Source organism: Pipistrellus hanaki (assembly GCF_964339955.1).
Source record: "Pipistrellus hanaki genome assembly, chromosome: 14".
Taxonomy (NCBI): Eukaryota; Metazoa; Chordata; class Mammalia; order Chiroptera; family Vespertilionidae; genus Pipistrellus; species Pipistrellus hanaki.
Genome location: NC_140516.1, coordinates 33,849,983 through 33,973,513, shown reverse-complemented (window position 1 = coordinate 33,973,513; position 123,531 = coordinate 33,849,983). Strand labels below are relative to the sequence as shown.

The following is a 123,531-nucleotide window of genomic DNA, read 5'->3' as shown; positions in this document are numbered from 1 at the left end:
CACTCCTTCCACTCTACTTCTGCAGAGTGAACAGTGAAGAAGGTAGAGGAGGGACTAAAGAGGGAAAACAAACAGTGAAGAAGGTAGAGGAGGGACTAAAGAGGGAAAACAAAAACCTCTCCAGGGAAAGACGCCCTATGTACTGTGCAGATGTTGCTCATCTGATTCACCAGAACTTAGCCCATTTAGGTGAAAGAGTGGATGGGAAATCTCTTTATTCCAAATGAGCATACAGCCTAGGTGAAATGACCTCTTCTAGTATACCCTTTACTGATCACCACCTTCAGCCCCTTCAGGGTGAGGGTCCTCTCATCAGTATGCAGCTATTCACCAGCTATATGCCAGTGAAAAGGCTCCAGCCCTACTAATTTTGTGGAGTCAATTGCATCACAGGAAATGCAAATATCCTTGCTTGAGAAGCCACAGCATCCCTCCTCTAGAGTAATTCTACTACCCCAGGGTATTTCTTTTTGGATTTCATTTGTAGAGATTGATGACATAATAGTAGCAGGACCTGTTAGGTTACTCTTAGTGCTATGGATGTACTCTGTGTCACTGGAAAGAGACCAGGCTAAGGTGGTTCTCCCCAGCACAGTTTGGAATGTATGGGTTCTTGATGTTGTACAGGAAAGATTCCAAGACATGAGTTGAAGTGATTTTGAGAGTACATTTATTAAGTGGTATGAAGGAAGGGCTTAGGATAGAAGAAGCAACATCACAACAGCAGTGAGCTAAGGTGGGGCTGCTTTGACTCAAAAGTTAGGCTGATACATCAAAATGAGTGTATAGTGGGTTTTGGGATTATTCTACAGTCAGCTTTACCTCTGTCTTTGATTTGTACGGCTCTAATTGGGGTTTCTGTTATTTATTCCCTTGATTTGATCCATTCTTGGGTTTGTCTAGCACTAATTGGGTCCCTGTTATCTATCTCCCTAACTGGGTGGTGTAAACTACTCCCTCTATGGTTGGGGAGGAGAGAAGTAAACCATCTGTTTCTAAGTGTCTTTGGTTAGAGAAGATCTCGTGATTTATTAGCTGGCTGCTAATTGCTTGGCCTACTTTTAACTATTTGTCTCAGTTTCCCTATACTAGTTGCCAGGATTTTGCTAGCCCCTTATCAACCTGCCTCAATTAGTACCTATTTTTTCCCCAGCTTTAAAGTTTTATTGACAATCCCTCCAAAAATGGAAAAACAAAAACATGGAAAATCCCACTCAAGGTCCTCTGTGTGAATAGCAGGTGTGGAAATAAATGAAGACCAAACAAATGAGGAAAGCAAAGGCTATTGACTCAGAGTCAGCCATCCTCACTTTTGTTTTGGCAGAGACTCAAAAGCAGGCAGAGGAATGGAAAAGCTTTTTAGTAGAAAAAAGAAAGCCTCCAGGTGCTTCAAACAAAGGCTGTTGGCATGAGGAAACTGCAGGCTGGCTAACTGGAAATGGAACACCTCTGTGATTGGTTAGGGATGCATATTTGGTTTTCTAATTAGTTGGTCCTAAGTTGGAAGTGGAGGTAAAAATTAAGGAACCTGTCAGTTATTAACCAACTCCTGGCCATTTGGGGTTAACTGTTACAGAGGCTATTGTTTTGTTTCCTGGATTATCACTAGATATAGCAAACTGGCTTCTTACAAGTCTGACTTACAGCAGGCTGGCATCTTAGGCTGTTTATATGTATGGAATGTATGGGTTCTTGATGTTGTACAGGAAAGATTCCAAGACACGAGTTGATGTGATTTTGAGAGTACATTTATTAAGTGGTATGAAGGAAGGGCTTAGAATTGATAGGTAAAGAATTGATTTCTTGGGCAGGTTGCTGCAGGTTGTGGGTCTATCACTGGAATGGGATTGGGATTTAGGCAGATCTTGACTTCATGCAGGAAAGGTTTCATGAAATGAATACAGGTGATTTTGAAAGTATGTTTATTAAAGCTGGGGACAGTGAAAAAAAGGAAGTGCCTAAGCTAGAAGAGACAAGATCATAGCAACAGGAATGTGCCCAGGCATTGCTGCCTTGGCCCTTTGGAAATGTGAGGAAAAGTCAAGTCTCAGAGAGGCGGGCTCTTTAGAAAGGAAGTCACAGAGGCAGGATAATGATCCAGCTGAGCTGCATGGGCTCAGGAAACAAGTTACAGAGGCAAAAGGAGACCCCTTGGAGACAAGTTCAGGGAGTTAGCCCAGGACAAGCTGCTGCTGCCTACTGCTCTCCTGGTTGCAAATGCTGTAGGGGCCTTTAAAACTTAAGATTTAAAAAGTAAATAAATAAATAAATAAATAAATAAATAAATAAATAAATAAATGCCTGAGGAAAGAAAGCAGGAAAAGGCACAGGCATGCTCAAGAGAGTGTGTATTGGGTCCTTTGCCTTAGAGTTGTTTTTTTTAATCTGTTTTCTAAAGGTGAGAATTTTAGCTCAGGGGAGGATCTCAATAGAATATTTATCAGCTTTCCAGGGGTGTCCTTTAATATGCTTATGAATCAAACTGAGCATATACAGAGGTCAGGGTCATTCTCTGGTCAATTTCACCTTCAAAGAATGTCACCAAAGAGGTACCTGGACTGAGGTGGGTCTGCCCTGTCCCCTTCTCCTGCACAGTCTAGAATGTATAAACCATTTGCTCCTAAGTATCCTTAGGGAAGATAAGTGTGAGATCCTCCCTCCCCCCCAACTGGTGGGTGGAGTTATTACATTACTGGCATCTGCCACAGAGACATCCTTAAGACATTGAACCACCAATCAGTACATGCTGAAGTGCCCTGTAGCCCACCCCTTCCTGTTTCGCCCTGGATCCAAACCTTTCCTGTTCCTCTCCTCAAAAGGCTCCCCCACACCTCCATGTGCTGCTGTTCTCTCTCTGGCTGTGGAATCAGCCCGGTTAGGTCCCTCCTTTCTCCTCTCCCCCTCCTTTAATTCTGATTTCTCTACCTCCATAATGAGTCCGTTCATTACTAGGGAATAAACCTTCCTTTAATATGCCTTGGTGGTCTCTGACTCGATTCCTGCACCTCAAACCTTACAATAAGACCTCGAGATTCATTATTAGGTTGTAAATTGGCTATTTAACTATCTGTCTCCATTTTACTTATTCCACTTGTCAAGAAATTCTCCTAGCATCTCACTAACCTGCCTCAGGTCAAAGTTCTATTTTTATATATGGTCCAGACATTGCCTATTTTTATATTTAGTCTTTCAGTAGCAAGCAGTAAACTTGACTTCACTTCATCAACTATGATAGCACCTCATATTTATATCATGTTTTATAAATTGTAAAATGTATTATGTATATCTCCAGGACTAATGAAGTCTCTCCAGAATGTGTCACTTTAACATGCAAATTATTTTGAGCTGCAAATAACTGAGGCCACCACGACTCATGAAGAGCTTTTACTCTCCCCCTCTCTTTTTACCTGCTTAAAAGAATTTAGTTTGATCCAGGAACTATCACCAAGGATAACCATGAAGAATATGAACTAAGTGTGGTATACTTGGGGACACTTAGTAAGGCCTACTTATTCAGAGTTTGCTCTGTGTTGGCCCTGGCTGGGTAGCTCAGTTGGTTAGACCATGCTCCCAATATGCCAAGGTTGTGGGTTTGATCTCCATTCAAGGCACATAAAAGAATCAACAAATGAATGCATAAATAAGTGGAACAACAAATTGATTCCTCTCTCCTACATCAATAAATTAAAACAAAAGTGTTTTTTTGTTTGTTTGTTTTTTTTAAATTCTCTCTGCATCCCATCCTCTACATGCCATGGTAAACTTCTGTTTAACAAATACTTGTTCCTTCATCTTCTTGTAAGTTGTCTTTCTCCCCTCTGAAGTCCCAGACCTCTACCCCTTGAATGGCAAAGAAAGGCATATAAACTTCCAAGTGAAGCTCAGAAGGACACATCAACCTTAATTGTCTAACTGCCTGTGGGTCTCATTCTTATAAGGGCCCTGCATGTATGTAATTAAATTTTAGTTTCTTTGTTAATCTGTGTCATGTCAACTTAATTATCAGACCAGCCATGAAAACCCAGGAGGGTAGAGGAAAGCTCTTTTCTCCCTGACACTAATAAGTAAAAAATCCTGCAGAACATTGTTTTCTTCATTGTGAAGCTAAGAAATAAGCTCAGAAAGGTTAAGGGTCTTTCCACAAGCACAGAACTGCTAAGCCAAATACTATAGTCACCATGCATCCTCATTTCCCTAAGTTTGTCCCAGGTTTTCCTGGTACCCCATCCAGTTAGTACCCCCTTTTAGTCTCAAAAGTGCTCTGGTTTGAACAATAAATCATCTGGTCATTTATCTTACCTAGCAGGGAGTTTACCCAGCTTTATTCATCCCAGACTCCCTCATCACTGTCTCTCCCACCGCCAGGCCTTTGCTAAAGCTCACCACTGAGGTGACTTGTGTGGAATATTTCTTTAAAGAAAAGTTCTTTGAAATCTTCTCCATTGGCAACTGGCTGATGAAAATCAATCAAAAAAAGTTTCTGTTAAGAAGTAATGAGCAACTCCTGGCTGATGTGGCTCAGTTGGTTGGGCATTGTCCCATGCTGGTTTGATTCCCAGTCAGGGCACACGCCCCGGGTTGTGGGCTCTATCCTTGTAGGGGGCTAGCAGGAGGCAGCCAATAGGTGTTTCACTCTAACATTGATCTCTCTCTCTTTCTCTCTCTCTCTCTCTCTCTCTCTCTCTCTCTCTCTCTCTCTCTCTCTCTCTCCTTTCCTCTCTCTATAAAAATCAATTTAAAAATTAAAGAAGAGATAATTAGCAAAATGAAAATAGAAATATGAAAATAAGAATCGGTATTTAATAGTTTTATGTCCCTTAAGGAGCCATCAGCAGCAGCTTGAATGTTTGTAATAAACACTAAACAACATATCACCCAGGGCAATTTTTATTAAACTGAGGCCCCTGGACTTTAAAAGCTCACCGAATCCTTTAAAGTAATAAAAATTGTGTAAATGAACCAGTTACAAACCCATTCAAGATTAGTTCCTTTCAACATTACTTGGAGCAGAATGTCAGTTTATTTTCTGCAGTCAATTAATTCTGCCTTTCTGAAGCAGAATGTCTGATTGCCTTAAACAGCCCTACTAAGAGGCTTTTTTCCTAGAACAAAAAGCCATCTTCAAAGTTGATGTTAATACAAACCAGTAGGTGGCAAATGACTGCCCTTTGGAAAGAAAGCAAATGGCTACTCTGAGACTATTGAGATGCAACAGGGCTCTTGATTTGAGGGAAATGAAACATTGCAGCAAGAAATAAATTGGTCACCCGTGGTTCCTTTGTGAATCCTGGGTCCAGCCACGCAGCCCACCTCTTCCCCACATTCCCCATTCTCTCTGCTGTGATGATTGAATTAATAAGCTCCTCCAGAAAGAAAGATCCTTTACGTCACTACCACCCACTCCAAAAACTTTTCATAAATCATTCAATGTAGGAATACTTCACAGCAGGAAATGAACCTCTTAGAGCTCAGCTTTTTAAATCATGGTTGGAATTGCCAGAGACAGCCTGGACCATTCTAATATCTGGCAAGGAAGATATTAAAGGTGGTATGTGCATTTTACTGATGAGTCATCTGCGTCTCTATGGAGAAATGAGTGGCAGAGTTGGAACTAGAACCCTAATCTCCTAAAGCAGTGTTCACTTCATCACATCCAATAGGCCATTAGCTAGAGGTTATTTAGCTTGCAAACAGCTTTATATTCTGAAAGTTCATTTGTTTGTGTAGTGATAGAAAACTCCTTCTTTCTTCTTTTCTACGTTCTTTGGCTGGTCTAATAATTAAATTGACATAAGAGGGATTAGCAGGAAAAAAACAAATTTTGTACATGCGGAAGCCCCATAAAAATAGGAGACTCTCAGGCCCTCATACAATTTCAGTTTGTATACCATCCTGAGCTAAGGAGAAAGGGTTAGAGGAGGAAGACATTTCATAGGAAGATGAGATGAGCAAATGTTTGGTAAACACAAGTTTGCTGTGTCATGTAGCTAAATCTCTCTGTTATAAACATTAGTAGAGGCCCCGTGCATGAAATTCATGCATTCAGTGGGGGGGTCCCTCAGCTCAGCCTGTGCCCTCTCATAGTCTGGGAGCCCTGGGGGATGTCTGACTGATGGCTTAGGCTTCCTCCTGCCACCACCACTGCACTTGCCAGCCGTGAACCCGGCTTCTGGCTGAGAAATGCTTCCCCTGTGGGAGCGCACTAACCATCAAGGGCAGCTCCTGCATTGAGCATCTGCCTCCTCGTGGGCAGTGCATGTTATAGTGACCTGTCGTTCAGCTGTTCAGCCAATTTGCATACTACCCTTTTATTATATAGAATTGGACAAAAAGGGGTCACATACTAAACCTGAGTAGCTCAGGGAAGGCCTGTCTGGCAGACTTACAAACTCAAAAGACCTAAAATAACCACAAAGGTCTGAAATGAAAACTATTTAAACTAAAACCAATTTATGGAGGGTATTCATGTCCTAGGCTGGTATCTTCCTTGACAAAGATAAGTCTTTACCTTAACTGAGACTGTTTATTGTCTTTTTGCATCTATGATAACATATCTTTGGAATATTAAAATAATTTCCTTTTTCCAGACCCCTCAAATCACATACCACAAGTCCCCTCATTGTTATTGAGTTAATAATTATTGACTGTTAACTAGAGTATATGTCCTGTAAAAGAAGTATGTGTCTATGATTCTATTTTTTTTTTCCAATCCCAGAGGTTTCCCTGCTTTGCCTCCCTAATCTATCTCCAATGGAGGGACTGTCAGATTTATTGTTCTTTCTGTGAGAAGAAATATATGAGGCAGGGTAAGCAGGCTGAGGATTAGCTAGATGGAATAATTTTAGTGGGCTCTTAGGTGTAGGGGCTATCTAAAGTTGTCTGGTACCTGTGCCTGGGGTGACTAGTGGGGGGGGGGCGGGAGGGGGGAAAAGAGGAATAGCTTCCCTGAGTGTGAAAGCTTGATAGAGGAGGGGGCGGAGTATGGCTCTGGAATGGCTAGTTTGCATATGAAAGGAGCACTTCAGCCCTGAGATCCCTTCTAAAATGTCCATCTTTAGAAAAAGACAAAGGACCCAGTGCTCATTTTCTTGAGCACATCTGTGCCTTTCCTTGTTTTCTTTCCTGAAACCCAGGCATGTGCCCTGATAGAGAATAGAACCCTGAACTTCTGGTTCACAGGTCAATGCTCAACCACTGAACCACACTGGCCAGGCTCTGTTTTGTTTTGTTTTGTTTTGTTTTGTTTTGTTTTGTTTTGTTTTTAAGAGAGAGAAATATATGTTGATTGTCTCCTGCACACACCCTGTCACCAGGGTTGGAACCCATAATCTGGATATGTGCCCTGACCTGGAATCGAACCGATGACTCTTTGATGCATGGGATGACGCCCAGCCAACTGAGCCACACCAGCCAGGGCCATTGACAGTTTTTAACCTTTGCTGAACATCTAGAACCAATTTAAAAAATAACAGTATCAAAAAATAAATAAATACAAATTAAAACAAACAAACAAACAAACAAACAAACAAAAAAACACACCAGTGTCCTAGATAAGCCAAGGACAGACAGTAAGTTGGTGGAGGCCTGTGGCCTGTGGCCTGTGGCTGGAGGTAGGAAGGGGTATGAGGGGTCAATGGGAGAATGTAATACTTTCAACAATAAAGATTTTTAAAAATTCTGGATAATAATTTCACTTCTGGCTTTTTTACTAAAAGCAAACAAGATTGCATTTGAGTATTTTCTCATAGTTTCCAGCTAAGAAGGGAAGTGGGGAAGGTTGCACATTGACTAGGAGATGAGAAAAAAGATTGGGGCAGCTAGGAACTTGTTTTACTTCTTGTAGAAAATCAGCGGTTACTGTTGGTGCTCTTTGCTAGAATTCACTACAAGTATTGGGAGAGGGGTAGCAACTTAATTAATTTTCATTTTTTTTAATTTAATTAATTTCAGTTGCTTAAAAATGTTAACTGTGTTTTTTTTTAAACATATTTTATTGATTTTTACACAGAGAGGAATTGAGAGGGATAGAGAGTTAGAAACGTCGATGAGAGAGAATCATCGACCAGCTGCCTCTTGCACACCCCCTACTGGGGATGTGCCTGCAACCAAGGTATGTGCCCTTGACTGGAATTGAACCTGGGACCTTTCAGTCCGCAGGCTGATGCTCTATCCATTGAGCCAAACCGGTTTCGGCATGTTAACTGTTTTTAAAGGTGCAGCTTATAAAATAAAATTATAGATCTAAAATACACATCCATAAAATATCAAGCTAATAACAGACACTTACTTCTCCTCTATTTTCCCTTTCTAGCAGACTTCCCCTTTGAAGCATTTAAAGATTTAGGATGAGTCAGGCAAGGAAAACTTTAAGGAAACTTTCTCAGTTAATGTAATTGGGAGGGGGAAACAAAAAACACCCACAAACCAGTGTCCTGGTTCCATACCAAGATGCCCTGACTTAATTGGTCTGGGGAGCCACCTGCATATGGGAAATATTAAAAAGGTCCCAGGAAATCCCAATGCTAAGCACTGGCCAGGTTCTGCAGAAGCATGGTGAGGCAGTGATTAGCTCTAGTCCTCTCCTGAGCTGAAGTTGACCCACACCTACCACTAGTAAAACCTGGAGGCAAGTAGCTAAACAAACAAGAAGCAACATTCAATGTAAGAAAAAACTACCAAGAATCAAATGTGAAGGGAAAAGCAAAGCCAGATCGTGGAGAACAAAGGTGGGGGTGGTTTGGCGAAGCAGTCCGAATTCCATTTCTGAACAGGGAGGGAGTGTTGATACACTGTTTTCAGACAGCATTTGGGATATGCTCCTAGATGTGTTCGGTGGTTGATAGTAGCTTAGTAGAGTTAGATATGAACAACCAGCAGAAGCTTCTAGAAATGCTTTCTAGAACAGGAAATATGAAATGGTAGGAAGTTGCACATTAATGATAACAACCATCAGACATTAATCTGGACAGGAAACCCTAAGGAAAAAGGCATGCTAGGGAATTAATAACAGGTATAATAATTTTATCAAAATAATTTATTAAGTCCTATCTGGTTTGGCTCAGTGGATAGAGCATCAGCCTGTGAACTGAAGGGTTCCAAGTTCGATTTCAGTCAAGGAACAGTTGTTCCTCTTTCCCCCCCCCCCCCCCCCCCATAGCTCCCCTCTACCTGGTTCCCATCTTCTCTTACCTCCACCTACCCCACCCTCTTCTTTTACCTCCCCCTCCCCCCTCACTGTCTTCATCCATAGATGTACAATTTTTGTCCAGTCTCTTCCTGCACCCAAAAATATATTTTAAAAAATTTATTAAAAGCTTACTATGCTTTGCACACATTATCCTATTTACTCCTCACAACCAGTCCTAAGTAGTTATGATGATCTTTTATAAATAGGAAAATTAAGGCTTAAAAGTATGAAAGACAAAATGCATTGGGCAATTAGGAGCTGGTTTTATTTAGGCTATCGCAGTAAGGAGGTTTATTGGTGAGGACCACTTCAAAGAAAGGGAAGGAAGTCAGGTGTTTTTTTTTGTTTGTTTTTTTTTGTTTTTTTTTTTTAGAAGCAGGTAAACAAGGGAATGAATCTAGGAAAGCCCTGGAGAGAGCGTAGACAGATCTTATCATGGAATCTGCTTGGGCAAGATTGTCCTTTTGTTATTGGTGGGGTGCCCTATGTGTCCCCATCTGTTACTAGTGGTAGTAGAGTTCTGATATCTCAAGAAAAGGAATTTCCTGAGACTCCCATGAGAGGGTGAGTGATCTTTCTTTTCATGGAATAAAACCCTTGGGTTTCCAATGTTGCATTTCTCTCCATCCTGTCATGGACAAAGTTCAATTTTGTCTTCAGCAGGGCTAGAATTAAGGTCACTGTCCAGAGCCTTTGCTCAATGTTAAAGAACAGACCAGTGCAGCATTTGGCTAGCTTAGCTTGTGTTCTCAATTGCAGTTCATTGCGTGTAGGTTACGCCTGGCCATAGGCCATGTGGTTGCTTAAGGCCACATGGCAGGCTAGTGCATGGGTCACAGAGCAAGTACAGGTCACAGAGCAAGAAGAGCACAAGAACAGAACAAGAGAGAACTCTTCATCTGAGGATCATAACTATGAGCTTAACCAATTAATCCTTTAGGGTTTCTCATGCTTGAGTGGCTCTACCCCCCACAGCCAATTATATTTTTCTCAGTTTAGACTGATAGGCAAGCATCTTTCCTATGTCACCTCACCTTCCTTGCATATGTGCCTATTTTCCCCTTTGTTTGGTTTTTCCTCCCAGTGATCTGCAAGGAATAGACCAGTGGTTCCTTGAGGAGCATGAAGTTTCAGCTTCCATGTAAAGCTGCCCAGATGACCAGCTTATACAGGCTGGTCTTCCTTTTGTTTTCTTCCTATTATGAATATTAACTAGTTTATTATGACAACAACACTGAGAGATTAGCTGTTTCCTAGAATATAAAAGGTGGAAGGCATTATTAATCCTCCCTGTTTTCTCAGGGCTCGGGTAAAAGTCAATATTGTCAAAAGGTTTAGAAACTATCCAAAGTCAATCAACCAGGAAATGACCCAGCTGGATTCAGACCCAAGCTGACTGGTGCAATCTGTTCTGTAAAAAGAAACATTGAGTGCCATTCAGCCAGGAAATGCCAGGCCAGAGAAGAGACACCAGAGAGCAAGGTACAGACCTGGTTATCCTGGGAACCTGGATGGAATCACAGGGTTGGATTCTAATTAAACAGCTTTGGGATCAGTCTTTGAGGAATCTAATAAACCAGGGTGAAGGTCAAGGGTCCCAGGCTGAGAGAAAGGGAACAAAGCCCCAGACTCCCTATAGGCAATGAAACAAAGGCCTTGGAGTAGAAGCTGTCTTAGCTCTTCTTCATCTATCTCCTGTGAGAGTGAACCAGCCATCTTTTCTGTCAAAGAAAGGAGCTCGCTGCCATTTTGAGTCCCATCATTTGGGTATGACCGTCAGATTCTTTCAGGGGGCACCATCTTAGGTTCTGCAATCTTGGTAGGATCTTCAGGCTCTCAGGGGGGCTTCCATCTTAGTTTTTTTTTTCTTCATTTTTAAAAAATTTAATAAATCTTTATTGCTCAGATTATTACAATTGTTTCTCCTTTCTCTCCACCCCCCACCCCCATAGCTCTCTTCCACCCGGTTCCCACCCCATCCTCTGCCTTTACTGCCCCCCCCCCCATTGTCCTCATCCATAGGTGTACGATTTTAGTCCAGTCTCTTCCCGCACCCCCCACACCCCTTTCCCCCTGATAATTATGGGCTGCCATCTTAGATTCTGCCTTACCTTCCCCTTCCTCTGAATTAGCCAATCGCCCAATAATGGGAATCTGAGCTCTGGACCCTGGCCAATCGGATCAGAGTTCAGAGTGAGGGGCAGGGCAGACCCCGCCTCAGGAAATAAAACCTGAACGGACTTCCCGTTGGGTGTGCTTTTGCCCATGATTTTCAGCTGGCAGGAGCACCCTTCTGCGCAGAAGTCCAGTGTTTGTCTCATTCCTGCGACATTGTTGAGAGCATTCCTAAGCCACCGCCTCCCAGGCTTGTTCAGACAGATGTATAGTGAGGATGAGAGAGAGAGAGGTCTGCTCCGCTTCCGAGGAGCTCATCAGGTGACCCCAGCCGACAACTGGCAGGCAGCTAGGCTGCTTCACATCAATTAGCCATCATTCTCATGGACTCATTAAGCAAGTTCAAGGGCTTTTATTGCTTTGTTGACTGAAGGGTAAAATGAAAATGAGTTTTTTACACTCGTGCAGCTTAATAATTAAAAGGTCGAGAGGTAGTTCTGTGCTTTCTAACTTGTGGGGCCTCAGATATGCTTTTCTTAGTCTGCTAATGCCAATATTCTCTCAGTAATAAATATTTATTGGGCTCCTACATGTGATATCTACTGATAAAGGCTGTTCAGTGAATAAAACAGATAACTACCTTTTTTTTCTTAAGCTTACAATCTAGTAAAGAGGTAATGAACACAATAAGAAGTACATTATTGAGAATGATAGAACATGATATGTGCTTTAGGGAAAAGCAGAGCAAAATAAAGGAGCATGGAAGTGCTAGACAAGCCCATAGCTCTTGTGCAAGTTCCTCTGTGCCTGGGTGTCAGCCTGAGACAACCACCAGACAGAAAGCAAGTTTTCTGGAAAAATCTGACTGAACTAACTGCACCTCACCTGTACTCTGTCCTACAACCTTCTTCCTGGGAGGCAAAAGGGGGCCTGAGTATATCCCACCCTTGGATCCTGAGTCATGGCTTAATAAATACTTGTTGGAAAGTGGGGGGGCGGGGGGGGGGAGAATAAAGGTAAAGAGGGAAAGGAAAATTTCCTGGTATTGTCTGGCATCTCGGAGAACACTCACTGTTCCATGCACCTGCAGGGAAGAGAGCAGAGGTTTGTAGAGGATGACTTCGCCAATGGTGGAAACCATGAATGTGAGCCTTTGGACTTCAGTGACCTGCCAACTGGAGCACCAATCTGTGAACTTCTGACATGATTATTTAATACATTGAGTTGATACATTTGAGACATTATTAAACCCTATAAGATAATTCCTATGCTTATTTCCAGAAGGGCATCTGGCAGCAGAAATTTGAAACTATGTGGTAGAGCTGGGGAGGAATGTTCCTGAATTTGCCACCAGATCCAGAAACAACACTGTCTGAGTTTCAGGAGCCTTCTAACAGTAAGTGTCCTCCCATGCCATTCTTCTCTTGCTTCTGAGCCTGAGTCTTATTATTCTGAAGTGCTCAAACCTTTCCCAATCTGCTCAAGCAAACATTGGCCATCATTCAAAGCCATCTCTTCCCTAATGCCTTTTCCGGGACTCTGGCCTCTCTGAGGCCTTGCCATGCTCAGCATATTATCCCAGAGTCTTTGGTTTACTAGATCTGTATTGTTGTAACACTCTTTTCCCAGAGACTATGATGATTAGCCTGGTCCAAAAAATGCGTTACTTTCTATCCAAAGAAGACTCAAGAGGAAAGGAAGAGAAAGTGAATAAGCAGGAAACAGACTGGGTTGGTTCCCTGCTTGCTATAGTTCTTTGGTGACTACAGGGAGGCCTTCTATATCTGGATGAAACTGGTCTTTCTAGTTGAGAGCTTTCCATGAATTCTATATGTCAATCATTATGCTAACATCAGTCTTCCTTACTTTTTTTTTTTTTTTAAGTTTCCTTTTCATTTTTATTGAGAAATAATGAACATGTATAAATTTAAGATTTGATTTGCATATATTGTGAAATGATTACTATAATACATTTAGTGAATATCAGTCATCTCATGTAGATACAATAAAAGGAAAAAAATTTCTTACGATGAGAACTATTAGGATCTACTCTATTAACAACTTCCTTATATATCACACAGCAGTGTTAGCTATAGTCATGTTGTACATTTCATTCCTAGTACTTACTTATAACTGGAAGTTTGTACCTTTTGACCATCTTCCTCCAATTACCACTCCCCACCCTCACCTAACCACAAATTTGACCTTTTTTTCTATGAGTTTGGTGGGGTTTTGTTGTTTAAATTTAATTGAAATCTATTCTCCATTGGGTATTTATAATTAAGCCTTAATTCCTAAGACGATTTTGCTTTTTCTTTCCTGAGTTCTATCATTGGTTGATAAAATTATCTATCATCTATCTATATCTCTATCGCTTTGTCCATTTCTGTTCTTTAATTTTGAATTTCCTATTTAAGGTGTTTTTTCATATTCCAAATGCTTTTTCAAAAGATATTAATCCCTTATAGAATTTTGTGTTTTGTGGTTGTTTTTTGGTAAAAACTTTCTACAGCTAAGATGCTTTCATTCTCATTTTTCCCCCTCTCTTAGTGTAGCTTCCTGTGGCTTTGTGATGGTTCCTTTTATTTCAGATACAGCAATTTACATTCCTTGTTCAAGATCACCCTCTTCTGTCAGTGTAGTGAAGTGCAGTTCCTTTAAAGGATAGTTTCATTTTTACATTGGGAGGTGATAATTTTCTAATGTTGTTTTTATTATTTATCTATTTTAGTTTTATGATATCTTTTTTGATTTAATGATGTTATCTTCTTTTATTTCCTTGAAGATTTTAGGGAGAACTTTATTTTAAGTTTATTTATCTTCTTGTATTTCTGTCACCTCAGGATAAAAACCTCTCCTTTGTGACTATTTTATTGTATTAAGTGTGGTTTCTAACTTTTCCTGGAGAGCTCATATTGTGTGGGGGTTTTCATGTGGACTTCTCTTATCTGTGAAGCAGTTTCTTAGCTGCCTTAGCCTTGGTCTCATGGTTTGACCAGACTCAACCCAGGCCCTATGTTTGCAGTTCACCTCAGAGCTCTCCATTCTGGGATAACACTTCAGCTGGTACAGACCAGAAGGGGACTCTGCTGTGGACGTTGGCCCTGAGCAAGGAGTGTATTTCTGCCACATTCTAGATGCAGGGATGAAGTTACATCACCCACTGTTCCTGGGTAGGAAGCCCAGCTCATGTTCCTGTTACAGAAGGTATTTAACCCCAGCCCTGCTTGCCTGTCTCCAGTCCTACCTTTTGTCCCTGTGGCTTTATACTTGGTTCATTGTTTAAATTTTACTCTCAGTTTGAGCTACTGAGATTTTCTTCTTATATTTTGAAAGAAGCATACAAACATGTCTTTTCATATCATGTCTCATAGTTATGGATTTGGAGTACAGGAAAGAAGATTATGAGTGTATGTACTTTGAGTGTACGTACTTATCCAGAGGCTTTAATGCCTTTTAAAAAGAGAGAATGTTAATATGTGTACGAATTCGAAGAAAATACCCTTTGATCAGTAACTCTGCATCCGGAAGTCTTACTTAAGGAAGGGAAAGTAGCTTTATGCACAAGGTAATTATTTTTGGTTATAAAAATTTGCATACATTGGAAATATTTACCAACAGTGGGGAAATATTTCATAAACATAACCTCTCAATGCAATATTGAGCAGGTACTAAAAATAATAATTTAAAAAATGTATAATATAAAAGTGCTTATTAAAATGCAAGAGAGGAAATTGTCCTTAACCATTTTTGTTGTTGTTGTGTTATACAAGTGTACTTAAAAAGAAAAGAACAGAGAGGGGTTCCCAGAGGCTGAATTTCCGCGAGTGAGGGATAGAGTGAACTTTGCGGGTGGAGGAAAATTCACAGAGCTCGTAGGCCATCGTGAGTATTTTGCGATTGATTTTAAATGTAACAGGAGAGCAAAGGTAGGTTTTAAACAGAGTGTCACAATCTGATCAAAGTTTTAAGGGGCTCGGTGAACCAATTTCTTGTCTTGTTTCTAGTCTTTTCTACAGTGTTAGTCAGACTGTGGCTGGAGTCAGGAGTCGGGGGCCATCAAAGAACAAACACCATTAGCACCCACCAAGAACTGAACCCCAGACATTGATTCATTTTATAAAATGCTTCTTTGAAATGTTACTGTGACAGGATTTATGGACATCTGTCACCTAATTAGTGAATGCTTTAAGAATTGTACATGAATCACAGGTAAGAGCCCTACAAAGTGCCAGCAAGGAGCTTAGAGGTGGGGTCAATTCACAGGTGAGGTTGGAGGGGGGGACATAATATACAGTCAGTCCCCAGGAAAAGTCTGTCTGAGGTTGAAGGAACCAGAGAGATTTGGATTAATTGTATGTGGCTTTGTTCTGACTTGATTTTTTTGAAGACATAGTGTAGGGAATAGTTAGGGAATGTCCCACAATAGTGAGGAGAGAGGGGAGCAAGAAGGATGGAATGTGGATAGGTAATTAAAAACCAACCAATTGGGGTTCAAATTCTCCTTCCCTACCTCCCTCCCTCCCTACCTCCCTCCCTCCCTCTCTCCTTTCTATCTTTCCTTTTCTCCTTTCTGTTTTTAATATATAGGGGATGAGAAAAACAAGATATTTAACCAATGGATGTCACCTTATTATGGTTGTCAGGGAACAAACATACTAACATATTAATTTTGATATTCAAAATTAACTGGGGGTCCTGTATTTTTACTTGCCAAGTCTGGTCACCCTGCCTCTATGGCTCTGGTTTTGCCATTCCAGCTCTTTACTCTCCAGTTAGACAACTGCCACCAGGAGGCAGCTGGGTGCTGTGCTCGCTCAGATGAAGGACTCTGGGCTTCTAGGTTGCTCAGAGCCGGTCTTCCTTCCTCTTCAGACCCTCCCCAACCCACTCCTAACTAAACCACAACTTTCCACTGCTCACTTGTAATCTTGCTTTGTTAAAATAGCTGAACTCTAAGGAAGCATTTAACACCTTTTCTAAATGTAAAAAGAATATGCAACAACATGCTTCCTGCCTTCCTATAATAGATAATTACAGTCATAAATCAATTTTCTTCCCTTAAAAACCTGAAATTGGCTTAGAAGACTCGCAGTTTCTGCCATTCACTCCCTTGATCTGGGTGTCCCCTCCCCTCCCTGCATTCCCTCCTGCCCTCTCTCCAGTAGGCTTTTTGCTCCCTCTCTCCCACCCCTTCCTTTCTCAGCTTGTCACCATGGTTACATGGGGACCTTTTTCTGTGGTGCCCTATTCTATAGCCTGCTTCTGAGGTAATTTACCCAGTGATTCCTACTTTTCTCTGTCCTTATCCTGCCCTTATCCTCCTTAAATAAAGAAGGGAAAAAATCAGAGAAAGAGAGTACATCCCAGCATCTTAGATATCAAAATTTTTTAATCTGTAGCCAGGAGACTTTCTCCAGTTGCCTCTTCTTTTTGTTCTTTAGGCAAGCCATTCCTGACCCCATGCCTCTTGCTCTGGTGTCAGTCTAGATGCACATTCAACAGTTAACGAAGCACCCTTTGGCCTTTGGCTCAGCTATAACACTGAGCAACTGTTTTCTTCTTTAAATGCCTCCAATTCTGGGATTGAAAAGGGTCCCTTTGGGGGGAAAAGAAAAAAAAGAAAGAAAGAAAAAAAAGAACTGAACCAAAAATATGGTTATGTCACATGAGGGAGACATCAACTTAGGAAACATCAGCCTGATGAGAACCTGCTGCAGTGAGAGCTTTCAAAGGAACAGGGCGGGGTGCAGAAATAATTCTCCTCTCACATTTCTGAGTTCTTACAACAGGGCTAGTAATCCAATTAATAGAGACAGATTCACAAGAGAAAATGATCAAAATGTATCAAAGACGTACATGAGGGGTGGGAGAGGGGTGCCATAAGATATGACCTGAAAGCACATTGGGCTTATGTGTCTTCTGGAGCCAAGGAGAAGGAGGGATGTGGTTTGGGACTTCAAAGGCAATTCACATGGAGACAGAAAAGCAGTTGTTCGGTAAATAAATGTTTGCCTGACCATCTGAGGACACACACAGAGGACTTAGACCAAAGGGCCTTGCTAGGTTTCCCCCTATCTATCACACGTGAGAGCATATTAAACTATAGTTACCTGTGATAATATTTCTCTTCCTGGAGCACGTCCTCTATCTAAATTCATTTTAGGCAGTTGTGGGGGAGATCAAAAGTGTTTTATTTTTTTTTAATTTTTAAAAAAAATTTCTTCTCCTAAAAATAACCAGCTTAAAAGAATAAATGAAGGAATGTGCTGGGGGGGCGGGGGAGGTAACCGGGGAGAGGTCAAAGGGGGAAGGAGACTGTGTGTAATACTTTCAACAATAAAGATTTTAAATTAAAATAAAAAAGAATCAATATCCCAAAGAGGCCTATTTTGGGGTGGCAAACTCTTGTCCCCTCAGCAGGCTGGAGCCATGTAATGATATGTTAAAGCCAAAGGCGCCCAGAAGAAGAAAGTTTCCAAGAGAGATGGAGTGGGAATGAATCCAACATTTTTAAAGCAGCAAAAATTATTGTGGAAAGCTTTAGGTATAATAATATGGAGCAAAGATCATAAACAATAGAATTTTGATAAATAATTGGCTTTTGGTTTGCTTGATTCTGTGAATTAGGTAATTTTTCATGATCTCCTGAGCTACGGTATAACCTACTGAAATTATGCAAATGCCCATTCAAAAGAAGAGGCAAAATTATGTTAGTCTCCTCTATAATTCTAGATTCATGGGCTCCACTATCAAAGAAAACTTGCATCAAATGAGCCCAATCAAGTAAAGTTGTTTTTTGTTGTTGTTTGTTTGTTTGTTTGTTTGTTTTTGATGTCATGGACTTTACCCACAGAAACACTTTCTTAGAGTCCTCATGTCCTTGCCCACCCACTTCCTTACACAGCTGCTTCTGGGCCTCTCAAAAAAAAACGCAGATTTGGACAGCTTTCATCAACCTAGTTTGAGCCTTTTTTTGTGTGTACCTTCCTCCCAATTCTGCTTCACGAGAGTCCCCCAAAAAGAACTCTGCTGGGAGGACAGTGGGAAAGGGAGAAATTGAGTAGGGGACAGCAGAACCTTTAGCTCTTGGGGCCAGGGGAAGGGCTAAGAATACCCTGACAGTAGCAATTTTGCCTTGTTAAACTTAGTATTTTTTATATATACTTGAGTATCTGAGCATTTGCCCAGACCCATTAAGATAGTCATTTCAACCAGCAATAACTCTGAGTGGTACTCTGTACTTGACCCTACACACATAGCTCAGTGAGTCTTCCTGTTTTCAAGGGCAGTACAATTCAACTACAGTCACCTCTGGTTTAACCAAAGAAGAAAAGGAAGCAACTAATGTGGTATGAAGCAGACCCTCTCTTTGTGTGTACCAACCTTGCATTGCTTTCCATCACCTGAATGAGAACTGATCTTCCAGAGAAGGGGATGGGAGGCAGGACATCTAGGGGGAAGATGAGAGCGAAGTGTTTGTATTGCCCCCTCTTTGTTGTGGAGGTGGTAGGCATTAGTGACACAGGCGACCCAGCGGTAAATCTGCTGGGGCATGCAGGGAAGGATAGGCAGTTGTTCCAGGCTGGACTTAATTAATTGTTTATATCTTGCTTGAGTCATTGAGAGTCTGTGTTCTAGTGTTCAGCTTCGCATGATTCAAATTGCTATTCTGACTGTCCCTCTTAGGATGACCTTGCTTTGAAGGATTAATCCAGTCTCTCAGGAGGCAGGCCAGTGGACTAGTTTCAGGGAAGAACAGAGAGAGTCTATTTGGAATACCAAAGCTAGATGCTAATACTACATATTTCCTTCAGTTTCACACGCTTCCTCTGCTGCCTCCTTCATCTGGCAAAAGTCGGCCTTTGGCAAAGCTTATTTAGCAAGACTTTAATCATCTTTACAGTTCTTGAACCTTGGTGGCCTCTGGCCTCTGTTACTGGAATGTCCAGAACAGCCTTGCTGGCCATTCTCTGGAAGGACATCTCTTTCCTCAAACACCCTTTTCCATTTCAGCTGTACCTTTTCTGGGGATCAGCCTTTGGGATCTATATCTTCTGGGACACAGATGTCCATAGCAGATTCCACACTGTGGGTCACTGGGGCCACCTGCAGTGGCAGCATGGTTCTGCTGCCCTCTGCTGGCCACAGTGTGCTTGTTCTGTCCGTTAGCCACTGGGTCATGTCCCTCTCCCCAACAGGCTGCAGGTCCTATCCTCTAACTCCCCTTCCTCAGCAGTCCTTAGCAGATACCAGACCCCTCTTATTATTAAGGACTGGGGCATGAGACCATGATGCAGCTTCCAGGTAGAGTTTATCTGACATGCTCAGGTGAATGATTCTGGCACCCATCACAATGGATAATGGGTTATTTCTGGGAAGGGCTCTGAAATATGGCCAGAAATTGTCTGAGCTCATCAGTTATGCCCTGACTCTCATTTGATTTGTTGTCAAATGATAATATCGCTTGACCTTGTCCCCACTTATTGTGATAGTCCTATTAGGGGGCCTCTAAACACAAAGCTACTAGCTATAGCATAATAATAATTATTGTTATGATTCATCAGCTACTGCATCGTTGATGTGGTAGCTGAGCATTGCAGAAATCTCAAATATCAGCATTAGGTTGACCCTTTAAATTGAAAGTGAAGGAGAGATTTGGAAAGATGCTGATGGAAATGAAATCAGATATCCTGAAGATAAAAGAGACTAGGTTTATATACCCCAACATGCTGGGTCATTAGGAACCATAATATATGCCAAACTTTATTTTATAATATAGACCTCCTCAGAGTCTGGGCCTGCCCCTCTGGCCCTTCAAACGCACCGATGCAGGCTGGCAATGCAGTGTCTGAAATGCACTTTTGGGAGGATACACCCACCACGTAGCCTTTCTTCTTTGCCATGGAAGAGCCTTTTAGCAAATGCGTGTGTTTAAAAGTGATCTGAATTTTGCCCTCACGCCAGTGTAAATATTATAAACATGAACATCTGGCCCATATCATTGATGACTACAGGGCTTAGTAGCCTCAGCTTAGGAGGATGAGACAGCAAAATCCTTATCAAACCAACAGTGGCATTTTCAAGATGAATAGGGTGAGGTGGAGAGGGAGCTTAATCCCTTTTAATCTCTATTTGGGGAAAAAGTCTTTTAAAAAGTTATCCAGCCCTGACCATTGTGGCTCAGTTGGCTGAGTGTTGTCCCTTGCACTGAGAGGTCACTGATTATATTCCTGGTCAGGGCACATGCCCGGGGTTGTGGACTCAATCTCCAATCTTCAAGAGGCAGCTGATCGATGGATCTCTCTCAATGTTTCTCTCTCTCTCTCCTTTTCTAGCTCAAATCAATAAAAATATTTTTAAAAAAATAGATAACAAGTTATCCAAGCATTATATTAAAATGTATTTTTAAATCAATTAAAGGAATTTTATTAAAAATAGTAGCATCCAGTATAGGCTTTGTCATAGCTCTCTTTCGCCCTGATGTAGTTACTTGGTAATGTCCCATATAGTGGCTAGTCCATCAATGGGTACATCAATGTATAAAGATGGTGATACTTTGAAACAATGCTTTCAATAGCATAAGAAAGGTTTTGTTATTTTTAAACCATTCATATTGGAGCACTACCAAAGGGTTACCAAATAACCCAACCTATCTTGACAGATACAATTAATGTAAATACAGTCGTGAATTTCTGGGACACTGATTTGAGATAAATATGGGTTTGAATCCTGGCTCTCCTATTGATTAGCAACATGCCTCGGGTAGACTTCTGAACCTCTCTGAACTTCAGTTTCTTCTCTAGAATATAGTAGCAATAATAGCATCATTGCAAGGGTTGAATGACTAAATACATGTAAAATATTTAGCACATGTTCTGCACATAGTAAGTACTCAATAAATTGTAGCCATTGCTATTGCCTTTAATCACTAACTGTGTCTTTGGCTTATCCTATATAATAAAGAGGTAATAAGTAAATTGACCATCATGCCCTCACAAGATGGCTGCCTATGACCAGGTTGGCAGGGGGGTTAGTGAGGAATGACCAAACAACTGAATAAGCAGGCTATGTGGGGAGACCAGGCTGGCAGGGGGGTTAGTGAGGGACAACCAAACAACTGAACAGCAGGCTGTGTGGGATGACCAGGGTGGAGTGGGGTCTGTGAGGGCAACCAGGTCAGCAGGGGATACAGTTGGGGGTGACTAGGCCAGCAGGGGTGGGGGAAGTTGGGGGCAATTAGGCTGGCAAGGGGGGCAGTGAGGGGCAACTAGGCTAGCAGGGGGAGCAGTTGGGGCAACCAGGCTGGCAGGGAGGGGAAATAAGGGATGACCAGGCCAGCGGGGGGTGCAGTTAGAAGCAACCAGGCTGGCAGGGAGGAGGCAGTTGGGGAGGACTTGGCTGCCAGCGGGGGGGGGGGGGGGCGGGCAGTAAAGGGGAGTCAGGGCGGTAGGGGGAGGCAGTTAGGGGTGACCAGGCAGGCAGGCAGGTGAGTGATTAGGAGCCAGTGATCCAGGATTGTGACTGCCAGTCAGACATTTACCAAAGGTTCCTGGATTGGAGAAGGTGCAGGCTGGGTTGAGGGGACTTCCCCCCCTCTGCCCCCCCCGCATGGATTTCGTGTACCAGTCCTCTAGTTAAACATAAGTATGCAGGCCATGTGAAAACAGGTGATGTGTGTGAGCCAGTAGAGTTATTAAAATAGATGGAATACTGTCTTTTAGAAGATATAGAAAGGAGTTAAGTTCTTTAAGCTTTGTGATGAAAATAAGTGCATATATGACTATTTTGTGATAGTGGAGGTGAAGGGGTTTTTATAGTTGGTCTTTTAAAATAGTATCTCTGCTGTTCACACTCCATTCAGTGAATAAGCCCTCTTTTCTGAACCTTGGTGGATTCTGTGCTAAAAATATTCCATTCCCAGTTGGTATAGTGAAATGTCATATCCATTAAACACCAACATACCAAATGCTGCTGGCAGTTCCTCAACACAGCAAATCCAAGTCAACAGGGAATTGTGATCATCCTCGGCTTGTTCATATTTAACATCTCGGCAGATTATTCTGAAGGATTATCTAGGCTTAATTGTTATCATAGAGCTATTTTAGAATTATAAAAATAAAGAACTCATGTACTGAAACCAACTCATTTTGAAAGAAAGGAAAGTGTGGCCCAGGAACTAAAAGAGCCATTTCAAGGTCACACAACTACATAAGTGGTTTTATTGGCCCAAGATCTCCAAACTCCCAAGCTAATGTTTTGTTCCTTTTATAACAGAGAGTTACAGAATTTTCAGAGCTGAAGGATGACCTGACCCAGTTCCAATATTTTACAGAGAAAACTGAGGCCAAAAATACCCACCTCAAATGTCTTGTCCAGGGTAATACTTAAAGCTTGCATATTTCAGAGCTTTTGGCCAACTTTTGTTACCATAGGTTAGTGCTCTTATCATTCTGCTGGTCTGTCCACTGTGGTTATTTAGAGCAGAAGCCCCTAAATCCCTTGTGATGGGCTATCAATACCAGAATTACCTAAGAGATGTTTTTTAAAAAAACTTCCAGGGTCCCATTATATTTATATATATATATGTTTTTATTGATTTCAGAGAAAGAGGGAGAGAAGGATTGAAACATCAATGATGAGGGGAAATCATTGATGGGCTGCCTCCTGTACATCTCTTTTTGGGGACTGAGCCTGAAACCCAGGCATGTGCCCTGACTGGAAATCAAATGGTGACCTCCTGATTCATGGGCTGACACTCAACCATTGAGCCACAATGGCCCGGCTCAGGTCTCATTCTTTGAAGATTCAATTTTAGTAGATCTCAGATGGGGTCTCCAGAATCTGTGGTTTGCTTTCTAGTTGATTCTGGGAAACACCCAGATTAGAGAACCCTTATTAACAGAAGTCAGAAGTCAGTGTTTCATGTGCTACTTTGCTGAGATTGGCCTATGATGATTTTCAGCTAATGGTAGATACCTGCTGGAAAGCAAAGTCAGGGAAAGTCCTGGCCCACTAAAGCGCTTCTAAGATTTTAATCTGCAAAGCCACGCTCAGGATGGTAAGAGCAAAGAGAGAGGTACCCTGGCCAGATGGAGATTGATCAGAAAGGGCAGCACATCCAGGGGAACAGGAAGTGATTTAGGAACTCTTGGCCTTGTCTCCCAGGCATAGGGACACTCACTCTGAATTCACAGCTAGACTTCACTTGGCAGAACATAATTTTGAAACAAAACATATCCATTTAAGTATTTTAAAACAGAATATTTGAGAGAACACCCTTAAAAATGTACAGTATATAGAAATTGTAAGAGTAAATCATCATGAATAATAGACAAAGATGGGAGGTTATATTTTGTCAAGTTTTGCAAAATAAGACCTGGAAGGATTTTTCAAAACCTTTTAGTGACACATCTGAGGGTGTGGCTTCTTCTTTGGTAACTGGCTTGCTAAGTAGAGATTCTCAATAGAGACCACACCTCTGCGGATGACTGCTGTTTTTCCTGTCCAGCAGTCTTTTCTTCTTTTAAATAGCTCTCCAATTTTACTTTAGGGAATCACCCTTACCTCACTTTCATTCCACCTTGGTTCTCATCCAGGGGTTCCAGGGTGGGCACATGACCCAGGATTGGCCAATCAGAGCCTTCTATCCTTTGCCAAAGCAATTGCCTCAGGGACAGGCACTGGGCCATGAGCACCAGACCTGAACTTTTGCTAGGACTCCTGGGAAAGAGGCACTGTGTTTCTAAACTGGCAAGATGTAAAGTTGGAGCTGCTGGTGGGTATCTCTCCACTGTGAAAGGAGAGACTGACTTACAACGAAGTCAATGTAGAGAGAAAGAGAGCCAAGAGAAAGACAGATTCAGAAAGTATCACCTGAGTACCTGGTCCAAGTATTTCTGAAGCTTGGCTAATATTCATGTTTAAACTAGCTTAGTTGGATTTCAGCAACTTACACCCAAATGCCTCCTCATTTAATAAGACTTTGCTGAAATTGCTTCATTTTATCATTCAGGGATAATTGCCTTTTTAGACCCAAAAGCCAGACAGAACTTTGAACATTTTTCACAGTGTTCCCTCTACCGATACAAACATTGACCGCATTTTAATAAGAGAAAATTTTATGAAAGCATCGGTAATTTCCTAGGGGCCCAAGTTCCTCAGTAGGAATACCTGACTCCTGCTGTCTTCCATGCCAGAGCTGGGGATGCTGCTGGGGTGATCTGCTCACTTCACTCGGGCTATCTGCCCCTCTCTTAGAGGGCTCAATTGCCTCTGATGGCAGGATCACCTGGATTTTTATCTCATCTCTTCTGGAAGTCTTCAGACAACCTCAGCCCTCACAGAGAAGGATGTGATGGCACACAGGAGTCCTCTGCCTAACCTGACAATGATTACAGCTTCTACGCAGGAATACACCACTTTCACAATATTCCCCAAGATAGCAGAATAGAGTGGTGAGGTACAGGCTCCCAGGTCAGGCTTGCTGGCTGTGTGTACGTCAGCAAGTTACTAAGCTCATCAGTAAAATGTAGGTATTAATTGTAACCTCCTCCTGGATAGTTGGGAGGCTTGTATTATAAAATCTATTATGATGATGATTATTCACATTTTACAGCTGAAAATTTATTAACTTGCTCAAGGTCATAGAACTAGTAGGTGGCCACTTTGAGATGCAAATCCAGATCTGCCTGAGTCTAAAACACAAGCTATTGACCACTATGCCCACTGTCCCAAAGACAGAAATATTGTAAGCACCAACTGGATAGATCTTCAGGCAAAGAGCAGGAAAACATAGATCATGTTTCACTTCTCCTTTAGATCCCTATAGAACTTACGTTGCCTCTTTTATTTTTTGTGCATGCTGCAAATAAGAAATTTAGAAATAAGCCCTAGTGGTATGTAAATCCTTTAAGGGGAGAGACAACTTTTTACTCATTTTGCTTTCTTAGTATCACCTACCATAATGCTTTGCACGTAGTAGGTGTTCACTAAGCGTCTTGAATGAAATTGAGCTCATTGTGTCCATAGGTGTAAATATACCAATCGATAGCCTTAGGGTACTGGGGGCACTCAGACTCCTGAGGGGGGTATCCATCTGTCAGTTCACAGAGTTCTGAATTATTAATATATATTATGTCTTTAAGCACTTCATAGCATGGTGCCACTGCTGGACACTATCTGAATGAATCTTAACTCTATTTCTTAACTAACTATATGACTATACACAAGTTATTTAGCTTTTCTAAGATTCAGCTTTCTCATTTGCCAAATAATACTATTATTATAAAATTACAGAGGATGGAATGATACTATAGATAAAGCACTTAGTATAGTGCTTGGCTCAGAGTAAGTGCTTAATAAATGCCATTTATTGTTATAATTAAATGAAAATATTAAAGAATATTTTCATATTAAATTTGTTTTGTTTGTTTGTTTTAGAATTTTCAAGTATGGGAGGGTAAACAGGATCAAGAGCCTGAAGTACAGAGGACAGCTGTCCTGGGATCAGGCATTGTCCAGAGGACTGATTTCTGGGACACAGTTTTGCTGGGAACAATTGTTAAAAGCTTCAGCCAGGCAAGATGCTCCCTCTGGGGATCTCTGAGTGGTGTAGACCAAGGATGTGGATCCCTCTCTAGGGATAAAAATTTCAAAGGGCATAGACTTTCTGAAAGTGTTAGTATGAAGCTTCTTGCTCTTTGGGTCTCCATAGATTAATTAAATCAGTTCCCATTCTTTAGTTCTGTGGACCAAGTTTTAGATAGGCCTACACTCTGTTTCAATAAAAATTTACTCAGGAAATATTATCTCTTTCATCTTCCAGTTCAATCGATTACCCTTGTGAAGCAGGTGGGCATGGGCAGGCCTATTCTTTTGGGGTAATCTGTAGCCAAGATACTTTGTAGGGCTGGGAATTCACAGTAGGGGGTGTATTCGCTTCTCAGATATGCAAACAGGAAGTCTGAAGGTGCTTAAAACTATTTCATTTCCACCAACTTTATGGACTTTCTACAAAGTAGGACTGTTCTAGGGGATGGAGTGTGGGGTGAGATAGGAGAAAGAATGCCATATGCCTAAAACATAGTCCTGATCTCAGGGATGTGTAACCTGGTGGAGAGATGGATATAACAACAACTAACCATTATGCAAGGCAAAATGAATTATGAGCCTTGTTCATGGTAAAAACAATGGGCTGAGAAAACCAGAGAAAGGAGAAGTCCCATCTAACTGATTGGAGGAGAAGGACTAAAACTTAAAAAAGTAGCCTGGCTGGTGCTGCTCAGTGGTTGAGCATCGGCCCATGCACCAGGAGGTCACTGGTTCTATTTCCAGTCAGGGCACATGCATGGGTTGTGGACTTGATCCCCAGTGGGAGGAGGGTACGTGTAGAAGGCAACTGATCAATGTTGCTGTTTCTCTCTGATGGATGTTTCTCTTTCTATCTTCCTTTCTCTCTCTAAAATTAATAAAAACATTTTAAAAATAAATGGAAGGGTGGGGAAAGAGGACTGTAGGTGGAGGGAGCACTGTCAGCACAGAAGTGCGCTTAGATAAATAGGGCTTGTCAAGTTGCATGGGTAACTGGGGTGTGGGTGAAGTGGAGAGTGGGAGGAGAAGCTGGGCTAGATTTTAAATTCCACTTTCAGGACTTTCTAAGGCCTTGTAGGTCTTCTGGGCTTGTGGTATCTCTGGATGCCCCATGCCCTTGATAGCAGCCATATTAAAATGCATGCATATCCCATTTTAAGACTGATGTATAACTAACTGTAAGAGCTGAGATGAATGCATTGAGCTCTAATTGACTAGTTTAGTGTACCTATAGATGTGGCAGTAGGGCCAGGGCCAGTCTAGGAAAAGTTTAGAATCAGTGTGGGATGAGATAAGCACAGAACTGGAGAGGAAACACTTCTAAACTTTTATAGGCTGTTTGACATAACCACAGAAACCAAGCAAGTGATCATTTTTCTAGTAATTCACTTTTATTCTAACTTCCAAAAATATTGGTTCACAATACAAACAGGTTACATTGGTCTAAAATGCACTGGAGATTTTTAAATCTCTATGGTCCAAACCTTTTTAAACATTGAGAAAAAATTTAACGTGGAGAAGCACTGGTCTAGTTGAAATAATACTACTTGTTCAAGAAAGTTGAGGTTGGAGATAACAGAGGAAAGAATTGATGAACTTGAGGATAGATTAATAGAAGTTTTACAGTTTGAATAGCAGAGATTGAAATACCTAGTACTCACCATCATATCTATACACATCTATATTATAGTCCATTGTACCTAAACATCCTGACTTAGTGGAAGCTAACTTTGTGGCAAGTACAGAAATCCACTCAAACTAACATAAAATAAAATAAAGTGTGTATGTTTGTGTGTAGGGGTGGGGGTGGGGGAGGAGGTGGTGGTGGTTTTTATTAAAAGACTACAGAAGTACCTAAAGAAATTCAAGGGCAGGTTAACTAATGAGGATGAAGCAGGAAATGGAATCCAGGCTGCTGCTCCTCACTTTTCTCTCACTCACCCTTCTTCCTGTCTCTTTCCTCTGCAATTTGAGGCTGAATTGCACCACCCATCCTCATTTAAGAATGAAGGGTTTGTTTTCCAGCTGTGGCTGTAAGATGAGCCTCTGCTGTCTGCTGTCTTTGGGGATTGCCTTGGCTAAGAAAACGGCCCCATCTAAAGCCATACTTTCTCCCAAGGATGGCCACATCTAATGGGTAATCAACACGAAGGTATAAAGCTCTGGTCCTCTTGCTCCAGCTTGGGACAACTGGGAAGAGACCTCTCAGCACTAGAGCTCCCTACAGGGTTTCCTTGATGGGACCTGCAACACAGCTCAGCTTCTCTGCCAAATTCTTCTTTCCCCTCCCTTCCAGATGTTGCTCTCAAGGGTACTACCTAATAAAGATTTGTGCATTAACTTCTCAGGGACACCAGACTTCCCAAACTTCCTCCACTCACTCCCCCACTTCCTTTTTCTACTCCCATTTTCCCTCTCTCCCTCTCCCTTTTCTTACCCCCTTTTCCTCTCTCCATCCCTCAGACTATGTAGTTTCTCACTCTTGCTTCTTTCTGAGCTTCTACTTCATTCCCTTCTCACTTTTGAGACCAACCTTCTCTGCTCCTCTGGTACATGGACCATCATGGCTGCTCCAAAATGGTGTCTTCAGCTCCCCAGGCAGTGTCACTGTGGCTTATGCTATTGGTATCCCACCCGCATGGCCTTTAGTAGGCTGATGTGACCATCCTGCAGCAGACCTGGGTGCTACTTAACAGCTCACAGCTGTACCCTTCTGTAGAGCATTGCCCTTAGCCAACCTTCTCTGCTGGAGATTCCTGAGAGATTATGCCCACACTTTTTGGACATTATCTATCAGATCAGAGGCTATAAAAGTCCACCCTCCTTGCCTCGAGGCAGGATATGCTCTGCGGTACAATTCATGCTATAGAGTTCCCCATGGGGTCGGACTGAAGCCAGACTTTGAAATGGCTTCTTCACATAGCATCTTTCCCTGCCCTGTGCCCCGCTCACATCTTTCAGGTGTAGAAAAAGCACTCACTCAGTCAATCCTGCTGCTTGGAGGGAACCTGATATAATATCATCACCTTCAAATCTGGTGCCTCTGGCTAAAGACATAGCTTCTGCTGCCCCAATGTCAAATATCTAGGAGGGATAACTCGACTGGCTCAGGCTGAGCCCAGCCCAGCCCAGCCCAGCCTAGCTTCTGGGTTGAACACATGGACAGGAGTTCATTCCAGGCCCAATCATCTGTGGCTGGAGAGTGGTACAGTAGATGGGTAGATGAGGGACACAGAAAGAAAGGGCAGCTCATAGGAAAGACTGGTCAATTCCTGCAAAAGTGGACCCTATCATCTGTCCTTCTCCTCAGTCATTTTAACATTTATTTTCTCTGTCAGCTTCCTCACCCCTCCCCATCCACATCTCAGGTTTGAAATGAAGGGGGCGGTTTTGAAAGGTAGCGCCATGTTATGGACCAAGGATTGGACCACATGTCAGGAGACCCAGATGGTAGCCTACTTCACCCCTTTAGTTTAAAAATAACTAATTTAAAGGTATTAATCTAAAATAACCTTGCTTCACATCTCTAGGTCTCAGATTTGAGGTAAATTAGAGAGTTGTTGGCCAACTTGATAGTCAGTGCTCCTAAGAAAACAAGCAGAGCAAGTCTTTAATGTCTGCATCCCTCAACTCAGCACAGTGCCCGGCACAGAGTAAGAACACGATAACATATTGAAAACAGAAGAGAGCATTTAAAAATGAAATGACAGTGAATTACATTAAGACATAAAGGAAGAGTGTGACCCAAACTCATACACTGTGGGTGTGGGACCATTAGCCAATTGTGGGTTAAGCACTTCAAGTGCTATTCCCAGTACTACTCCAGTGTGACAAAGCACCCCAAACTTAGCTGTTTAAAACAACCATTTTATTATGTGATAGATTCTATGGGTCGGGAATTTGGGTAGGTGATTGTGGGGATGGCTTGACTCTGCTCTGTAACATCCAGGGCTTCAGTTGGGAAGATTTGATGGCTGGTGGTGGCTTGACAGCTGGGAGATGGAATCCCCTGGAGCCATCACTCAGATGACAGTGGTTGATGCTGAGATCTCAACTGAGGTTGCCGACCAAACCCTGGGCTTCCTCACAGAATGGTGGCTTCAAGCTGGTAGGACTCTTGCCGTGGCAGTTCAGGTTCACAAGGCAAAAGCATCATCGTTTTGTAACCCAGCCTCCAAAGTCAAACTGCGTAATTTCCTCAGCATTCTATTGGCTGCCCGTCCAGAATTAAGAACAGAGGAATTAGGAACCACTCCTTGGTGGGATGCGGACCAGGTTCTCATAGCACATGTGGGATGGGAGATACAGTTAGGCCATGTTTGAAAAGTTCCATCTGCCATGTGCTCCTTAATTCTTCCATGTCCTTGGAGTAGGCATTATTGTCCCTTTACAGATGAAGAAACCGAGGCTCAGAGAGGTGAAAGTGACTCATCTGTGGACAAAGCCAGTACATGGCAAGGTTGGACTTGATCCCTGTCTCTACAAAGCAGGTGTTCTCCAACAGCATATAGGCTGCTTACAGAAAATAGGAACTGAGAAAAGGAATGCAGTCAAAGGCCAGTTCCCCCTATGTGCAGGATCAGGAGTGGTTAAGCCTTATCCTCCTCCCCCCTAACCCTGATATCAGAGTTAATATCTTCGCCATGTTATAAAGGAGTCGGGTTCCTGTGCATAACTTCCTAAGGTGTTGCTTCTGGAAGACTCTATAATGAGGTGTGTACCTTTGATTCCTCAAATTTTCCAGGTGAGTGCTGGCAGAGGTGTTGCTGTCCCCTTACCCACACCTTCCCACAATCATTTGGTCAAAGACTCTGGGGAAGCTGGAGGAAGCTCTGTTCCCTTCCATAAAGGCAGCATGCAGAACCAAGTGCCAGGAATACTTTCTCTGTTGTGATCCCCATTTAAACTCCTATCTTCCCTTAAGTTCAAACAAGGACCACTTCTTTCAGGAAGACATCTCTGATGCTCTCCTGAAACTTACAATTGGATGTTCAGATGATACCTGCCACTTACTGCTTGCTCTGCTGTGTCCTAACCCGCCAATGAGCCTTCTAAGGACTCAGAGGGCAAGAATGGTGCCTTACCCTCTCTCAGTTCTCCCCCCAACACCACAGGAATGATACCTTATTCTTATTAGGTACTCAATACATACTGACTGGTAAGATCAAAGGGCCTCATAAAGTGTATTATTCTAACAGTAGACACATGTGCACCTCCGAGAGCCCACAGAGTGCACAGGCATTGTGTTACTTGCTACAGACCCTTGTGATCCAGGAGCAGGGTTTTAGAAAATCAAAAATGATTCTCCTGTGCACTCCGCAGCATGTCAATAACATCAAACTTGGCCTAGAAGTCCTTGGTCAGATCAAGAGGCCTTCATTCCAAGTGTATTTGAGGCCAGTGCTTAAGGTTACAATCTCAATCAGCTGTCAGATGATTCTAGAGTCAGACAGTTAGAAAATCCCTAAAGAAGGTTTTGAAAATTCCAAATCTTGGCTATAACTTATCCTTTAAGTTGTTTGAATGATTGCTGTAGCTGCAGCTATTGAATAGGAAAGGTTGGGTCTTACAGTTTTTATTTCAAATTAGTCTTCTTGTAATAAGCAAATTTCTCTATCCTTCTTTTAATTTGTCACCACTTTACCTCAAAGTGTTCCTAAAAACCATGACTTTTGGGAACACCTTTCAATGTTCAAAATCAACGGATGAACCTTTTCATAAATTATGGTAATCAATATCAATGTTTCACCTTCACTCAGTCACAACATACATAAACTCTTAATTCAAATAGTTAATTCAAATAAAACTATTTCCTAAATACACCATCACCAAAAAAAAAAACTAAACTCCCTTAAGTAATTACCTTGGGATATGAAAGAAAATGTAAACATTTTATTTGGCAGTTGTTTCTGAACACATGAATAAATAAATGGAAAAGTACATATTAATATTTCTTTTTGGAGTAACAGATACCATTAAATGCTTATTTACTCATCTTCACTGCAAAGAACAGTTATACAATTCAATTTTCTCTTATAAAAGGTAACTTCCCACACCACCGGACTGGACAGTTAAAGATGGGGATACTGGTAGTGCTTGGTTCTAGCAGTCTCAATGTTTGAAAGGCATTCATTTGCAAGTGGGATAAGAAGAGTTATCATGCATTGAGTTCATCCGGACCATGTACTGTAGAAAGTTTCTGATGGCAGCCACAGAACTAGTGTGTCATGCGCTTAAGTCAACTATAACATGTTTGTAAATCTGTGTATTTCCTTTAAAACTGGAAGCAAAAAGAAAATTGCGTTTATTAATGGACACATATGTGAATGATCTTGGTGCCTGAACATTTAATTCCTGGAATTTCACAAATTTGGCTTTCTCTGCATCCCAGTTATACACTTGAGTAAAAGAATAATCACTTCCAAGAATTGCATATTGATAGTTATTTATCTGAAGAGGCTGGAACACCATAGATCCTCGTGATGGCATCCTCTGGATATCCTGAAATGAGGAGCCTCCCCATTTCATTACTTTGGAATCACCAATGAATCTTGTCAAGCAAATGTACACATCACCTTTCACTGCGAAGTGCTTTACAGCATACACGTCCTCCATGTTAGGGATGTCAGTTTGGTTAATGAATAATTGTGTTGCTTTGTTCCACTGATAAATTACTGGACGCTGGGAACTACTGGACAGGATTAAATGAGGCGTTCTGAGCGCCTGAGGTGTTCTGGCTATTTCTAGGTATTCCACATCAGTGTCCCTGTACCACGCATGTAAGGATTGATGGGAGTAGAATCCATTTCCATTCCATTTGTAAATGGTAGTAAAACCAGCTTTTGAGCTGTCAGCAACAACAAAGTACCAGTTGTTTTCAATCTTGAATGTTTCAATATCATTGGGTTTTCGGATTTTGAGAATTTCAATGTCCTGGATTTTTATGAATTTATTCGCAAAACCGTCTCGCTTATAGATGTGAGAGCCGCCAAACAGCTGGGCCACAATAACATAGAGCTGAGTTTCAATGACTATAGGCTTGCATACTACAGTGGACGTGCCTGGGAAAAGACAAATGAGAGATTAGCTGGATGGTCATCCTCTTTTGGAGCATGCAGACATTGTCATGTTACATCTAATCTGCACTAGATATTTAGGATACATGGCTATAGCCTGAGTTTCCTTCTCTCATTTCTTGCAGAAAGAAAGCATTGCTCTCCCTAATACATCATGAGTTAATCTTTGTAGTGAAAACAGCCATTTATTGAGCACCGACTATTGCTTTGCCAAATCATCTCATTAAAATTTTCCAAAAGGTTAAATAATGAATATTACTATCTTCCCTTTTGTTGATGAGCAGGCTGAAGCTCAGAGAGGTTCAATGCTGCTAGGAGTAGGCAGAGTTGGGATTCAAACTCAGGTGTACCAGCATCGCTATGGGGTGGGCAGGTAGGTGTTCCAGGGTTTCCATCTTGGGCTTAGATCCCACAAGGTTCTAGGAGGTTTGAGTGGTGGTTTGTGAAGCCCATAGCTTTGTAATTGGTTTCTTCTAAGTGCAAATTACTTCTTGAATAACCTTTCCCCTGAAAAAGGAAAGTGATGCCACGTGGCATTTTTCTGCATCTTCATGTCACTGATGGCAGATGAGAAGGAAGAGGGAAATGATGCTTATGAATGTTACACTGGGAATATTAGAGAACAACACGAGGTCTGTCAGTGGCCTAACTCAGTATCTTTTTGGTGAGAGTTTAATATTTATTAATATATTCTGAACTCCTCGAGGGAGCTTGGTTCTAGGTAATCCAAAGAGAAGCGTGGCAAATCTAGGCCCCTGGTCTTTTCTGCCTGCAGCCTAGGGGGGCACTGAGGCAATAAATTCTGCATCAACTCTTTCTACTAATTGATTCCATCCAGAGTCAAAATTACTCTATTTGTGACTCTTTTCAGGACTCAACTGAGTGTGTGACCTTGGAAAAGTTACTTAACTTCTGTGGGATTTAGTTTTCTCTTTTGTACAGAGACAGTTGAAAATAGATCAGGACTGGTCACTAGATTTTAACTATGTACCCACAATGACTGACTGATGATGATAAGAGCAACTGCCTGGAGAACTGTGTTGAGAAGGATTCTGTGGCCACTGCTGCACTCTGCAAGAAAGAGCACCATAGTAGATTAGCAATGTCTGTCTGGGGGTGATGGACGAGATGCTGACCATGTACATGACGTCTGCCTGTCATTTTATACTAGAGGATGCATTTTGAAGTTGCAAGTACATGATTCATTTCTCTCTCAAGTGCTCATCTAAAGATTCATTCAAGCCCTAGTCAGTTTTACTCAGTGGTTAGAGCATCGGCCCATCAACTGAAGAATCTGGAGTTAGATTCTAGTCAAGTCCATGAACCTCCGATGCAGGCTCCATCCCCAGTCTCATCAGGGCATGTGTGGGAGGCAACAATTTATGTGTCTCATATCGATGTTTGTCTCCCTCTGTCTTTCCCCTTCCCTTCCACTCTCTCTAAAAATCAATGGAAAAAATATCCTTGGATGAGGATTAACAACAACAACAAAGCAATTGATGGAATATAAATAGGTAAAAAAAACTGGTTTGGATTACACAAATACCTAATGTAATCCACTGGAAAACAAGGACGGCTTAGTGAGAAAGGGAAGCATAGCCTTTCTTCTTGAGAAAGAAGGAGGATTCTAAAAGGGTATCAGTTAGGAGGGGATTCCTTCATCTGGGTACCTCTGTCTCAAGCAAGCTCAGACCTGTATTGGTCCTTTGAATAATGGGGCCGATGACCACCAACAAAATCTAATTATGACCCTCTCCGTTTTGTCTAGGAGCTTTTAGGATCAGATTTAAAGGTATTAGAAACTAAAGCTGATGTAAATATTTCACAGGGTGTCCCATGTTTTAATTTATTACTTAAAAAATTTCAAGTTTTTGAAATGAGAAAGGAACCTAAGAGATCACCTGAGTATAAGTTTGCATGGCAAAAAAAAAGAAAATTGGTTTCCATGGTCAAATTAAATGCAAAAAAAATCTGGAAAGAGGCTTATTTTTTCACTGTTAGGACTTCTCAGAGCCTCCAATGTGTATTATTCTGTATCTCCAAGAGGGAGATAGGTTCATAGATGTATATGACCACAAAACCCTTTTTGTCACAGGCATACACTAATATTTTACAGAAGTTATGTTTGTGTAACAAAGTTTGAGACTCAATGATCTAAAATAACCTTCTTATTTTAAAGTTAAGAAAAAAGAGGGCCCAGTGAGAGTGAGCGGCTTCCCCAGTTTGTGGCAGAACCTGCATTAGAACTCATGATTCTTAGTCTAATGCTTTCTCTTTGAGGAAAAATTACCCACCTTTTGTTGCATATTTACTAAGCTAGTTACTATGGTATGTTTCTTGAGTATATGCTTGCATTATTTTTGACAACCTTGTGAGTTAAGTATTATTATTTCAGATTTACAAGTGAGGAAATTAAAGTTTAGGGAACAATTTCAGATCACTCAGTAAATGGCAGAGTTGGGATTCAAATGTCTCAAAGCCTGCACAATATCGCTCATCTTTTCCTGTTGCCCTTGATCCAAGCAGCTTAACTTTCCACTCAAAATATGATTAGGCTTCTCATACCTGTAATATTGTCATAATTCCGGAAGGTCTTTTCTACATGGTCCCACTCAAGGAAAATGCATTTTCCATTAAAAGGCTGAGCAATGACTACATACTCATCGTTCATATAAGAAAAAGTGTCTATGGACAATGATTGATAAGGCAGCTCTTGAGACTTTGCAAATTCTGCAAAAATAGGAAGTGACAATGAGTAACTGTGTGCTAAAGTCTAGCTCCTTGGCTAGATCTCAGATGTCCATAACAAATGCATTTATTTTAGAAAAGTAGTAAAATGACAATTTTACTTTGCTTTTAAATGCATGATGTTTTAAGGATTCATAATATTTTAAAAATTAAATTGCTTAGTTGGTTTTTGAGATATAAAAATATCAGTTCCTGCACATGCAAAAAGTATAGCCCTTCTTTTAATTTTATGCAGTGGAAAAACTTAGAATACATTACCTGTAATGATACAATCAAAATCCTTGGAGGAGAGACTATTGATTTTACGCTTCTTGTATTCTGGAGGGCTTTCACAGTAGATGTCTTCGACAGTTGCATTGGTGTGGCCTAGCCATTCCACCAGCCACTTCAGTTTACAGTCACAATTAAATGAATTCCCTCTGAGGTCCCTGAAAGACAAACTTCAGCTGCTTTTGCTCTCTGTGAATCCTACCTTCACAGTATGACTTCTATTTCAGCCATTAGCATGTGCCAGAATGCCCCAGAATCCACCTTGAACCTGACTAATTCTCTCTGAGCTCAGTTACCACAGTGTACCCTCACAGGCCACCCCAGTCAAAGGGACCTCCTAACTTACTCGCTCTTAGGTTCAAAGGTAGCTGGGTCTAGAGCTGTGCTGTCCATAAAAATATAATGTGAATGACATATGTATTGTAATTTAAAATTTTCTATAGGCACATTAAAAAAGTACAAAGACAGGTGAAATTAATTTTAATATTATATGTTATTTAGCCCAATATATACAAAATATTATTTTGATATGCAGTCATTATAAAAATTATTAATAAAATATTTTACATTCTTTTTTATATTAAGTCTTTTAAGTTTAATGTATATTTTATACTCATTTTATAACATATCTCATTTTGGATGCTAAATTTTCATCAGAAATACCTGATGTGCTCTTAAGATTTAATAAAATTTCCAGTTAAAAAAAATAGATTCACACATGCAAGTTGTTGCACAGAGACTTAAAAGTTTTCCAATAATTGAACCGAGAATCAATTTTTAAATTTAAATTTTTAAAAATTAAGTAAAATTTACAAGTCAGTTCCTCAGTCACACTTCAAGTGCTCAGTGACCACATGTGTGGCTACTATACTGGATAGCGCAGGTCTAGAGGAAAGTATGTAGTGATTATTGTATCATATTTAATTAAATGGAGTGTGTTATTTGCTTTTCTTCTTCCTCAGAGACATAATTAATCCTGACCTTATTTCATGGTCTACAAATTCAATTTTAATAGGAAATGACTTTGACAAGCAGAGTTAACGCAGACATGCAATAGCTCATGTTCATAATAAACCACACATCTAGATAGTTTAAATTTCCACATATGATTCCATCTTACCAACTTCTATTTGTTTGCACTGCTGTTGTTCATTTCCTTCCTAAAACCCTTCTTCATTGCACAGAATTTGTACAGTAACTATTGCCTACGCTTCACACAGCACATAAAAAACTTTTGAAATGTAGAAGCTGTAAATTTTTTTTCCCAGGAGACATAGTCAAGAAAACCAAGAAATTCACTAAAAGTCAAGTTGGCATAATCCTGTACTTCTTAGATAATTCTTGATTTGGGCATATCAAAGTAGGCCCAGACGCCAAACCCATTATGGGATTCCCTGGAGAGACTGAGACAATTTCAAGTGGCTTTCTTTTATTTTTTGTTAGTGTGAGGAATAGGCTGACATAAAGATAAGACAAAGGGTCCCAAATAAGCTGTATCCTCAAGTCTGCCATGAGGTGTCATCTAACTTCTAAAACATTGCCAGAACTGACCTAATCTCCCGAGAATATTCTGACCCGGAATAATAAGTGTCAATTTTTCTGGGCTATTGTTAACCAGAGCAGATAACTGTGGTCTGTTAGAGACTTTCTTGGAAATGTCCTGATCCCTGCACTCTCTTGGAAATAAACCAGGAATTGGGCTAATAGGCATGAAGGAGGGGCTGGGGGAATACTACAAGGAACAAAGAAAGTTTTTCAGTAGTTTACTGATTTGAACTTAAATACTAGGCTTAGGAGAAAACACTTGACTCAGATTTTTTGTTATTGGAGAAAAGTTGTTCTGAATAGTTTATAGCAAAGTACCTGAATAATAAGAAATCTTTTGTTTTCTTATGTCCTTTCATTTGTTCCTGAATTCTAACTTATGGAATTTAAATACCTTTCAAATGTTCTGGAAGGCACTTAATGAAGCTAAATTGCTTTTGAGAGCTTCAGGCATATATTACTTGTTTGCTTATAGCAAAATATACAAATTCCTTACAAAGATCTTTCACTCTGAGGCTTAAAAGTCAAAGTTTGAAAGCTCTTTTGTTTGAAAAGGGGTCAAAAATAATTAAGTTCATTCCCTTCCTGGGGCTTAAGCCAAATTCCTGGGGATTAAGCCTAGAGTTGTTGTTCAGTCTAATGAGAGAAAAGGCAAACTTTCCTCCCTTCCCCCATTTCCTGCTCCATTTCTCTGTTGACTGACCAACCCATGGGTGTAACCTTTCATCTGTTCCCCAGATTCCTTTATGTTTTTCCTTTGTAGCCCCATTTCCTGGACCTCTTGGGGAAAAAACGAATCTTGAGATTTCTATCTGGGCCTCCTGGTCCCATTCCTTAAACTTCTTTATCATCACTCCCTCCCACACAGACACACACTTTGTCAAAGGAATGTCTGGGCACTATATTTTCAGAATGTCTAGTGGTAAATACTATAGAAGAAAAACAGTGCAAGTAAATTTAAAATTCAAGTCAACTTAAATTCTAAAATTCTAATTTAATTTTAAAGCCAATTAAAAATTCTAATAATCAATACCAGGTTTCTTTGTTAACTATTACAAATTAATTAATCATTCAGGTCCTCTTACACATTTGTTAAAGAATCCAGGCCTTTGAAAATATCTTTTGGGAGCGTCTGGAGATTGTTGTTTGCAAGGCTCCTGGGGGAAAAGAAAAAAGAGTGAAGTAAACTGGAGTCATAAACTAAATAAATGTATTTGATGACAAAGCTTTGTTATGAGTCCTTTTTGTTCTTCCCAGACTATACTAAATTACTTCTTCTGCTAAGATACTAGTCAGGTTGCTACGGTTGTATTTTCAGTCCTTGCCTCCTTGCTTCAACACTCACTCAATGGTACTTCATGTATCATGTTTATCATGCCCTCCCCACCCCCTAACACCAGTAACAAAATGATGCCTGGGAACTGATCTTTCTGTTTAGAAGAGATAAGAGATTCACACTCTCAGATATTGTCTAAGGGGATGTCTCCCAAAAGATGACTAGATGGGTGACAGGGTCTCTCCCCAAATGCCCTTCCCCCTCACGCTGCCCCTTCTCTCCCCTCCCTCCTCCTCACTTGTTCCAAAGAACAGCTTAAGCCTCCAGTTGATAGAGCCAACAGCTCAGAGTTTGGGGCCTCTGTCCCTTCACCAGCACATCTTTTTTTTTCTTTCCAAAGCACACACCTGTTTTTTTTTTTTTTGTTTGTTTGTTTTACATTGTTTCCCTTTTAGTTCCATTCATACCTCTTCCCCCAGAAAACAGCTTTCTCACAAATACCCATCCATCCATCTATCCAGCCAGCCATCTATCCTCTTCAATCGTCTGCTTCTTTTCCTTTCTTCTAGTTCTTGCCCCATTACCACAGGAATTGTTTTCTCTTTCTCCTTCTATTTGTTCTTTTATGAATCATTAGAATGATTTTAATCAAAGTCAAAGAGTCTTGACAGCATCAAGGAAAAAAAATGTGTCTATATTGCAGAAATGTGGACAACCAAAGAGCAGATGCTGTCTGATGGGGAAGGGTTCTAGTTACTGGTAACTTTCTATTTTTTACCAGCATTGTACATATTCACGTTTTGTAATCTTTTCTTAGAAGTGGCCTTTTTTTTCACAATAAAAATCAAAAAGTAAAACAAAAAAAGCATATGGTGTCAGCCTCCAAAACCCTTGAAAATGGAAATTCCCTTTAAAACGCTTTTAAAAGTCTCCTGTCTTCCACCTCCTAACTAATTAATATGAGATTTCCCAGTGTAAACATTGACTTTTAAAACCTATTTTTAAGTTAATTATGTTGCTTTTCTGAGTTTTGGAAATTACAACTAGATTGGAAAACCTTTTTCAGTGAACCTTGGCACCTAAGAATGAGAACTGAGTCAGAATGTTCCCGCCTCATCAACAGTCTATTTTGTGAAGAAGGACACGGATGTGGGGTTATTCTGAGCTTGGTTTGAATTCTGGGTCCACTATTTACTGGTTGTGTGATTTTAATTATGCATCTTCTCTGAGACTCAGATTTTTTTTTTTTTTTTCATTTTTAAGTGGATGAATGATACTCATGTTATAAGATTGTTAGAAGTAGTAAATGAGATAACTCAGGATAGTATCTGGCTTTCTGACTACTTTCAAAGGGCAACTTGGAGGAAGGAATGGGGGGAAAAAGGAAAAAGACTTCTGCTTGTTCATTGCCCAAGACACAGCTTTGAGAATGAACTGCTGCGTAGTAATAATAAAATGCTAAAAAAGACTATTCAAGAGAATGTTTCCATAACTCACCTTACTGCCTGGTGGTTGAATGAAGAGATTTAGACCAGTTCAGAGTCACTCCCAAGTTATGTGTCTCAATTTATTTTCTGGCGCCATGTGCCTTAAAGTTCTCATGCTAACTTCTCCTTGGTGGACATACCTCCCCCAGAAACCAGAACACTGTCATTGGCATCAGGGCAGAAGTTTGGAGGAGGCTGGGTCAGGGGACAGTGGGCATGAAACAGCAAGTCCTGAATTACTGCCGCCACTAGAGCTGCATAGGAAGAAGCACTTTGTTTGCATCCCTGCCCAAGTGGTTCTTTTACACAATGGAGGAATCTAGCAGTTTTACTTCCTGCACGAAGGAGTAGAGCTCTAGGCCTCACGTGCCCCAGATGAAGGCTGACTGCAGAAGCAGCTGCTGAGTTGGTCAGAGACAGACTTAGAGCTCTGGGGCTTCTGGAATAGAGAGGTGGTACTTTTTCATGACAAGATGGACTTATAATCTAACAGATCTGGGAGATGGGCTGATGAGGCAGGCTAACCTGACGGACTGTAAAATGAGACATTATGTTTCTTGAGGACATCTTGTGACAGGGAGGCTCTCGTCAAAGGAACCAAAGGGTGAGGGAGGCAGTGCAGTATGAGGGGTGCCAGAGGGAAGAATGGTGGATGGATTTACTGCCCTCAGTCAGACTCTTCCCCTGTCCCACCACCAGAATTCAATTGAACACTGACTCCTCAAGGAGATAGGATGGAGCTTCATGACTAGGTTTGGTAAGAAGTAGGCATGAGAAGGCTGCCTGAACTCACAAAAGAAGCAGAAATAAGAGTAAGTAAGGCTCAGAAATGAGAGAGAGACTTTTGGATGCCCAAGAAACATAGCTACCCTGTGTTTCTTGGAGGCCTCAGGGACATTGGGTTACATTTGGAAAAGGAGAAAGCAGGCAGCAGGACTTGGGCAGAGAAAATCTTAGGGAAAGAATGCTGACAGAGCCTGGGAATTACTCTGCAAAAGATATAACAAGGTACTGATATAAAGCAACCTCTGGCTCAGGTTGATAGGTAGGTGGTGAAGGGTGCATAGGACACACAGAAGGGGATCATCAGAGCTTGAAAGTTAAGAAAGGAAATGTGAAATGCCACTGCACAAATATTTGCTGTGGTCAGTTAGGATTTTTTTTTTTACCAATTCCCAAGGAAAAAGAAATTGGAAATATTGGAGACCTTTTGCATAATTGAGAAAAGATATTTAACCTACCATTGTCTATAGTAGCAAAAACTAGAAACAACCTACTTGCCCATTAGTAAGGGATCATATAAATAAATGATAGTTCATGCTTAATATGAAATATTTTACAGGAGATTTTTAAAAAATGAGATAGATGTCTATGATTAGACATGAAACAATGCCTAACTGGGGAAAAATGGAGTTGGAGAATAGCTGTGTAGACTATAATTCCACGAGGGAGGGAGGGTATATGTCTATAGGTGCATAAAAAAAGGTCTGGAAGGAAATATAAAAACTTTTGATGGAGTTTACATCTTGGCATAGCTGGAATCTTTAACTTTTTCAATTTAGATGCCTGGATTGTGAGGGCTTTAAATAATCGAGCATGTATTTTTATTTTAAATTCAGAAGAAACGAAGAGTAACATTGAATTTTTAAAAGGACCCCTCTGTATATGTAATGGTTCAGTCCAGTGAGGACTCAGTCAATCTAAACCAATTATTTGACTGAATTTATAAAGATCCAAAGTTCTAGGCTGAAATGCAATTACTATCACAGTCAGCACTTGGGTGCCTAGGTGGCCTGAGATGGCAACTTCTTTCAGGATGGAGCTGCCTTCTTCTTCTTTCCCCCCCCCCCTTTATTGATTAAAATATTACATATATGTCCTTATCCCTCCTTTGTCCCCCCATTCCCCACTCATGCCATCACCCCCTAGTGTCTGTGTCCATTGGTTAGGCTTATATGTATGCATACAAGTCCTTTGATTGATCTCTCCCCCTTACCCTCACCCTCCCTTACCTTCCCTCTGAGGTTTGACAGTCTGATCTATGCTTCCCCGTCTCTAGATCTGTTTTTGTTCATCAGTTTATGTTGCTCATTATATTCCACTCACAAATGAGTGAGATCATGTGATATTTATCTTTCTCTGACTGTCTTATTTCACTTAATATAATTGAAGCCGCCTTCTTTAAAAGGATTCCCACATGGCTTAAAGGCCCTCATATCTGGGGAATTTAGGACTACAATCAGGCCAGGCTTGGAACCATTTCTGTTGGTTCCTTGTGCCAGCTCAAAGTCAGCCTTCAGGAGGGTCTGGAGCCTCCAGAAAACCACCAAAGGCATGTGGGGGCTTAAGAGAGATTCTCTGCAGGGAGAGCTACTGAGGACTCTGGGCCAGGGCTACCAGGAAGAAAAAAAGGTAAATCCTGTGATGCTAACTTCTGCAAAAAAAGAAAGAAAAAGAAAAAAAAAAAAAAAAAAAAAAAGGGAATAGAATGAGATCTAGTGCCTGTTTGGTTATATCAACAACTGGAGATATTGAGACAGCATTTCTGGGGTTAGCATTAATGTTATTTTGGGAGTTGGTGTTAGCATTATTGGATTAGTCAGATCCCATCTCTACATTGAGTTTTGCCACTGGAAAGCAAAATGGAAAATCAAATTCATTAGATTTCCTCAGTTTCCCCTTTCCCTCCACTTGCCTCCTTTTTCACAAAGTAACAATTTAATATTATTCCCTTTTCCTCAGTGGAAGCTCTGGTTGAAATATGTTCTGTATATTTTGTAAAACTGGTTGTAGCTTTTATTTATTTATTTATTGCATCATTTAGAGCAGTGTAGTGGCTGGGTCTCAAGTAGACAAGGTATTAAATTTTAGCTTGATCACTCTAGGAGTATGTCTTTAGACAACTTAATTTAACCTTTCTGGGTTTCTGTGTTGACATCTGCAAAACTGAGCTAAGAAAACCTATTTCATTTATTGTGAAAATGAACACCTGTATCTACAAATATTTTTATACATATACTTTGAAATGGTTTCCAGAAAAATTTTGTATCTGCAGGTGAATTTTTTGTTTTGTTTTGTCAATCTTCATTCAAGGATAATTTTCTATTGATTTTTAGAGAGAGTAGAAAAGAGGGACACACACACACACACACACACAGAGAGAGAGAGAGAGAGAGAGAGAGAGAGAGAGAGAGAGAGAGAGAGGGAAAGAGAGAGAGGGAAAGAGAGAGAGAAACATTGATGTGATAGAGATACATCAATTGCTTGCCTTCCACAGGCACCCCACCTGAGGGCCAGTTGTTGAGTCTGCAATGGAGATACATGCCCTTGACCAGAATCAAGACTCTTCAATCTGCAAGTTGATGCCTATCCTATGAGCCAAACTGGCTAGGGCTCTGCAGCTGAATTTTTATGCCTTATGTCAGATGTCAAGACCACAAAATCAATCTTTTTTATTGTGGTTGATGTCAAAACCAGTAATATTTAATATCTAAATGCCCAACTTAGGAGGACGAGATACCTTTCTGACTTTTTAAGTAGAAAGAACTCTATGCCTTGTATTTTTAAATGTCCCATCTTTTACAGACCACATGTACACATATATACATACCTACATACAAACACATGTAACAGCTATTATTATTATTTCTTCACTTCAATAAAATTTGGAAAGTACAAGAAAAAAATTTTAAAGAAGAAAAACAATAATTATTCTGGCAGAGGCAACCACTGTTGAGATTTTGTCATATTTTGTTTTAATCATTAATCATTAATACAAAGCCCATCTCATGGGGGCATTAATGTGGAAAACAAGTGTGTTCAGAGAGCCAGACTACTAGTACCCAAGTCTTAAGACCTTCTTCTGCCTCCTCTAGTGGAAGCCTGGATTGGTGTGAGAGAGCTCCTTCCTCTGCAAGTCTGTTTCTGGGCAAGGGTCAAGTCAGTGCTGGATATTAAAACTGAATACGAGTACTATCAGCAATAAGAGGAAGAAAACTGAAAATAATGAGGGAGGGAGGGAGAGGCAAGGACATAGAGGTATAGTTACTAGAGTTGACAGAAAAAAGACTTTCTACATGGTATGATGGAAGGAAACCAGGCTACTGCCCAAGCTGACACATTGCCTGTCAGCCTGACTTCAGGGTTCCCAGGACTCGGCAGGAGAGCACGGTGCAAACAGTATGGGCCCCAGAATCACATATCTGGGTTTGAGCTCTGGCTGTTTCCCTTTCTACAAAGGGAATGATCACTTGATAGAATGGTATCCTGGCTCTATTTTAGCTCTAAAATCACATCTTTATACTTTTCACTGTGGGAGGCATATGGCTTCATTTTAATAATAATAAAATGATAGAGTTAATACTTTAAGCTCCAGAGGTAAGAGTCAGAGAGTTTGACCATGAGGTGTTTTTGTTTGTTTGTTTGTTTGTTTTAAATATATTTTATAGATTTTTTTACAGAGAGGAAGGGAGAGTGATAGAGAACTAGAAACATCAATGAAAGAGATACATCGACCAGTTGCCTCCTGCACACCCTCCTCTGGGGATGTGCCTGCAACCAATGTATATGCCCTTGACCGGAATCGAACCTGGGACCTTTCAGTCCACAGACCGACGCTCTATCCACTGAGCCAAACTGATCTCGGCTGGACATGAGTTTTTATAGAGGGTAGGAGTGCACTGGAATATCTGAAGGGGGTGGATGAGTAAGACTGATTGGGAGAGGGGTGAAGATAAAGCAATGAGAAGTTTGAGAAACATTTCATCAATGTTAATTTTTTAAGGATGATTCTGTAGTGTTACTGGAAGGACTCTTCCCACTGCTTCCCCAGTGCCTGGCACAAAGTAAACCCTCAGTAGATACTTTGAAATAAATGAATGAATGGAGCAGGTTGGAGAGGAGGAGAAGAAGGGCACCAACTAGACAAAGAAAAGAGCAGAGGCCCCTTGTACCAAGCCACTGAACTAAGGAGAAAGTGCAGAGCCCTGTGACTTAACCATGGTCACCCACCCTCATGTCACATGGACCCAAAAGTGCCCTCCCTCCTCTTAGCCTCACCTTGGTAATCATTCCAAAGCAACGGGGAAGTCTTTAAAGTGTGTCTTCAATTAAGCACCTTGCTCTAGGTCCAGAAAACTGCCCAAATAAACCTCTAGCTGCTTTGAGCCAGCTGAGAATATTCAAACATTCTCAATGGCATCCTTTCCTTCTCAGAAAAGATAATGACCATTCCTCCACTTCGGTGTTCTCATGGTTAACCGGAGAAAACCCCTGATAATGACTATGGAAACTACTGGAAACTCTTCTCCCTGAAGCAGACCGGACTGGCTCAGACAGCACGTTTGTTTCAGTCCCACTGGGCTCTGCTGCTAAGAAAGCATCGCCCACGGCCATCTGGGTGCTCCCAGACTCCCCCCAGTGCAGCTCCTCGTTTGAGTTGGTGTCTCACTGAATTTGTGGTGCTTCAAGTGCAGCTATTTTAATTGCATACAAGATGTTTAAAGGGCATAAATACACGGCAGCATTTGGAATCCTGATCGAGGGCCCATAGAGAGGTTAGGCAGTGAGTTTACTGCATACCAGGCTCTGCTCTAAGCACTTTGCAAAAATTAACTCACTCTCATCACAACCTTAAGATCTAGGTACTCCTAAGTACATTATTTTCCCAGCTCCCGTTCTTACAGATGATTATTATCACCCTCATTTCACACATAAGAAATGTGAGGCACAATGCAGCTAATGACCTCTGATGTCCTCCAGCTGGTAAGGGGTAACTCCAGGCTTTGCACCCAGGCAGTCTGGTGGCACAGACCACCCTCTTAGCTACGACACCTCACTGCCCCTCTACATGCATGTCCTTGTGAAGGCTGAAATGAAGACATGCTGCCTGACTGGGAACACACAGGCACCTTAGTTTGGGGACTTCTGTTAATGGGCTTTGTACTCCCACAGTGCTAAGCAACCAGGATGTGCTTCACAGCATGTTTAGATTGATGACAATTTTCCCCAAATGCATGTGAATATCCTGCCTCCATTGAGCCCTAGCCGCGGTGACACTTATGGGATGCCCTGGGGGATCATTACTAAAAAGCTTATGGGTATTAACAGAAACCAGTTAATGTTGAGAGATTTTGTCATCATTAGCCATCAACTATTTTTAAATTATTTTTTCCCTGATTTCAAAAGTAATACACAGTTATCAGAAAAATTCAAACTTTACTGAAATATATAAACTATTCAAACATTTAAGTTAATCATACATAACATTAGGACAGTATCTAAAATAATTGAGAGAGGATTTGACTTGCTTTGTAAGGACTTAAATATAAAGAACTCTCCATTTTTTTAAGGGCTAGCTTGAGAGGCAGGGGTTCATAGAGTAATTTTTAAGTTGTCTATAAATGTCTCTTTAGAAGATAAGTCTATTGAGACATGTATAAGAAGGTGAGATAAGTTCATTACCTTTTTTTTTTTTTTTAGTTCATTGCTTTTTTAGGAGCTAACTGAACTTATATAAATGCTCAGCTAGGTCCCTCAGAGCAGCTTTAATCTTAGGCTAGAATGGGAACTACTTGGATCTAAAATATATGTGTAATCCCAACTATTTGCTTTTGAAAATTAAGAGTAAGGATAGGGCCTCTGTCTTCAGGATCTCATCTTTCTTCCATAGCCATGGTTGCTCCTCAAATCATGTCCCATGGAAGGATCCCACTAGCTCAAGAGCTTTCTGGTCCTGCTACCTCGGACATGGCGAAGAGGGCTCTGGGAGGCTCAGTGAAGACCTTGGAAAACTTCTGGCTTTACCGCTTACTACAGTGGGAGCTTAAACTCAGAGTGCATCTTCATGCTCTTATTTGTCAACAGGGGTAGTGCTACTGTTCCGTCTCTTTCTTAAGGCCATCAGGAAATTATATGAGGTCAAGAATATGAAAAAGCTTTGTAAACTCTTCCTGCAGCATGTGCAAGTTAGAGGGCAAGGCGATAGTTCCTCACTGCTTTAATATCTGCCTTTGGGAAAAATTAATATTAGGTGGAGAAAAGTGCACTCTGAAACCTAAAATCTTAAAAAAGGAAGTTAATGGCTCAAACAAATGTCAGATTTATTTATAAGTGGTAATTAATGGAAAATGAACTTGGTGTACTGAGCAGTCAGAGGAACATTTGGGTTTCAAATCCTCTCTACCCATCATCTCTCCTTGAAAGGAAAAAAGAAGAAAAGAAAATAAAGAAAAGAGGAAGGAAGGAGAGAGGGGAGAAAGGAGGGAATAAGAAAAGAGCAGAAATAAATAACTCAGGGGCAAAGGCACCAGAGAGAACATATTTGTTTGTCCAATTCCTCTTGTTTGAGCTCCTCCAGGTTGGAACTGGATCTCCTTCATCTTTGTGTGGCACATCCTAGAGACTATTTAGAATGAATCATATGGCATTGCCATTTTTATAGACAAAAACAGTCTAATATTGGCAATGCCATATGAGTCAACCCCCAGTGTTAGATGAAGAGACAAGAGATCTAAGGGCTATATTCACTCAGTCAGTTTTAACCTGTTCCCATAAATACCTATTTTCCATTTCCAGGACCTGGCCAGAGAGGTGAGATTTCCCTTTCACTGTCTGTTTGACCCTTAAGATACATGCCTTTCTCTTTTAAAGCTGCCTTTGGTGTTCTCTTGAATTCAACAATTTCTAAATATTAAGTACATGCTGTACTAATGTCACTTCCTTATGGTCTTCATACCTCTACAGAAGAGGCCTCATTATGAGCCAACTTTAAATTTCCATTTTTGTTGATAGATATAATAGGCTCTAGCCAAACAAATAGATGTTCTTCCCTATTGTGTTTACAGATTTTTTTCTTTCCTTCTTTCCTCCCTCTTATTCCCTCTCTCCTTTATCCTCCCCCTCCTCGACCTCTTTTTCTTCCTTTCTCTCCCTTCCTTCTTTTCTTGCTCTCTCTCTCTCTCCTTCCCTCCCTCTCTTCCTGCCTCCCTCCAGCCTTTCCTTCTTTCCTTCCTTCCCTACCAGCTGAGCTAGGTAGACTTGAGTGAACTAAGAGGCATGGCCAGGCTTATATCATGGGTTCCTAGAGAGGACACAGGACAGAGGTTATGTTGAATGGGATTTATGTGAATCAAGTAGATCTCTAAGTGGAGGTCATGAACTTCAGGTCCTCCTTCCATATATTTGTTTCTTTTATTTACTTTTGCCTGAAAGACCAGGTTTGACAGTGTTTGGCATAACGTTCACACCGTCACAACAATTTTTGCATCACATTGTGCAGAGCAGCATTGCAAATGCTGTTTTTATCATAATAACTATATACAGAAGCCTAGGAAGGTACAATGATTTTATAAAATACAGTGGCCATCAGTTCCTCCTTGATGCAAATCCAAACAGCAGTAGAGACAGGGCCTGGTAGAGGTAGCATGATGACCAGGTGGACACACTAGGATGTAGTCTCAAAGGGCAGGCAGTGTTATCTGCTTTGTTCCCTGCTGCACCTGGGGCCTACAGCAGAGCTATGAATGACGTGTTGTGAGGGAGTAGGCACTTAGGCCTCTAAGGCATCTTTATCTGAATTAATGACACAGATAGTGGGCACTCAGAAATAGTTGTTAAAGGGATGAACAGGCATTGTGGTTCAACTATTAAGTTAAGGTTATTGTAATTCCATAACAACTCCGTTTACTAGTCATATATCCCCTCCAAGCCTCTGTTCCCTCATTTATAAAAATGGGGATTATAGTGCCTTTCTGGCAGGACAGTTGAGAAGATTAAATGAAAATTCATGAATAGCATTATGACCAATATAATAGTAGTCACTTATAAATTCTAGTGTCTTTTCTTCCTTTGCCTTTGTAGTTTTCTGAAGATTACATCTGTGTGTATGTGAGAGTGTGTGTGTGTGTGTGTGTGTGTGTGTGTGTGTGTGTGTGTGTATGTCTGTAAAGGGGCAGGGAGGCCAGGAGGCCAGGAGAAACAATTTTTTTGGTTCATGTTAATCAAGATTTCTCAAACTCAGTTCAGCACAGTGCCTTTTTAGGCTGTAGAATCCTTTGTTGTGGGAGCTGTTCTGTGCACTGTAGGATATTTAGAAGTATCGATGTCTCCATCTACTAGAAGCAGTTACTTTCTCCAGGCTTGACAACCAAACATGTCCAAACATGTCTTTAGATATTGCTGAATGTTCCCTAGGAAGCAAAATTGCCTCCTGTTAAGAACAATGGACTCTAGTCACCCATTGAATAATTAAATATTTCAATTTATAAACAAGTTGTCAGGTACTATGTTCAGTTGCCTGAGGTTATAATATATGTTTAAATATATATAAAGCCAAGGTATATACAGAAAAAGAAATCAGCAAAATATCAAATTAAGCTATACAATCAACCCATAATTATCCATGAAGTGAATAAAGATTTAGATAATAAGAATGTTATTTCAGTCACACAATTGCCCTGCACTAGATTGGTTTAGACTCATCATATTAATAGTAGTCAATTTCCTGAACACACACTGGCTAATACAAGTGTGCATGGAGAGAAATTGCTTTCGTTTCTTAAATGTTCCTGGAATACTCACAAAGTTCCCACAGGTTATTAGCAAACTTAAGAAGTAATAGCAACTTTTATACTTACAGGTGAATTAATGACTTCAGTCCCCGGAAAGTATGTCTTGAAATGGACTTGATGTTGTTGTTTTCTATGAATCTGCAATAGGTTATAACATTTTTGTCAGCCAGCTGTAAAAATCTGAGAGCACTTGTCCTGAACCATTATGTTAAAAAATGTTGTTGTTGTTTTTACTTACAAATACTCTAAATGTGGAAGACCAATAAAAGCATCATCACTGATCACATCAAAGGAGTTGGATGTGAATAACCTGCCCAGAAAGAGTACACAATGAAAATGGTTAAACTGACAGATTGTCAATTTATGCTGCTTTATCTCTCAAAGAATCGGGTGGGAGTTGTGTACAGAAAAATGCCTGGGTGTCTGCTTTCTAAAATGTTATCTATTTAGGTAATTTTTGTAGCTTTTTTAAAATCCCCAATTATCTCCTCACCAAATGCTCACCCAGGAAGGCGGGCTTTGTGGCCCACTCATCCCAGTGATGGATGCCACATGCCCTAGGTAACTTTTTGAGATACAATTTGGGCACTATGACAGCCAAATCAACATTTTATGCATTTTCATGAAAAAAAACCAAAAACAAAACAAATCACACACTAGGAATCTTTCCTTTGCCCTAAAAACTTCTGGAACATTCTGACCATCCCAAACAATGGTGCTTCTGGATTTTAAGCCACTATGATATCTCTTAGATGAGCCATTGATACTGGCTCAATGAACATCAACTAAACTCCTTCTATGAAAATAGAACAGGAATTTCAGAGGGAAGGTGGGGGTGGGGATGGGAGATTAACTGCATACATGCATATATGCATAGCCCATGGACACAGACCATAGTGTGGTAAAGGCTTGGGAAAAGCAGGTGCAGGGGAGAGGGGGTCAATGGGAGGAAAGAAACAAAAATAAAAAACAAAAAACTCATAGTGGACATCTGTAATACTTTCAACAATAAAGATAAATTTAAAAAATAAATAAACTTAAAGAACAGAACAGGCTGAAGGTGTGAAATAATGAGCAAATCATGCACTTCAAGTCACCAGAGAAATAGCTTCTCTCACTAGTTTCCCTTATGTTGAATCAGATGTAAAACAGAGTGGGAAATGCTTAGGAACAGTCTTAGATCCAGTTTATTACTAAATAGTTTAAAAGAACACTAACTTGGACAAATTTATTTGCAATTCAAAATCCACAGGGATTTGGTTTCAAAATCACCAATGAAAAGGAACATTAACCAGCAGTCCTCACACCCTGTCGAACTCTTTGGAAAACTTGCCGATTTCCTGAATGGGAGGCTTAAAAGAGATGATCATAGGCTAAACAACACAAAGCGGGTTTTTAGAGTGAGCATTAATTTTTGGAAATCGATAGATAAAATAATACAAATGAAAAATAAGGTTTTAAATGTACTGATGACAAATTTATAATAACATTCAGTCTACATGTTAAGTTTCTTGTGCAGGGGAATCTCATATTCCATCTGTAACTATTGTCCAAAACGTGACCATGATCATGGACCAGACCAGATGTTAGACATAATTTGACAATTCACATCTCATATATACTGTTTAATTGCACTATTGAAAGTTCAATATTCTCTGCTATAACATTTTTGACCTTTACTTTTGTAGTGTAGCAATTAAAAATAACACACACTAACTAGTTTAGTGACTTCATCTCTCTGAGCCTGTTAACTAAGGAGATTAAAAGGAGGAGACCTCGCTTTCTGAACAGTTATGAATAACTTATTTGAAATCTGAAATTGCTTCAAAATAATCAGGGGAGGAGACAGCCGTGACTTAGAGGTGAATTGAGCATGAGGTGATAATTTTTGAAGCTGAAAATGAGTACATGGGAGTGAACTTTATTATCTCTACTTTTTATATGCTTATGCTTGAAATTTTTCATAAAAATGGGGGGAGACATGAGCCAAGCAAATGAAACTAGATGATCTCTTGCACTTCTTCCTAAATTATCAATCCTGGAGTGATATTGTATTCTCTTTTACCTCCCTCCCTCCAGTGTCATAGCTTTATACTCAAGTAATTCACCACTGAAAAGTCAACACTGACAAATAGTCATACATTTTAAATGCCCTTAGTTAAAACAACTTCAAGTGTGTATGATTTTAGTCACAACTTTGGCAATTGCCTCCTCTTCGTGGTTCTGTAAAACAAGAAGATTATGTGCCTGTACTCCAAGATAAGCTAACATCCAAAGACTTCCTGAGGCTCCACATTTTCATTTCATTCTGTACAGATAGCATCAGGGGTGGAGAGAATGGAATAAGGCAGAAATAGATACAGAGAAATACTTCCCATGCTCACTGGTTTACCAACTGTCTCGTGGGTGGACCAGAAACTTCATAATCATGCACTTCAAGTCACCAGAGAAATAGCTTCTCTCACTAGTTCCCCTTATGTTGAATCAGATGTAAAACAGAGTGGGAAATGGATATTTGTGGGCAGAACCTGCCCACACATGTCAGGGAAATAAAACGTAGGTATTTCCACTAGAATTTTTATCTGCTTGTTTTTGCTTATCCCTACCATCTATAATACTACCTGTGCCGTAATGGATATTGAATAAATATTTGTTAAACAAAGAGGAATTCACTCTACATTAAATTCTGGGCATTACCACATTACTAGATTGGTAAGAACAAGGACTTATCTTTATTTGCTTTTGTCTCCCCAGCCCTGAGCACAGTTTCTGGCAGAATAATGTTTGTTGAAATAGATTTCAAGGATTAAACTTCTGATTAAAACTTCAACTACATACAAAAATATGGATGACTTCCACAAATTTAAGTCAAGGGAAATAAAACAGAGCACAATGAAGTATCTCCAATAGTATATACTATAGGACCTATAAGATAATACTTATATAAGCAACAAAACCCAGCAAAAAACCCCCCAGCAAAACTGATTTATGTCAGGATAGTGGTTACCCTAGGAGGCAAGTAGTAACTGGAAGGAGACATAAGGGGAGTCTTTGGGAATAGTTATAATGTTTGGTTTCTGGGTGCTAGTTATAAGAATGTTCACTTTATTGAAAAATCATGGCAGGGGATGAGTTAAATAGGCAGAGCACAGATGATTTTAGGCCAGTAAAAATACTCTGTATGACACGGTAATGATGGATACATGTCATTGTACATTTTCCCAAACCCAAAGAATGTGCAATACCAAGAGTGAACCCCAGTGTAGATTATGGACTCTGGGCGATAATGTAGGTTCATCAATTGTAACACATCTATCACTCTGCTGGGGGAAGTTGGTAATGAATGGATGAGGCTATACATGGGTCAGGGTAAGGGTTATATAGGAAATCTCTAAGTCTTCTGAAGTTTTCTGTGAACTTAAAACAACTCTAAAATATAAAGTTTTAAAAAGTTGAGATGTATATGTAGGGTATATGCACTTTTCTTTCTTTCTTTCTTTCTTTCTTTTTTTTTTTACAATTTTTTATTGATTTCAGAGAGGAAAGGAGAGGGAGAGGGAGAGTGAGAGAGAGAGAAACATAAATTATGAGAAAGAATCATTGATTGGCTGCCTCCTGCACACCCCACTCTGGAGATCCAGTCCACAACCCCAGCATCTAGCCTGACTGGGAATCGAACCATGACATTCAACCACTGAGCCATGCAGACCAGGCCTGCACTTTTCTTTATGTATATGATATTTCGATAAAAAGTTTTCTTATAAAAGTGAAAATTTTTCCCTTTGTCTGAGATAATAATGAATAGCAGTCCTTCAATTCTAAATTCAGTTGTAGTTTTCTGTAGACAAAGATTCCATGGATAAGGATGTGTAAAATTATACATGCATTCTAAATCATTTAAGTGGGCTATCCATTTTATTATCCTCTGTAAAGCTAAAAAGACTTTACAAGTGCATGTCTTATAAAGTGGATGAAACTCTGATCCTTAATATTTTATGGATTCTTCTGAACACATCTGCTTTCAATATTATAACTTGTTTTTGTATCAGATATGTTAAAGAATTCCACAGTCCCTGATAAGAAAAATTGTGCCCACCCATCCCATCTGCACATGCAATAGACTTGGGGCAGCCCAGGTATCTGTGCTTTATACCATACAACCTTTGTCTCTCTCCTCAGATTATTAGGGCAAGAAGGACTCAGCTTCTTACTCAGAGTAGCTAATTCTGAGGTTGGTCAGCATGGCACAGCCCAAGTAGCCTGGATCAAAAGATAGTTGGGCTAAAGATGAGTCTCTTCACGGGGTTTAAGAATCAGCAGAGATGGAGCCAGCTGGCAGAAGAGCTGGAGGAGAAAGGATGCCTTCAGGTTGAGTTAAATACATGGCAGGCAGAAGTGTGTACAGGACACACTTAGAAGAGAGCACAATGTGAAGGAGATTTGTGTGCAAAAGATAGGTGTGTGTCAAGGCTGGAGCAGGGAGCCCTCTAGATCTGTATTAAATCTTAAACCAATACTTCTCAATCTTGGTCACACTTTGAATGACCTGGTGAACTTTAAAAATACTGGTACCTGTTCTCAACCTTAGGGATTCTGCTTACATTCTATGCCTGGGGAGCAAAGGACAGAGAATGAAGATCTGGCTACATCAGAAGAAGGTTAAAACTAAGGCTGCCCATTATCCAGCTGAGAGGCCAGAGGTGAGGGTCCACAGAAGTGAAAGTACTGGACAGGCACATGCGTCAGTGTCAAGGCCAATTGGTCACTGAAGCACTTTCCTACTTTGCTTCTCATCTCTTCTAGGGACTGGGAAGGAGCACTCGGAAGAGGGAATCAGGAAGCCTTGGTTGTAATTCCCACATGGCTATGAATCTTCTGACTGGCCTTGAGCATGTTACTCCTCCTCTCTATATCATCAAATCAAAGATCTAGACTAGATAACTTTTTAGGTCACTTCTAACTTGAAAGATGCATGATTCTTTACTTGCAGCATTGTGGGCTTCATTCATGTAATAGTATATAGCTATGGGCTTTGCATGGGAGTGGTAAGTCTACAGATGGCTGCATGGGAATGGTAACCCTGCTGAGAAAATGTCTCTTTGTCTCAAATCAGACTGCCAAATGGTCACGCCAGGGCCCCATGGCTCTAACTACACCCACTTCTTCAAATTCTGTCTAGTCATCTGTGACATCTTGATTACCATCAGAATTGTCATTTGCCCATGGGTGGGCTGTATCCTATCTTCCAACCCAAAGCAGATTCTCCTGGCTAAGAAGGGGAGATAAACTAGGGGGCTGTCCCATACAATATCCTCTCCCCTTCCACCTCATGAGGACCATTCTGGATGAAGAACAGAAGAGTGAGCACTAAGTTGTCACTTGAAGACCACATTGATTAGATATAGAATAAAGAATCTAGTTTCTAAGCTTGTAGCTGCCACTCATTATGCACATGATACATTAAGTAGGTGAATACATTTCATTGCCTGTTAAAATAAGTATTATAATAACAGAAAGACTTCCTGGAATATATTTAGGACTTTCATGAGCCGAAACCAGTTTGGCTCAGTGGATAGAGCGTTGGCCTGCGGACTGAAGGGTCCCATGTTCAATTCAGGTCAAGGGCATGTACCTTGGTTTTGGGCACATCCCCAGGAGGGGGTGTGCAAGAGGCAGCTGATCTATGTTTCTCTCTCATCGATGTTTCTAACTCTCTATCCCTCTATCTTCCTCTCTGTAAAAAATCAATAAAATATATATTTTTTTTTAAAAAAGGACTTGCATGAGATGATGTATATGAGCATGTCTCCAGTGCTTCTGCTGGAGAATATCTAAGCAGATTGAAATGAAATGTCAGGACTGGATGAACTCTTGATACAGTGAAGGACTTTAGTTTTATTGCTAGGGAAATGGTTCAGTAAGACTGTCACCTGCCCAAGGTTACTGTGATAGGCATCACCATGGAATTGGGCAACCATGGGCAGTGTGAATAAACATGAGTGTGCATACTTCCAGGTACATATGTGTGTATGTATGTTTATATGTGCATCTATATGTAGATAAGAGCAAGATACACAGGTTACAGCTCTTGGAATATTTGTGGGCACAGCTAGAGGGCTTGCCAACTTGTTTAGAACTGCCTCTGCCTAAATGATTCACACTTTGGTTGTTACTAATATTCTCCTTTTTCCAAAAGAATAGGGATGGTTGAATGATAATTAATAATAGGCTGATGACTCACTTGAGTTAAATGTGCACAGTCTAAGTTCAGGTGTGGTGGGAATAACTTGAATAATTTACATTTGAATACTTAAAAGATATGCTCTCCAGATAGGAAAGCAATAAAATGGGGAGCATCACACAGCAGCACATTGCTTCACAGTTCTTTTTGACTCTGCTCCTTGAAAAGCATTTTCAGTGTAATTCAGCTAATCCTTAAGTCTACTACCACCCCTTCAACCTGGGTTGATGGGAAATTAATAATTTTACTTTCAGCTCCACATAAATCTGAGGTGGGGGCACCTCTTCAAATGTAAGATATATAGTTCATTTCCTCTTTTTTTTTTAAGTGAAGAAAGTGAGGCCTGCAGAAGTTAAGTGACTTAACCTGTGTTAGCAGCAGGGCCAGGATGAGAATGTAGGTGTTAGATTTGCAAAGATTCCCTTACGAGTATTCTTGGCATGTCCACCAGCAAAGATCTTGGCATGCCTACCTCTTTGCTTTTACAGATATTACCTCTCATCCCAGGGCAGTCAAACTTTTTCTCTCTAGGAGTTGGCATAACTCCTAGTAAACAGCCCACCTCTTGGTGTTGAAAAAATTCAACCTGCATTGCCCTGGTCCTGAAACACCAAGAAGGGACTTCAATTTTACCTAAAACCTGTTCTGTACTATGCCTCCTCTTTAGCAGCTAACCACCTCTGAGGATCTGAATTCTCATTCAAAGCCTCAAATTAACACTATAGTGTAGGTTTTATCTTCTACACTGAGGTGAGAGGTAAAGTAGTATGAAGCTTGTAACTGCAGAGCTGGGACGCTGTGCTTAGGCACACTCTTCCCAGGGTGGCTGGTAACAGTCCTGGGCAAGGCTGTGCTTCCACTTTTTAGTCCCATCAGATTAGCTCTGTATCCACTAAAATCTAAAAGAGCCTTGCTTGATAGTCCCAGAGTGTGTGCCCTGAAATGCAAGATCTTTTGGGGTAGAAAGATTTTACATGACACAAATAAATAAATAAATAAATAAATAAATAAATAAATAAATAAATAATTTGGGGAAAGTGAAGTTAATTGAGGTTCGTTTTTACATGCATCTTTCTATATTTAAGTAAAACAACTCTTTAAAAGGAAACTAAATATGCAGTTTCCCAGTCTTACGGAAAATGGGACCCTTTTATCTTTGAGCTTTACATAAAATGAATAAAATAGAATATTCATGGAATGCATCCAGGGAAATGCTGGGTTAGTTGTCTGGGAAATAGCTGTGATGGAAACCGCTCCATAGAAAAACAGTGAGATTGTAAATTTAAGCTCAGGAATCTTTTTCCTGATGAATGGGCTTCCAGTGAGAGTCTATTTCCATCTAAAGATGGAGGAGCATGCACTGGGAGGTCCCCAAAGAATTGGTGTGTGCTGAGCTGCTTGCCAGGGTGGATAGCCTGGTGGTGAGGCCTGAGTTCCCGTTTTCACACTTAATGAACCTGCACTAACAGAATTGTGTGGAGATAGTTGGTTTAAGGTAGCTTTTAGGGTTTCTTTCTGCCTGCCTTAAGCTCTGTTAGCAAGACTTTCTAGAACAGGTGAAGTATAAATAATTAAGCCAAGAAATAAAATGACTACCAAAGGCATAGATTCCCCAAAATGTAGTCCCCCGAACCAATGTTATGGGATTTTAAGAAAAGTGAGCCCTAGCCAGTTTGGTTGAATGAATAGAGCGTCAGCCTGCTGACCAAAGGGTCCCAGGTTCGATTCTGGTCAAGGGCACCTGCCTGGATTGCTGGCTTAGTCCAACGTGCAGGAGCAGCCAATCAATGAGTCCCTCTTATCATTGATATTTCTATCTCCCTCTTCCTCTCCCTTCCTCTCTGAAATCAATAAAAATAAAATTTAAAGAAAGAAAAGTAAAACAATATAAAATAAGTCCAGATTCTTTTCCATGCCAAGGTGCATAGCCAAGCAGGGAGAGAACATGCAGTTTTCCAAATTTATGTGAGCATAAAATCCTTTTCTCTCAAGACAACTGTTTGATGGGACACAAGCTTAGGAAACATTGGCCTAAGGTGTCACTTTAAAGTAAATAAGTCCTTTTTCTTTTGCGCTCTTCCTCTCTCTCCCCCTCACCCCCTTCCTCTCTTCCCTCCCACCCCCTGCCCATGGGACCATAGCTTACACATACAAATGAGAGTTGAGTCCCAGAGAAACTACATGTTCTTGCCAGCAATGCTCCAACTCTTTGAAAGGGCTTTTGAAACTCCTTTTCAGTAACTGTCTGCAGGAATTAGGACACATTCTCCCGAATACCCTCCTCAGTGGCAGAGGCTGACCCTTTGAAAGGGAAATTGATTTTGGGGACAAAACTATGCAAAGTCAAGCCCAGTGACTCATGTTCAAGAGGAAATAGAAGTGGTTAAATTGGAGGATGTGGGTTTAAGCCCAATTCTTCCAGTTATTAGGGATGTGACATTGAGGAGGTTACTTAACTCTTTTAGGACTCAGTACTTTACTTTCAACATGGAGGTAACCAAACCCCCTCGCAGGGTTGGGATGGAGAAAGAAAAGACAGACATATAAAGTACTTAGTGTCAGGCAATATAAAAATGACATGCCCTCTAATGAAACTTCACTGCTTTAAAAATTGCATGGCTTGTATACTGGTAGTGAAGACAATTCTCAAGGAAGGATCTAGAAATAGTTAGCCACAGAAGTACAGGTTGAAGACTCTGTGACCTCCTACAAGGGGTTCTCTGTACGTTAAGAGTTCTTTGTACATATAAATTCTAACCTGTTTAGCTTTTTATTTATTATTATTTTTTTTTAACTATGAGTTTTTAAAAATATATTTTATTGATTTTTTTTTTTTTTTACAGAGAGGAAGGGAGAGGGATAGAGAGTTAGAAACATTGATGAGAGAGAAATTCCCTACTGGGGATGTGCCTGCAATCAAGGTACATGCCCTTGACCGGAATCCAACCTGCGACCCTTCAGTCTGCAGGCCGACACTCTATCCACTGAGCCAAACCGGTTAGGGCTAACCTGTTTAGCTTTTTAAAGTCTCATTGCTTTTTAATAACATTGTGCATAGGCAAACACCTGCCATTTTTGCCATGTAAATGGGCCTAATATTTCCTTTCCAACCCTTGCTCTGTGGGAGAGATACTGAAAAATTGTGTTGTCATCAAACACCATGGGGAAGTCCTGGTAAAGTCCCAATGGACCTGCTTGGGAAATCGGGAACTACATTATTATTTTAATAATAATTTTGTGCCCTAGCCAGTTTGCCTCAGTGGTAGAGCATCGCCTGCAGACCAAAGGGTTTTAGGTTCGATTTCAGTCAAGGACACATGCCCAGGTTTCAGGCTTGGTTCCAAGAGGAAGGCGTGCAAGAGGCAGCCCGTTAGTGATTCTCTCTTATCATTGGTGTTTCTATCTCTCTCTCCCTCTTCCTTTATCTCTGAAGTCAATAAAATTTTTTAAAAATAATAACAACTTTGTAATAGCCAGTTTCATATTATGAACAATTTCCAATTAACAATCTAATTTACTGGTTTGTTAGAATTGATACAATAAATTGTCTCCATTTCCTTAACAAGACCATTTTTCTATATTATATTATAGTAACTGTTTGTACAATAGAATTTTAAGCTAGGAAGAGACTTTAGTTAATTAATTGTGAAGCTCTCAAATGCCAACTTATGTTTTATTTGCTCTTTATCCTGCTTCAAAATCTGCTTCCACATTTCTGCTTTTCACTGAAAATTAGGAAACTGGCTTCATGCTCGTGTAGCACATTCTCATCAGCAATAATCAGCTGGGGCTGAGGATGCCATTTTTATTTTATTTTAATTAATTAGTCATCTCCTGAGGACATGCTTAGAGAGAAGAGAGAGATAGAAACATTGATGTGAGAGAGAAACTTGGATTCGTTGCCTTGTGTACGTTCCCCTACCAGGGATGGAACAAGCAACCTTTTAGTACACAGGATAATGCTCAACCAACTGAGCCACTTCGCTGGGCAAGGATGCCATTTTTATTTATTTATTTATTTATTTAAATTTATTTTATTGATTTTCCACAGAGAGGAAGGGAAAAGGATAGAGAGCCAGAAATGTCGATGAGAGAATCATCGACCAGCTGCCTCCTGCACACCTCCCACTGGGGATGTGCCCACAACCAATGTACATGCCTCTGACCGGAATCGAACCTGGGACCTTTCAGTCCGCAAACCAATGCTCTATCTACTGAGCCAAACCGGTTTCAGCAAGGATGCCATTTTTAGATAAGACTTGTCTTCTCTGGCTTATTGTAGTCACTACCATTCTCTATTGTCTTATACCCAGCTGTTTCCTTCATTTACCATATTATCCCAATCCCCACTGGCATTTGAGTTTGAGAACCATAATTTAATCTAGCTCTGATACTTTACACATATAACATCTGAGGCCCAGGAATATTTTGTGACCAACCCAAGGTCATACAGCCCATTAGTGGCTGGACTGGATTTCAAACCCATCTCTCATGACTTCTAGTTCAGGCCTTTACTACCCTACCACAGAACCACTCATCTGAAGACTGGCCAGTGCTAATCTTTAAACAACTGCTGACCTGTTTTACAAAAAATGTGGTGCTAGTTGTTTTATCTCAGCCCTTTTCCCTCTATCCCCAGAAAGGTAAATAGTTTATGTTTTCCCATGAGAAGTAGTTGAAGGAAAGATTTCTTAGCAGGTTCTGATGGAGACCTATGTGTAGAACAGCAAAAATTTAATTTGGGATTGTAAACAAATCCAACCTACATGATCAGATGCTAATTTGATATTACGGTCATTCAAATTAAAGTGATCTTCAGATACCATAATAAAAGCGAATGTTTATCAAGTTATAGGAACTGTGCCAAGCACTTTACATGTATTGTTTCCTATAATTCTTATTGTAATCTTGTACAATAGGTACTATGGTTATTCCCCATATTGTAGCTACAGATAATGGGACTTGATTAAGTTCATCTAAAATAAAAAAAAAACTAGAGCGAGGATTTGAACCCACGTTTATCTGACCACAAAAACCTGTGTTCTGTGCTACTTGCCACATTGCTGGCTCACTAGGGTTAGTCATTTTGATACCTCAGCTGTCACTGTAAAGCCCTTGCAATCATTCTGTAGCCTATTGCAGCCGCAGGACAATAATTGGCAAGCACTGCCATCAGCACTATTCAACTGAATAACATTTTGAACAAAAAAAGATAGCTTATCAAGACTACCTTACAGTACTTTCCAATACAGGCAAAACATAATTTACCCTTTTTTTTTTTTCCCCCGCTCCTTGCCCGCTCGGTCCTTCGCCCCATAATTTACCCTTTTAGAGATCATTGCCAGCTTAGAGCTGTCATATCAAGGTGGGGAGGGAGAGATGCCACTTATCTTTGTATCCTTCACAATGCCCAGCGCTGTGCCTGTTGCCCAGTAGAACCCCAAATGTGTTTGCTGAAACGAGAAGCTTTTGATTTCATTTTGTTAACTGCTTGCTGCTAAACAGTGAATGAATGAATACTTGTTTTACCTAAGCAAATATAATTAAGTCAAAGAGGAAATTATCTTTGTGTTAATGAAATTTTTTTCATCTTCATAACGCTTACTTAACCAGCATTTCCCGTAGGATGTCTTGTCAGATTGGAGAGAGGGGAATTCTCTTCACAGGAGAGACCAGTCAGCCTCCAAAATCAAATGAAGAACCTGAGAGGCTAACCACACAATACAATGTACAGCTGATGTATTATAGACTTGTACACTTGAAACCTATATACTTGTATTATCTAAAGTTACCCCAATAAGTTCAATTTTAACAAAAAGAACCTAGAGCCTAAATATGATATTTTTACATGTCAAAGCATAAAAGAAGTCAGAATGGGACAAAAAAAGATTCTACCCGTGGTTCTTTTGGATCTTGCCTTCTAAGTTCTGGCACATTGGAAATTTCTGTCTAAGAAGTTTGACGCTCTAATGTAATAAGCAAATATCTCCTCGATTTTTTTTGTTGTTCAGACTACTTTCCAACCTCCAAACTATCAGTTCTTATGAAATAGAAGAGCAAAAACCAAACATAAGAATGTGAACATAATCAAGGCTGTCTACTGATAGAAAAACAGGAGTTTTAGTGTAAAATCTATGAAACTATGGATTGAATTCAACAAATATAATGTGTCCCCAAAAATGTATACACACACTTGGAATAATTATAAAGGCAGTGTTTATTAAAGTACATTTCATTTTCAAAATTGAGCTATCAGCTGTTAAAGTGTTTATACATTTGGGAGGGGGGGGGGCGCCCTGTATATGGTTTGCAAGGTCTAGGCTTACAATAGCCAGGCTCTTGTCTAAGAGCTTAGCTATTGTAAGAGAGACAGACAGATAAGGCACAAATAGCTCCAAAAATAACAAAGTACTGGAGACATCAGCTAAGCCCAGAGACCTTGAGAAAACAGAAGTCAGGGAATGGATCTTGGGGTGTGTGTGTGTGTGTGTGTGTGTGTGTGTGTGTGTATGTATGTATGTATGTGGTGTTTCAATATTGTCAGAGAGGACTCTGGACAAATAGCCATATTCTATTCATATCAAATCAGGTGTTCAGACATTCTGTTTCTAAGAACCCATTAAAGGCTTCAAGGCATGGGGGTGACATGATGAGACCTGTATTTTAGGAAGGTAACATTAAGGAGGTGGCTAGGATGTAGGGAACTAGTACAGAAGCTCCCACAAAAGCCGGTGACACAATGAGTGCAGCCTCAGTGAGGGCCATGGCCCTCAGGTGCAGAGGAGGTAACAGATCCTCCTGCTGTTTGAAAGGGGAAGGGACAGTAACTCTTAAGTTTCTTGCCTGAAGAATTGAGAGAATGAATTGCGTTTAGAGAAAACATCTGTTGTACAGGGCTAGTTTGCACAGTTACAATTAATTAAAAAGTTAAAAATCAGCCCTGGCCAGCATGGCTCGGTTGGTTGAGGGTCTCATGCACTGAAAGGTCACCAGTTCAGTTCTTGGTCAGGGCACATACCCAGATTGTGGGTTTGATTCTGGTCAGTCCTGGTACCTGTGGGAGGCAACCAATCAACGTTTCTCTCTCACATTGATGTTTCTCTCCCTCTCTCTCTCTCTCTCTCTCTCTCTCTCTCTCTCTCTCTCTCCCCCCCCTTCTTCTCTAAAAAAAAAAAAAACAGTAAAAACATATTTTTAAAAAAAGTTAAAAATCAGAGTTATGGGTTATTGAAAAAGTTGTAGACAAAACAGCCTAGATGACTAACATTTTTACTTCTTGATCCATTGTGGGGGCATTAGCTCTGCACAAAAGGAAGCATGCTCATCCATAACCAGCTACTAATTCCTCTAGAAGCCCTCCTAGCCAATAGGTCTGGCTTGAGTAATCATTGAAGAGTGCTACATTTTCTTTCACTTGTAATATAAAGAGGACTAGAAAAGGAGGCTAATCCTTATAAAGGTGAGATAGGCCATGGATATTTTTACCTGGACAAATGGTATTTTGAAGAACTAAAGTATAAAACTTTAGTAAGGATGGATTTATTATTTATCTTGTTCATGTTGTTAGCATTTTCATTTTCAGTTTTGATATTTTATGGACTATATACTTAAGTTGATTGTGGATTAATAAAAAATAATAATAAATTTTCTCCCCAGAGGGGTCGGTTCTATTGCTTCAAACGAGATAAAATCTTATTAGAATAAATAGACTTTTTTTTTCTGGTCACACTGAATTTTTATGTACAGATTTTTTTTTTTAGCATCTTACCAGCACCAGCTTTGTAATTTACTTCCTGCAAATAGAACTCTCTCTTTTTAAAAAAATGTTTTTATTGATTATATCTCTGAACACATAATAATCTGGCCACTCGTGTGTGTGTGGGTGTGTGTGTGTGTGTGTGTGTGTATATATATATATATATATATATATATATATATATATATATATATATATTTAGAGGCCCAGTAAATGAATTTGTGCATGGGTGGAGTCCAGCCAACCTGGCCAGGGGGAGGGAACATGGGAGGTTGGCTGGTCAAACTCCTGGTTGAAGGGACAATTTGCATATTAGCCTTTTTTTTATATAGGATATACACTGAGTGGCCAGATTATTATGTGTTCAGAGATTATAATAATATGGTCACTCAGTTTATATTATTGATTTCAGAGAGGAAGGGAGAGGGAGAGAGAGATAGAAATATCAATGACAGAATCACTTTTTGGCTGCCACCTGCAGGCCCCCTACTGGGGATAGAGCCTGCAACCCACACATATGTCAGGGTTAACTGGAATCAAACCCGGGACTCTTCAGTCCACAGACCGATGCTCTATCCACTGAGCCAAACCAACTAGGGCTATAACTCTTAAGAGTTGGAGGCATTTATGTTACTAAAAATTTTATAAACAAATGGCAATGTGGCCACATTTTATACTCTTAAACTTGAATTTTACTTCTGTAATGAGTATGTATCACTGGGGATTTCAGTCTGTAGTTGAGAAGAACAGGACTGTAATTGTGAAAACACATTCATTTCTGTAAATTGCATCCATTACAAGCATCACTCCCTATCACGAAAAGCAAACCAGGATGAATAATTGTTCTCACTGGTTCTGTTTCACAACCTGCCCTGAGGAAAACATCAATGAAATTGCATTTTTTTAAGGTTGTTTAAAACAATAAGTTAGATATTTTAAAAAATATATCTTTTTATACATTTAATAAAAATATATCTTTTATACATTAAAATTTAACCTGATAAATTTTTATTAGATAATTTTATTCCTTCTCTCCTCTCTGTACGGAGTGTGGGCTTTTTGTTGTTGTTGTTCTCCCACACACACTGCCAGCCACGGCCCATCAGGATCTTTTCCCCAGACACTGTGTGTAACTTAAGGAGGAATCGTGTCTGTTTCCCTCAGTACCCCAGGCGGACATTTCCAAAAGTACTTCTCATCGTGTCTCCTCAGAAGGTCTGAAAAAGCATTTGGGGCCATAATGGATTTATCAGATTGTTATGGTGGATGATGGGAGTGGAACATTTCCCTGCTCAACAACAGGCAAGAAAACAACTGACTTTGTATGTCAATCAAGCAGAATTGATTCTGAAGTTTATCACTTTGCAGGATGTGACAGGTCAGTTTGGTAATCTGTGGTCACAAATGGCTGTTAGAATTCATTGCAAACCCCATGCCATGGTGGACTGACCTGCTGGCAAAGTCATTCAAAGGCAGATTAGGGCCCCTGGGTCATCTTGTTCTAATGGGGATTGGCAGCCCACAGGGGGTTTCAGAGCACTAAGATGGCCCTGTGCCACAGGAGAACCCCCTTTGTCTGTGAACTATCCGTTTTCACCACTGTTATGATTCTGGCGCAGTTCACGTTTGGAGCCTTAGCATTTATTTCCTCAGTGAAAATGAGCTTACTATTTCCACAGGAAAGATGGGAGGAAGCAGAAGACACCGGGCAGGAAGAATGGGAGCAAAATCTTTCTTAAACAGGGTCCTGGAGATTAGAGACAAACTTTGACTCCTGACCATTCTGCATAAGATCAGCCCCGGCATAAATCTGTCCCATGGAAGTTAGCCAAAGTGAGTTAAGTAAGGACATACAGGGCAGGAATTACTCTCCCTTTTGTTATTTCTGAAACCTGAACTGCTTTCAGAAATAAGGGCTGGAATGTTCCATAGGAACTCGGAGCATGGGACACAGGGGCACTCTGTGTGGGCTATTTAAAAACCAGTTCCTTGGCTTCCCTCTGTGATTCTAAATACGTGTAATCACATTACCCTGCAGCAGCCGGGAACTATTTCTATAACATTGACCAGCATCTGTGCTTGCTGAGGCTGGTCCACCCAGCAAAAACAGAGTGGAGATGTGCTCACTGATTAGGTTGATCAATTCAGGCTTTCGGTGTTAGAGCTAAAGTCCAGCTAGTGTGGGAATATCAGAAGTATGTGCTGACTGACATACTTGAATTTTATGTATGCTGTTGACCTCTTGAATTTTAAGACTTATCTATTTAACTATCCTGGGAGAAGGGGTGGAGGGGATGCCCTAGCTAATCAAAAGGATGCTTTTAAAAAATTATTATTAATTTTAATATATTTTTATTGATTTCAGAGAGAGAGAGAGAATGGAAATATCAATGATGAGAGAGAATCATTGGTCAGCTACTGCACACCCCCTACTGGGATTGAGCCTGCAATCTGGGCATTTGCCCTGACTGGGAATCGAACTGTGATCTCCTGGTTCAAAGGTCAACACTTAACCAGTGGGCTGAGCAGCCTGGGCAAAAAGGATGCTTTTTAATGAGCCATTTATTTATTTAACAAATGAACAACAGCACAATTTATCACTTACTCAGATACAACCAATTCTTATTATATGGAAGAATCTCAGCATTAGAGACCTTGATACTTTAAGTGCTAAAGACTATCTTTTTGGAGTTTGTTCAATGTGCTAACACTTCCCCTAATTATATCACTAGCCATTAATCAAACTCATAAATCCCTTAGGAATAGTCTACTCAATTGTAAATCATTCAAAGACATTAGCTAGTAGAAGGGCATTAACCAACACTGTTACATAATATCAAAACACCTGATCATCTTTGTGAATTAATAAAGTAATTAAACCAGTTTTGGCATTTCATATAGACAAAACAATAGGTCAAGTGATTTTTTTTAGCTTTCTGTAAACATTTAAAACCCTACCATTTATAAAATGTGTAACCATTTGGCCCTAGGCCAAACATTTCATCTACTAAAATCTTATTTATCTCTGATTACAATGTTTTAATGTGTTGTCACTTCCATTTCACAGATGCGAAGACTGAGGCTCAGAGAGATTTAGTCATTTGCACAAGATTACAAATCTAGTTTCTAGTAAGTGGTGGGACAAAATTTACACACAGATCTCTCTAATTTCAAAACCATGCTGTCTGCTTTGTATGTACAACCTCACACAGCCAAAATGGCCAATGAAGGCAAGACAACAACAACAACAACAAAACCGTGGGTCCTGAATCATGCAGTTAAGATAACCCAAACTTAGTTCATCCACGATTCCCTCCTGACGCATGTTAACGACAGCCCCGAACTGTTGCCTGACATCTAAGCACGGGGGACCTTTTGACTTCCACATGGTCCTGCTCTGAGAACTAGCACTCCAATAGCCAAACATTACACATCAGAAAAAATTGTACATGTGACATTATGCCTGTGGGGAGACCTGAGTGAAATATTATTTTTTGACTATTTTGAGACATAGACTGAATATGTAGTTCCCTTGTGGCTAACTCAAAACACAACAGCAGAGATTAATCCTTTGCACTACCCTATATTAATATTTTCTTTCCCTTCTTGCAAGGGAACTAATTATAAATTAGATAAGATTAGAAAACAATCTCCCCAGAATTAATCTTTTATGGAATTACCTAGAAAGAACCAAGTCTTCCCTCCCTCCCTCCCCCCCTCCCCAATGTTAAATCACACAGAGTAGCAGCCTGCCCCAGATCCCCGAGAGACAACATCTTGAGCACATATGTTATGCTGGGTTCTGTATTGACTAATTCAAAAACTCCAGGGCAAAATAACCAAAGTTCCCAAGTCAAAAATGAAAGTAAAATAGTGGAATGAAATTGGAATCATTGTGGCAACGTTCCCACAACTTCATGCATAGCCATGGAAGTAGACAGCATTACAGGTTAGTGAATTTCCCGTTGCAAGAATCAACCTGCAGCGTGGGTGTCACGCTTCACGCAAACCCCTGGACCTCTCACTTTACTGATAATCTTTTTCTCTCCAGAAATATAATCACATTCAACAAAATTAATATTAAGATAGTTTTACTAGAGGGCTTATCCAAATATATGCTATATTTAAAAATAGTTATGATATAAATATTTCTCACAAGAGCTGCAGCGATGGTGTGAATAAAAAACTCCCTTCTGAGATTTCAGTAAAACCAGATCTCACAAAGGATCTGAAAGAAAACAAACAGACACACACACACAAAGAGACACACACACACAGAACAAACCTTGTGTTAATCCGGTTTAGCAAAAACAAGTCCCTATTTTGACACTATTTTTATGAAGTACCATTACTGTTCCTTCCCAGATGAAGTAGGAGAAATGAATCTGCCACAGGTTTCTCATAATAATGTTCAAGGGTGGGGGGTACCTAAGCATGTTCCGTAGCAGCTAATCAAAATCAAAATCTCTAAATGCAGCAAAATGTTAGCACTGTCAAATGGCCAAGTGTGCGAGAGGAATCTCTCTCTCCATGCCCTCCTACCAGTACATACAAAGCCCCAAATACACTGGCTGGAATTTTTAAATCGTAAATTAGATAGCAAATGCTTACGGGCCTTACAATGAGATAACATCAGGAGGCACGGTGCGTGGAATGGATCTGGCATTCTCACATAAAGCATTATCTTTGGTACAAGTACACACGGCAGGGCATTTTGGCTTCGCTGGTTTCTTCCCCTCAGTCAGCAAAAGCGCAGATAAGAGACATAGGCAATAAGCAATTCTTTTCAGGGGGATGCAGGCATTTCCCATCCTCTGGCTTCTCTCTGATTCCATGCAGTCGGAAAAATCTCCCCAAACATGAACAGGGCTTCTGGAATTCAGCTGGTGCTTGTCTCTGCTCTGAGATCAGGTCACACAGGAGTCCACCCTTTTCCCTCTGCCTCTGTATCTCTGCTTTTCAAACCGGGGACCTGCAGCTGATTCGTGAGCTGCTCCTCGATCCAGCAATGCACCGCTCGGGGAAGAGACCTGTGAGGTGCTGCGAGATGGGAGGGATCCAACTGCCGGAGCAGAGAGCCGACTTGCATCACCAGGAAAACACTGAGCGCAGACCAGCCTTCGAAGGCAAAGTGAAGTGATGTAACAGAAAATAAACAGCTTTCTGCTTGCACCGGGAGGCCCTGTAATTGTTACCAAAAATAGGACGGCGTTATGTCTTATTAGTGAGTGGGTGGGCGCGTGGGTGGCAGCAGTCATCTTGCCTCGGAGCTCGGCAATCTCAGAAACCTCTGGGAATTTGCTTTTCGTGTGGCAAACAACCCAGTCAGAAAAACTGGCTTTGGACCCAGCCCTGGCTGGAAAAAAAAAATGAAGTTAAATCAAACTCCCTCTCTCTGCAGCATTTGGCTAAAACCTTGGGCTGTCTTGCTGAATTCACCTGACTAATGCCACCGTTGAAAGACAGATAAGAACACACGGAGATTGTGACTTTCAGGGAATGAATGTAAGTACTTTCCTGACATTTATCAACAGTCATGAATTATTGGTTTTCATAGCCCTCCCACTCCCCCCCCCCCCTCCACTGTGCAAGCCATTCCCTCCTCCTGATGAGGGAGGGAAATAGAAGCACAGACTGGCTCTGTGCATAATCCACCTTTCTTGCTTCTAGAACTCCTTCTTCTTTAGCAGTAGCACCCAACGCCTGGCAGGAACTCTCTGCCAGCTGGAGGCAGCCAACTTGGGCTTCTCAGGGCTCTGAAAGGGGCCTGGCTTAGCCCAGGGGGCAGAGACAGGGTGGGGAAAACACTGGACCAAGAGCCGGAGACTTGCTTTGAGGTCCCAGTTCTGCCATGATCTAGCCCGTATCTCTGGATCTCTTCCCCTATCGTCAAGTGGGGATGATATCCATGTTCTATAAATATTATGAACATTAAATAAAAATGGTAGACTGGACTACTGTCGTATTTGGGAAAGAGTATGCACCTTTAGAATGGAAATTCATTTAAAGAAGAAACAAATGAGGTGCTAGCTTTGGGGCAGGGCGGTACAGTCCAGGAGCTTGGGAAGACTTCTAGGATGGAGACCCTGGCTTCTCTTACCATGCTGGCTCAGGGATGTCAACCCATGACCTTTCTCTCTCAGCTTCTTAGATTAAAAGTAGCAAAAGACTTGTTTGAGCAAATGTGTGATTAGGACATAAATTCTTCCTACATGGGGACCTAATGCATGGACAGTCTATCCGTTTCCTCTTACAGCCCCACAACGACTTCAATCACTCATTTAATTCCCTGGAAGCTCGGTGAGGAGAGAGCAGTGGTTGGTAGTCTTGTACTTATTACTGTCTGTGGCTCCATGTCTGTTTACCTGGAAGAAGTAGAGACCCTGCTGTGAGTCAGTGCCTGGACAGTGTCGTCCATGCAGTGAGCCACCCATGTGCCCTCTGAGCAACCATAGAGTGAAAAGGCTCTTCTGGTCAAGATGTGCTCATCCAGGGAAACTTCACATCGCACCTCAGAGTTATCATAAAGGAGTCTGCCAACTCCCTAAAGAACTAAAGAGAGAGCAGAGTTCCAGGATAGCGGGATGAGAGAATTGGGGAGAACATTGCAGATGGAGGGAACAGCACATGCAAAGGCCTGGCCACCACCTGGCAGGACCCTGGAGAACAGTGGGAGACCTCTGGAGTGCCTTAGGCAGGAAAGTGATATATCTGGTTTGTGCTCCAAAAAGACCAATAAATTATTATAATTAAGACAGTTTTTAAAGGTTTATAAATATAATTTTTATAGAAAAGAAAAGGAAAACTCCATCCAAGAGAAGTGATGATTTTAGAATGGATTCTACTGATTCCCTGTCAAGGATTTTCTGGAGGGAGGGAGTTATCATAGTGTTCTTAGAAACTGTGACCTATGGGCAAGCCCCATAGGCAACAGTGAAAGTGTCATTTTAAAAATTGGCCGAAAGTCAGTATTTTGTACATTGGATCCTGCATCAAGTACACAGTGAAAATGTGCTCTATAAAATAATTATGTGGTGGAAATTTTATAGAGAGGATCATTTTTATTCAAACAATCACCTCCCCCCTAACTTATCTCACTTGTAAAGGATGTCTTTTGTAGCTATAAAATAAAGACTCTGAGAACTTGAAGGACCTTAGAATTCTCATACCCAATCTCCATATGTTACAGATGGGTAAACTGAGGCACTAAGAGGTAGCACAGATTGCAAATGGCAGAGCCACCACTCTGCATGGGGTGACCCTGGCAGATATTTGGTTAAACTGGTGGATATATGAAAGAAAAATACCACATGATCTCACTCATTTATGGATAATAAAGAATATTATAAACTGATGAACAAAAAGATAGATATAGAGACAGGAAAGCACCAAATAGACTGTCTAATTACAGCGGGAAGGTTAGGGAGAGGTGTGGGAGATAAGAGATCAACCAAAGGACTTGTATGCATGCATATAAGCATAACCAATGGACACAAAACACTGGGGGGTGAGGGCATGTATGGGAGTGGGATGGGGGGGGCAATGGTAAGATATGTACACATATAATACCTTAATGAAAAAAATGGGGGGGAAACTGGTGGATATAGTCAATCGGGATAATTCACTCCCTATGTTCCACTTTCAGATGTGTCAAGTTACCAAGATTGCTTCATCAGCGCTTGGCTTTGTGCTCTGTGGACATAAAGAAACGGTGAGTGGTCTTTCAAACTCTCTGACTTGGTTAAGCTGGGAGGGCAGATGAATGAGGGAAAGAAATCATACCATAACTATTCCACTATTCACTGTGCAGCTGTATTTCTCTGGCGGTTCAGTTGGTCAATTTAATTGGAAAAGGACCATGATGGGGCGGGGGATGGGGGAGTCGCCTCAGAGAAAGGGGCGGAGGAAAGAGGGATCCTAAGGACAAGTTACAATGGGCATTCTGAAAAGACAGTAACTTTTTCTTTTTCTATGGCATTTGAGCCCAGACTTGAATTCCCTATTCAACTAAGATCAGGCAGAATTTTAACTGTAATGCAGAATGCTGATGGCCATCTAGGGAGAGAAACCACTCCTGCCTCCAGAATTGGGTCTGAGAAGGGGACTACAGAGAGGAGGGCAGGTGGCTACACTAAAGCCCTGAGGAGTCTGGGGTGGGGTCTATTGCTGATGAAGCTTCCTTTCCTGACCAGTCCTCTTCCAGAAGCCCTGGCCAGGTCCAGAGGGGCTGTGGGAAGTGGGAGGGTGGAAACCTAGGGGTTTCCCATTTGAAAGCCTTTGGATAAGGTTTGGCACCCCACCTGGGGCTTTGGGAAAGGAGGAAAGCAGAACTGAAGGAGGCCCAAAAAGGCTGAAGGCCTTGGCCAAGGCAGCTCAGTGCCCAGTCCTAGCTGAAGAGGAGTGGCTGAGTGGGTCCAGGGCTGGCTCTTCACATGGGCCAGCTACTTAATCTTCCTAGGCCACAGTTTTCTCCTCTGTAAAATGAGGATAATACCCGTATGTGCCATACAGAATTTTTGAGGAAATGAATGCAGTAATGTATCTAATGTGCTTGTCATCGTGGCTGTCGTCGTCGTCGTCGTCATCATCATCATCATCATCATCATCGCAACAGGACTCAAATTCTGAACATGTCACTCCTGATACCTGGGAAGCAAAGCTCTCACATAAAAATGGGTTTACCTTAAATGTATGCTCACTCTAGAAAGCAGGCACTTCTGGGCAGGATGACAGACTGTGGCCTTGCCAAGAATCTTTTCACTTGGAGGAACCAAGGAGTCTCCTGGGAAAGAAAGAACTTACCCATCTGGATGAGAGTAGCAACATCCAAACTTAGTCCAAGGACAGGTCTGGAGCTGAAGAAAGAGAAGGTGGACTGAGTGCAGGGTAGACATTGTGTTCTGCCCCCTGCCCTTGAACATGTGTAAGTTAGAGAAGGTAAGAGAGATCCACTTTGGGATCCTTGTAGTAAAAGGAGTTCTGCCCAGTTTGGTGTGCACTGTGGCATTGCCTTTGAGAACTATGGTACTGGAGATGCTGTAGGATGTGAGACCAGCAGCGTCCCTATCCAGGCCCTCAGCTCACACATCACCAAAAGTCCCGGGATTTTCCACCAAAAGCAGCTCCCTTAGTGGCCGAGCAGCAGTGACAGCCCACAGATATCAGAGGGACTGGGGAATGAGCAGAAAAGAAGGAAAATGAGGGATAGAGTGTGATGTTTGGGGGCAAATGTGCGTTTCCTAGGCATCCTCAGAAACTGGAAGGGGTCTCGGTGGAGGGTTAGGTGATTCTGCGAGAGCCAATGAGAGCAGAGAGAGAGAGAGAGGAACAGCCTGTGCCATAATTCTGATCTCAGTTTTCCCCTCAGGCTGGTGTGGCCTAGGAAACACACTTTGTACAAGTAAACAAATCGTTACTATGAGACTTGAAAGATCCATCTTGGCCCTGCCTCCTTTTGCAAACACTCAGACATGCAAACGGGTGTCAGTTTAAGCAGCTTTCTCAATAGAGCAGGGTTTTTGAAGCTGCAAGGCAGACCCGTTAATGAGTTGCAAAATCAATTTAGGATAAGCAGATTGTATAAGCAGAATTTTAAAGAATGAAATCGTTTTGGCCGTGGCCGTGTAGCTCAGTGGTTAAAGTGTTGTCCCTGTATGCCAAGGTTGTAGGTTCAACCCCAGATCAAGGCACATACAAGAAGCAACCTATGAATGCATTAAATAAGTAGAACAATTGCTATTTCTCTCTCTCTCTCTCTCTCTCTCTCTCTCTCTCTCTCTCTCTCTCTCTCATCAAGAAATAAAAACACTTTAAAAAGAGTAATTATTGCCTTGTGAAACCTTAGTTTCCATTGTGTGACTGTGTGTGTGCACATGCATGTGATGTAAAATATTTCTTACAATCAGTTGATGAAAAAAAATAGGAAGAGAGGAAGGAAGGAAGGAAGGAAGGAGTGTGTTACAGTATGCTTTGGTAGAAAGTGACAGACATGGACTCTGCCAACCTAAACATAAAAGGATCTTATTGCCTTGGTAATAGAATGATGGCAGAATTCAGGGAAGGGCTGTCCAACCAGGATTCAGCAATGAAGAAACTTGTGGGGGCTTGGGGATCTAGGTGGCAGGAACTAATGGGAAGTCTCCTCAGGTGAATTTTCTCCAGTCAGTTCTCATCCCTGTGTTCCTCCCCAGAGGAGAGAGCCCAATGGACTGAACTGGGTCCAGTGCCCACCGATTTGCCATGGGGAGGCAGGGCACCTTGGTGCAATCTCACCAAGATAGCACGCAATGAGAGAGGGGTGGCTCCTCAAAGGAAACTTTGGTGCTTCCTACCAGAAGCAGAGAGGATGGATGCTGAACAGGCAAAACCCCAAGGGGGATGGGTATTCAGTATGGGATGTGTGCCAGGATCTGTTAGCTCAGTGGTTGGCAAACCACAGGTCGCAAGCCACATGTGGCTCTTTGGCCCCTTGAGTGTGGTTCTTCCACAAAATACCATGGCCTGGGAAATTCTATTTTGAAGAAGTGACATTAGAAGAAGTTTAAGTTTAAAAAATTTGGCTCTCAAAAGAAATTTCAATCGTTGTACTGTTGATATTTGGCTCTGTTGACTAATGAGTTTGCCGAATACTGTTAGCTAATATCATTGACCTCTATCCTAGCCTATCACATCAACTCCAACCTCAAGATTTTAAGGAGAAATGACCCAAGGACCATTTACACAAATAGATATTGATAATTTCTCATAGGACAGCTAAACTCTTATGTCCTGACTGTGAATCAGGGGATTTTCAATTCTTATGGTCCAAGAGAATAGAACTTCGGCCAAAAGAGAAGTTGAGAAGGCAATAATAATGAAAGCTGACACACAATGCATATTATGTGCCAGCTGCTATTCTAAGCAATATACATATATTCATTTAATTCTCATAATAATCCCAAAGTCTAGATATGTGTATTATTATTTCCTTTCTATTTATAGAAAAGGAAACTTAGGCCTAGGAGGTTAGGCAGTTTCCCAGGGTCCTGCAGCTGGTGAGGAGTGGCCCTGGGACCTGACCTAGGCATTTTGACTCTGATGTCCATAGTATTAGCCACTACTGGACACTACCTCTCCAAAGGCTGTGTGGAATGTGGAGAATTGAATGCCTCATTGGATGCCCACAGTGCTTCACTGGCTAGGCACTGCTATTGAACTACAATTCCCAGCATGCAACTAGGCTATCATCTTAACCCCTTCCTCACCAAAAGTTCCTCACTTCCTTGTATAAAAAATGTTTAGTGGCAAAATTTGGTCTCTCTAAAGGATAATTATGCAATTGAAGCATGAATGCAGGTGTAAGTGGAGTAGATAGAGAAGATGGCAAGATTCCAGGTTAAAATATCTTCTGCATTTTTCAGTATTCAAAGGAAGACCTTAGGAATTACCATGGGAAAGATTGTTTTTTTAGTTTAGAAATGCATACTGTGCGAAGATCAATAGGGGGTTTTAATGCACCCATTCTCAAACTTGGCTGCACTTTGAAATAACCTGAGGAATTTTAAAAATTCCTTGGATTGCAACCTTAGAGGTTCTAATTTATTTGGTCTGTAGTACTATGTAGACATTGAGACTTTTAAAAGTTACATGGAATTCTAAAGTAAAGGAAAATGTGAGAATCCTGGTTTTAAAGGAGGGGCATATTCAGGTTGGGTCATAAAGATCAATCAAATTGTGACTAGCTCAAGGAAACTTTTAAGAAAAAAGGGAGAGAGACATAACAGATTCTAACAGTGGTTCCTGGCCCTGGCTTCACATTTGGATCACCTGGGAAATGTTTTTAAAAATATGGATACCTGCCGAAACCGGTTTGGCTTAGTGGTAGAGCGTTGGTCTGAGGACTGAAGGGTCCCAGGTTCGATTCCAGTCAAGGACATGTACATTGGTTGCGGGTACATCCCTGGTAGGGGGTGTGCAGGAGGCAGCTGGTCGATGTTTCTCTCTCATCGACGTTTCTAGCTCTCTATCTCTCTCCCTTCCTCTCTGTAAAATATAAATAAAATATATTTTTTAAAAATAAATAAAATAAAATAAAAATATGGATACCTGGTTCTTACCCAAGACGGATTGAATTAAAATCTCTGAGGTTGTATGCTAGTTCTGAAGCCATCCCTGAATTAAAATCTCTGAGATGTATGCTAGTCCTGAAGCACTACTGGGAACTTATTAGAAATACACATTCTTGGGCCCCAACTCAGACAAATGGAAATAGAAATTCATTAGCACAAGGGGAACAGGGTGTGTCGGGGGAGGTGTATGCAGCAATCTGTGTTTTTACAAGGCTTCCAGATAATTCTGATGTACTCTTAAGTTTTGAGAACCACTGACCTGGGATATAGGCTCTGGTTTTCAGAGGAAACTTTTGGACTAGGTGATCTGAAAGGATCCTATACATGTAGACTGCCCCTGCCAGGAATCCTATTGGATAGTACATTGCTAGAAAGCGAGGAGAATGTTGAGCATGTTGTTGCACGTCCGCAAGTAAGTAACTATTTGGGTTTTGTGAGTTCTGAGAACATTGGGCTTAGTTGCCTCTTTCAGCAAGAGTCTTGCTTCATGTTGCACCATATGCCTGAAGCTGGTGAATGGATAAACATTACTATTACTGGATGATCGAAAAACGTTGCAAAGACAGAATGAATGATTATTTAGTGAGAAGAGTATTAAAGAAGACCCTGAGGCAGGGTAAGGAGGAGAGTGAGGACTTCTCATTATTTTGGTCTTAGAATTCCCATCAGGTGCTGTGGGCATCATCTTAGAACACTACTGCCCTCCTAGGAGGTGTTTGCCTGAGGGCATGACTGCTGTTACCCTGGCTGCAATGATTGGACTGAAGATGCTGACATCCTGAAACTCTTAGGACCTCTACACATAACAAAAAATTGTGCTGTCCCAGATGCTCTCAGCATTCCCACTGAGAGGGGAAAAAAGAAGTTCCCATAGTGGGGAACATAAAAATATCCTTTGTGCATTTTTCTGAACAGTAATCAATAATCCATTAACTCAGGAAAGCTGAATGATCTTCATACAGAATCCAAAACAAATGGACAGCTGTCCTCTGGCAAGAACCGTGGAGAGGCTGTGTGGCCATGGACAAGGCATTTTATTTCCTTAGGCCTCAGTTTCTCCACCTTTATAGCACTAACATTATATAACTTTTGAATTTCTCTTCTCAGAAAGGAGAAATATCTTGTAAAAATCAAAGCTTAGAGAAACTTTGTATTTCCCCTTTTGTGTATGGTAGACACATATACTGCAGTTAAGGAAAATGAATATGATAAAGTACAAATCAAAATATCCAGAACCAAATGATCCCAAAATATTTTTTAAAAAGTATGATTTTAGTTATTTAGCATTTTCTCTGGAAATGTGTTTGAGTTTTTCAGAACCAAACACTAAAAATGCAGGCAAGACCATGGTAGGCCATTCTTCCTTCTGACTAAACTGGAGTAGCAAAAAAATATATAAAAATAAATAAATAAATAAAGCTGCTAGGGAATAAAACAAACATAATTCTAAGTCATGGGAAAGGTGAACATAATTGAGCCAGTAGTATAATTTGGGGTGATTTTGTTGCCCTAGCGTGGGATTTGTTTATTGGACTATAAAGTTGAAAAACGATTATTCTCCTTTCTTCTTCTTCTACTTCATGCCTGAATCACTCCCAAGATAGTTATTAGCAGTCATTTTTTCTTAAAACAGACACTCCTTCATCCTTTCAAGGAGACCATTAACTGCTTTTTGTTTGTTTTGGTTTAAGATTCTGAAATTAAAAGAAGAAACATGCTTTGGAAAATTGAACTTCAAGATGTTGGATTTCAGGCTTTTGCTCTGGTCTTACCCTTTAGAAAGGCTCTGTTTTGTTTTGTCTGGCTTTATACTGTCATTCTGGTGGAACTCAGAGCTTTCCATTGTTGCCTATGACTTGTGGCCTATATTACACCCATTAGTTTCGGTTGGAATGATGACCCAAGAAGGTTGGAATTTGACCCAAGAAAATGGCAAGAGGATGACAGAACTGGTGATGACCATAGGATTAGTGACCACAAAATGGGTATCAACAACAGAGAAGCATCAAGCTTCTGTACCAGCCCCCTCCCAGGCCCCACATTTGGCACTGCTCCTACTGCCCCCAGCAGTAGAGGGAGGAAGTGACTGTAGGATGAACATCAACAGGAGGAAACAATACTTTTTGGATTTCCAGCAGGACAGATACTCAATTGATCATCTTACCTGCCTTCCAAGTGAGGCAATATCATAACAGAAGCTCATAGAGATTAAATGACTTCCTCAAGACTATTTATTGTAGTTTCAAACTAACTTCTGTCTGTTTCCAAAATGTTTATCATGTGATTCCTTACTCTTGATATATATGAAATTATGGGAAGTTTTTGAGGCCTTGTTCATGTGAAGCAAGTATTGTGTAAAATGTTTGCACAGTGTCGCTTGTTAATATGAGGCATGGAAACCCCTGAGACTGGCCTAGTCCTACCTCCGGAGGCTCTCTGGGGATACCTGGGAGATGGCTTGGGCAATCCCAACCCAGTGGAATGCAATCTAGTGAGGAGGTTACAGCTTATTATCTGACAACCATTTACCAATTCAGTGACCTTGGGCAAGATTTTACGCTCTCATCCTCAGTTTCCTCATCTGTAAAATGGAGATATTTATTAGTACTCACCTCACAGATGGCTATAAAAAAGAAATGAGGTAATAAAAGAAAATGCCTATCACATAGTAAGCTAGATATTATTTCGCTATATCTCCCACTATTCAAAGTACCCTTATTAGTTCCCCTCCTGTGGTTGTCAGAGGAAGGTGGCATGAGAGGAGAAACCAAGCCAAAAGAGGGAGAGGAGAACAGACTAGCATGACCGCGTGCCTGGCATAGGCTATACCCTTCAACCGCAGGTGGGTAAGTTATGGGAAGGTGGTTAGAAAATTTTATGTTATAAAGATTTGTAAGTTAGTAAGGTTTGTTATGCAGATAAGGGTCTACTTGGGTGATAAAAGTTATATTGGAGAGAGACACATGTTTACAAATGGAGCTTACGTTACCTTTACAAAGGGAAACATATCCTGCTTCTGGACAGGAAGGGAGAGGGCAGAGAGCTCATTGCTTTCAGCTCAAAGCAATCCTAAAAATAGTGGCATCCTTTGGGGTGACATACTCTGATCCCCTTCACCGGGCCTTGCTTTGGTATTAAAACATTGTGCTAAGAACCTTAATATGTCTATTATGTTATATCATTCATTTCTCTTAATTCATTGAGGTATGTATTAGTCCATTTTTTTTCAGGTAAGGAAACTAAGACTACAGAGGTGAAATAGGTCATAAACCTAACCAATGGCAGAGGTAGGATTTGAGCCCAGGAAAATGAAAAATTAGTTGATCGTTTCTGAGTAAGGGCATTTTTTTTTCTTTTTCTTTTTTTTTTTCAGGAGTGAAGGTGGGAGACACTATTGTTCCTAAAAAGAGACCTTTAGGTAGAGTCAAGAAAGTGACCCTTAGTAGTTGTAAATCCTCCAGCACCACAGGAGAAGCTCAATAAATATGAATTGAGTAAGCAGTAAGAGAGGGCATGAAGAAAGGAGTGAGGAAATGCATGAAGCCCCTCAGATGCTCTCTCCCAATTCATCAGAACCCTTCCAATCCCAGGCACAGGTCAGCTGACTGTCCTCTCTTGCATCTTGCAGCTCTCAGGAATTTGGGGGGTTTGGTGATCGGTTTCCCCCACTTTCTCTGGTCTCTGAAATCCTAGATCTCAGCACTGGCTGCTCCTGTGATTCAGTCTTCTTGGCTTCTTTAGATGCTGCTGCCAAGAAGACATACCCATAGCACCTTTCATCTCAAGGGACAGAAGATTGCAATAAATAGCAAAAATAAGGACATTCCAGAGGTGGCGGAAACTTCCCAAGTTCCACAAGTGGAGGAGCTTGGGAAGTTTCCACAACCTGACTCCCTATATCATGGTCTCCCCAGAGTCAGATGACAGCCTTGCCACTTGGTACATAGGTGATCTTGGGTAGTTATTTAACTTCCTGGACCACATCTGCAAAATGCACCTATCTCTTCAGGGTGGGGTGAGCATTCAAGAAGGTTGTGTATTTGAAAGTCTTAGCACAGAATAAATGCTAAATATGTTGAAGTCCTACTCTCCAATATAACTATTATTGGAGATTGGGCCTTTGAGGAGGTAATTAAGGTAATTAATGAAGTCATAAGGGTGGGGCCTTAATCCAATAGAACTAGTGTCCACATAAAAAAGGGAAGAGACGTTAGGGGTACACCCACATGGAAAAGGCAATGTGAGGACACAGTGAGCAGGCAGCCATCTACAAGTTAAAGAGAGAAGCCTCGGCAGAAACTAAACCTGCTGAAACTTTGATTTCAGACTTCCAGCTTCCAGAATTTTAAAAGGGTAAATTTCTGTTGTTTAAGCCACCCCAGTCTGGGGTATTTTATTAAGGCAGTCGTAGCAGACTAATATAAATGTAATTCCACTTCTTTTCTTTTCTTATTGTTTGAACAAACTCACACATTCAAAGACAACTCAGAATTTGAACTACAAAACTTTTGACTTGCCTGAACCCAACTGGAGTCACTGGGACTCAAAACTTAGAAAGAAGACAAAGGGAGTTTAACATGTCTTCTCGGTGTCATAGTGGAACACTGTTTACAGGCATGCCCAAGGATTAACAATGAGCAGGGCTGAGGAGTAAACCTTTGTTTGAATTTCTGCTTATTGCTGATCAAAGGCCAATTTTAAATTACTTCTGCACTAGTAGACTTGTGCTCAGTAGAGAAGTATATGAATTATGAAAGGTAAAATATGTAATTCTCAAGTTATGGTTCTATTGCCTGCAGGGCATTAGCCAATTTTATATCTAATCCAACTGTCTCCTAAGATTCTTTCTCCAATGCCTATATGATTCCAGTTCTAATTATCTTTAGAACCAGCTTCCCCTTTCGTCAATAATGAGTTGAATAAATCTCTGACATGTGTTCATACAAATATAGAATGAAAACATGTCAGATATTTATGTTGTTGACTTTTGAAAACTATACTTAGCAAGAATGAGAATTCTAATATTTCTAGAATATAAAGATCACACTTTAAGGTGATATAAGGCCTTTTGGATTGAGGTTTTGGTTTTGTTTTGTTTTTTTAATTTCTAGATCTCTGTATTAGTAGCTTTAAAGTGCCAATGTTCAGAAACCACAATATTTATTAGCTACAAAAGGATTTGATTCCTTCCAGAGACAGAGCAAACCTAAAGTAGATTGTAAAGTAGTTTCCTTTATCCTTTATTCTACTCTTTCTTTCCTTCCCAGCTTGCCATATACTGACAGGGCCCTTTAGCCTGGCTCTGTTATTCTATCTCCTTGTCTCAGGTGGTAAGAAATGATCTGGTAGGACATAGGGTATGGATGACAGCAAGGGGTTCCTCCAAGGCTATTTGCATTGAAATAATCGGCAGATGCTTTAACCTGGTGGTTTTTAACCTAGATTGTATTTCTAAGGCTTTATATCTACTTCCCCTAACTTTCCTTCTCCTTACCTCTCTTCCTATAAGTACAGTTTAGCCAGAAGGACTCCTCATTTACACTAAGATTCAGGAAAGATTTAATGTGAATGATCAGTTAATTAGAGGTTCATTTAACCCAAAGAAATAAAGCCTTAATAATGGCAGAAGTGGTGGTGGTGTAGAGGGAAAAACCTTTAAGCCGGACACAAGAAAAGTCCTTGCTCTGCCACTTATCAGCTGTGTGATCTTGTGCAAATCACTTGATTTTGTGGAGCCTTGAGGTCCATACTTTACAACCCTATCTTGCAGGTGAATTGGGAACATTAAGAGAAGTTATGTAAAGTGACGTGTAATTGTGGAAGGGTTGCTATGAACAACCTACCAGGCATTGCCAACATGCAATGAAGGAAATTATGGGGACCTAGAACTCCTAAATTATGCTTATGAAGTAGCCAGCTAGTCACATGGCTCTTGATTTTAACCTTATTGTATGAGGACTTGCTCCATCATTACCTTAAATTCCTTTTGCCACCCATCTGCTTCTCATTAAAATTTGGAAGTTTCATGAAAATTCTGCAGAAACAGTTTTTACAAAAATGTCTCCACTGGAGCAGATTGTGCTGCTCATCCAAGTCAGTTCTCAAACTAATTTAACTCTCAGCCCTATAGCCTTTGGAGGGAAAAGCAGGGAAAGCAGAAATGGAGCTGTGACAAGCAGAGCCAACTGGACTGCCTCATGCTTGTGACTCATTTCAGAACCATTATCATGTCAATAGAATCATCTCCCCTGTCCCCATATTTGTTGTAAGGAAATGCTATTAGGAAAGCAAGGTCCAGAGGAACATCACATTAAACTGTGATCAGGTTTAAAGACAAAGCAGGGTTAGACACCCATAGACGCCATAGTCACTGGAAAAAGGGGAAGACATAGCATTGGGGAAAAGGGAAGGGAAAAGTCTACGTACCTAAAACAGGGTAGATATCACATGATAATAAATAGCTATTACTTACTAAACATTTACTAGGTTCCTGACACTGTGCTTATAAATCAGTTATCTTGTTTGATCCTCACCATTGCTGTATTATTCAGGGTAGGCTAATCGCCATAACAAACAATCCCCAAATATCCAGTGACTTGATATGGGAAAGGCTGATTGCTTGCTTGTGCCTTCCCAGGACATTGGAGTCCTCCATTGACTCTGCATCCTGCCAATGGATGAAGGGAGAGTGAGAGAGCACTTAGGTAGGATCCCATGGGAGGTTTCTTAAGGTCTAAGCCAGGATGTGGAATGCACCACTTCTGCTAATATTCCACTGGCCAGAACTCAGTCACATGGCCCTACCTAACTGCAAGGGAGTCTGGGAAATGTCCAGGAGATATATGACCAAGTGGAAAAGAAAACAGAGTTTAGTGAACACATTCTTTCTGCCATAACAGCTCATCATCATCTTTATTTCAAAGAGGAAACAGAGTTTTGGAAAGGGGGAGTAACTTGCCAAGTAGCACGTAGCAAGTAAATGGTAGAAGTGGGGTATGTTCTCGGGAACAAGAGAGAGGGGTCACTGCCCTCAAGAACTTCTTCTCTGTACCCGAATGTTCTTGCTCCATGATCCCTCTTTTGCTGGTGTCGTCTGCCTATGTGAGAGGGAATTCAAAAGCAGCTTTAACGTTGCCCCAGAACAGAATGGTAGTCATCAGTATGAGAAGAGAGCAATTGCTTCTCAGACATCAGCAGATTGAAGGATGGAGGTCTTCGTTTCACATCTGTTTTCTCCCCATGAGAAGCAGTTGGCTTCACTGATTATGTCCTATTGAGCGTGACCTTCCTGTTTTTCTCTCTTGGAAATGTGTAATTTAATGTGAAGCATCTATTGATGCAAGCAGGAAGAATTCTCAAAAATAATGTGTGTGATTTTCCCCTTGAAATAAATTCATATTTATTAAGTGTCTTTTATGTACAAGGCATGAAGCAAGGTGCTTCACATACATTATCTCATTTAGTCTCATTTAAGCCACCCAGTTTCCTCTAATGTAAGAGGCATCATTAGCCAGCTTTTATAGATAAGACAAAAGGGGGAAAAGGAAATGATAGCTCAGGGCGCAGAAAAATGCTAATTCATTTCCGAGGGACAAATATGCTTACTCTCTGGTTTCTAGTGGGTTGATTTCATTGAGCAGTTTCAACACTCATACCTGCTTCACATCTGCATAACCCTTTCAACTTCTCAACTCTTTCATATCTCATCGGATGCTCAGGCTAGTCCTATGCTGATAACAGTCTCTATCTGATGACATCTTTTTTCAATTCTAAACTCTGCAGAGAAACTTGCTTTTATTACTTAGCTAAGGTCCAGGATGAAGCCAACAGAAATCTTGCCTCCAGAAAATCTAATCCACCTCTTCACCTGCAGAGTTCCTTGCGGTGGTGTAATCTGTTGCTGTTGCTTAGTATAAGCAGCACATACTTCAGTACTCTCATACCAGAGCTGATTGCTAGGACTGCATTTGCCCAAACGTTCTCTAAAACTCTAGATTCTAGACATGCCTTTACTACCCTGTCCTTGCCAGGATCTTCATGCCACTCAGTTTGCCCCAGTTAAGGATAGCCAAAGAAAAAAGAAAGAAAAGAGCAGGTTTGTGTGTTTGTGCAATTAGATGCATTTATTCTAAACAAACAAACAAACAAACAAACAAAAAGAGCATAAATAAAGCAGGGTGGGGGCGGGTGATGGCAGATGAAGCATGAAGCAGGTGCTTACTTAATTGCTGCAGCTGGTGCCAAGGATTTGGCATAATTTTTCTCCCCACTAGTAATTATTGGCACCGGTGCTCATTTCACTTTTTAGTTGAAGCCTCTGAGAAAAGTCCAGGAAGCTGCTCTGTCCCTCTCACTTTTCCAGAAAAGCATGTCGGCATATTCTTACAAATATGGTCAGTAAATCCCAGTCTGTGTGTGTGTGTGTGTGCCCTTGCACTACTTAAAACAACTCATTGATTATAGAAAGGGAAATTGGCTTACATGAAATTTGATCTTTTGTTCGATTCTGCCAAAATTGCCGTGGGTTGGATTTTTAACTTCTTTCAAAAGACTGGATTCAACTGTTCAGACTCATCTGACTTGGATTTCAGTTGGATGTCTGACCCCACCACTTTAAAAACACAGGTTGTTACCGTCTCTGGTTGCTGTGGCACACTCATTTTGCTATTTGACTTTTCTCCTTTAAGTGGCGAAGGGAAAAGTTGAGAAAATGTAGGATGCAATTTATTTTATGCACTGTCATTCCAAAAATGTTTATGAAGAGCACACACCGTGCCAAAACCTTATGAAGAACAAAACAGTGTGCCAAGAACAACACAAAGAGCCAGCAGGCATGCAACGATAAGCAAGATAAGGCTCTTTCCTTCCAGCTGGTTGGGTCTTGAAAGGGAAGTTCAAGGAATAACAGAAACCTTTTTGAGAGAAGGAACAGTGATACACAGAAGTAACGCATGTGTGAACCAATCCCTTCTGACGGCAGATCTAACTTAAAGGAAAAAGGGCCTCACTCCCCCCTTTCTTAAAATAATGGGACTTAGGGGATGCTATTCAGTTACTGTATTTAAGGTGAAATTTAAATTTCTGTGCATTTACCATACTCTATCTCCTTCTTCTAACTCTAATTTCTCTCTGTGTGTATTTAATACAGTTTTAAAATGAAATAAAAAAAAATTCAGAACTTTATTTCAGGCTGCATTTAAGGAAGGGGGAAGGAGAGAAAGGTTGTAGTTCAGAGAGGGCATGAGGACCCCTGGGTTCTGATCTTGTTTTCACCTTCATGGGTCCTTGGTCCCAGAGGGCTTAGCTTGGGTGACTTCCAAGATTTCTTTCAGTGCTAATGGTCTGAATGGAATGTCTCCCATCTTGTGCTGAACAAATCTGGGGCTGTCCCCTAGGAGCAAAGGGAACAGGAAGCTTGAGGGAATGTCAGAGGTGCCAGAAATGGGAAAGAAAGAGTGGTATTGGGATAACATATTCTTGGGCTCCTCTATTTCTCCAGCTTCCTAGTTAAAGACCACCTCATTTGTAGGAAAAGCATTAAGTTCAGAGCCACTCCAGTTTATAGTGGGTCAGATTCCCTTTATCTCCCAGTGGGTATAGCACTGGCTCTGAAAAATATAAACCATGGCATGGACTAGCAAAGACAACATCTAAAAGAACTGCAGACTGGCTATATTTTGAGCCGAGTTGCATCCACAATAAGCCTGAAGGTAAATGAAGTGAATTCTGAGGAACAGACTGAAGGAAATTGGAGAAAGTGTGGAGTGAGAATGGGGAATGCCATGTCTCTCCATGGTTCTTTCCTGTCTAATTTCACAGCCAGCAATCTGGTCCAGGTCCTAATTAACCACATGGCCATTGGTTGCTGCTGGTCCCCAAAGGTCCCCTCCCTTCAGACTCTGCCTTTCCGGTTCATACATCATTGTCCTTGCACAAACACGCCACTCACCATACTGCTCCCCTAGGCAGTGACTTATCATAACTTCCTATTACCTGTCACAACTCATCTGAACTCTTTAGTCCAGGGCTTGGGATCTTTTATCCAGAAAGAATGGTATTAAAAGAAGAGATCTAGCCCTGGCCAACTAGCTCAGATGGTTAGAGTGTTGTTCCTATATACCAAGGTTGCGGGTTTGATCTCCAGTCAAAACATATACAAGAAGCAACCAATGAATTCATAAATAAGTGGAACAACAAATAAATGTATTTCAATTTAGTTTTTAAATATGGAAACTATCATTATGTACAGAAGACTAGACAGTGTACTGAAAATCCACAGATAGAATACAAATATTATCAAGTTTACAATAAATAAAAATAACATAATTTTTTAAAAACCCACACAAAACAGACCAGGAGATCTAGCTTTAACCTTGATCTTTGCAGCTGGGTGGCATTGGGCCAGCTGTTAAACTTCCCTTGCCTTCATATTCCTTGTCTAAATGACTGGGGGCTGAGGTCTCAGCTGTAAATGATCTCCTAGAACTGCTGATCCAGTGTGACCGCCCTGGTCTCACATTTCTCGGGACTGCCCAGATTTAAATATGCTGGCCCACACTTTCTCAGTAGCATCTAGAAACTTGGCAGACCTTGAGTCCCACATTTTAGTTTTTAAATGTCATCCCCTAGCTTCCCAAGGCCATCTCTTGTTATTCTCTATAGCATTCCTTTGCTCTGGACAAATCAGTGGCCTCGGGCTCTGAACGAACCTAACTGCTTCCATCTTATCTGCTCTGGCTCGGAGCCAGTGCCCCTGATGGAAAGCAGCTCCCGGTCCCCTATACCACCCCACCGCTGTCAACTCCCCGATGAAAGCCCTTTTTGTCCAGAAGTCCTCACTGACTAACTATACCTAACGAAAAGGCTTTCCTTCCATGGTGACAAATTCAGTAGCCATGTCCTTGGCCCCAGTGGCCTTTGACAATCTATTGAGAAATTCCAATCTTTCCTCCAAGAGAACTTTTTTTGGTAAACATAATTTACATATGTACCCTACCTAGGCAACCCCCTAATCCCCCATTCAGCATTGTATAACAGATAGTTTCTTTCATTGTCTCATAGTCTTCACAAGCTACACTGCATGCCTTGGGACTTCTCTCCTTTAAGTGGTGACCCTTCCCCTAATGTTGGGCAATTTAAGTGTTTAGTCTTCCAACATTATAAATCTCAGTACGTGTAGCTTTTGGAATATTTTGCATCATTTCCCTAGTTGACTCAGATGTGTTGTTATTGTAAGACAAACTTTCTTACAGCATCTTGTGGTTGGCAAGCCTTGCATGTACCTATCTCGAGCTAACTTTCTGGCACACCCCTCCCACTATTGTCCCAGACCTACTCTGCTGCTTTGGCCTCCACTTAACTCTCTCTGTCTTCTGGGAGATAACCTTCCCCAGGACATTTGTCTCAAAGATCCTTACTTCTTCAACTCTTCCCTAACTCAGTGGTTTTCAGTCTGCAGGTGCATTGGAGTCCCCTGGAGGGCTTGTTAAAACACACACTTCGGGGCTCATTCCCAGAGTTTCTGATGCAGTAGGTCTGGGTTAGAGCTGAGAAATTTGCATTTTTTCTTTATTGATTAAGTTATGACATATGTGTCCTTATCCTCCCCTCCCATTCCTCTCCCTCACCATCCCCCCACTCAGGCCCTCACCCCCCTGGGGTTGGAAATTTGCATCTCTTACAAGTTCCTGGTGGTACTGATGCTGCTGGACCAGGGTTCACACTTGGTGAACTCCTGCACTCATTCTTCCTTCTGATCTCAGAGGAAACAATTTAGCCTCTCTGACTCATACCCTCCCAATGCCTATCCTCTGAACCCCTTTCCCATCTGCTCTGGGACCAAACTCCTATTCCTGCCTCTTTTCCTCTAGTGTTTCAATTATCTGCACCACTGAACTCTTTCCTCTGTCCTTCAGGCGTCCTCCCACCACCGCTAAATTAATAACAACCTTTTCCTTACCAATATTATCGATGTCTTTCCTCCTGATGCAATCTTTCCTGAACTTGAACTTGTGATTTTCACTTGCTGCTTCTACTTCCTATCCATGTATTTCTTTTTTAATTTTCAGAAAATTCCAAAGCTGCTCTACTGAAACTATCTGGAAAGTTTAAAATTACCCATTTCTCCACAAATTCCATGGTTCTCAACCTTGCCCTTTTTTATTATCTAATAATAACAGTCAATAGTCATTGACTTTTAACTGTCTTCCAAGTATTGTGCTAAGCATGGTATACATGTCATGTAAAGATTATCCTTATGTTGGTGGGAGCAACAATAGTACTAGGTTTCAATACAGTGGAGTTGGATCGGACCTTGGTTCAGCAATCATGGTACTTGAGTTCTGGCTATGAAAGAATTCATAGTCAAGACTCAAAACTATAAGAGAAAGTTCATTTAGACAGACTAGAGTAGAAGAAGTGAGCAGTAGAGGAAATAGGCTCAGAAAACAAGCTACAGAGAAAAATATGGGGCCCTTGGAACTTAGGAGAGAGAAGGCTAAAAGTAATGCACCTGAGGAGAAAAGGAGGATGAAGATGAGGAAGAGGGCACAGGGTCCACCGTCCTAAGGGCTTTTAAGGGCAGGGAATTTTAAGGGAGGTCCTAGGAAAGAATCAATAGAATATTCATCAGCTTCCCAGGTGTGTCTGATCAGGGTCATGGTCTCCACTGATTGGTCAGCTTCAGGGCAGGGGTCATTCATCAGTGTATGGTTTTGCTGCTTTTCCAGTCCTGGAGCTGAAACACAAATGAGATCTAGATATATTTGATGTGGGTCAGAACTTCCTTGTCCTGAGGACATAATGCTTAAGGGCCATGCTCCTGACCCCTTGTTTGTCCCCCCTCTAAAGGGGTCTGACCCACAAGACCAGCAATAATGCAATATGCCAGGGGAGAAAGGTCAGGAGAGGATTCAAACTGCATGATCAATGAGATGCTAGGGAAGGGAAGGTCACCCTGGGGGCGCCGTATTTGTTTTCCAGTGTTGGCTATTGCTAGACCCTTGAGGCTTTCCACCCTGGCGACCTTCTGTACCTGGCCCCTCATCCTTGCTCTGTTCATGTCTGTCTAACTGCCTGCCACATTTATATAAACTGTATGTAGTGGGCATTATTTTACGGATTTAAAAAACTAGGCTCAGAGAAGTTAAATAATTTGCCTAACAGCTCAAATGAAGGGACCAACATTGAACATGGCTCAAATTCCACATCTCACAGATTTAAACATAATAATCCCAGAACAAACATCAAAATCCCTGGACACCTATTACCATACCAACTCCTGGTTCAAGTGCCAGACATTACAAATCATGTGTGGCTAGGGCCTAGAAATCTGAATTCTTAACATCCCCCTGAGTGATTCTGATGTGGTTGCTCCAGCTTTTTGAGAAACAGTCCCTCTGTATTGACATAATTGGCCACTTCCTTTCTTTAAACACTTCCCTCGGTTGCTATGATACAACATTTTTGGTTTCTGGTTCAGTGGGTTCTCTAAGTCTGTTGCTCTCCCTCTCCTTGTTCCTCTCCTGCCCATATCAATGCCCCCCAGACTCTGCCCTTCACCTTCTCCTGCTGCTGCCTGTCCCCATAAGCCCATCCACTTCCAGTACTCCAATTCGGGCAGATGGTTCTCAACCTTGCCCTTCTGGTGCCAGCTTCCTGGGGAGAGTCACAGAGCAGCATGAAATGATTTTGGAACAGCGATGAGCTGCAGGCTAGGCCTTTGACAAAGCCCTGAGGCAGGTGACATTGATCCTGGAGTTCCATCACCCCACACCACCATCTAGCCCAGTGGTCGGCAAACTGCGACTCGTGAGCCACATGTGGCTCTTTGGCCCCTTTCGTTTTTAGCAAAGGCCAGCTTAGGAGTACTCTAATTAAGTTAAAAATAATGTACCTACCTACGTAGTTTAAGTTTAAAAAATTTGGCTCTCAGAAGAAATTTCAATCGTTGTACTGTTGATATTTGGCTCTGTTGACTAATGAGTTTGCAGACCACTGGTCTAGCCCACCAGATCGCTTTGCTTTGCAGCTTTCTAATCAAACCAGTTCAGGAAAAGAGCTGGTCATTTTGCACAGTCACACTAGGTTAATTCTCCCACTCAGTTGCATTTTTAAACCTTTTATCTCTTTTTGTGGGTTCAACTGATGCTCCTGTGTTGAAGATATTTCAGGCTTCACTTAACAGATGGGGGAATTTAGAGGGACACTGGGACCAAAGAGGAAGGAAGGAGGGTGAGTTGGTTTTGGGAGGCCCTTGTCTTCCCCTGGAAATTTTTTGAAGCGTAGACTCAAAAGCAGCCGCAACACCAATGGGTGGGCAGGACAGACCTGTCCCCAGAAGCTAAAGGGTGAGGACAGACTGTGGAGTTGGCTGCTCCCTGGCTTCCTGCCACCCCCCACACTCAGAATGGCTGGCTCCTCTTCATCTTTCAAGTCTCAACTTAAATGTTCTCTTGGAGCAGACCATCTCTACAGCCCTACTTAGCAAGGTTCCTCTTAGTGATGCTTTGTGTTGGCAGCTATTTTTCTTCATTGCATTTTCCAAAGTTTGTGATTATTCTATTTGTTTATTTACGTATCCTTCTTATCCCCACTTGGACCAATAAGGTTTAAGAGGACAAAAACCAGGCTGCATTAATCCCCACTGTGCTCATAGCATAATGTCTGAACCTAGTAGATATTAAGTATTTGTAGCAGGAATAACTAAATAACTATCTCTTCTCCACCGGGCACTTAATGAATAGGCCTTGAGCTGAACTCACTGTCCCCAGTAGCTATCCCAGTGCTGAAAGACTTGAGAGCAGCTGGTTCATCTCATTGCTGCGGTAAGGGTGGGGTGGGGAATTAGAAAAAAAAAGAAAAGAAAAAAAAAAAAGATGACTTTGAAATAGGCACAAATCACTAGGAGTCCTTTTTAGCACCCTGTTGAATAATAAAAAATTTCATTGTCTTTGAGCTATTTTACAACTTTTTAAGTTATATAAAATTGAGAATATTACAAATGATTCTTGTCAATGGAGATGAAAACGATATATAAAATTGAGAATAATACAAATGATTCTTGTCAATGGAGATGAAAACGAATGTTGTCTGGTGGAGGAAGAATTGATTATTGCCCTGAGGCTATTGACCAATTTTGAATCTATTTGTACATTGATTTTAGCATTCCTGAGTTCTCCTTTGAATGGTGGTAACATCTTGTTGGTTCCTTATGAATTAGTTAAATAAAATCTCATATGTGTTAATTTTATATTTGTACAAGAGTCACAATTTTAGCCTTTAAAATTTATCTTTTTCAATTGGAATTTTAATCAAATCAAGAACTTTTATACATCAAAGGATACAATCAAGAAAGTGAAAAGACAGCCTATGGAATGGGAGAAAATATTTGCAAATCATATATCTAGAGTTTACAAAGAACAAAAATTCAACAACAAAAAATAAAGAAACCAATTAAAAAATAGGCAAAGGACTTGAGTAAACAATTCTCCAAAGAAGATATAAAAATGGTCAATAAGCACATGACAAGACGCTCAGTACATTAGTCATTAGGGAAATCCAATCGAAACTACATTGAGCCCTATTTTGGCTCAGTGGATAGAGCGTTGACCTGCAGACTGAAGGGTCCCAGGTTTGATTCCTATCAAGGGCACATGCCCTGGTTGCAGGCTTGATCCCCAGTAGGGGGAGTGCAGAAGACAGCTAATCAATGATTCTCATTATTGATGTTCCTATCTCTCTGTCCCTCCCCTTCTTCTCTGAAATTCAATAAAAATATATTTTAAAAAAACAACAACAAACCCAAACCGGTTTGGCTCAGTGGATAGAGCATCGGCCTGCGGACTGAAAGGTCCAGGGTTCAATTCCGGTTAAGGGCATGTACCTTGGTTGTGGGCACGTCCCCAGTGGGGGGTGTGCAGGAGGCAGCTGGTCGATGTATCTCTCTCATGGACATTTCTAACTCTCTATCCCTCTCAATTCCTCTCTGTGTAAAATCAATAAAATATATTTAAAAAAAAAAAAAAAAGCCGAAACCGGTTTGGCTCAATGGATAGAGCATCGGCTTGGGGACTGAAGGGTCCCAGGTTGATTCCGGTCAAGGGCATGTACCTTGGTTGCGGGCATATCCCCAGTAGGAGATGTGCAAGAGGCGGCTGATCGATGACTCTCTCTCATCGATGTTTCTAACTCTCTATCTCTCTCCCTTCCTCTCTGTACAAAATCAATAAAATATATTAAAAACAAACAAACAAAAAACAAAGAACAGAAAATAACAAGTACTGATGAGAAGGTGGAGAAGGTAGGAATGTAAAATGGTAGCTATTGTGGAAAACATTTAGTAGTTTGTCAAAAGATTAAACATAATGTTCTCATATAACCCATCAATTTTACTCCTATGTATGTATCAAAAGAATTGAAAGCAGGGATGCCAACAGGTATTTGTACACCAATGTTCATAGCATTATTCACAATAGCCAAAAGGTAAAAACAACCCAAGTGTCTATCCACATATGAAAGGATAAACAAAATGTGGTCTTATATGCAGTGAATATTATTCAGCCATTAAAAGGGTATAAGCAGGGACACAACAGCATGTAGATGGGGCCTCTGAGCCCTGGGGATGACTGGGAGTGTAGGTAGAGAACACTCAGCCCCAGCCTTGCTGAACACCAGGAGCCTGGGTGGAAAGCCTCTGTGGAAGAGAGAAAACTGAGTGTGGTGTCGTAGAAGCCAAGACAGACCTTATTCCTGACATCTGGCAACTCATTGTCCAGTGACTTAGAGTCACTTGGCTGCTGCTTGCCCTGGGAGATGGCATTGTCCAATAGTGTAATACTTCATAAACAGAACATATTATTGTCAGAAATTGTGCTAACTAGTATGGTATACAGAAGGACAATGTCAAAAACAAATCCAGATTTAGTTAGGAGCAACGTTTATTCAAAATGGTTATTGCAAAGGGGAAAGGAACTATTGCAGTAGGGGAAGAGCACTATTGCAACAGGGAGAACTTGCAAGTATCTCAAGCAAATAAAGGTCTTCTTTTATAGAGAGGTGTGAACAAGGCTTGAGAGAATGGGAATGTGAGGAAATGGAATGAAAGGGTGGTGTGATCAGATGGTAGATCAGAGAATAGTTTATGCTGAGACCAGTCTGTTCTCAGGAGGGACTGTATGCTGGCTCAGGCTGAGGGTGGAACAAAGTTCAGGGACTTGGAGGAGGAAAGAAGCGTAGCCAAAGTTTGGTTAACAAGCATCTTGTTCCAGTTGATCAGTGGGGATGAATGATGCAGTTCATCATTTATGAGGCAAAGAATGGGAATTTAGAGGTCCGCGTCTAGCTTTCTCCCAGGTTAAACAGTCTTATCTAATCATGTGGCAAAGAGTGGTGGTTTGCAGTAAAGTGTTTTCCAGAATATAAAAATGGGGGCGGGGGGTAGCAATAAAGTGTGTCACTGAGAAAGTTCTGCTTATGAATCCAAGTATTACGTTGGGTGCTGTTGCTTTTACATAACCAAAGTAAGGCAAGACACGAACTCTCCATCTCCTGCTACCACTGTTCCTTTAAACCTATCCGGTCATTTATGTTATCTGTGTGTGTTTACGTATGTCCATTTCCTACCAACAATTATCACCTTCAGTTACAGGGACATCTAATCAAAGAGGTTTTACTTTCAGAGAATATGTTAACTAAGGCATCATTTAGGCACACATAATGATTTACTATTTAGACCTAACTGCCTGACCACATATAATGATGACATGCATCCTTAGACATGTGGCAGACCCACTGCACAGGACATTGCACTTCATTATACCAGCACACTCTCTACTTGGTCAACCTGTGTTCATAAATTTTAAAATCATGTGATACAGTCAACTCTTACATGATGCTTGCTTACATCTTATAAGAGAAGCTCTTGGTGCTATTGGTGAATATGGCAGGTCTGGGCTGGGAGGATATAACTCCCTTTCCTTTGGATGCCAAGTCAGTGCAGTTTGTGGCAGAGGATTAAACCTGTGGTTGAAGCATTTGAACATGAACATGAAGTCCTCTGTCTCTGAAGCACTTCCTGTCTTCCTTCTCTCATGGCCAGGGGCCCCACCCTGGTGTTCCCACAGGCTTCTGGGACTATTCCAATTGCCCTGAACTATAGCTCTGAACTAACTATAAGGACCTATTTCTGTGCTTGTGTCCCACCTAGAATTTGAACTTGATGAGGGGAATTACATCTTTTCTATGATTACAGGCTCAGGTCTAGCCAATCCTTGAGAAAGGGTAATACCTATAACCTTCATTAATATAATGAGTCTCTCCACTGGCACATTACTGAGTGAGGTGGGAAATCTTTTCACCCAAGGATATTATATGACAAAAAAACAGTGCATCTGTTTTCCGGTTATGTTTAGTATTCCCAGTCTCTGTTTCTCATCTCATTTGACCTGCTAAGTATCTCCCTATCTCTGAATCACAAGGTTCTTTATCCATGATGGCCTCAGAGAGGGGTTCTATAGACATCCTGTCTCTGCTTTTCCTCCTGGGAACAGGCCTAATAATGACAATTAATTCATTTGGCTAATAGGTATATTGCTGTCTTTCCACTTTGCTTCACAGTGTTCATTCACGCTCCGGCAGTCTCCTCTTGGCATGTACACAAGCAAAGGTCTGACCTTTGACCAGCTTGCAAAAGATAGCTATTAGACGTCGTCTCTATTCATGGGCTGAGCTTTACTACAGAGGCCGTGGAGCTGCCTTCTGCCAGATTCTGGCTTATAAATGTACAGGAAGTGCAGGCTGACCTTGCCAAGTGTTCAAGGCCTGGGCACTTGCAGTCCTTTGGGTGCTGACGAGCATCTTTTTAAACACTTACAGAGCCCCCTGTCTGCTTCCATCTCAGTGCCTACCGGAAATTTATCTTTGACTGTGCAAGCATTTAAATGGCATCATTTCTGAAGCCTCAGGAAATCCCACCTATGCACTCTCCAGTCTATTCTGTCACTTCCATTTGCCAATTGGACTCAAAGTTTAAAAAACCAAAGGAACAATTACATTTTAAAATGTACACTTTTTGTTGAAATGTTACATACATATATAACATTGCACAAATCATAGGTGTAAATGGACCACTCATGTAATGAATAGAACCAGGTTGCTAGACGCACCCTCCCCCCCATGCCACCACTGCCTTGTGCCCACTTCCAGTCTCTCCCCTACACACACCAGGAAAACGCTATGCTGGCTGGCAATATAACTTCTGCTTTTGTCCTTTATATAAATGGGGTCATGTTATATGTGTTATTTTGCATATCCAAATGCTTCTTTGGCTCAGCATTATATTGATGAGATTTATCCATGTTCTTCTGTATATAGCTGTACTTTGTTCATTTTTATTGATGTATAGCATTCTATTGTTTGAATAAACTGCTATTTGTTTAATGATTCTAATGCTGATGGACATTTGGATTGCTTCAGATCTGAGTTATAAACATTGCTGTCATTATCACTAGTGCATTCTAATATAGGTCTTTTGATGAACATGGGTACGCTTTTCTGTTGAAAATACACCGGGGAATGGAATATATGAGATTTAGGATATATACATTTGGCATTAGTAGATACTATCGAACACTTTTTTTGAGGTGGCTACCCATTTACACTCCTACCAGCAGCATATAAGAGTTATAGTCCTGGCACATCTTCATCAGCACTAGATCTGTCTTGTCCATTTAGGTATTCTGGTGGGTGTGTAATAATGTGCATTGTGTTCCTAATTTTCATTTCTCTGATAACTAGTAATGATGAGCACTTCACTTTATATGCATTGGCCACTTGAATATCTTTTTAAAAAATATTAATATATATTTCTTTATTGATAACACAACAGCACAGGCTTGTTGTAAGATAAAAGGAAGTAACAGACAAAAATATACTAAGAATTGGAGGAAAATACTATTTAACGTCAAATATTGGTAGAAAGTAAATTGAATACAAGGTACAGATATATTTGATTTTATTGATAGTAAGTAAAAGAAATATATATATATATATATATATACATATATTAGATATTTCTAAAAGTGGAACTGCTTGACAAAATAATTGAATATAGTATAATGGTAAATTGTGAAGCTTTCTCTTGCTTTTGAACAAACATTTTAATTGATATATAATCAGATTACATTTTAAAGTAACTGAATTTATAGTAATTTAACTTACATATTTTTTAAGATCATAGTCAATTTGTCAGCAAGGCAGGATATTTCTTAATTTGCTGATAAAAGGGGGCCTTGAACCAATAAGCATATTGTTACCTATTGTGTCGTGTAAAAGATATAAAATAATGAATGTGTATTTAGTGCCAAGATTTTCTCTACACTCAGTGGTATGCCAGCTCAATTCAACAAATATTTAATTATTGCTTGTGTTTTCCAGGGACCCGTGTTGGGTACTGAGGAGGAAGCAAAGATGAATAGCACCAGCCAGAGGGAGACAAGACATTAATCCAGTGACTAGGCTACAAAGCAGAACGAAGAATCATAAAATAGAAAAGGTAAAACACAGTGAGGACCTGGTGGAGCCTAAAATAATTTATTTTCCTTCCTCCCTCCCTCCTTTCACTTGTGCCAGGTCGCTTATCTGACAGAGAATCTGCAATTCTGTAAAATCTCCCTTGTTCATCCTTTCCTCACATTTTTATGAGCTCGCCTGCCACCAGCACTGCATTTGGAATGGAATCTATTGTGTGGGTGGTAAAACGATGGACAGCTATTTTTGTTCTAATTATGAGAACGGGTTTTATTGGGCGCAGGTTGGAGGGGGCGGTAGGGGAGAATGAAGGAAGCAGATCCGAGACTGAGCTGCTCAGCAAGGATGCTCGGAGGAGGAGGCGTTACTAAGGTTACTAGAAAGCGGACAGCAGGTGATATTTAGGCAGGATTTTTTCTAAAACAAAAGATATTTTCAAATGAGGCGTGTGGACTTAGAGCAGTGCCATTCAGTATTAGATGTGGCCCTAGTGAGAGAAGTGCCACACAGTATTCTCGAGAGGGGAAAGGAAAGAGGCAAAAAAACACACGCACACACACAAAAAAACACAACCCTGCGGGCTGCAACTTCTAAACCGCAGGGAGCCTCTGCCTCTCCTTCCGGCCCTGTTCTTCCGCCGCCTTTGTTTCCCGGGAATCTTTTGGCTGTTGCACAAGGTCGGCTAACTCCCGAGGACGGTGCCATTTAGGTGTGACACGCGTCCGAGCCGGGCCGGAAGCGCCGCCCAGTGGGGACCCGTAGGGAGAGGCGGGGAGGGGGCGGGTGGCGTCGGTGGCGTCGGTGGCGGTGCTGCGCGGCCGATCGGGACGGGGGTGGCCCTGCAGCAGCTCGTTCAGGCCGTGGGTCGTCGCTGCAGCCGTCTAGAAAGCGGAAAACGACGACTCTGCGGGAGAACTCGGCAGAGCTTGGGAGGCGGGGAAGGAGTGTGTGAGAAGGGCCGTGAGTGCATTTGGGCGTTGGGGATAAGGACTTCGAACTTGCACCTGCCATGCAGAAGTTGATTATCTTTTTTTCTTTTCTTTTCTTTTGATAGATTCTGAAGATACCCGGCGTCTCATTTCTCGAATTTCTCTCGGCCCTTGTCAGTTTATTCGTTGCCTAAAGTGAGTGAGGAGAGCATTTATTGCAACCGCTGAGTTGAGATGGGTTGTGATGGCTGAAGCGGCCAGAAAAACAAAAGAAATGGGAGAGGGGACCGGATAGGAGGTGGTGTCCTGGGATGTGGGAACTAGATAATGATGGTACTAATAGTTACATGTACCGGGTTTTACTGTACCAGACACTGTTCTAAAAACCCTTTGAATGTGGCCATTCAATTTCCAGTCCCGTGAAGCCGGCCCTCTTCACTGACCTCCCTGAGAGATGGGGACCCTGAGGCTCACAGGGTGTAGAACCTGCTCAAAGGAAGACCAGTGAGACTTGCAGAGCCAGGGTTTGAATGCTGATCCAGAACATACCTCTAAGCGGCACCCAGTGGTTGTTCCCCATAAAGATGTGAAGAAAGTGAGGACTTAAGGAGTGAGGGGCTGGGATGGCTTGAACAGATGTGACAGGTGGAGCAAGGAACTGACATAGAGTGTGATCCAGGTGAAGACAGATGTGAGGGTAGAGCTGGAAATGAAGCCTTATAACCTCGAGTCCTGGCTCGGGCCTTCCTCTCTAGGATTGTGTGGGACAGAAGAGAGGTATTCAGCCACACACCTACACTTGAAAGTGGAAATAGAGAAGATAGTCAGACCTCGGTTCTGAAACATCTTCCATCTCGAATAGTTAGGTTCTCAACCAGGTTGTTCATGAAGAATTCTCTGTTGTCAAACAAAACGTTGGTTCTCAGTTATGCTGATACCTGTATCACTGTCTCAGGCAGCAAAGGAGAGAATGTGCCAGTGGAGTCAGTTTAGTGCTAAACCTCACGTTAACATCTCAGGAAATTGTGCTTAAATATTTTTGTTTTTTGGGGGGAGGGGAAGCTTTTGGGAGTCTGGAATGGATTAATTCAATTTACATTACTTCTAATGGGAAAAAATGATCCGATTTTCGAACAGCCTTCTGGAACAAAGTATGTTCCAGAACCAAGGCTCTACTGTACTAGATCATAGGATTTAAGGATTATGTGATACAGCCACCTTAAGGTGGCTGTATCACATAATCCTTAAATCCCAAAGAGATGAAGTAATTTATTCAAGGTACCCAGGACTAGAAACATTTATTTTGTCTTAGGTCCAGTGCAATGAAATTTAGAGTTTTTCTCTTTTTTTTCTTTAATCATCACCTGAGGATATGTGTTTTGTTGTTCTTTTTAGAGAGGAAGGAAGGGAGAAAGAGAGAAACATTGATCGGTTGCCTCCCCTATGCACACTGACTAGGAATTGAACCCCCAACCTGGGTATGTGCATGCAGGAATTGAACCTGCAACCCTTCAGTGCACAGGATGATTCCCTAACCAAATGAGCCATATATAAGGCAAATTGGTTGATGTTTCTCTCTCACATAACATTTCTCTCAAATTAATAAACATGTCTTCAAGTGAGGATTAAGGAAAGGAAGGAAAAAAATAATGTACTGTTCACAAATGCAGTAAGTCTAATGGAATATAATAAAACAGCATATTCCAGAGATGCAATTTGGAGTAGTGGAAATCATGGGCTTAAGAGTCTAGTAGGTCAGCTTAGCCACCTATTTGCTCTGTATAATTGATACAACTTTACGTCTCTTGTCCTTGATTTCTTTATCTCTAAAATGGAGATATTATTGATAGTTCCTCACTTGCAATTAGAAGCAGTGTTTTTAAGAACCTAGCATAATGTTCGGAGCAAAGTTGATGATAAATACACAGCAACTGTTACTACTCCCAAGTTAAATGAAAGTGAAGCATTGCTGAATCATGTATGCAGTCACATGGCAGCTTCTAGATCTGATATTTAATAAGTGGGTCAAGGACTAGCCTCTCGGCCTAATGGTGAAAAATGTCTATTCATTTTCTGAAGGGTAAGTCTGTTATTTCAGAGTGAATGAAAATTTTAGATGTGCGGATAGCCAAGGGACATTGATATATACACCATATTCCTTTAAACTATTTGGCGTTCAAAGATAACATGGTTTTTGTTTTTAAGATTATTTTTTAACTATTCTGTTTCGTGAAAAGTGAGCAACCTAGGTTCTAAGTAACTGATTTTATACTTTACAGATGCATGGTCATGGAGGCTATGACTCTGATTTTAGTGATGATGAACACTGTGGAGAATCTAGCAAAAGGAAAAAAAGGTAATTTTTTATTGAGCTGTGCTTTGGATCCTTTCTAGATTGAGATGAAATATAAAGAAATAATATTGAAGGTTTTGGGATTATGTTTATATGTGAAGACAATGATGTTCTACTGAGTTAATTTTTGATTAAAGATTTGAGAACAGTTATGTGAAAAATAAGAATATGTTTATGCTATGAAGAGATTTATAGAAGTGGAAGGGGAAGAAAGACTTTATTTGCAGATGTCATAGCTAAGATGGGGCGTGGTTGGTGGTCCCTTTGCTAGTGCTTTACTTCAGAATAAGCTTAGTGTAGGGGAGTTAATGGGAGTTTTTATGACTTGGAAGGAACAAGATTCGACAGCCAATAAAGCTGGGGCTTTATAAGGAAGCTACTACATCTTGGTGGGATTGCTATTAGGGGTGTGGTTTCAGCTTCTAGTGCTTAGAAACTTGATTTTATCTAGTAACTTAGAAGTAGTTGACTGTTTGATTGATTAATCAAACTTACAAAAATTGGTTTATTATTTTACACTGAGAGCAATATATTAGAGATACTAATTGAGACTGAATATTTTTGTTGGGTAATCAAGTCTATGTGGATAACCAAAAGGACAGAAAGAATTACAGCAAACTAGAGGCCCACTGCACAAAATTCATGCATAAGGGATGGTGTCCCTCAGTCTGGCCTGCACCCTCTCCAGTCTGGGACCCCTCGGACATCCCTCTCACAGTCCAGGACTGCTGGTTCCTAACTGCTCACCTGCCTGCCAGATTGCCCCTAACTGCTGCCTGGCAGCCTGATTGCCCCCTAACCGCTCCCCTGTTGGCCCGATTGACGCCTAACTGCTCCCCTGCTGGTCTGATCACCCCCAGCAGCCCTCCCCTGTTAGTCGCCCCACACAGCCCACTGTTCAGTCATTCAGTTATCCTTCACTAACCCTCCTGCCAGCCTGGTTGCCCCATGCAGCCTGCTGTTTGGTCATCCATCCAGTTGTTTCAGTCATGACGGCCCCTGACTTTTTATATATTGGGATTACATTTTATGTGTTTCCATTTTTAAGATTTTTCATTAAAAAATATTACTTTGTAAGAATAGAATTTGAGCAAATCTAGTTAGACAGCCTCCTCTGCTCTAGGGTTACATATATCTATCTAACTAGCACTAACAAATATAGTCTATATTACCTATAACCAGTCCTTCTTTTCATATTATCAGTTCCCCAAAACTTTGATATCTCTACTTCACAAACAGGGAAATTGTGGCACAAAAAACTTGAGTAACTTAATTTTATTTAAGATTAAGATAGTGAATGCCAGAGCCAGAATTTGAACCCAGGAACCTTGGGGGTCAGACACCGGGACTCATACATTTGTTGGTTTCATCTCCGTTTTATAGGTATAAAAGTAAGTTAAGATATTAAGATATGTAAGGAAACATAAAATGTATCATTAAAAAAAAATAGTATAAGGAAATTTTTGGTGTGATGGCAAAGTTCTATATTTTGAATTTGGTGGAGACTATATGAATGTGTGTTTATTAAAAATCATAGAACTGTACCACTAAAAAGGATGAATTTGAATATATATGTTATACCTTAATAAACCTCATTTTAAAAAAATTAAAATAAACATTTTTATTATACCAAAAATAAATAAATAAATAAATAAAAATGAAATGTATCATTAAAGATCAGTGAGTCTTTTTTTAAATTAAGGCTTTAATTCTTTAAAACATGTTCCAATTGTGAAAATAAAAAGAAATAAGAAACCCTTTGAGAAAAACAAACTATTAATAATTTTTCTTCTCAATAAACCAGGACCACAGAAGATGATTTACTGCTCCAAAAGCCATTTCAGAAAGAAAAACATGGAAAGGTGGTCCATAAACAGGTTGCAGAAGAATTGCTGGATAGGTACAGTATTTCAACATAAATCACTTTTTTAAAATTTAAGATGTTTTTGTAAGCTCGGGGACTTGAAGATTTGAATATATTAATTAGAATATAGACATTGGACTTTTCTTAAAATAAAATTTTTCTTAACAGGGAAGAAGCAAGAAATAGAAGGTTTCATCTCATAGCTATGGATGCTGTATCCTTTTTATATTTCTAGGTTTTTAGAACAAGTAGAATATTTTAAAATCTTTTTATTTTATAAAAATCTTATTAAGCCAAATTAATACTTTACTTTTAAAGTGTTTATTGAATTTTTTCATTTCTACTTTTGAGTACCGTTTTTTGTTGTTGTTTTTTTACTAATACTGTATATAAAAAAGATTGAGGGGCAAAAATAATAAAAAACATATTCCCAATGTTCCAAAAACAAGTTTACAAAGTTAATGAACTTGCAAATATTTTTTCTAACTTGTTTTGCCAGGCTCTCAACATTTCTCATTTTAATACTATGCTTGCCTTCTGTCTCATTAACTCATTCTCTTCCTACCCGCTTCTTGGGTAGTTATAGGGTCTTCGTAAAATAGTTTTGAAAAGTAGATCTGTCTGTAGACTGTTCTCAGGTCTGCTGTGGCTTCAACTCTCAGGCGTGAGTTGGTCCTCTCTTTAAACTATACCTTGCTTCCCTGTTATGCCATGTCTCAGCTCAACTTTTTGGTAAAACTGTGGCTGATTACAGTAACTACTGCCACTAGACTTCCATATTACCGAATATTGGAAAGTGAAAGAGAAGCCAAGCAAGATCTGAAGTATTTCTAGGTGTGTTACTATGCTCACAATTGGGAGAAGGAGACAGTGTCAATTAGATGCATTCCCTCCCATCTGTAGCAGTCTGTTTCACTTTGTTATCATTTCTGATACTTTAAGTCATAGAAGTTTTCTTTTCAACAATTTATTTCTCTTATCTCCTAACCCAATTGCCAATTGCTTATATTTGCATTTCAACTTCTACTCCGCTTTCTCTGGCACTATATTCATTTAGAGGTGTTGGGCATCTATGTAAAACCTGGTGAGGGTAAAAGGTCCCCTTTTCTGGCGTGGGTAGAGGTGGAACACATTTTTTTTCTGGAGTGTTTGGCTGGATTCCAGTAGTTATTGTCTAAAAGTTACCTAGTTTGTTAGACTGCCACTCTCTTGGTTATTCAATTAGAGAAGGTTCTGGGGCTTTTTAAAAAAATTTGTGCTAGTTGGTATTTCTATCTTCACTTCCAAATCTAGGATTTAAAATGCAAAAAAGTTAATTCACTACCATGTTATACCATGGGTCCTGGGGTCTCTAGCTTCTTTCCATCTTTTAGAATGTTCCTGTTTTGCTTTTAAAGAAATTTTTATTGATTTTTAGAGAGAGAAGAGGGGAGAGAAAAAAACATCCACAAGAGAGTGAAACATTGCATACCCACTTATGGGGGATTGAGCCTGCAACCCAGGCATGTGGCTAACCAGGAATTGAACCAGCAACCTTTCAGTGCATGGAATGATACCCAATCAACTGAGCCACACTGGCCAGGGTCATGTGTGTGTGTCTCTTAAGTATATAATATCCAAGGGATTTAGCTGTTCTTGGTGGAAGAAATAGGGAGAAGTATATCTTTGTCTACTCCATCTTTCTGGAAGAAAAGCTCCACCTACCACCTGCTTTGGAAATAGATTTTAGAACCACAGCTATGCTCATTCATTTAGATGTTTTCTGTGCCTGCTTTCATACTAAAATAGCAGAACTGTGCAGTTGCAACAGAGACCATATGGCCCACATATTTACAAAAAATATTTGCTAATCCTAGCTCTAAAAGATTTAAGTGACTTCCTAAGGTCACATGATTCATGAGTGATAGACCAAGAGCTAGAACCCATATCTCCAGATATTTGGCTGTTCTCTTTTTTCTCTTATGACATGTTAACTGTTTTGATCCCCGTTTTGTAAGAATATTTTGATTTGATACTCTATTAGAACACATTTTGATCAACTAAGTCACTATCCTATATAATAAAAGGCTAATATGCAAATCAACCAAATGGCGAAATGACTAGTTGCTGTGATGTGCACTGACCACCAGGGGCAGATGCTCAAGGCAGATGTTCAAGACAGTGCTTCTATGTTGTCTTCAGTCTTTGCTCTGTGCCTGGATGTGCAAATTAACAACCATCTTGGTTAATTTGCATACTTGATCCTGATTGGCTGGTGGGTGTAGCGGAGCAATGGTTAATTTACATATTACTCTTTTATTAGATAGGATAATAGTGAAAGAAATTCTACTCCTTACCTTTAATTTTTGTACTCCTTAAATACAATTTTATCATATTGTGATGAGTAAAATGAGTGATGGTGTGAGGCTATATGTAGTTTAGCAATAGAAGAGGAAACTTTCCTTCTCGCTGGTAGAGAGATGTTTTATCAAGAGTAGTATTTTCTTGAAAAATGTTTAAAACAATATAAACAGTATTCAGTAGAAAGTGAAAGTCCCTGTTCTCTATAATGTTCAAATGTAATAGTCTAATATTTACCTTTTCTTATCTCTGAATTTATAAGCATTGTATGGTATATATTTACATATTAACAAAGCATACTATGATTTTTATTTCTACTCACTACTATGTCATGGACATCAAACAACTCTTAAAATCCTTAATTTTTTGCATTTCAGTACCAAAGGCATGCAAAGTTTGTAAATGACTATATTTTATATTATGGTGGCAAAAAAGAAGATTTCAGGCGATTGGGGTAAGTGTCGTGAAGTTTAATTGAAGGGGAGAGTGGAGATCTTTTAAAGACCCATTGCTCCTGTGTCTTCTGGTTCTGTAATTTTCCTCTGCTTTCCTCTGTTGTATCATAAAGTGGAGAGACCATCCATAGCTTCTAGCTAAGTAGCTTCTCACGAAACCCATTTCTCTGGCAACAGGTAGCCTGCAGAGCTACGGCTGCCCCTGGAATAACAGATGTGAGGAATACACATATACCTGATTACGCAGGGTGTTTTGTTGTTGTTGTTGTTGTTGTTGTTGTTGTTTAATGCTCTTTGAACTTTTAAACCTCAGTGTTTGGGATTGCTTTTTTAAAGGTAGGGAAAACAAAAAAACCTCACTCTAATATTTCCCACACGTGAAATTGCTTTCTATATTTGAGGCTCTTCTCTTGAGAGCCTCTTGGTTTTGTTTGGGTTTTTCCCTCTGACTTAACAATTTTCTGAATTGGGAGACCCCTAAAACACTTCCTACCATATTAATCTATCTCAAACTTACCTCCCTTTCAATTCAGCCTGTATTCCCCTACAATCCCTTGTTTTACCCCTAAACTGTTAGCATCCAGAAAAATTATACCCTTCAAATCTCTTCCTTACTGTCTTCTTAGGAAGCAATAGTGAAATGAGGAATGGTAAGCTCTTCATATAATTTTAAAACTAGATCTCAATAGGGTAGTGTTATTGACATTTTTGTATTTTCTGAAAGGTATTTTTCATACATTTTCCCTTGTCCATTTAATGTTTACTCAGATTTCTCATTTTATCTTTGGTTATTTAGCACCATGTGTATAATTGAAATCAGTTCCAGAGATGGATGGTTTCTTATCCATTTAAATTGCTTCTGTAGTAGCATTCTTTATAGTGCCTTTGAAAAGTACTGAAATAATTTACAAATATATGAACATATATGCATACACATAAAACTGGCTTTGTCTTTGTGAATTTCATTTTCACTTAGGTCTTCAAAAGCCTCACAAACTGTTTAATTTTCTAAATTTGACTAATTCAGTGTTTATATTAGATTGAAATAGTTTTATTTTCCAGGGAAAATGACAAGACGGACATGGATGTTATACGAGAAAATCATAGATTCCTATGGAATGAGGAGGACGAAGTGGACATGAATTGGTAATTTTAGTCATCTGACACATAATGCATCAAATGCTTTTGTTCTACCTCTCTTACCCTGCAGAGAACAAATCTGAATTGAGGACATAAAACCACGCTTCAGATTACTGAACCTAGTTTGGTTCTTTTGGTAACTTTTAACAGTTTTAACTGACTTCTCATTGCTTGAGTTTGTCTTTAAAAAAAGAAAAACATTTTTAAAAAAATATATATTTTATTATTGATTTTTTACAGAGAGGAAGGGAGAGAGATAGAGAGCTAGAAACATCGATGAGAGAGAAACATCGACCAGCTGCCTCTTGCACACCCCCTACCGGGGATGTGCCTGCAACCAATGTACATGCCCCTGACCGGAATTGAACCTGGGACCTTTCAGTCCGCAGACCAACACTCTACACTGAGCCAAACCGGCATCAGCAAGAAAAACATTTTTAAAATGATATTGTTGCCCTGTAAAATGCTTCTTTTCAAATTTTTAAAATATTTTGGGGGAAAAAGTAATACCTGAAAATGGTCCTAAAAATCCAAACATTACAAAGGCTAAAAAGTGAAGAGTAAGGCCCTTTCTCATGTCTGACTGTCAGTCTTCTAGATTCTCTCCCCAAGAGAGCAACTATAATAGTTCATATTCAGAATTCTATGCATGTATAAGTAAAAGACATCTTTTAAAACTTTTACATCGTATGCATTATTTATTTGACATTGCTTCCAAGTAGCAAACTATAGTTAAATTTCTAAAGGAAGATTTATATTTTTTTATGAATCTAGGGAGAAAAAACTTGCAAAGAAATACTATGATAAATTATTCAAGGAATACTGCATAGCAGATCTCAGTAGATACAAAGAAAATAAGGTATGCCTTCCAAATATTTCTATAAGAAGGTTTTTATAAAAGTAAAGTGTTACTTTTATTAAACTATCTTACCCCTCACTATTCTTTTAAAGATGAGATTCTAGTCTAAAGTGCCCTGTATCTATAAGGTATCATGTGGACCATTTAACTCTGCAGCTGTGGAACTTACAAAGGGCCCCTTAGTCAAGGGTGCTTCTTTGTGAGCTGAGGCAAACAAGTCTAAAATTAAACACAAGTGGCTACTGGATCCTGTTTTCATCTTGACTCTAGTCTAGAGCCTCTCATGATTATAATGAATGATTTGACACTGCAGAATGATGTTTTGTTTCACAGATGAAATTGATTGACTATTTTTTCCAAATTGTTTATCATTTGTAAAGAGGCAGATGCACATCTTTTATTACAGAAATGTCTATTTCTGTAAAATGAACTTACCCGCTAATTAGTAATGGCAGATTTTCATTCCCACTTTACATCTTATTTTAGTTAACATTAAAGGGATTTTTATTCTTATCCCATATTTCACATTTGTAGCTAGAGAAGGTGACCCAAGAACATATGATCTCAGTTTGAAGTGGCAGGGGAGGTAATGTTGCATAAATCTATATGTTTGGATTATGTACATTTATATTAAGTAATACTGTTTAAAAAAGCTGTCTTAAATTTACTTATAATAAGGAGTTTGTTTTCATTTAAATAGTTAAAACTCAGAAGCATAGTTGGTTTAATTTTCAGTAGTGCCTTTAATATGTGGGTTGCTTCACAATATTCTCATAGATAATATTAGAGTCCATTTTTATAACATATGCATTTGGTGTATCCCAAAGACTTCCTCAATTTCATGTGAATTAGGTCTCATCTCTATGCTAGTTATTGCCATATCGAATTCAAAAAGCACCACAGCAGTTGGAGTTACTTGAAAGTCTCTACATTTCAAGTTGAATGTGAAACATAGGTCTTTCTGAGAGCACATAATGAAGCAGCTTTTTCAACTGTGACTAATTTGTTGATTGTTTTTCAGTATTTATTGAGGACTAGGCTAGGTATTGTGGATTAACACCTGGTGTCCGCCCTTCAAAAAAACAGCACACCAAACCTATAGTCCAGTTAAGGGAAGAATGTGTACTTAGTGAATAATTAAGTATTTGTAGTCTCCATGGTATATTACTGGAAATCATACTTTAGAGAGGATAATCTTAAAACAAATTATTTTTTTCCTATTAGAACATGATGAATAGTAAGAACAAGGGTTAGTGCAAAAAGAAATCAGATAGGACTCACATGTTTTGAGTGTGAATACTAGAGAAATAGGAAATATGGAGGGAAGGGGATCTTTTTTAAAAAATAAGACTTTAATCTTTTTTATAACAGTTTTAAGTTAGCCAAATTGAGGGGAAGATACAGAGATTTCCCATCTACTCTTTGCCTCACACAGGAGGGTATCTTTTTTTTTGGAGAAGATAATGACTGTGTTTTAGCATACCATGTTTGAGGTGTTGGAGACAGAATAGTACTTTGGATTTCCTTGGTAGAATGCATTTTCTCATATTTTATTTATCCAAAGACAGTGTTTTATTCGTTTTTTAATTAACCAGCTCCTACCATATATAGTAGTTAGATAGGGTATTTTTAGTGAATTCCAACCTTTGTTCCACACCTCCATTTTCTTCTTTGTTGCTTTTTTCCTTCCATCATTGAGAATTTGGTTAGATCATTGCATCAGTTAGGATTAGATTCAGCTGAGGAGAACAGCAAGCACTCCCAAAGAACATGGCATAAATGAACTGTAAGTTCAGTCCAAGTAGATGGCATCGAACCTTGTGTCATCAGGAAGTTAAGATCCTTTTCTCTTATTGCTTGCATGTGTGAGCTCTGAGAGTGAGAAGAAGAGGCTCAGTACCAAGCCTTGAGTAACTCCAGTGTTTAATCCAATGTATCAGCAGAAAAATTCCTATCTTCAGGAAAGAATGTAAAAACATCGAGACAAAACCTCAATCTTTCATATGAGGAAATTTGCAGTTGTTGCTTTTAATAACCACTTTTTATCCTCAGAATGCTAAGCCCAACAAGTAGTTGTTAATAATTTTTTGTTGAATAGATTAATGAATGAAAGAAAGTTTGAAAACTATTACATTACACATTTTACTGTGCTTCAGTAGGCATCTCTATGTTGGATGGAAAGCAATCCTCACATGTATGGGTTTAAAATAAAGCTATTTTGAATTTTTTATTTCTCCTTTCTTAGACTGGGAAGATTTTCTTTGGGTTTTAATCAGAATATTTTGAAATATTTTGCACCCTTATTTTTACTTGAAATACAAAATTGCCTGCCTTAGCCTGTTTGGCTCAGTAGTTGGAGCATTGGCCAACTGACTGAAGGGTCTCAGATTCAATTCTGGTCAAGGGTATGTACCTGGGTTGCAGGCTCCTTCTCCGGGTCAGGGCAGGTAACCAATTGATGTGTCTCTCTTACATCCATGTTTCTCTATCTCTTCCCCTTCCTTCCACTTGCTCTGAAAATCAGTGAAGAAAATATCCTCAGGTGAGGATTAACAAACAACAACAAAATTGCCTAATTCAAATAATAGTTGGTTTAAAAAAATAATGCAACAACCTATGAGATTAGGATTTTTATAACAAGGAAATAGACTAGATTGAGACGGTAAGTTACTTTCCCAAGGCCACAGAACTGTTTAACAAACGAGAGAGCTTGCTTTGGGTCTGCATATTCTGGAACTAAACTTTTAACTATTACAAAAGTACACCATTACTAGAATTATGGTAAATTAGTTTATGAATGTGAAAGATATTAAAAAGCAATGGAGAAAAACCATTTTTAATCAAAAAACAAAGTTGTGTTTAGGAATCCGGAGGGCAGTTTAACATATTTCTGCTTTAGGATTCCAAACTGGTACCATTACTCTTTCCTGTTTATGACTATACTGCTGTAGTGGGAAGAGAGCCACATGAATGAATGATGTGGCTGTGTTTATAAAACTTTATAAAAGTAGGCAGCAGGCCTATTAGCCATAGTGTGCTAACCAGCGGTATAATATATACCAGGTACAAGTCTAAATACTTTATATGTATTATTTAAACCTCTTAGCCCAAAGAGGCAGACGTTGTATTACTTCTACTTTACAAATGAGGAAACAGGAACAAGTGGATTAAATAGCTGTTTAGTGGTAGAGCTAAGAAGTAAATCTAAACAGTGTGACTCCAAAGGCTGGACACTTGCTCTGTGGTATACTGCTTCTTACTGTACCATAACCTCGTTTTCTGTTTTCTGTCAGTCATAGGAGACACCGATCTATCTACACACACACACACACACACACACACACAATTAATTTAGATGTCTTTTGGCCTGGCATCTATAACTTTTTAAAGTAAAGAAGATTGTTCCTTAACAGATAAATTGGTAATTGTTCAAGTGTATTTTTAAGTACCTGGAATCCTATGAGAGAAAAATGATAATGGGAATTAGTTTTATTTTTAGGTTAATAAATGTCATTATGTCAATTGTTGTCTCCAGGTTTAGATTTATTATATACAATTTAATGTTTAAATTTACTCTGGTCTAAATGTAAAGTTTTTTCTTGTCAGTTTGGATTTAGGTGGAGAGTAGAAAAAGAAGTAATTTCAGGAAAAGGTAATTTTTTTCTTTAAAATTTTATATTTTAATAGGATAAGGTTATTTTGTTATATTATTGAGTTTAAGTCATTGGGTAAGATTATTCCTAATGTATCAGTGAATAATTACCCACAAAAGTAAAATTAAAGAAGGTATACTCATGATGTATTACTAGCAGAGGTCAATATAATTAATGCTTTATATTTTTACCTTTAGAATTTTTGCTTTTAGAATATTTAGAAAAGTTGTAGGACTGATAATTTTCAAAATTCATTTTGATAATTTAATTTTTATGAAAAGTTCAGATTCCTGCTGGTACAAATTATTAAGATACAAGTTTTATTTGTACAAATAAAAGTTTGATCTTTTTTTTTTTTCTGTCAAAGTTAATAATCTTTGAGTTTCTTTTGCCCCCACCCCCCACCCCCATCCCCTTCTTGGATCATCAGTATTAGTCCTTTTTTATAGAAGGTTTTAATGTACAATGGATATGATAATGTGGTATTGATTTTAGTGTCAAGTGATTCTAAAATTTAGAGCATTGGATTTGGTTACTTTATCTACTTCATCTCTAAGTGCTAGCACTTTTAAATGTGCTTTTATTGCCATTTTATGTTGATATCTAAAATAAATGCCATTATGTTAATACTTAAAAATATAAATTGTAATAATATTATTAAATATTGAAAAGGATTCACCCAGATGTATGTGTACTTTGGAAAATATATTTATCCTTTTAGGGTATTAGTGAGTATATATACTCTTTCAGTATTACCATTTTCCAAAGTATACAGTTCCCTAACAGGGACACTAAAATTTTATCTGTAAATATAGTCTATCTATTAAGCAAAAATTCTGTGACTTGTTTTTTTAATTAATTTTAAAAAATTGATTTTGGAGAAAAAAATATTGATCTGTTGCCTGCCACATGTGCCCCAACTGGGAATTTGAACCCACAACCTCAATATGTGCCCTGACTGGGAATCCAACCCACAACTTTTTGGTGCATGGGAAGACGCTCCAACCAATGAGTCACACTGGCCATGTGACTGATTTTTAAAAATATATAAATTTTATTGATTTCAGAGAGGAAGGGAGAGGGAGAGAGAGTTAGAAACATCAATTATGAGAGAGAATCTTTGATCGACTGTCTGCCTTCTGCACTCCCCCCACTGGGATCGACCCCACAACCTGGGCATGTGCCCTTGACTGGAATTGAATCCGGGACCCTTCAGTCTCCAAGCCAATGCTCTATCCACTGAGTCAAACCAGCTAGGACTGATTTTTTTTTAAACCAGTTCTCTCATCCTTTTAAATTGTTACTTGTATATACATTTGTTGAATGTATTATAATTATTGTGGTCAGTTTATTAATGCTGCTTTGTAGAACTAGGAATTTATGTAAAGAGTAAATTTCAGCCCTAATACCAGGTTAGATAGAATATTGTCACACCTGTCATAGCTAATAATTCCTTTTTTTTTTTTTTTTGCAGGCCAGTTTTTCTGTGGAAATAAACATTGTGATAAAAAAGACAACTTAAAGAGTTGGGAAGTTAATTTTGGTTATATTGAGCATGGTGAAAAGAGAAATGCACTTGTTAAATTAAGTAAGTTGACTAGATGATTCATTTCTTCAAAGTTTATCTAATAATTTAGATTTTAAAATATATGGACTAATTTAAGACTCAATTCAAAATTTTAATGTTTCTTCCTATAAGTGCCCTTTTTCTCAGAGCTTCCCAAAGTCACAAACAGTGTTTGAGCCAAACATGTTAGTATCCTCAGCAATCTGGTGACATTTAGGAAAAACAGTTCTAATGTTAATGTAATGCCATTGGTAAAGTGAAGACCTCTTCTCATTAACTTGAGAACGTCACCAATGTAGAATGAAATGCATAGTATCAGAAAAGGCTCTGTACAATCTCATATTAGCTGGTAGCTATTGTTGTGGTGGAGATAATAATAAATACATTCTTTGTGTCAATAAAGAAAAAGTTTTAGGAAGGCATAATTGTTCTTGATATCAATCTTCAAAGCTTAGGGTTGCACCCCAGAATATAGTAGTTTCTCTTAATATGCATGTTTTAGAATCTGTTATTCATTCTTTTTCCCCCTTAAGCTGGTATTATGTCATCTTCTCTTCACCATATTAATAGCCTTCTCTAGTACCTAAATAAATGTACCCTCAGAGTGTTCTCCAGAAAGAAGTCATACATTTCCCTGTATGCTACTTAACACGCACCAGTACAGCTGGTTTCTGAGTTCCTCCAAGAATTGCTTGCTCATGAGGAAACGTCTACTAGTGTGACTGAGAGTAAGACAAAACAAGAGGCCACAGTTGAAGAACTTTTTAAACAGCCCTCTTCCATTTGAAAACTCCTAGAGCACTTTACTATTGTTATCAGATATCTTTGATGTAAGATACACATTAATGCTGCCAATTGCTTTTAGAATAAATTAAAGGCGCATTTTTCTAAAGTAATGTTAGAATTTCAGTTCCTCAAGCATTCGAATATTATTTTAATATTAGAATTGTATTGCTTTCTCAGCTTATTTGTTTCCTCTCATCGTAAAAGAATATAAGGGAAAATGAGAATTTATGATACTAAAGGTAGAGGTGCAGTTATTCACATTCAGCAGTGTGACTTTTTTCCTTTTTTTTTTTTTTAGGATTATGCCAAGAATGTTCCCTTAAATTAAATTTTCATCACAGGTAACTTATCTTTTAAAATGCTATTTTTAAGGGTTAGTAGTCTTGGACATAGTCCCTTATCTGCATTGAATGTTTAAATGTAGATTTGAAGGGTTGATGGTTTGATTGGTTGATTATATAGAACAGTGCTTTCCAAAGTGTGGTACGCATACCCCCAGAGGTACGGAAGAGTTTGGTGGGGGTACGCGTTGTACTGGAGTTTGGTGGGGATATGCACTGCACCGTGCTTAGCTGCGCCTAATTCTACGTTCTCATGAGTACGAGGGGTACTCAGCATTACGAAAATTATAGAAGGGGGTACACATACCTATGTCAAAAGTTTGGGAAACACTGCTTAGAATATTGGCATCACTTGATGGCCACATACACGAGAGAACTGGAATGGAAATTCATGGTGCCTTAATCTAGCCATCCAGTTTTAAATGTGAAGGCTTGTGCAGGATAGTAGATAGATCCTAGAATTTTTAGTTTGGAGTCTATGTTCAGATACCATGATATTCTTAGAAACTGTATTATAAAGCAGATCTTCATAATGTGATTCTTATGTCTCATTTAAACAATGTTTTAATTGGAGTTTAAAATCAGGTTTCTACCAAATGAACTAGAATGTGTCTGCATACTGAGTAGATGAGGATTATCAGTATTCGGCAAAGTGCAGTAGATGTAAGATTATGGGCTTTGAAATCAGACCCCTGTGTATTTCTCTCAGCTATTCCACTTACTAGTCATCTTCACAATGACTAGTAAGTGGAGTAGCTGAGTTATAGCATTCCCACCTTTCTCTAAGTTATAGCATTCTCACCTTTTCCTATTAAAATTTCCTTTTATCACCAATTAAAATCAATTGCTTGACAACCATGGTACCAATAACCTTGTAAACCTGGCCTAGAAGAAATAAAGTTACAGCAGTAAAAGGATAAATGGTCTAAAGTAGACATATGAGTTAATAATACATCCTTCCACCCTCATTCTATAATAGTTTCACTAAAGGGTGCAGCAAAAGTAGTTTTACAGTTGTGAGTACATGAAACAGAGTTTATTCTTGTATATTTATTGTTGCATTGTTTTCCATAAGAAACAACTGTAAACCTATTTTGCTCTACTCTGCATATTTTTTAATTCTTAAGAGAATTTTCTGTTTATTGATAGTGTAGAACTGTGGATTCTTTTTGTTGTATTTGTTTTTCAAAGTATAAGTAGATAATTATTTGAAGGGAAATGAGATTTGTTTTGTAATTTTCTTTTAAATAGCTAAATAGAATATAAAAAGAAGGAAATCAGTAAAAGTATGATTTATATTTACTAGGTTTGTATATAGAACTTATAAATAATAATTTTTTGTCTCAGAATTTTCAGGCATTATCATCTTACAGAATTGTCCTAAATGAATACTAACCTAAAATACTTACAGTCTCATTTAAGGAAGTACTTTACTGATTTTTTTTTTCTCATTGGTTTTAATTTTTATAAAGGTCAGTTGAAAAAGTTGAAAAAATTAACTTTAATTTTATATTGTTCAACATAAAGGAGAAAAGAAGTTAAGTCCAAAAAAAGGAAGGACAGAATCAAAAAAGATTCTGAAGAGTCACCACATAAAAAATCCAGATTATCTCCTGCAGAAGGGACCTCTAAGAAAAAGAACAAAGGTAAAGGGGAATTAGGATACTATATCTACTCATATTTCTGAAAATGAAGTGTGATCTTCCATATGTTTCAAATGTAGAATGTAATTGGTGAATATGTTTAGAATTCTGTTTTATATTGTTGACAGGAATCTGATTGGAGAATCTAGATATGAATTTATAATAATAGGAGTTTCAAGAACAAGATTGGTTTTGATTAATTTTTGGCAGATGGTATAATATTTTCCAAAAAGCCTTCTAATTTCTGGATTTGTCACTTAAAGGCTTGTTACCTTGAGCAAGTTACTGAAATCTTGAGTTTTACTTTCCTTATGTAAGTAGGAGTATTATTACTATCTAGCCTCTGTAGAACGTGAGCTTATTGTGGAGAATCAAATAATGTGAAAGGCACTTTTAACACTTTAAAACAGCTGTTGCCAACCTTTCAGGTCCGCAGACCACCGGCTGGCGACTGCTGCTCCAAAGGTTTCCTCAAACCAGCGGTCGCCAACCTGTCGGACCTCACGGACCAGCAGTGGTCCGCGGACCAACGGTTGGCGACCGCTGCTTAAAATAATACATAATCTATAAGTCAGTATAAAATTATAACACTATGATTTCAATTATGGTCTGATTTTCTCATTAGCATATGACCTTCTTGAAATGATAGAGATTGATATAATGTGTCATCAGAATCTAGCATGGTGCTGTGCACATATACTGAGAAAATAATTATTAAATTCAAATTCATCAATTCTTCCTCTGCAATCTTTAGGCTTTCTAAGCCCTCATTTCTTCATGTGTAAAATGGTCATGATAATAGTACCTAGCTCATAGAATTGTTCCGAAGTTGGAATGAGATAATACATGTAAGCAATTTGCTTGGTATTTGCCACATAATTAGCTATTATGAAGGTTACTGCTAATTGCTTTTTCAATCCCTAATAGAATCAGAATGGCTGTAACTTAGAGTGATTTAGACTTAAATTAGGTAGATAATGGTAGATTGAATTAGATTCAGTCCAATGCTACTAAATACTTGAACAGGAGAGGGCTCCCTTGCTTCAGCTGTGAAGATCTTTAGCTAGGTTACATTCTTACATGCATTTTTTTTTTCTTCTGCTTGCATATTATGCTATATTTAAGTTTATAGTATTATCCAGTTTAGGCTTGATAAAATTGATAGATTGAAAGGAAAATACTATTATTCTATTGTTTATTGAGAAATGACATTCAAACCAGAATGCCTTTTTGTCTCTATCTTAATCATTAACTCTAAAATAAATTTTAATTAATAAATGTGAAAATATAATTTGAGCTTTTAAAAAATTTTATATACTCTTATGTTCTAGTAAAATATTTGAAAATTTTGTTGCATTCGTTTTTGTATTACATAATATTGTTACATTCATATCAGAGTATGATACCATGTTAATCACTGCATATTCCAAATTAAAGAAGAACTAATCTGTTGTAAAAATTTACTCATTACCTTCAAAACAGCTAATTAGGTAACTGGACACTTGGGATGGGTTGCACCATGCATGTTATCTTCCTTATAAATATTTTTTTCTTCAGTGTTCCATATTTCAGTAGATGGCAGACATATTTATTAACCCATATAATAATATCAGAAACCTAGGTATTATCCTCGATGCTGACTTTTTTTTCTTTCATTATTTATGTTTAACTTGTCACCGAATTCTATCAGCTTTACCCCAGAATATATATTTCTCAAGTTCTCTCTACCCTAGTTCAAACTACCATGTTTTCTCATCTAGGCTTCTGCTCTATCCTCCTTTCTGGTTTCTTTACTGTCTTGATTTCCCACCTTCTCTTAATCTGTTTGCCATAATGCAGTGATATCCTCTTATTCTTGGGATAATAACCTAAATCCTGGACAAAGCCTAAAGGCTCTCAATAATCCTATGTAATAAAAGCCTAATATGCTGTCTGGTCTTCCAGTCGTCCATTCAACCAATTGAAGCGTAATATGCTAATGATATACTAAGGCCCCTCAACCACTCACTGTAACATGCACTGACCACCAAGGGGCAGACAGTCGATTGGTTGACCAGTCGCTATGACATGCACTGACCACCAGAGGGCAGACAGTTGACCAGTAGACCAGTCGTTATGATGTGCACTGACCACCAGGGGGCAGACTCTTCTACCGGTAGGTTAGCTTGCTCCTGGGATCTGGCCTAGCGAGAAGGGCTGGACACACACTGGAGCCCTCCTGCAGTCCCTCCCCAGCTGGCCAACTTCCTGCATCCCTCCCCAGCACGATCATGCTTCTTGATGTGATACTCTCTTGCTAGACCACCTTAATTTGGCTCAAACTTGAATAGCAATTAGTAAATGCTTAATATCACAGACTGTTGACACTCCTTCTCAAAACAATCTACTTCTTTTTATTTCCTTCCTGTCTTCCTGGCCTTTCCTCATCTTTTTTTTACTACAGTTCCTCCTTGGTCTTACCCTTAGATGTTGGAGTTGCTCAGGCTGTTATAGACTTTCTTCTCTCTCTCTGTTCCTCCTGTATGATACCATCTATTCCCACAGCTCAGGTTACTGTTACATAGAATGTTACATAAGTATATGTTTGGATGAATGGATGGATGGATGGATGGATAATTGGATGGCTGGGTGGCTGGGTGAATGGAGAGGATGTGTAAGAAAGACAGATCAGTAGCTTGACTTTGAGGAACAGTTTGATTTGGTAGGTATGAGCAGAACTTACCGTAGGTAGACTGACTTGACAAAAACTTTAGGATCTTTCCCCTCCCACCACCACCCCATTCCCAAGCTCAATGCCTTGGAAAGGCCTTTTCTGACATCCTTCACCCCACTCTTCAGGTAAGGCTAAGTCCCTGTTACACATTTCAGTAGAACTCTTTTGGAAGAACTCACTAGATAACCATTGTAGAACTGAACATTTTAGTTTTATGACATAATTGTACATGTGATTTTTCAGTTACTGAGAATTCTCACCTGTATAGGATCTTTGGAAAAGTATTTTGAAAAATGAGTATTTATTTGTAAACAGCTTTCAGATGTTCAACATCTGTATAAAGTAGGGGTTCTATTGTAGTGAGTCTATGGTTTTTTGTTTTGTTTTGTTTTGTGTGTGTGTGTGTGTGTGTGTGTGTGTGTTTTTAGTAACATGAAATTTTTTTTTACAGGTATTTATTATTTTTTAAGCTTTGTACTAGGTATTCCAGTCCATATGAAGGCATAAACTGTCCCTGCAAAGAACCTAACATTTTAATTAGGGAAATAAATCTAGGGAACATGAAATATTGGAAGACGATGAATCGCTTTTCTGTAAGACTATAATGTAAAGACTGTTAGGAAGAATTCTGGTTACAGCTATGACTATTGCACTATTGCAAGAGGATTCTTACCAAAAAATGCTGTTTCCTTTTCAGGACATTCATCCTCAAAGAAAGAAGAAGATTCTGTAAACCGTAAGTATTAAGTATCTGTTTATTTAATAAAAATATGGAGATTCAAGTTATTTGCAATTTGGGTTTCCCATGAATTATGATCTGCTATAATGTAAATTATTTTTTGTTTTTGTACTATGTGAGAAAAATCATAGAAAAAGACCAGATGTGTATGATTTCTTCCCCAATTAAGAACACTTAAAAGTTTCTTAAGTATTAAGAGAGCATTAATTTTTTTTCTGTGGATACAATAGATACACATTTTAATTTTACATTATGGATTATGAAGGAAGAGAAATGGAGGGAAGGGGTTGGAGGTGGATTAAGATTTAAGAAATGTTGCACGGGACTGAGTTATCTCTGTCATTTGGTAATTTTGATCAAATGAAGTTTGTGATTTGTGCATGGAAAGCAAATGGTAGTTATTTTTTTTAATAAGTCCTAAGGTTTTCACAAGATTGGATCAAACCAAACTTATAAACTATTTGCTACTTCCACTTCCAACACAGAGTCAGTGACTTAAATTCTGGTCCCCACTTGCCAATAGGTTTGCATAGATTTGACACGGATGCGAGAGTTTCATTTTGTATTGCCCATTGTACTAATTGTTATTTCTTTAGCACACTCTTCCCATCTCTGGTAGGGTATAGCAGTTATCATAGGAATCAGTTTAGTTAAAAATAATAAAGATAATAAAGATACTTCTATTTTAAAATTATGACAAAATTGACATTTTTCAAATCAATCACCCTAAACTAGTCAACTAAAAATGATCAAATATTAAAATATAAGGCAATAAAATTATATGCCACAAAGTAATTACATTAATAATTAATTCTTTTCCAAAAATGACCATTCGTCTAAAAAAAGAGTTGACACAAATTTGGCCTGTCAGTACAGAATGTCAATACAGAATGTCCTTTAGTTAAACACCACAAAAATAAAACAGTACTGGTTTGCCACGGTGGTTCTAGCCTTTTACCTGTTGAACTTTGATTCTTGAATCAACATGTGTATCTGAACTTTGGTCCTAACTGAATCTGTTTGGCACACATTATAACAAAAAAATGGATAAAAAAGAGGGGGTACATTTCTAATGATCTACATACAAAGGTGAAAACATTACAAAGCCTCTGTCACTCTGTAATAACCAGTGTCCCAAATGAATATACGAGAAGAATCAAATCTTCTCTTATTTTTATGAAAAAACAAACAAACCCCCCCCCACACAAAAAAAAAACCCCCGACTAATTAGGCTAGATCAAGTTATTACTATGCTGTAACCCTGTTAATGATATAAGAGAACAAATTCTACAGTGCCTTTGAAAATGGACAGCTAATTTAAAAGGCTTTACAACTCTCATATTCCTTCTCAAGAGTACTTTTCAGTTTCCAGATTTCCTACACTAGGTAGTTTTCTGATGCCAGATGAGAGGACCAGTTGATTCCCAGTGGAATCAGGCTCGATTCCTAGTAGGGGATGTGCAGGAGGCAGATGATTGATGATGTTCCTCTCTCATCGATGTTTCAATCTCTTTATCCCTTTCCCTTCCTCTCTCGCTAAGAAAAAAAAAAAAGAAAGAATCAATAATAATATATTAAAAAAATTTGATATAACATATTTTTCCATGGTAATACATACAGATATGGTAAGGTCTTTTTAGCAGCTATATAGTATTTATTAAACCAATCTTTAATCCCTAATTGGTTGGGATTTAGGTTGTTCACTTTTGTTGTTATTATAGTGCAATGAGCATCTTTATACATATATTTAAGGTGCTTATTTTAAGTAAATAATTAAATTCCTAAAAGCATCATTGCTAGTTAAAAGGTTATGTATTTTCTAAACTAATCTGTATTACCAGATTTTCCTTAAGAAAAAGTTTACAGAATTTTTACTCTTAATAAATACTTATGAGAATTCCTGTTTCTTCACTGAAATAGGCCTATTCTCATTAATGTTCTTTCTACAAAAATCTTAATTTACATGTCTTATGTATGACCAAAAAAAAAAGAAAAGAAAGAAAAAGAAACTAATCAAGGACAACCACGTATAGTGCAAGAGATAGTTCCCTTATAAGAGTTAATATCGTAATTACTATACTTTAACTTAGTGTAACTTAGAAAAGTTTTCCATGAGACTTTAAATCCTCTGTCTTTTTTGCCAACACTCTTCAGTGTATCTCAGATTATTTATTTATTTTTAGAAAGAATTTATTGGTCTGGAAGAGTGAAATAAATTTCCAGAGAGCCATAAAAGTTGAAGCTAAACTGCAGTTAAATCTGAAGTTAATTTAATTGCATTGGTGGGTATTTCAAAATGTGTTTTAAATACAATACTTATGTTTTAAAAAAAATCTTTTTTAAATGAACAGGAAGCTCTGACGAGGAAGAAAGTACCTCAGAATCTGAACTTTGGAAGGGCCCACTACCAGAGACCGATGAAAAATCACAGTAAGTTCTAATATTAATAGATAATGCACATCTTTACATCAGTTTAGGAAGCTCTGACCACAGCCATTCTTGATAGCAGTTAATGAAAAACCTTATCATCATGAATGTCTGTTTAATGCCAAGGGCCACTTAGCCTGTTAAGATCAGTGTATACCCAGCCATTGTTTGTAGCCGTGAAGAACCAACTTGTTCAGCTTCCTCTTGGTAAGTAAATCTTTCCTCAACTCTAATAGATGGTGACCTCTGGTTTCTGCTTAGATTCCTTCTGTTGTTTACTAGCTTCTAGAGCAGCCTGCCAATGATATTTTGGTTATCATAAACTTGAACTTAATGCTATTTGAAGACATATACAGGTATAACTTTAATTGCCAAAATCCTTTCCCCCAAAGACAGGTAACTCATTGCATGCATTTTTTTCTGCTATGGGTTGTAAGAGCTGTCCATTTCTGAGATAGAATGGTATCAACTCTTTTCATCTACTGGGATGTCACCACTTGAACTTTATCTGTTAAAAGAGGATAAATGATACCTATTGCATAGAGCTTATTGTTAAAGTTTGATGAAATGAATGTAAATACCTGTAAGTACGGTGATTGCTCAATAAGTTTTAGTCTCATTTTGTTAGTTCCTAAGCATTATTGGTTCATAATAGAAAGAGACCTGTTAAATCAGTCATAATTTAATAATTTAAGCTGATTTTAAAATATCATGTTAAATATATGTTCTCTAATAGAATTCAGATGCATTTGAAAGAAGTGTTTTGTTTTGTTTTAAAAAAAAATTACTTTTTTCTGTATCCTTTGTTCTTTTTACTTATTTTTTAACCAAATAATTTTCACATGTGGCATTATACATCACATTATTAAAAAGTTATTGCTATAAGTAAAATATTGCTATGGTAAATTATTGGCTAAACTTTCAACTGTATAACTTCCCCTTGAATAGCTTTACTGCTGAAAATAACAGAATAGGTTTTAGAGTTAACTCATCTTTTTAGACAATAAAGACACTTGATTAAATCCTAAGTAGGCTTTTATAATCCAGAACTCTTTATGATTTTATAAAACTTGAGATTGATCAAGTACTGAACATCTAAGTACACACAGAGATTCATCTAATTTTACTTATTTAAGATCTTACTGTAATTTTAAAATTTCTATTGCATTCTCTGCCATGCTAGGGGAAAGGGACAGTAGCACAGGGAATACCAAGTTGCAGATAATTCTTAAATCAACTTTATCTGATTCTGTAATTTTTTTTCCAATTTTGACATGGTTGTGAGGGCTTTATGCAGTCACAGTTATTTAAAACCAAATGATAGAGTCCCATTGTGTATCTCTGATCTAAAAAGAATGTTTTCTAAAGAGACTGGTACACCGAATTTGACTATTCAGCTTGATACCCCATTCCCAGAAGGAAGAAAAGCAACTTTATATACATTTAATCCTTACAGCAACTCTGAGGAAATGTAATGTTCTCTATCTTACAGAAAAGTAAACTGAGCCCAGAGGAGTTAAGTAACTTGCACCCGCAGCTAATAAGTGACAAAGCCGTGGTTTAAACACTGCCTGACTTGAAAACATGTACCATTTCTACAGTACCACTCTGGCTCCTAGCATTAATATTTAGTTAGTACTTAATAATTTTTATACTATTTAAACACATTAAAATATAATTAATATCTCTTTAAGAGTTCTATTCTTTGTTTTAGACATAATCTACTGGTAAATTTACTATTTTACTCTTCTTTTAGTAAGAAAAAATTGAAGTTTAAATATATTTTCCCTAATGCTAGGAATAAGACTTGAGTATTTTTTAAAATACTTTATTTTTCATTCATTTCTTTTCTTTTTTTTTTTTTTAAATATCTTTATTGTTGAAAGTATTATAGATATTACCCTTTCCCCTCTTATTAACTCCCTCCTTCCTCAGGCCTTCACTGCACTATTGTCTGTGTCCATGGGTTATATATACATATATATGTAATTTATTTCTTGATCACACTATAATTTAATATGAGAATGAAAGAAAAGTTATAAAGTGAACAAAAAAGTAAATAGAAGAGGTGACATTTTATAAAGTATTTCAAAGTAAAATCTTAGGCAATAAATACATTTAAGGAGAGGTGCTAACATAAAACATTTTTATTTCAGTCAATCTGGGTATAGTTTTGGTTGTTCTAGAACAGTGGTTCTCAACCTTTCTAATACCTACAGCAGCAGTTCACGACCCACAGGTTGAGAACCGCTAGCAGGGTCACCTAAGATCATCGGAAAACACAGATATTTACATTACGATTCATTAACAGTAGCAAAATTACAGTTATGAGGTAGCAATAAAAATAATTTTATGGTTGGGGGTCACCACAACATGAGGAACTGTATTTAAAGGGTTGTGGCATTAGAAAGGTTGAGTACCAATGTTCTAGAAGCTAATAATTATTTAATGCAGTGTTTCCCAAAGTGTGGTACGCGTACCCCCAGGGGTACGGGAAGGTTTGGTGGGGGTATGCACTGCACCGTGCTTAGCTGCGCCTAATTCTATATTCTCATGAGTAAGAAGGGTACTCAGCATTATGAAAATTATAGAAGGGGTACACATATGTCAAAAGTTTGGGAAACACTGATTTAATGGATGAATCATGCAATATATTGACATGTAGAAAAATCAGCAAGTATGTTGAATTAAAATATTGTCACTATGTCACCTAGTAATATTTTTTTCTGTTTATTTTAATCAATTTGTATCCTTTTTTTAAAATAGGGAAGAAGAATTTGATGAGTATTTTCAAGATTTATTTCTGTGAGATGGAAGAAAGAAGCTTACTTTCCTTATTGTAAAAATATATTGTACTTTGAGGCTTTCTGAAATGTTTTATCTACAAGTCGCAGTTTGAGTGATTTGTCTTTGGAAATAAAAATTCATCCTCTCTCAAGATGTCAGATGCTTTGGAAGTTCATTTGTGCTATTGGAGACACTTTTCCCACCCTTTGAATATCTCTTGAGTTGCTTATCTACAATATTTCATCTGTAGCTCCTAGAGGTTGGAGCCAGTACATTGTACAATTCCTTGGTTTGGGGGGGTTTTCTTCTTACTTATTCATATTTCCTTGACTCATTATTAGAATCTCACAAAAATTATTAAGTAGATTGAGTATATCTTCAACTTCTTTACTTTCATTTGATACACCGGCATCTCTCTCCTGAGCACCTGTTTCACATTA

The 123,531-nt window shown here is 39.6% G+C and overlaps 2 protein-coding genes and 1 long non-coding RNA gene across 3 annotated transcripts; 2 read left to right on the top strand and 1 right to left on the bottom strand.

Moving 5' to 3' along the window:
* Positions 1 to 29,747: 29,747 nt before the first annotated feature.
* On the bottom strand, positions 29,748 to 68,932 carry LGI1 (leucine rich glioma inactivated 1). Its single transcript, XM_084903921.1, has 8 exons — positions 68,483 to 68,932; positions 68,019 to 68,090; positions 50,104 to 50,175; positions 49,932 to 50,003; positions 38,619 to 38,690; positions 35,977 to 36,146; positions 35,536 to 35,700; positions 29,748 to 32,955 (listed from the first exon to the last, which is right to left on the bottom strand). The coding sequence occupies exons 1-8, from the start codon at positions 68,695 to 68,697 to the stop codon at positions 32,120 to 32,122; spliced, it is 1,674 nt and encodes a 557-aa protein (XP_084760047.1). The 5' UTR covers positions 68,698 to 68,932; the 3' UTR covers positions 29,748 to 32,119.
* A 188-nt stretch (positions 68,933 to 69,120) lies between these two features.
* Positions 69,121 to 96,520, top strand: LOC311632434. The gene is made up of 3 exons (XR_014796792.1): positions 69,121 to 69,367; positions 71,508 to 71,573; positions 96,403 to 96,520. It is a non-coding gene; the product is annotated as an uncharacterized lncRNA (long non-coding RNA).
* Positions 96,521 to 97,202: 682 nt separating this feature from the next.
* LOC311632618 (protein FRA10AC1) lies at positions 97,203 to 123,244 on the top strand. The gene is made up of 15 exons (XM_084904353.1): positions 97,203 to 97,455; positions 97,550 to 97,619; positions 99,704 to 99,780; positions 101,582 to 101,677; positions 101,810 to 101,855; positions 104,359 to 104,435; positions 105,499 to 105,582; positions 106,351 to 106,435; positions 110,042 to 110,087; positions 111,563 to 111,676; positions 112,740 to 112,782; positions 114,310 to 114,428; positions 117,836 to 117,874; positions 120,229 to 120,307; positions 123,071 to 123,244. Exons 3-15 carry the CDS (start codon positions 99,704 to 99,706, stop codon positions 123,111 to 123,113), a joined length of 948 nt encoding a protein of 315 aa, XP_084760479.1. The 5' UTR covers positions 97,203 to 97,455; positions 97,550 to 97,619; the 3' UTR covers positions 123,114 to 123,244.
* Positions 123,245 to 123,531: the final 287 nt, after the last annotated feature.

Coding starts and splice junctions, on each gene's coding strand:
- LGI1 (XM_084903921.1), bottom strand. CDS start 68,697: ATGGAATCAGAGAGAAGCCAGAGGATGGGAAATGCCTGCATCCCCCTG. Junction 68,091..68,482: donor CCTCCTGATGTTATCTCATT/GTAAGGCCCGTA, acceptor GTTTTCTTTCAG/ATCCTTTGTGAGATCTGGTT. Junction 36,147..38,618: donor CTGGATTCTTTAACAAATGT/GTAAGAGGACCT, acceptor TTTGTCTTTCAG/GGACCTCAGAGGGAATTCAT.
- LOC311632618 (XM_084904353.1), top strand. CDS start 99,704: ATGCATGGTCATGGAGGCTATGACTCTGATTTTAGTGATGATGAACAC. Junction 106,436..110,041: donor GTAGATACAAAGAAAATAAG/GTATGCCTTCCA, acceptor TTTTCTTGTCAG/TTTGGATTTAGGTGGAGAGT. Junction 112,783..114,309: donor AAATTAAATTTTCATCACAG/GTAACTTATCTT, acceptor TTCAACATAAAG/GAGAAAAGAAGTTAAGTCCA.